The sequence below is a fragment of the Podarcis cretensis genome, assembly GCF_951804945.1.
Source record: "Podarcis cretensis genome assembly, chromosome: 2".
NCBI classification, from domain to species: domain Eukaryota; kingdom Metazoa; phylum Chordata; class Lepidosauria; order Squamata; family Lacertidae; genus Podarcis; species Podarcis cretensis.
In genome coordinates this window covers 62,514,610-62,625,505 of record NC_137171.1, presented here as the reverse complement: position 1 = coordinate 62,625,505, position 110,896 = coordinate 62,514,610, and the positions used below count along the sequence as shown (strand labels likewise).

Here is a 110,896-nt window from a genome sequence, read left to right as displayed (position 1 = left end):
AAATGTCCTCCTTGGGGATACTTGAGCAATTTGTACGGAAAACTCATCATAGTTTGCAATAGCCTCCCTTTGCTCAAAAAGTTCTACAGGCATCTCTGTGTCCCCTCCCCACAATAGACTGTATTGGGAGGGTTGCACTGGCTGTGTGGCAGCTGTTCACTGCCTCTTCCAGTTGGGATATTTAAGACTAGGGATTGCTGCAATGATTGACTGACAGCTGTAGGAGTAGATAGAGAGGAACAGTTGGAAGAGAGACATGGAGGGATTAAGGCTAGTTCGTATGCTACTGCAGTTGAGGGGGGCATATGTGTGTCTGGGGCAATTAATCCTAGCTGGAGCTTGTAATAAATATCTGTGTTTGGGTACTGTTGGGACTACTAGAGAGTTGGGATCATGTGCATACTTGTGTGGGTTTGTGAATAAGCATTAGAATTTTTGCACAGTGGTGCAGTCTGAAACCAGCTATAGCCAGTGCTGAACTATAAAAGGAGAAAAATCAGTTTTCAACCTTGCTTGCATACTGATTCAACCTTGAGTGTATGCTGGCACACAGCATGTTCTAGTGCTGATCCTTTAGTTTAAGTCTCTTGACAGAAAAGGGATCCCCCCCCCCCAACACCTTGCCATACTCTCAGAAAACCTCACTGCAGATGTTTCAGGTTTTAGAACTAGACTGAGATTATGCCTATCTTTGGCACCATGTGATTTATGATTTATCCACACTTTATTTTCCACTCTTGATATATATGTGCTGCTGCTGTGTGGTGCTGCCTGCAATCATCCAAAGCCCATTTATATTCTGGGCTCTCCTGGTCTACCTGGTCTACCACCACCATAACACTGGGCACATTAGGGGGTTGTTTCTAATTGTCTTTTCCTTTGCAAAACATCATTTTAAAAAATCAGCACATGACATGTAGGACCCTGTGTACAAGCACATGTGTGCAGCATTATGACCTCTCAAACTCCTCTAATTATCCAGATAGCTGTGCGAGGGTAGGAAAGAGGATAGATGGAGAGTATGCCTCTGAGTGTGGACCTCTCTCTGCCCCACTAAGCCCTGTTACCTCTTCAGCTTCCAACACTTCCTCCCAGTCTTCTCCCTCTGACCACTCATCATTGTCCCACCACCAGTCTCTTGGCTCTAAGCCTTCCTCTCTTGTGGGTTCCCCAGCTGGTTACTCCCACCATTCCTCTGCATCCAACCAATCCATGACATCACTCATAAACCCAACCCATCCTTAAAATTGATTTACTCTCTGCAAGACACAAATGCATAGTCTTTGCACTTGCTTCAAGATTCAGGTTTCTTTCGCTTTTAAAATAAAAATGAAAACCACTCACAATATTTTTATTCAAATAGATCAGATACAGAATAAAATCAAAAGGCATCAGAATAAAAATAAGTGAAACACAATTAAGAACTGTGCCCATCAAATCTCATATAAGGAAAGGTAGATGTGCAAGACAGTTATTTTTTGCTTCAGTGGTTTCTATAAATGTATTTGTGATTGAAGTTGAAGAAAAGAGTATTATGCAAGACGAACACCTACACAAATCCATCCTTTCTGGTATTGGCAGTGTTTGTTTCAATTCATAGCAAAGGTTTGCAAAACTATTGTTTTGGCTTCCTCCCTTGTAAGCATGCAAAGGATTGCAGCCTTGGTTACATGTAATGCACACAGTGCTCAGTTACAAATGAGTAAAGGCTGGTTGACAATTGCCCAATTGCGCAATCAAATCCCCAAATGGTAGTGACAATGGTGCATGATATTATCTGTAACTAATTGGCTAGTAGTGTCTGTTACAGAAAGTTATTTTCAGTTTATTAGTTCCATTCCTTCTTGCGCGCTCTGTCTTCTTTCTAAAGTCCTGTTTTTCTTTTGTTTGTTTGTTTATTATGCCATTTATATTCCACCTTTCCTCCAAGGAGTTTCATATGGTGTACATGGTCCTATCATTTTATCCTCACAAGAAGCCTATGAGAGTCAGGCTGAGACAGTGACTGGCTCAAGGTCACCTAGTGGGGAGATTAACCTTTCTCTCAAAGGTCCTAGTCTGACACTAACCACTCACTATTCCACACTGGCTCTATTGTCTTCTTTTTCTTCCACTCTTCAGCTTCCCCCTTCTCCAGCTGCCACCAACTAACAGTGCCATAGCTGCAGGAAGGCTAGCAGTGGGTTTTTTTTGCCCTGGGTGAAACCTCCAGAGGGGTTCCATTGAAGCTCCCAGCCTGTGTGTGTGTCAAATTGGATCTTTGACCCATGTGAAATAAAGTCTACCTGCCTTACATTTTCTCAGCATCCTGTATTCTTCTTTTTACTGGCTCCATATTTCATAATAAGCACACAGGAGTAGGCATTGCATGTAGAATGCTCCATAACCTCAAGACATAGTCCAAAGGTTTAATGCAGTTTCTTGAGATAGAAGGCAATTCCAAATAACACTTCGATTCCCCTATACTCCTCCTCCTCCTCGTATGCCATTGATGTTTAGAAGTACTGTATGTGGTTTCATGCATTTCCTTACACACTTTCTGTGTTGGGAGATACTGTAGGGAAACCTATGTCTTCCTCTTGAGTCCTGTAAAGCCGTTTAGTATTTTAGAATGGAATTAAGACTTTCTCTCACAATGTCCCTTTGGAGTTAAGAGGGACAGAATGCATGCATTAGGGTAGTTCACACATATATGCACCCTTGTACTGCAGTCATAGTGCCACTGTATTCTGCTCTGGTCAGACCTCACCTGGAGTACTGTGTCCAGTTCTGGGCACCACAGTTCAAGAAGGACACTGACAAACTGGAACATGTCCAGAGGAGGGCAACCAAAATGGTCAAAGGCCTGGAAACGATGCCTTATGAGGAACGGCTAAGGGAGCTGGGCATGTTTAGCCTGGAGAAGAGGAGGTTAAGGGGTGATATGATAGCCATGTTCAAATATATAAAAGGATGTCACATAGAGGAGGGAGAAAGGTTGTTTTCTGCTGCTCCAGAGAAGCGGACACAGAGCAATGGATCCAAACTACAAGAAAGAAGATTCCACCTAAACATTAGGAAGAACTTCCTGACAGTAAGAGCTCTTCGACAGTGGAATTTGCTGCCAAGGAGTGTGGTGGAGTCTCCTTCTTTGGAGGTCTTTAAGCAGAGGCTTGACAAGCATATGTCAGGAGTGCTCTGATGGTGTTTCCTGCTTGGCAGGGGGTTGGACTCGATGGCCCTTGTGGTCTCTTCCAACTCTATGATTCTATGATATACATATCCACTCAACTGAGGCTTGCAGCCTTAATGTTTGCCTCATTTGTCAGGCTGGGCCATGGGCAGTGGTTTTTGAGGTGAGTCAGAAGCTGTGGGACAATGCCAGTAGAAAGGACCGACAGAGGAAGTCAGGACTGAAAGACAAACTAGGAGCAAGCCAAGAATCAGGAATGAGGGACAAGATAGGAATCAGAACCAAACAATCCACAAACACACCAGAATCCATCACAAAGAGTTTGTTGCACAGGAACAGGAAACCCTCACATAGACCTTCCTGTCCATGAGGGTCCAGTGGCAGACCTTGGGATACCAAGATGCTCAATCAGATGCTGCCATATGGGGCTCACCCTAGATGCTCCCTGCTGAAGCTCCCAGCAGCTTCTGACACTCATCACTTGATTACTCAATGCTGCATGACTCAAGCTAAATATGAGAACTGCCTCTGCTGAAGAGTATTGAGCTTTAGGCTGTATCAGTAATTAAGCAATGAACTGTATGTGTGAATTCAGCCTCATAGAGCCAGCTCACGTGTTCTGCAGGGAGCCATCAAATGACCAGACAAATGTTACTGAAGGATATGCATCTACAGCCATAACTTTGGAGAGACTCCCCACTGTGTGTGATATGAAAGTCCATAGTCGGTTCAAAGATTATGGTCCCTGCAGTGATGCTCCCATGTGGTAGCTAACATTTGTAAATAATTCACTACAAGGCTGGTGCTGTCATGTGGAGCATCTCTATGCCAGTGCCAACAACCTCCACATAAATATATATTGGGCAGGCTAAGGAAAAGAAGCAGAAGAATTGAACCTGTCTTCAGTCTTCCTTGGAACTGAACCCACTAATGAGCTTGAATGACAAATGCCTCCTCTTTATTTTCGGTGAATCATGGTTGCAGAAAAAGACTACTTGATGGACCATTTACTGAGCACCCATTCACACATGGATCTGCATTTGATGACTAGAAACTTAATGGTTGCACTGGCTCCTCTAAAAAAAAAAAAAAGTATTCTGAGAGGATGGGAAAGCAGTGGTGTTGAACCTGTGATTACAAAGCGTCATAAAATGCACCTGTGAACCCGACTGTGCCTGTAATGGTGGACTGAGTTTGCTGCAGGTTTCTCCATCGTGTTCGAGGACCGTGTAACTGGTGTCACTAGGCTTTCCGGAGGTAGGACAAGGTTTCCTCCTCTCCATTATAAGGCAGTCCCCTCTCCTTTCGACTGGGGTGGGGTCTTGCCCACTAACCCAACTATAAGCTCGAACACGAGGGCGTGGGAGCGTGTCCTGCTCTACAGGTCGCCCTACAGTCCAGCGGCTTTCGGCAGCCGCTCTTCCTCACACCCTCGTCGACCCCGGTTTTCTACACGCGCCCGCCTGCCCGCACGCGCCTGCCTGCACGTGTCTGTCGCTAGGCACCCCCTTGCCCGCTTGCGCGCGCGCGCACGGCTCCTTTAACACGGTGCTGCCATCATCTCCGCCCCTTCTCTTCCCTCGGCGGCACGGCAGCCCCCCTCTCTCCTCCAGGCCCGGGGAAAGGCAAACGGCGGCGAGAGCAGCCCCTGCTGCCTGCTGGAGCCGGCGGCCCGGTGGGGCGCGGCCAGTGCATGAGGGCAGCGGGCGGAGGCGCCGAAGAAGAAGGAGGAGGGGAAGGAGGAGGCGGGGGCGGCGAGTCCCGCCCGCCTGCCCGCCCGGGCACTGGCAGCCCCTGCCGCCGCCGCCGCCGCCGCCGCCGCCTCCTCTCCTTGCCGGGCCCGGGAGGCTGAGGCCGCCGCGTAGCGCCCGGGACATGCGGCCTCTCCAGCCGCAGCCATCGCCGAGGAGACGGGGGACATGAGGCTCCGCAATGGCACCTTCCTCACGCTGCTGCTCGGCTGCCTCTGCGCGCTCTTCTCGCTCTCCTGGTACGGGGCCTTCGGCGGGCACAAAGGTAAGGACGGGACTCGCTCGGAGCCGGGCGGGGAGGGAGCGAGGGAGGGAGGGTTCCCGCCTTACGCACTGCGCCTGGCCCGGGAGGAGAGGGGAGAGGGAGCCCCCACCCCAGGCAGCACCCGAGGGGGAGAGGCAGCATCTCCCCCCGCCCCAGGGGACCCCAAAAGGCCGCCGCCGCCGCCACCTGCTGAGAAGGTCCCCTCTTCGTGCTGGATGAGGCCAGGAGACCCTGACATGCAACTTAAATATTTTTCTGGGTGCCTCTCGCAACTGAACCGCATTTCGAGTTTGTTGGGGTTGGAGAGGCGAGGCGTCCCCCGAAAACCACCCCTTCCTCCCAGATTCCTTGACACCTAGCACTGCCTCCTCTTCAGGTCTTTCCTACATCCCAGATTGCTGTCTGGTCATTTGTTTTTTCCTCAATTCCTCTTTTCCTGCTTCTGACGCAAAAAAGCTCCCTTTTTCTGAGAAAGTGGTGTTTAAGGATTCCCACCTACCCACCACCATTTTTCTCTGTGCCCTCACAGAGAGTGTGACAAAATCTGTTCTGTGGTTGCCTCCTTGGAACAGGTAGTCTCTCACCCTAGCTCCCTTTGTTTTTTTTTACTCTTGTATTGTTTAGGCTGCTCTTTGATAGAACATCTAAGACTCCCACCATTGCCTATTTACACAGGATGTTTTTATGTGTGCAGGTTTTTAACTCTGGGCTGTAGCCAAAGTGGCCAGGCAGGGCATGCAACCCTTGTGTTCAAAATGGCCCTGAACTTTATACTGCTCAAAGTGAACTGAAGGCAAGGAAATTGAGTTCTCCAGTCTTGACCTGTGTTCTTGAAGACTTTTTGTGTGATATCTGTAAGCTTGCCTGTTGAGGGAAGGCGAGTGGGTTAGCTTGACATTGCATCACTGCTGTCAGTGATTGTTGTATTTATTTAAGGGCAGCCAAGCAGTTATCAAACAAAGCAGTTTGTTCTTATGCCGCTAGTTTTCTTTCCTTTTTTTTTACGCATTTAGTGACTCTTTGCATCCCTCTCTCCACATCCTGCATTTTATCTGAATATTAAGCATTTCCCCCATATCTTCCTCTGTTGGTGTTTTAAATAAAATAAATACAGTTGTAATCATGAACCTCCCTAAAAGCAATTTACCTCTTATGACCTGCAAGCTGTACGCCGGCTCCCTCGGCCACTAAAATGAGATGAGCGCCACAACCCCAGAGTCGGTCATGACTGGATCTAATGGTCAGGGGTACCTTTACCTTTACCTTTATGTTTTGGTAAAGTGATGGCTATGGCACATTAAGGCATGTAAGTAGAAAGAGGGGCCACATTTGATGCAGGTAGAGCAAGAGACTATGTTGGAGGCATGTTATTAGGTCTTCGAGAACTGCTTCACATGCTGCTTTTTAAGACTTGTAGCTTCATGTTGGAAAGAACACAATAATGTGTTGAATGGTGGCTCTAGTGTTGTTTTTTCACTCTAAAATGCATATGCTGGAAAGGTGATAGACTATCTGGCAGCTAACTTCATAATGTGGGAGGATGAAAAATATTTGCATCACCACTCACTTGTTTACTTTTCTTGAGGCCACTTCATACATTACTTTTTCATACACAGAAATTGGATCTCTGTTTTGGAAAAGATGTTTTCTATATTAAGAAAAAGTGTTTTGTAAAATATGAAGGACAGTGGCTGGCCAGTCAGTTATACCCCTGTAAAGGAATTTAATTGGTCACAGTTAATGTATTGCAAATAAAAGTCTTCCCCTATAATCTCAGTGGAACAATCTAACACTTGCTCCTTATGCACAATAGGAACAAAATCTATCTTGGAAATGTTGTGCATTGTTGGGGCAAGATGTGAATAAATATAATAAAGCTTATACTTGTCCCTCCCAAACCTTCTTTCTGGGCACTTTGATGTATGTATGGTATGTATGGTAGTGGTAATGGTAGTGTTAAGGTTGACTTGCATGGATAATTACATGAAGAACTTGGGTAAGAATTTATACCTACGATTCTTATCAAGGACTATTGCTGGGGTCCTTGATAACAGGGAGTTAAGAATCGCAACAGTGAACAAAAATAATAAAGGTAGTTCTAGCAGTTTTTGTTCTGGGGTAGTAAAAATGGACTTTATGTTGGTGTCTGAGATGTGACCATTTCAGGCACAGTTCATTCTGGCACATCTTCTCATGTTCTTTTCTGTTTCACTTTATGACCTTATATTACACCACATCTGGCAGTAGTGGTTATTTCCAGTGTAACAGCATTAAGAATCGGAGTTGCTATACTGTTGTAAACCCAGTCCCAATCCTCATCAGAGTTGCAGTGCCACAGTTCTGCAATATTACAGTTGCACAACAATCCTTGTTCTCAGTTTTATGCACCACATTGCCGGCACAGTAGTTCAGACGAGTAGACACTTGACTGCTGAGATGTAAGTTTAATGACTGAGGAGCCTCAGTTGTCTGTCAAGATGAAAGTTTAGTTACTGAGTTATACCTGCATCCTGATCCCATTATTAACTACTTATGCTATTGGAATAACAGAACAACATGTTTAAAGAGGTTTGTTCCGAAAGGAGCTTTGGATTTTAGGATTGGGCTGTAGCATTATCAGATACCTCACTTTTGTTTTTGTAGAAATATCTAGTTATCTACTTGTCAAAAGGCCTAAGGAATATTCTGTTTATGGTCACAAGTATCCCCTTTCTTCTAGTGATCACACAGTTATAATTTTGTAACTTGTCTTATTTTCTTCACCACAGAAAACTATTTAAGTGTAGCATAAATCAAATCAACTTTCCTATCAAGTTACAGAGGGAATATCATGCTGGTTGTGCAGTTCACTCCCTTAGTCTTGTTAGCATCGCCACCCACAAGCTAATATATACACCTAGCTCCCATCAGTTATGCTGGAAGAGCAGCAAAACCCTGTCAATGGTTGTAGGACAAGTTTGCATTGTGAAAGCAATAATTTCTAAAGTAGGCTCTCTCAAGACTGGTACATTTTTATCTATTTGAGAAAAATTGAGCTCTTCATCTCTCAGTAAGCTGAGTGCCCAAAGTATTTTGTTTTCATGAATTGTTCATAATATGGTTAACATTATCATCATCATCATCATCATCATCATCATCATCATACTGGCCTACTGAGGATTAGATTTGGCTATCATGTTGCACCTTACATCTTATAACAGCATAAGAGGATCAGTTCCCATCACATCACTCATGTTTTCCTTTTTAATAGAATGAAGCATAACTAGGAAGAGGAACATATGTGTTTAAAAGTGGATCTAGATGTGCAGAGGATACAGTAGTACAGTTAGGTAATTTTAGATTATGTTCTTATGGGGACTGTTTTGATAGTAATGGGTGCTTCTACTCATTCTGCTGAAGAGTGCTGTGGAATTTTGCCCCAGGGCCTGCCTAATGGCATCACTGGTGGTGGTATATGCTTAACATTTTAACCTGGTGAAACTTGTTGCTCCTCTTCTTAACCAGGGTGATTGATGTACACAGCAGAGTACAAGTGCCAGTAAAATACTATGTTATTCCCTTTCTGCATTGATCACATTTGCACTGGGAATACATGTAAGGAAAGGGCATCTGCAAAATCGTTGCCAACAATAATGGGAGCCGCTGATTACGAGGCAGAGCGAATCCATCATGCAGTCGACATCATGTTATCTTTGTGACAGGGGTAGACTGGAAAAGGTGAGGGAAGGACACTGTGCATAATGATTTTCTATAGCTTTGCCTCCTTTATGGAGTACTCTGTTTTCACAATGCCCCAAAACAAAAGGTGCATACTGTTAATGGACAGTTATAGGCATGGGCTGTTAGTGCTGCTTTGAGGGTAAATGATGGGGGCAGCTTTGCTAAGCCTGGCCTCTGTCAAACTGCACTTGAAAGCAACCGCTTAAAGGAATAGCCATTCATGGCTCTTGGTGTTAGTCTGGCAAAGCTAATGGATATTGTGCGTTGCACACTGCTTAGCCTCTTTATTAACTTAGTGTCTCTACTTTTGCTGCTAGTTTCTGCACTTTAAAAGTCATTAGGGCCACATCATCCATCTGTCTCAAGGCTACTTTACTTCCCCTTACCCATTTAAACAATGCGTCTTTGTTACTGCTGTATAATGGGTTTTGGCTTTGTGATGCTTCTGTTACTTGCTTCCTTTGCATTACTCATCAGCTAAAAGGTTCTTTCAGCTGTGGTTTAAATCTCATTAAAACCATTTCCCTACAGAGCTTCAGTTAAAGAGATTTGGGGACTGATATCAGTGAAGAAATTCTTTATGGCAGCTATTGCTATTTGGATCTTTTTCTTGAAAATATTACATATGATCTGTTTTGGCACTCAGCTCTTTTGGACACTTGAAAACATGGTCATGTGACTGTGTGTATGATGACTACAAAAGATAAAGGAATGTGATTTTCTATTTAAAAAAGAAATGGCACATAGGTAAGCATACCTACTGTACTGAGATGATCCTCCAGATTAAAGGGAGAGTCTTTTCTGCGGTTTATTTTTGTTGTTCACACTATTAATCATCTCCTCTTAACTTCATGTATCAAAATAACAGCATTTTCTCCCTGCCTCTTTATCTAAGGGGGTTAATCTTCCAAGTTTTTCTTTCTTCAAAATATGTGTCTATGGACTATGCTCATATTGACTATTTGCAAATAACAAGCAGTGTCTTATATAGGGTTGTGTCTAGTGCTGCCTGTACGTGAGCAGAATGGATTTCCACCCTCACAACAGAGACTTCACTTTCCTCTCTTCTCCCCTAAGCACCCTCAAAATATGCTATGGAGAGTTGGGGGACTCTGGAGCAGATTTAGGGGATGCGGGAAGAAGGAAGCCTTGACTTTATAGCAGAATGTAGGAAGTGCCTGCTGGATCAAGCCAGTGGCCCATCTCATCCAGCATCCTGTTCTCACAGTGGCCAACCAGATTACTGTGGGAAACCCACAAGCAGGATTTGAGTAAAAGAGCACTCTCCTCTCCTGTGGTTTCAAGCAACTGGTATTCAGAAACCTTACCACCTGCAACTAGTAGCCATTATTAGCCCTCTGCTCCATGAACTTAAACACTATCTCGGTTGCATTCCATAGTTTATCTATGTGCTGTGGAGTACTGTCTTTGTGCTTGAATCTTCCAGCCTTTAGCTTCATTGGATGCCATGAGTTCTAGCATTATGAGAGAATGAGAAAACTTTTCTCTTGTCACTTTTCCCCATGCCATGCATAATTTTATAAAATTCTATCATGTCACCTCTTGCCTTTTCTCTAGGCTAAAAAGACCCAAATGCTGCAACATTTCTTCACAGGCAGGAGTTGCTCCATTTCCTTGATAGTTTTGGTTGCCTTTTCCAGCTATATAATATCCTTTTTGAGGCGAGGCGACCAGAAATGTGTACAGTGGTACCTCGGGTTAAGAGCTTAATTCGTTCCGGAGGTCTGTACTTAACCTGAAACTGTTCTTAACCTGAAGCACCACTTTAGCTAATGGGGCCTCCCACTGCTGCCATGCCACCGGAACATGATATCTGTTCTCATCCTGAAGCAAAGTTCTTAACCCGAGGTACTATTTCTGGGTTAGCGGAGTCTGTAACCTGAAGCGTATGTAACCTGAGGTACCACTGTACAGTATTCCAAATACTGCCTTGCCATAGATTTGTATAACAGCATGATGATATTGGCAGTTTTATTTTAAAACCCTTTCCTAATGATCCCTAGCATGGAATTTCCTCTTTCACAGCCACCACACAACTGGGTTGACATCTTCATTGAGCTATCATCTACTATGACTCCAAGGTCTTGTCCCTAGTCTGTCACTGCCAGTTCAGACCCCATGAGCACATATGTGAAATTAATATATTTTGCCCCAACATGCCTCACTTTACACTTGTTTACATTGAACTGCATTTGCCATTTAACCATTCACTTGGTTTGAAGACATCCTTTTGGAGCTATTCACTATTTTTGTATTAATGACTGAAGAATTTAATATCATCAGAAAACTAGGCCACCTCATTTCTCACTCCTAACTCTTGATTGGGTGGGGAAGCCCATCCTGATGGACAGGATATAAATATGAAGAAGAAGAAGAAGGAGAAGAAGGAGAAGAAGAAGAAGAAGAAGAAGAAGAAGAAGAAGAAGAAGAAGAAGTAGTTAAAATGCACAGTTTAAAATACTGAACCTTGGGGAAGTCCACTTCTACTCTCCATTCAGAGAACTGTCCATTCATCCCTACTCTTTGTTTTATGCAACTTAACCAACTCCTGAGCCATATAACAATATAAAGAGCTCCTTGACTTTACATCTAATGTCTCAATGTTTTTAGCAATGTGTTCCTCAAATTATTTTTTTAGCATCCTTTTCTGTCTGCTTAAGGGCAGATGGGACTCATCAACCTGGGAAGATAGCCCATCTAAGAGAAGGAAAACTTACCCTAAACCTTCACTGCCTTGCAGGATATTTTCGGGAGAAGAAAAGGCTAAGGAGTAAACCCTACACAAATCCGGAGTAGAGCCCCTAAGACGATTGGATGGCACCTTGTATGCTTCCTTCCAGCATCTCCTGCAGCCAAGCTGCTGCCAAACATATTGCTCTGCTTTCCTTTGGACCACATCAGCAAGTCTGAGAAAGGGGGCCTTGTTGTCTGGGCAGCCCAGGACCTCCATACGCACTGCCCAGGCTTATGTTGCTAATGTAGTGCTACTAATGTAGTGGTTTGCCTTCACCCCTGGAAGCTCTCTCTCTCTATCACTCTCTCTCTCTCTCTCTCTGCACACTGAATCTGTGAAGGAAGCAGAGTTGTGGGTTTTTTCAGCTGAAACCTGCTCATTAGGAAGTTGACGGAAGCCATTTATTTAATAGGCTACCAGGTAGCCTTGACTTCTTCCTGCTGATTGTAGTGACGGGTTTGACTGATGATCTGGAGGTGGGGAAATGCTCTGGTGGCCAAGTAGCAATTAAACCCTTGAACCATTATGTTCCAATGTGGCAGCTGCATTCCACAAAGGAGTGACTCCTTGTCACACATTCTGAAATTTTTTCAGCAAATTATTTATCTGAATTAGCACCAAGTTCAAACAGGATTTGATCCACTTACCCAATGCAGGCTTATTACCAGCTGGTGATAACTTATACGGATGTCTGTGGCTGTACCTGCTTTTTGCTTAGGCTACCTGTTATACAGGATAACATGAGATTACCCTCCTCCCCCCAGTATCCAGTAAAAGAAGGATTGACACAATTACACACAAAATTTAATGTGAAGTTGTTCAGTAAGGATGGTGAAATGTTAACAAATGATGAAGAGAAGGCAAAAATTCCTATTTTGCCCCTGTTTTATTTCCAAAAAGGGGTGCAACCTTACATAAGTAATATAACTGGTATGGGGGTAGGACTTCATTTTAAGATTGATAAGGAGCTGGCCAGGCAGTGCCTAGCTTCTTTAAATGAGTGCATATCTTTAAAGCCAGATGACTTGCATTTTAAGGAACTTGCTGGTGTACTATCAGGGTCTCTTTTTATAATCTTTTAAGAAATTCTGAAGAACAGGTACCATGGGCAAGTGTCCCAACTTTCAAAGATCTGAGAAACTAACAGACAGGTCAGCCTGACTTCAATATCTAAAAAGGTAATAGAACAGATTATAGAGGAGTCAATTTGTAAGAAATATATAAGCAACTTTAGTGATTAGTAGGAACCAGCATAACTTTTCCTCCCTTCCTTCCTTCCTTCCTTCCTTCCTTCCTTCCTTCCTTCCTTCCTTCCTCCCTTCCCTCCTCCCTCCTCCTCCTCTTCTTCTTCTTGCCAGCATGACTTTCTCAAGAATAAAGTCTGCCAGACTAATCTCTTTTTATCATGTAGATTGTAGGAATGTCATGATTGTAATTTAACTTGATTTCAACATGGCATTTGACAAAGCCCCCTTTGGTTTGCAAACCGACTGCATGTGGGCCACGTGATAGTACCATCAGGTAGATTCACAGCTGGCTGGAAAACCATATTGAATCATAGAATCATAGAGTTGGAAGAGACCACAAGGGCCATCGAGTCCAACCCCCTGCCAAGCAGGAAACACCATCAGAGCACTCCTGACATATGGTTGTCAAGCCTCTGCTTAAAGACCTCCAAAGAAGGAGACTCCACCACACTCATTAATGGTTCCTCATCAAACAGAGTGCTCATTAATGGTTCCTCATCAAACAGGAGGGAGGTTGGGTCTAGTAATCTTTAATCCTTTTACCAATAGGTTAGAAGGCAGGTAGGAATCCTCATCAGATTTACAGATGACACAGAACTGGGATGGCTAGCTAACGCCTCAGAAGAAAGTAATACAATGATCTTGATAGAAGGGAAGGCTGGGCTGCAACTAACAAGTTCTGCATCTAGGCAAATTAACCCGCATAGGTTGGGGTATACGTGACTTTGCAGTAGTATATGATCTCAGGATTGTAGCAGATGACAAAGTGACCATGAGCCAGCAGTGTGATGCAGCTACAAAAACAATTAATGTGATTTTAGGCTGCATTAGTAGAACCTTAGTTTTCACACTAAGAAGGATATAGACAAATTGGAATGGGTTCAGAGATGAGCAACAAAGGTGATCAATAGTAAAAACAATCCTGTGAGATGGTTGAAGGAACTAGGTATATTCAACGTGGAGAAGAGAAGACTGAGGGGGAAGACAGGATAGCGCTCTCCAAATATCTGAGAGGCAGTTGGTTAGAATAAGGTAAATACTTTTTCTCTGATGCCTAAAAGGGAAAGACTTAATTGGCTGAAATTATAGAAAGATAGATTTTGGTTGAACAATGGGATAAATGTCTCCATGGCAAGAGCAGATCAACCAATTACCTAGTTGGGTGGTAAGATCTTTTGCTGGAACCATTCAGGCAGAAGCTGAACAGCCATCTGTTGAGGAAGCGGAGGCCAGAATAGATACCCCCTCAATTCTGTGATTCTAAGAATTGGTGTTGGCCAGCTAGTTTTGTGCTTTCTTGGTATGTTAAGCAACTACATAACTTGAAAACACACTTTAATTTAAACCCATGGGAAATTAGGATAATGTAATGATGGCAATATCTGCCCTGCATTTCTCCTTTTATTTCTTACCTCATATACCAAAAATATGAAGAAGGCTTGCTTTGTTTTAAGATTTTAATTCAGCATCATTTCAAAGGTGTGTGTCTGCTATTTGGTTCCCTGTACTTTTGGAGTGGCAGACTGGGTGACAGAGGTGTTGCCTACTCTTCTGCAGTAAAATTAGAGTTGCTGTATGCATAGAACTTGAGATTTCCTGTGGTCCATCATCACTGCAGGGAATACCTGTTGAATGATTTTTTTAAAAAAGTGTCTTACTGTTTCCATATTGCATTAACACCCCCCTTTTCTTTTCTTTTTTGCTAAGAATAAAAGTATTTGCTTCTTTTTCTTCCATCTTTAGGTTAGCTAAGCCTTGAGTAATCAGCCTTTTGGGGTTTTAAGAGAGATTATGTGGAAGTCACTTGTTCCTTTTAAAAAGGAAAGTTTGAAAACTTCTGGTTTTCTAATAATAATAATAATATAAAAAATTATCAAATCTCTCTTTTCCCTGTGAAATTTTTGCTTTGATTCCCTCTTAACTGTTACAAAACTATTAAGGAGGTCAGGGGAACTGAAAGAACAGAACAAAAGCAGTAATGAAAAAAATATTGAAACCACTTCAAGGTGGCATTTCTTATATGTAGTTAATTTCATCCTGCCCACACATATTTCATTGACATACTGTTTTTCTAATAGAAGATAAATGTTAGTTATGAGATCTCAGCAAATGCTGTTGACTAGTGGTGCTCATCTAACCAAAATAAGGTGTGGGAGATTGTATCCTGGCTTGAAAAATAAGCAAGTGTAAGACGTAGTACCTAAGGAGAAAGGCACATTTCCCCCTTTGTAGCAACAGGCATCTCTTGTTGTGATTCTGTTTTTAATTAAAGATCACAGGATGTTTCCATATAATAAGTATTTCAAGGTCCTCTGTTGCAAAATAGGTGTTCTGTTCTTCATCTTGACTATCCAGGAACAATTGTGGCACCCTTTCTTTTCTAGTTACTGTAGAGCCTTGTCTGGAGAGTTTAAAGTGAAATGGTTCTTCTGGGGCTAGCAGTTAACCAGATACCTTTTGGTATTTGTTACACTTTGGCTCAGCATTTGCCAGTATCACAAACATTGCAACTTGTCCAACTACAGCTTTCTAAGGAACTTGTAGACTTGGAAGGTTCAGAGGTGATGTTTTCTCAACCAAACCTCAGCGTGTGCTTTGAAGTGCCAACTTAATAAGTGAGTATGTTCTGTGTCTCTTGCAAGCACAGGCAGCCGCACAAAAAAACACAAACCTGACAAGCTTAAGTCCCCTGCACACATTAAAGACAATCTCTACCCACCTTCAAGAGGCATGCCTTAAGGTCCTTCTCCGCTGCCATTGGTTCCCAGTGCAACTGTCTAATATAAGTAAGACATTGTCCCCATTATGTTGGAAAGGCTGTTGGAATTATGGTTCTTTTTGCATGCATGGTGGGCCTGCAACACAGTGTAAAACTCTGGGGAAATATTTGTTTGCATAATAAGCTTGGAATTAAAGCCCAACCAATCCATAGCCCTATTAGTGCTGGAAATTGACACAAACCCAGTAATCAAGCCCAAGGACCTACTGTTCTTATTGTTGACAGCAGCATGACTGGCTGAATCATAACCACCAGTGGAGACCTGGATTAATTACTGTATTTTTCGCTCTATACGACACACTTTCCCCCTCCTAAAAAGTAAGGGGAAATGTGTGTGCGTCTTATGGAGTGAATGCAGGCTGCACAGCTTTCGCTGAAGCCAGGAGACCAAGAGGGATTGGTGCGCTCCCGCTGTGCTCAGGAGGCTTTGCGTTGCTTTCGCAGAGAAAGGGAGCAGCGCCCCTTCTGCAAAGCGGGAGGAGAAATGGAAGGGGCTCCGCTTCTCCTGCCGGTTTGCTGAAGGGGCACTGCGCAGAGAGGGAGAGAACTTTTTTTTTCTTGTTCTCCTCTTCTAGAACTAGGTGCGTCTTATGGTTGGGTGCGTCTTATAGAGCAAAAACTATGGTATGTCTGAAGCATGAATTTCAGGCCAATCTTGGAGCCTCTTGCTCCTTAATTGGCTGTGAATCAATTTTAATATGGCAAAAGTGGTCATCTGTACCCATCTATTCTTTGGTTGCTACATCTTCCAAGTTAACTGGACAGCATGGTATCTGAAAAGCTAGGCTTTCCAAAATATGACATTGACCAAGGGTTGATCTACAAACATCCACCAAAATTAGGTTGGAAAGTCTTTTTGGGACTGTGCAATTTTGCAGTTTTAAATGGGGTGCATGCGTTTGTGTCACATTTTGAACATTCCTCCATGTAAAATAAACATTAGCTTTCTCCTTAATGTGCTAGTTTGTGCTGAGTGGGTGGTTTGATTGTTGTTGTTTCACATGGGTAAGCTTAAAAATTGCTGTCTCTTGACTGCAGCAGTTTAGTCCTAGAATTACTTATTTTGCCGGGTGTGTAGCTTAACTGTTTGGTATGAAGACTTGCGGCAAACGTTTTCACCATGGTGTTGGCTTACCAAAACCTGCATATGAATGTTGACTTACGACATGTGCCAGATTGTCTTAGAGTCATGTTTCACTAATCCCGGCTTAAAATCAACCCTTTTATAACTCATTTTCCCACATCTCAGATGGAACTATCCCTTTCAGAAACAGGGGTGGGGAGCAACTAATGTTGTTTGCTCAGCCTGTTTGGCAGTTGTACTTTGGTATTTGGTATTATTTGTATAGCTTTTTGAACCAACAGCAACTACATACAGGGTTACAAAAGATGTAGCCAAACAGTTGCCCTGAATAATGATAATAATAAACCTCATGGCGTTTACAAAGGAGGCAAAGAAATAGCTGAGTATATGTATTATCTCCTTTTGGAATAATGGTATGACTTTCATGGTGAAATGTTTATTTTTCCCCCTCCCTTTTTTAAAAATAATATTTATTAACATTTTAAAGACTACAAAAGAAAGAAAAAGAATTAAACAAAACAATACAATACAATACAAAAACAAAAACACCACACAACACCAACCCCAAAACATTAAATTAACAAAACCAAACAAACACAATTTAAAACACATCTAATAAGTTCAGTATCTTAACTTTCATTTACTTGTTTCAACGACCTCCTCACACCTCCCTTTTTGTATTCCACTTTAATTAACTGTTTCAGCAATTCCTTTCCATCTTCCTCTGTTTTCTGTCCTGTAATTTATCTTAACATATTCTAACCTTATTTTTCCCTTTAATATATAATTGTCTTAACATATTTTAACCTTATTTTCCCTTTAATACTCTAATAATCCATTTGTACTTAATTCCTTGTAACATTTCTACTAAAGCCATATAACTCCTTTCCAACATTTTTCTAACACTCATTAATTTTACAATATTTTTATAAATAGTCTTTAATCTTTTTCCAATCTTCTTCCACCGACTCTTCTCCCTGGTCCCGGATTCTGCCAGTCAAATCCGCCAATTCCCTATAGTCCATCAACCTGGTGATCTTCTGTCCGATGCTCTTAACTCTTTTCCAAGTCCCTTCTGCGAGTCTTCTTCATATTTATACATGAACTTTACTTTGTCTTCCACTGATCTTATTTTCATTTTCCTTCCTTTGAGGCTAAAGAGTAGATCTTGGGGAAACTCCCACCTAAAGATAATTTTATTCCTTCTCGACGGGGCAACCAAATCTCTGTAGTTAAATCTAAGATCCAAAAGGTATTTCAAAACGTCTTTCAAAATTTCCACTCTTAACTGTTGTTCTTCTAAATTCCTCTGGTAGTTCCAACAGTCTCTTATTTTGTTCTTCTCTTTTTTCCCTCCTCTTCCAAGTCCGAAGGCCCTCACAGTTTTAATCTCTTCTTGACCCAAGTCCCGGTCCCAAAAGTCATCAAATTCCTGTGTGAGGAAATCTATCAAACTTTCCTTCTCCAGTTCAGGTAGGGCTCTGATCCTCGGAATCTGATTTTCTTTAAATTCAATCATAGCAGGCATCAACTTATGGTCATCAAATTGCATCTGTAAGGCTGGGACTCTCTCTCTCTCCAATTGTGTTACTTTAGGTTCAACGGCAGTAACTTTCTCCCTAGCCTTCTCCGCAGTTTGCCATGTCAGAGTAGATTCCTGTGTCAGTTTCTGAATAGTTTCTATATTGGTGTTCACTTTTTGTCCCAAATTGTCGATTTTATTAGTTACCACATCCACCTTTTTGTGAAGCTGTTCCAGTGAGTCACTTATCTTACATAATATAACCACTAAGGCCTCTTCTGTCAACATTCTTAACTGATTCAAGGTCCCCAGAATCTCCCAGGTTTTATCTTGCAGCTGGAAATTCCCCCAGCTCAAATCTTGTGACAGTTTCAAAGGCTTCCTCTAGAGGGAAACAGTTCCTCTAGAGGGAAACAGTTTCTATTTGTATTAGTCCTTTTAAACTCAATTCAAACAATAAAGTTAGTTTCAATTTTCTGTTACTTTTACTCCTTTTTAAATGCAGATGGAGACAATGGAAACAATGTATTCCTCTTATTTAACTAACTATCAGTGAACGTGCTAATCACGGTCAGTCCTGATTGGCAGCCCGTTTCCAGGATTGGAGCGGTGGTATATTAACTCTGTTCGCTCTCTCCTGCAGGTATACTCAGTCCAAAACTTTCCCCCCTCTTCTCCTGCCACCAAGGGGGGTTTAGTATTTTTTACTGATGAAAATTTAGTCCTTTACAATAGACTTTCCGTGACTTCAGCTTGCATCCTCATTGCTTCAATCTATTTACAAAAGGGGAAGGTGGGCTTCCTGTTTTAGACCTCCCCGTTTCGGCACCAAATTAAGACGTTTAAAAATCCAATTCTCCGCTCTACTCACGGGTAGTTACTTTAAGATCAAATTGTCCACAGGAAAAAGTCAGCGCTCTCCGGCAACAGCTATGCGGCTTCGCTCTGTGGAATAAGCAGTCAATTCGAAGCACCGCGCCGCTCACCCCACGTCGCTCCGGATCCCCGAAACCGGGTCTCCCTGCGAGTAGGGGAGGCGCAAAAGGTGCCAGCCGAATCCCACGTTCACAGGCTTCACCCGCCTGTGATTTCTAGTGGGTCTCCGCCTTTGCCGTGGCGGCCAGACCCGGATTCCCACGAAGCAAATTCCTCCCGATCAGAGGAATTCCGCCATTACCGGAGGCGCAAACCCAGAAGTCTCCCATGGTGAAATGTTTAATGTCCATTAGAAGAGACCATTGATTTCTGTGCCCATGAGGAAGAAAGCTTATTATTTATGCAGGGTCATTTATAATATAACAGCCTGTGATTTTAACCCTATTAAAGCGTTCACCTGAAAATGTGTTGAGGGAGGAGCAGAGCAGCAAGCACTAGCCCTGCTGCCAACATAACTATCCCTTCGGGCTAAAGAATCAGACCTTCCTGCTCATTGGGTGGAAGAACTGAAACGGGATTCTTTGTGTGCTCAGCTGAATGCGCTTAGAATCCTCCGTGCTCTTCGGAACTCCAACCATGCAATGTTCCTGATTGCAGAAAGGCTTCTAATAGCATTACATCAAATGTGCTTAGAATACCCTTTCAGACCTTCCTGCTCAGCGTGGGAAGGTCCAGTGGAGCTGGCAGGGCAGGTACACGCAGGGATGTTGGGGGTGGAGGCCATTCATGCTCACTGCATGCTTTATTCCATCCCCACCCCCAATCTCCAAATAGGGCTTTTGCTTTGTGAAAAGTGCTAGTATGTGATAAGAGTGCCTAAGGAAAGAACAGTGCAAAAACATAGTCTGATTCAAAATAAGACAGCTTCGTGTTGGTCTGTCTGGATTAGTATTGTCCACGCTGACTGGCCACAGCTCTCTAGAGTTTTAGGCAGACAACATTTCCAGCCCTACTTGGAGATACTGGGTATTGAACCAGGGACTTTCTGCATGCAAAGCAGATGCTCTGTCACTGAGCTATGGCTCTTCTCCATGAGCATTAATATGTGTGGCCAAGGTGATGCACAGTGAGCACATATGTATATGTGAAAGGAAAAACAACAACTCTGAAGGTCAGCTTTGAAGGGAAGCAGCTTTTGGTATTTTCTAAATTGTAGGTCATTGTCTACAAGTTTTGAAATTTGGGTGGCTGTTAATTAATGCACAGATGAATGTGTTCTCCCAGAATACTGAGCTTTGTAGCCACCGTGCATTGAGCACCAAGTGGAACAAGTTTAAAGAGGCTGAGCGGAAAAATGAATTTGTAACCACAGTCCTTTGGACAAGCTGCAAAAATGTACAATGAGCATGATGTATTGAACCCTTTAGATGAATTAATTCCACTTTGTTCTCTATGCATACCAACTGCAAAAGTCAGACAAATGGCCTTTTCTCCAAATTCCCATGGAAACATGCTTGGCATGACATTGCACTGTTTACCCTCACCCCCAAAAGGAGCTGTGGGGCGCCATGCCCAATTCCTTTTATTTTGGGCCTTTGAATATGCTGCAATGGTACATTATATATCTATCCATTGTGCCAAGCCCAGAATTCTTTAGGTGATGTTGAATACTTGACATTATTAATTCTTATTTACAGAGGAGCTGGTTCTATAGCATAAGCATGAATACAATACCAGACTGATGTTCCTGACCGACATACAATTCCTGTGCAAAAGGAACTCGGCAGAATGGAGAATTCTTGCTCCAATATTCTGTGTGACATTATCAGTGCAGCAAATTGATAGAAAAGAGGAGGAGAAACAGTGATAAGCAATATTCACTTCTTCCTACAGTATTCTTATAGATTTCTTCTTGACACTCAGACAGCAATAGAGAAAGAAGAATAACTCATCATCTGTTGTATCCTGCCATTCCAAAGATCTTATTTTGGGATCAGTGCAATCACTGCAAAGATTTCTTCTTGCACAGTGAGGTATGCACAGTGGAGCATACAGGAAGGGGTTAACTCCTTTTCAGAAGGCAGGGTCATATGATAAGAAAAGGATTCCCCCCCCCCCCTCAGTTTCTAGGTGGAAGAGGAGAGAACCTCCCTGCAGTTGAGATCTTGCTCCTGTACTCTTCATTATTGGGTACAGGGACTCTTCTCTTTTGAGAAGCATAGTTATTTTTTCCTATTTTCTCCCTCAGGGAAGCCACAGACCCCCCTCCATCAGCTCTTAGTTAGAATTAGGTGGGGGAAACTCGCTTTCCCTCGCATACTGAGAGGCAGGGAAGGTAGGCCCTGCAATAGATTGTACACAACAGCTGAGGTAGCTGGGACTCTCTTGGGTCTCCCAGGTGTTGTGCCTATTTTCAGCTTCCTGTTCCTCCTACTGCTTGAAAAGCAGCCTGAATGTTCCACAGGTTTCAACTGGGGATCATTGGATTCCTGCCTGGACCCTTCCCCAATACACAAAGCATTGGGACACAGACCAGCAAACCAATGCTTATCCATCCACAATCTCTTTCACAGAATATAATCCATAGATCTGACAGAGGCCTACCTCTACATCCCCATTTGCCCACCCTTCAAGTTGAACCTGCCCTGGGGTAGCTTTTTATTCTGAACATAGAGAGCATTGAATTTGTGTGGTTTACTCCAGTAATACAGTCAAGACTTTCCACTACTTTCTGTAGCCTTTTCTCATTTCCCCCCTTATGTTCTATTCTGTTGCTTAGGATTTATCAATTTTCTCATTGCAAATAGGTATGCTTTTTCATTTAAGTAGATACTGTATAGATATTCCTCTGGACAAGTTCCTACTGCTGTTGAAGAGGCCAAGTCTGGTGACTGGAGGGAGTTTCCTGTCTCTTCCTGCCAGACAGGGGGAAATACTCTTCTTCTTCTTTTTGTTTGGTCATCTGACTCTATGTCTGCTGAAGAGACGTTCACTCTTTCCTGTATGCTGCTCTCTCCACTGACCAGAAGAACATTTCCATCCCCCCACTCTCCTACCCCAGCATGCCCCCTAAATCTGTTCTAGGGAGTTTCTCCAACTCTTTAGAGCAGATATGCAGAGGGTACAGGGCATATGTGTGTGTGTGGGGGGGAGTCCAGTTATAGAAGTGGAGATCTTTGTGCTGATGGGACATACTACCCTTTTACCTTTTACCTTACTACTTGGGTACCACCCTTCGGAATAAAACATTTCCTGTCTTTTCTAATCGCTTGTTCCTTATTTTGCTGTAATCTCTATTACTGTAGTTAACATATACTTCAAGGGAATGTTACTCTCAGGCAGAGGTCGTCTCAGGCTCCCATTTGCTAAGTCAGACAAGCCTGTCCCCTTTGTGGCATCTTATTTGATCACCTGATAGCCTATTAACATATATTTGCAGGTGTGTTTTTTTCTAGTTTGAATTTATTCTTCTTTTCACATGCTCTCTTCTTTACTATCCAGAATTCCCAGGCAGATTCTGTGTTTTCCTGTAGATTATTTCTCTTACAGAGTAGATCTCTACACTTTAATGCAGTCATACATCTCCCATTGACACCAGTCTTCATGAATCGAGATGCTGGAAAGCATCTAATTTTCAGCAGGCTATTGGAATGGGATGCATTATGAGTATAAACTTCCAAAATGTCCTCCCTATGCAACACAGCCTGACAATGAAGTCATAGCCTGTAGCTATTCTCACTTCTTCAGATGTGCTCCCCACCCCACTCTGCTAAAGGAAAGGTCCTGCAGTCTCACCTCTTCTCTCCCTTCACAGGAAGAAACTGATTAAAGAATCCCCACAAGCAGCGTTGCAATGTAATAGAAACTGCACTGGTCAGAGATTAGATTCCTGCAGCACTTTTTTTTTCTTGAAGGGGAAAAAATGTGAATTTGCAACCGAAAGACCCACAACAAAAAGGAGAATGTAAGCTCCATGGGACAGGGCCTGTCTCTCTTGCTTATGCTACTTGGTAAAGTGCCATGTGTATAGAAGGCACTAGAGTAAAATACATTTAATTTCATCACTATGAATTATATAAATTTATTGCGTGTAAGACAAATTCTTGGGTATTTCAGAGTGTATTTAAATTGCAAAGCCACACTCTTGTCGTATCTGAGTGAATTTATGGAAGGACATTATACTGTGTAAGTTCCTTCACATTCCCTATTTCTTTCATACAATGCAGCTGTTTCATAACCTTGCAGTTAAGATACTTTGTGTGTGTGGTATAGCATGTTCTGTGTTGGAGATTAGATCTTTTGCTTCCTCCGCTGCCTCCCCAAGGAGGCAAATTGCTTACTTTTCTTGGTAACTTTGCTCTATGGTCTTTGACCGCAATAAAGATTGGTTGATACATTTGTATACCATTTTTATCTTCCAAGGATCTCAAGGTGTGGTGTACATGATTCTCCTCCCCATTTCATCCTCACAACAACTCTGTGGGTAGGTTAGGCTAAGAGATGGTGAGTGGTCCAAGGTCACCCAGTGAACTTCTTAGGACCTGTAATTCTGTGACAGGTCTCCTAACAACTCTCAGCGCCCTTAACAATTTGCAAATTGCTTATCTTTCTTGGTAACTTTGCTCTCTGGTCTTTGACTGCAATAAAGATTGATTTATACATTTATATACCATTTTTATCTTCCAAAGCAGTATTCTTTGACTGATTTAAATGTGTGGTGGAGATGTGAGTGGAGACCTTATCTGTGATCCCTGCTGGATCCTGTGTCTTGGCCACACATTATGATAACACTCTCTCCGCCAGTTTTATCTATGGTGTTTATTATTTATTTATTTATTAGATTTTTTTTGTTTTTTGTTCTGCTCTGCTTTTAAGTATTTCAGGGAGGTATTCATACAGTTTCACCCATCCGTTTTATTTGCACAGCAATCCTGTGAGGATAGGCCAAGAGATCGTGAGTGGCTCAAGATCAGCCAGTGGCTGAGCTTAATAGTGAAGAAGAAATTTGAACCCGAGTTTCCCTGTTCTCAGTCTGACGCTGTAGCTACTACACTGGTTCTCCCCCTTCCCTCTTATTTGACAGCAGTAAGCCTATTTCCCGATCTTCTGCCTTACATAAGCCTGATTTTAAAATAATGCGTAACTGTGTAATCTACTGCAATCTTATGTGCTATTAAAACAGTTGTTGTAACAGAAATTAATTAAAGATATTAATGTCTTTAAAACCAGGATTGGTATCTGCAGATTGATAAAACCTGCCTTGTTATGTGCCGTTCTGTTATGTACCTACTTCTTAGACCACCCACTTTTTGTTTTTTGTCTGGCATCATCTGAATGCAGGTCACTTGACTAAAAAAAGAAAAGAAAATAGTGATAGCAAAGCCAATTTTAGCAAAAAGATTGAGGTTTGTTGAATGAGGAAAATGAAGCCAGTTTAGTAGGTGAATAACTTCTGTATAATATATTTTTTTGTGCCACTTAAATAAGACCTCTGAGGGATGTGCTTCCTATAATTAAATACTAAATTGTGTCATCACAAGGTTCCCCTCCACAAAGCCCTGCAGTTAAAATGAAACCCAGGGCATTTGCTGACAGTTTTGTTAATAGGGATATCTAGGTTCTATACCTTTCAATATAGTGAAAGATTTAAGTGCCTGTTGAATTACTAACACACCTTGAAGGTTATATTGATTTCAAGTTGACTTGTGGGCTGTTGTAGAGAAATCTATGGGAGGACAGCTTAAATGGTGTCCATAGGAATTTTAGTGCTTATTTCAGGAGTGTCTAAAGAAACATTCACTGCTTGTGTGGGAGGGGGGAGGAAAAGCTGTGCTAACAGTTTTACAAGTAATATTGCAGATTTCTTTAGTGAAAGGTGAAAGGAACCCCTACTGGAGGATTTAAGGATAATTGGCACCTGTTATCACTCTCACTCTCTCCTTTCTTTATAGGCTAGCGTAAATCCCGCTATGTAAGACAACTCTCCCACGGCTACAATTACAGCGTTGTAACATATACTTGTTAAATGGCTTGCACATATTAATGTGAGATATCTTAGATGCACAATATACATGAAAAACAAATGTGTGTGGGTTTTTTTGTAATGGAAAGTACCCTTGAAAGCTTGTGGTGATGGGTGGAAAAGTGGTGGTAAAAGTCCTATTGTGTTTGTGGATAATCCTAGATAAATGGCAAAGTTGCAGCCAAAACCTCCCCACTTCCAAAACAGCAGCAGCAGCAACAACGACCAAAACCACCCCTGTGTTTTCCTTGTGAAGAAGTTCCAAAAGCATGTTTATAAGAATCCCAGAATTCTGGAATCCCGTGGGGGGGAGGGGGGACATAAAGGTATATTTAGTATTAAAATGATTAGTAGGAGAAAGCAAACAAACATCCCTTTCCTTACCAGTCTTCCACTCAAAACCTTTTACTGTATCTGCTTTTCATTTATCTGCTTTTCATTAAAAAAGAAAACCTTTTGGGGTTTCATCACCAGCATCTGTGTGTAACATATAACTTGGTCCTTAAATATATAACTTCTCTCCTTGCATGAGAGGCTCAACCAAGTATATTCTCCATTTGCCCACACTCTTTGGCAGTCCAAGCCCCACTTGCGTGAGCAGAGGTTGCATGGCAGCATATCTGGTGGGCTGCTTTCCTTGTCAGTTGCTACATATTTGATAGGTTTGCAGGATTAAGCAAATAAAATGAGATTTGTTTTGCAGTTAATTAATAGATCATGTTACACGTTCTATGTAACAGGAAAGTGCAGTGGAATAAGCTTCTGATAAAATTCCTAGATGGGAAAAAGAGTGGTGTTCGCTTACTCTAGCCCCCGACTTTTCCGCTTAAGGGGCTTTAATTGGGATTTGCATTAAAATGAGCCAAACATTGTAAACATGACTGTAGAACACTTGTGAGAGGGTCAGATGGTATGGCAAAATGTATTTCTGACCCCAAACCATTGTCTGGAAAAATAATTTAGAGGTTGGCCATCCCAGATTTATACTGTTGTTGTTTAGTCGTTTAGTCGTGTCCGACTCTTCGTGACCCCATGGACCAGAGCACGCCAGGCACTCCTGTCTTCCACTGCCTCCCACAGTTTGGTCAGGCTCATGTTTGTAGCTTCGAGAACACTGTCCAACCATCTCGTCCTCTGTCATCCCCTTCTCCTTGTGCCCTCCATCTTTCCCAACATCAGGGTCTTTTCCAGGGAGTCTTCTCTTCTCATGAGGTGGCCAAAGTATTGGAGCCTCAACTTCACGATCTGTCCTTCCAGTGAGCACTCAGGCCCATTTTAATCATGGGTATACATTGAAGACCGTAACTGGCCACTGTTTTATCTGCCTTTTCTAAATTCAGCTGTAGAGTCCTTTTCTTATTTATTGATAATAAATAAATACAGAGCTTTTCTCTGTCATGTGATAAGGAAGCTTTTGAGCAGAAGGCATTACAGCTAGCCCTAGAAAGTGTGTAATCTTCATTTGATACAACGGTATAGAGATAATTCCAATCGGGATTGAAGCTACAAGGACAAATAATGCTTGCGCAATCCGCTTATGGTATTCCCAGACATGGATGAAAACTACTAATGGAATAAAGAAGGATCCAGATAATTATCTCAGCTGCATTAACTATCCACCCTTTCAGTAGGTTACTCTTGCTTTTGACACAGTTTCCACAGTCTGGAGTGCTAAACCTGCCTAGATACTTTCAAAATGTAACTGGTTATCTCTTTTTTGAATCATGGAATGGTATTTCAGGAATTGTATTTCTCTTTTGCGTGTTCAGAAGCCTCCATGACTGTCTGGCCCCTCTGCTGCTGTCACCTACAAGCCACCCTGTCTCCTGCTGCAGGGTTAACCATTAATTTGCAGGGGGGGGTTCTACTTCTGTGTGCTTATGGTGTTTGCCCCTTTTATCTCTTATAGAATCATAGACCATAGACTTGGAAGGGACACTGAGGATCATCTAGTCCAACCCCATGCAATGCAGGAATGTGCAACTGTCCCTTACTGGGATTTAACCTGCAATCTTGGCATTATCAGCAGCACGCTCTAACCAGCTGAGCTATCTTACTAGTTATGTCTCAGTTTGTAAGGAAGGGTAGAAGAGTAAGGAAGGGTAGGAAGTAGGAACTGCATGGTATTTTCTAAAGAGTGGCAGATTCAAGTTGACAAAATATATGGGTTCAAATCTCCCGCTCAACAATTAGCTCAGTTCAGTTAACATGAACTTGGTCTGCCCCAATCTTTTAGCCTAACCTACCTCACAAGCTGCGGGGACGCAGGTGGCGCTGTGGGTTAAAGCCTCAGCGCCTAGGACTTGCCGATCGAAAGGTCGGCGGTTCGAATCCCTGCGGCGGGGTGCGCTCCCGCTGCTCGGTCCCAGCGCCTGCCAACCTAGCAATTCGAAAGCACCTCCGGGTGCAAGTAGATAAATAGGGACCGCTTACCAGCGGGAAGGTAAACGGCGTTTCCGTGTGCGGCTCTGGCTCTGGCCAGAGCAGCGATGTCACGCTGGCCACGTGACCCGGAAGTGTCTCCGGACAGCGCTGGCCCCTGGCCTCTTAAGTGAGATGGGCGCACAACCCCAGAGTCTGTCAAGACTGGCCCGTATGGGCAGGGGTACCTTTACCTTTACCTACCTCACAAGCTAGGCTGTACACCATACATGCCATACAAGGAGTACACAATCCATGCCACCCTGTGTTCCTTTAGGGAAAGTTTAGTATAAAAATCAATAGTAATAATAATATCTTTAAAACTGTGTATTAAGGGAATTGTCATGCATCTAATCATAGACTTGCTAGCTAAGATTATAGTTTCCTGCTTTTCACCTAAGGTTTAAGTGCTCTGGTATTGGGATACACAAAGAGAGAAGCTGATAATGGCCTAGTTTGCATGGCAGAGTAAACCAAACTATAACTTAGTGGGATTTTGTGAATGTACGGGCTCTCAGAGAGGAGCTGCTGGCTACTTTGCTCCTCCCTTCTCCTTTCCGCTGCCATCCTGTGCTGAGACACGAAGGTTTGTTTTTGGCTACAGCTCATAGTTACTGAAGCTTAGCCACAAGTCCTGGTGTGCATAGCACACTAAGCCAAACCTTGGCTCAGCGCATTGCAGTGTGGGAGCAAAAGGACCAGGGTTGCACACTTCTCTCCGGGAGTATGTGCAGTCCAGGAGTAAGTTGTAGCTTGACTTACCGTGTGATATGAGCCAGGCCAATGTGACCCACAAATCATTTGACTATGCAGACAAAAGCTGATTTACACCCTTTAGCAATTTAAGGTTGCAGTCCTTTGAAAAGGTACATGAGAATAAGTCTCTTTGGAGAATACGTGCATAGAATAGGCTGCATGGTGACTGGAATTCACAACTGCTGAGAGTCTGTCTAATAATATGTCATTTCTGGCTTCTCTAGAGACTCAGCATCCCACAATCAATCCATGCACATTTACTCTTAAAAACCCTTTTTGTAGATAACTTTGGGTGCAGAAACCCATATTGGGCATCTCTAATTAAAATGTGACCTGGGAGAGATCTAAATACAAATGCTGCATTAGAACTGCACGCAGCAGAACTGTCATAAACCTTTATGAATGTGACTTAATCCACAACTGTCCTTTAGGTTTGGAGACCTAGCATTCAGAAAAGAACAAATGATTGTGAATGCATCAAAGGGAGTCGTTTTAATAGGCAAAATCTGTATCTTGTCCCACTTTGCAATGGGAAGCAAAGTTATAGCTGACTTATGCTGGGAATGTATAGCCAGAAGTGACTCATGGTTGTAAGGGAAACAGAAGTCTGGCCTCCTTCCATGTGGCTCTGCTTCCCTATTCATGCTGGTGGGTTTGGGGTAGGTGGGTTTTTCTATGTGGATGCAGAATTTCTACCCAGAACCACACATTACTGGCAGTGAGATCATTACAGAATATAAAACAGAGGCAAGGAATCATTTCAACCCACCAGTATGATATAATGGAAATAACGTTGGAGTTCAGATCCTGTGTTCACCCATGAAGCTGACACCTTTCTCTCCATCCCCTGCCACTCTGGTTGCTCTGCTCCCTGTTCTGCCCCAAGCTTACCAAATGGTGTTGGGAAGGGTTTCCTTTTTATTGTTTGTGTTGTTTTTCAGTGCAGTACATTTGCTACCATGTTACTTACAAGGAAGAGTAATAAACCCATTCCTGACACTGCTTGGTGAGTGTGGAGGAGAGAATGGTGGGCAGAAGCTGAGCTTACTCCGTTCTCTCCCCACCGACCCACCCAACCTGGTGATGTTGGGAAGAGCAGGAGCTCTGTTTTGTTCCTCTGATTTCTTGGAAACAGTCAGTCCAGGAGTGGGAGCAGAGTAGCTGAGAGCCAGCTCCAGTCATGAGTTCTCACTCCTACCTTCATTTTCCAGAGCACTGGTGGGCCCCAGATGGGAGTCCAGAGGCACTCGGTTGGGCAGACGGTTGTGGCATCTTTGTCCTGGCTTCCTGCAACAAAGTAATTTCTCTCACATTTTTAAATGGGATGTTGCCACCTGCCTTTCCTACTCATTTGGGCGATGCTTGGGCTGGCATGGCCCTAGACCTCTGCCACAAAGCCCAGGGCTAACAGCATCACTGCTCTTCCCTCTTCCAACCCATCCCCACCCCCACGTTCTGGATTTATGAATCTAATTGTTTTGTTTCTCTTTTGCTGCAACCAACACATGATTTTGACCTGAGGGTCAATCTCTGCATCCTCCTTACATGAGCAAAGAATGAACAAATATTTCCCTAACAAAAGCTATTTATCAAAAAGTGAGAGCATGGCACAAACATACTGGAGGACTGTGCCAATGTCCAAAATATTTCTGCTTAACAATTAATCTGAATGAGCTCTTGTATAAAACCAGAGAAAGCAATATAAAATACATCCAGATGGGATGAATAAAAAGGCTGGCAGAATTATGATTGTGAATTCGTACAAGACAGCTTCCAGCAGAGATCCTATTTGTACTCGGTAAATCTCAGAAATATATTAGTAGACATACTAGCAGGGATAAAAAGACAAGGTACCTGGAATTTGGTATTAGTGGGATAGATATAGAAATGGTAGCGATGTCATTTACCTGGAGTGGCTTGTCAAAATCAACATGTAATTTTATTTCAGGCCTAGCTTCATTGGTTTCCATGGCTATATTTCTGAGCTCATTTATGCATCCATGGTTCCATTTCCAGAGAAGTAGCCGTTTTAGCCAGTCGCAACAAGGACAAAAAAAACCCCATCTTGTGTCATCTTACAAATGTAATGAGTCTATCATGGCATTAGCATTTGTGGACCAGTGCCCCCTTTATCAGGCATACAAAGTGAAATTCTAAATTGGCCAGTTTATATTCACGGTGGGATGCAGTGGATTGTTAATCTTTAAGATGCTGCAGGACTTTTGTCATTCTAATAGAAAACAATAGAACACAAGAGTTTATAATTGGACTGGAATACTTGTTTTAAATAAATGCTGAGCTTTCTTACACACTTGGTTGTGTGAAACACTTATCTTGAGCTTTCTTTTTTTTTTACTAGAAACTGCTCATATTTTGCATGCTATTTTTCAGACTAATAAAAGTAGGATTTTAAAAATGTTGGGGAGATTTTTCAAGCTATAGGGAAATTCTCATAAGGGTTGTCATAAAGCTGCACAAAACACAAGCAAAATGCTGTTCACTGAACAAAGCATAGAAACAGAGTACCAGCATCTATACATGCTACCTGTTCACCCTTTTTTTTAATAGTGCTGAGCTTAAACATTTTAAACATCTTATTATATAACATCTCTAGTTGCAGCTAATCTGGATATACAGTTCGAGGCATTTGGGGATATGTATCATAGTCTGAAAGTGCTAATTTTAGTGTTCTATAAAAGTGCTTCCTAATCTGTGGCAAAGAAACATTTGGCCTGACCACTTCCATGTGAGAATGGGAAGTATCAGTTTCTTTTCTAGTCAGGCGGTTGGAATCGCATGCATGAAATCACGTGAATTCCTGCAGGACTTCATAATTGGATGAAGTCTTAAGATACCTAAGATTCGGACTTCCGGGTTAGCGCCAACATCTAATGGCGGATTCCCTCCGATCTCCGGAGGGAATCGGCTCAGTAGGGATCGGGTTCTGCCGCGCCGGCGATGCGGGGACCCTTAAAAACCACAGGTGCGGATGCCTGTGGACGTGGTGACTCGGCGGGCACCATTAGCGCCCCCGACCCACAAAGGAGCCTTTTTAAAGGCTGCAGAACGGGGGCAGGGAGCGGCGTGGTGCTGAGAGTCCTCTGCTTCCCCTGCTGAGCGAAGCCGCATGCCATGGATGGAGAGCACTGACTTTTTCCTTCAAATATTCGGACTAAAAGCAACAACCCGTAGGTAATACGGAAATTGGACTTAAAAGGGAAATTCTTTTTTAAATTTGGTACGATCGGGGGAAGTGTAAAAAGGAAGTCCGCCCCCCCCCCGCCTTGTAGATAATCTAAAGCAAGGATCAGCCAACTAAAGTTGGGAGAAACATCTTTGCCTTCGTGGAAGAAAAATTATTATTTTCGCGATTGGACAGTATAATTGATTTTGCTGGAGGATAAGAATCGGTTTAAATTAAAGTGCAACCCCCCCGGGACCCGGGAGCGATCTGTGAAAGAGCCTGCTGAAAAGATACGGACTTTGACATCTGTCAAACTAGCTGTCAAAGCTGGGAAATAAAAGGAAACGTTGCTTTTGGTGACTCTGCTGGCTAGATTTTCTTAAATTTGAATACAAATTGTCGGGAGCAAAGGAAAATAAGTTACATTTGGTCTATTGGATTGAAACTGTAAAGACACTAAGTAAACAGAATCCCCCTAGAGGGGACTCTTGAGATATTGCAAGAAATGGCTGTAAGTGGAAAAATACTCGCTGAGCTGAATAGGACTTTCTATCTCCTGGGAAAGTTCCAGGACCAGAGCGATATCTTGACAACAAGGGCAACAGCATTGAATGATACAGTAAACAATCTTATGGGAACAGGAAGAGACTTGACACAAGTTTTCGTTTCTGAACCAAAAGCCCTTGAAGTTGAAACAGAAGTTGCTGCAGCTTGGGAAATGAAGTTTGACAAATCCCAAGAGACATATGAGGACTTGCTGGAAATTGAAGGTGAAGCCACAATGTTGCGGAAGACAAAGCTGGACCAGAGGCCTGGTAGCATAAATTTGATTAAGATGGAAATTGGAGCTTTGGGGGCATATAGATTTAAAAGATTTAAGAAACAAAATTTGAGCTCCACTTTTAAATACAGAGGCCTGCTTGGAAGAAAAATGGACATTATTGGGACAGAGCTTCTTCGAGAGTTGGTGTTGAAAATAAAAGACTGTCAAAAAGACCGGCAGAGAGAAACTGAGAGAGGTTTAAAAGCCTCAGGCATTTGGGATCCATGCTGAGAAATGAACGCTTTGCGTGAGACCATGCTGGATTATCTGGACTACAACAACATCATTTTGATGGGAGATATGAACGGGGTCGTATCAACCAACATGGATAAGTCACAAAGTCACAAAGCCAAAATGTTACAAAAGATGGCAGACTACCAAAGACCTTTTTTGAAATGACAGACAATATGGATTTGATTGATATTTGGAGGACAAAGAACCCCTTGGGAAGAGAGGGAACATTTTTCTCTGAAGCCCAACTGACCTGGACAAGAATCGACCAAATATGGATATCTAGAGGTCTGGCACCCAAGGTCAAAAAGGTGGAAATCTGCCCAAAGACCTGCTCCGACCATAATGCAGTAAAGATGGACATGACACTAATACCAACCGGCTCCTTTAGATGGAAGATGAATGACAATTTGTTTAGAGATCAGGAGATTATTAAGAAGGCCCAAAAAGCTCTAAAGGATTATTTTGAGATAAACATGAACACTACGGTGGAAAAAAGAACCATCTGGGACGCAAGCAAGGCAGTGATGAGGGGGTTCTTGATACAACAGAATGCTGTAAAGAAAAGGACACAAAATGAGAGGAAAGATAAAATCTTGGAGAAAATTAAAGAATTAGAAAAGAAGCTAAGATTAAACCCGAAGTCACAGCCGACGCTGAGAGAAATTAAACTTCATCAAGCACAATATTCTAAATTGATAAACCAGGAAATAGAGTGGAAGATTAAATTAATGAAACAAAAAACTTTTGAATCGGCGAATAAATGTGGAAAACTGCTAGCTTGGCAGTTGAAGAGGAGACAAAAACTAAATACAGTTACAAATTTAGAGATTGAAGGAAGAAACATTCAGAACCCTGTGGATATTAGAAAGTGCTTCCAGAAATATTTCAAAAAATTATATACCCAAGGGCCGCAAGATGAGATTGAGATTAAACAATTTTTGGAAAAAAATGGATTACCAAAATTGTCACAAGAAAATAGATCAATCCTGAACTGTAAAATAACACGACAAGAGATTGAACAAGCCATTCAGAATATGAAATTGGGCAAATCTCCAGGACCAGATGGGCTGACCTCCAAGTATTATAAGACACTAAAAGACTATCTGATACAACCACTGATGGAGGTTAGCAATGAAATTATGGAGGGGAGGAGGGCGCCAGAATCGTGGAAAGAAGCCTTCATCACATTGATACCAAAATCGGAAGCTGAAAAGACACAACTTAAGAACTATCGTCCCATCTCTCTTTTAAACGTGGATTACAAAATATTTGCAGATATTCTGGCAAGTAGATTTAAAAAAGTTTTAAACGAGGTAATTCATAAGGACCAGGCGGGCTTTCTCCCAGGTAGACACTTGTTTGCTAACACAAGGAACATTATTGACATTTTGGAACTTTTGCAAACAGACATAAATACAAAAGCAGTGTTAATTTTTATAGACGCGGAGAAGGCCTTTGACAATATCTCCTGGAAATTTATGAAGGGAAATTTAAAAGAAATGGGAGTGGGACGGGGTTTTGAGAATGGGATTGATGCAATATATTCAGAACAAAAGGCTAAATTGATAGTTAACAATGTGGTTACAGAAGAGTTTAAAATTGAAAAAGGAACACGACAAGGCTGCCCTATTTCCCCTTTGCTATTTATTTCGGTTCTGGAAGTGCTCCTGAATATGATTAGAGGGGACCGGTTGGTGGAAGGAATTCAGGTCGGAGCGAAACAATATAAACTCAAAGCTTTTGCAGATGACCTAGTTTTGACCCTGCAGGAGCCAGAATCTAGTACGAAAAGAGTACTACAATTGATCCAAGACTTTGGTCGGGTGGCGGGATTTAAATTAAACAAACAGAAAACCAAGGTATTGGGAAAAAATTTGACAGATACAGAGTCAGAACGGTTTCAGAGAAAGACAGAATTAAATGTGGTTAAAAAAGTAAAGTACCTAGGGGTAAACATAACAGCAAAAAATCTGAGTCTATTTAAGGATAATTATGAAAAATGTTGGTCAGAAATTAAGAGAGACTTAGATAGTTGGACAAAATTGAAACTTTCTTTGTTAGGCCGAATTGCTGCTATTAAGATGAATGTATTGCCAAAAATGTTGTTTTTGTTTCAAACACTACAGATTGTGGACAAGACGGAGTGCTTCCGGAAGTGGCAGAGAGATATCTCTAAGTTTGTCTGGCAGGGCAAAAAGCCCAGAATTAAGTTTAAGATATTAACCGACGCGAAAGAGAGAGGGGGCTTTGCCCTGCCGGACTTAAAGTTGTATTATGAGGCCGCAGCTTTCTGCTGGCTAAAAGATTGGCTACTTCTCGAAGACACTGATGCATTGGATTTGGAAGGTTTTAACAATGCTTTTGGTTGGCATGCATACTTATGGTATGATAAGGTTAAAATCAATAAGGCCTTTAAAAACCATATTGTCAGAAAAGCAGTGTTCAATGTCTGGACAAAATATAAAGACTTATTGGAAAACAAAACTCCAAGGTGGCTATCACCTCTGGAAGCTAAGGCCCGAAAAAGACCCAATATGGAGGCCAAATGGCCAAAATATTGGGAAATTTTAGAAAAAGATGGAGACAATTGGAAATTGCAGAGTTTGGAGAAAATGAAGGATAAAGTGCGAGACTGGTTACACTACGCTCAGATTAAAGAAGTTTTCAAAAATGACAAAAAGTTAGGGTTCCAGGTGGAGAAATCGAAATTGGAATCAGAACTGCTAGAACCTAAGACTAAGGTACTTTCAAGAATGTATAACTTGCTGTTAAAATGGAACACACAAGATGAAATGGTTAAATCGGCTATGATAAAGTGGGCACAGGACATTGGGTATAATATTATGTTCGAGGACTGGGAAAGGTTGTGGACCACTGGGTTGAACTTCACTGCATGTAATGCTTTGAAGGAAAATGTAATGAAAATGATATATAGATGGTACATGACCCCAGCTAAACTTGCCAAAATATACCATTTGTCTGATAACAAATGCTGGAAATGTAAAGGGAATGAAGGAACATTCTTTCACCTCTGGTGGACGTGCCCTAGAGTGAAGGCCTTCTGGGAAATGATATATAATGAGTTGAAAAAGGTATTTAAGTATACTTTCCCCAAGAAACCGGAGGCCTTTCTCCTGGGTATTGTCGGCCAGAGGGTGATAAAGAAGGACAGAACTTTTTTCCTGTATGCAACAACAGCAGCAAGGATACTCATCGCCAAGCACTGGAAAACTCGAGATCTACCCACACTGGAAGAATGGCAGATGCAACTGATAGACTATATGGAATTGGCTGAGATGACCGGCAGAATCCGAGACCTGGGAGAGGAGAGGGTTGAAGAAGACTGGAAGAAATTTAGGATTTATTTACAAAAATACTGTAATTTGGTTGAATGTTAAGAAGGATGCCAGACCATAAATAATTGAGCACCACTAAATTAGACGTAATCTGGATGATAAGTGAGATTGAGGAAAATATAAACCTTTTGGAGAATTATTAGACTAAATTAAATGAACGAGACTTAAGAATGTAAACAAGATGATAAATTGCTGGAAAAAGTTTACAATGATGTAAGTGGGAGCGGGAGACGTGAGGGAGTCCAAAGAAGCTTTGAAAATATGTTATGATACATGTCATATTGTTTATTATTTTTGCATTTTGTATTTAAAAAATCTCAATAAATATTTATTAAAAAAAAGAGAGAAATGAACGCATTGATGGACATTGGTTTGGGGATCAAAACCGGGAAAGGGAGGGTGGGATTTGGGAATCCAAAGGCTGTTAAAATATAATGTGTTTAGATTTTGTTTATATGTTTATTTATTTTCTTTTTTTTTTGCAACTTTTATGGAATGTGGAAAAATCGTGGAAGGGAAATTTGGGTCGACTTTAGGAAAAAGGTTTAAGATAAAGTTAAAATTGGGTTTTTTAAATTAAATAGATATAAGGTTTTAAAAATAAATTGAGGAATGAAAGAAAGAAGAAAATGAAAATAATAGCATGATTTAATAAAATTATTAGGTTAAGGTTGAGAAATAAGATAAGAACTTGTTGAGCGGATAGTAATGAAATTATAATACAGAAGAGGGAGGTGAGAGGAGGTCGGGGAAATAAGGTTTAAGGGGAAAAAAGGATTGAAATTATACTTGTATTTTGTCTGCGTATGTTTGTGTGTTTTTGTGTTTTAATGGAAACTTCAATAAATATCTTTAAAAAAAATAAGATACCTAAGATTCAAAGGGAATGGATTGCATGGCTATGAGCTGGGAGATGGGCGGGTTATTGTTCCTGTTGTTGCTTTTGCTTCTAGATCTGTCATAGGTTTGGCCTTGCTCTCTCACTTTATCTGCAGAACAAAGCAAAACCTTTTAATGTATCTTATCGAAATAAATTATACCCCAGGTAGTGTGGTTGCTGACCTTGAGCCAGACATCCTGGAGAGTGAAGTCAAATGGGCCTTAGAAAGCACTGCAAATAACAAGGCCAGTGGAAGTGATGGTATTCCAGCTGAACTATTTAAAATTTTAAAAGATGATGCTGTTAAGGTGCTACACTCAATATGCCAGCAAGTTTGGAAAACTCAGCAGTGGCCAGAAGATTGGAGAAGATCAGTCTACATCCCAATCCCAAAGAAGGGCAGTGCCAAAGAATGCTCCAACTATCGCACAATTGCACTAATTTCTCACGCTAGCAAGGTTATGCTTAAAATTCTACAAGGAAGGCTCAAGCAATATGTGGACCGAGAACTCCCAGAAGTGCAAGCTGGATTTAGAAGAGGCAGAGGAACCAGAGACCAAATTGCAAACATGCGCTGTATTATGGAGAAAGCTAGAGAGTTCCAGAAAGACATTTACTTCTGCTTCATTGACTATGCAAAAGCCTTTGACTGTGTCGACCATGGCAAACTATGGCAAGTTCTTAAAGAAATGGGAGTGCCTGATCACCTCATCTGTCTCCTGAGAAATCTCTATGTGGGACAAGAAGCTACAGTTAGAACTGGATATGGAACAACTGACTGGTTCAAAATTGGGAAAGGAGTACGACAAGGCTGCATTTTGTCTCCCTGCTTATTTAACTTATATGCAGAATTCATCATGCGAAAGGTTGGGCTGGATGAATCCCTAGCCGGAATTAAGATTGCCGGAAGAAATATCAACAACCTCAGATATGCAGATGACACAACCTTGATGGCAGAAAGTGAGGAGGAATTAAAGAACCTTTTATTGAGGGTGAAAGAGGAGAGTGCAAAATATGGTCTGAAGCTCAAAAAACGAAGATCATGGCTACTGGTCCCATCACCTCCTGGCAAATAGAAGGGGAAGAAATGGAGGCAGTGAGAGATTTTACTTTCTTGGGCTCCATGATCACTGCAGATGGTGACAGCAGCCACGAAATTAAAAGACGCCTGCTTCTTGGGAGAAGGGCAATGACAGGCCTAGACAGCATCTTGAGAAGTAGAGACATCACCTTGCCAACAAAGGTCCGTATAGTTAAAGCTATGGTTTTCCCAGTAGTGATGTATGGAAGTGAGAGCTGGACCATAAAGAAGGCTGATCGCCGAAGAATTGATGCTTTTGAATTATGGTGCTGGAGGAGACTCTTGAGAGTCCCATGGACTGCAAGAAGATCAAACCTCTCCATTCTGAAGGAAATCAGCCCTGAGTGCTCACTGGAAGGACAGATTGTGAAGCTGAGGCTCCAGTACTTTGGCCACCTCATGAGAAGAGAAGACTCCCTGGAGAAGACCCTGATGTTGGGAAAGATGGAGGGCACAAGGAGAAGGGGGCGACAGAGGACGAGATGGTTGGATAGTGTTTTCGAGGTTACCAGCATGAGTCTGACCAAGCTGCGGGGGGCAGTGGAGGACAGGAGTGCCTGGCGTTCTCTGGTCCATGGGGTCACGAAGAGTCGGACACGACTAAACGACTAAACAACAACAATCCAAATAAATGTGACCCTTATAAAGGAGCTGTGGGTTGTATCCAGTGATAAACCTACTCAGAGCAGACTTATTGAAATGGATGGATATGATTAACTTAGGTCCATTAATTTTAATGGCTTTACTTTGTTGAACTTAATTGGAAACAGCCCATTGTGCTAAACTTGCCACCTGTTTTGAGACCCAGAATCCATCTTCTGTTTTAGGCAACTTTTAATAAAAACCCTCTTTCTAAAGCATTGTTTTGATTACCTTATGCAATTTGGCAGCATCAGGGTGGTTTGTTTGTTTGCTTGCTTGCTTGCTTGCTTGCTTGCTTGCTTTTCTTGTATTTACTGAAAGCAGGGATGGGGAAATGCACCTAATTGTGGTACCCTGAAATCACCACAACACCTGCATAGGCTGGTCAGTTGCAGCACCCAGATGTCTGTGTCTTTTAGACATATTTTTAGTGTGCTGTTTGGTTAGGATTCATTCTATATCTGAAATAGAGATGACATTTACTGGATTAGAAGAAGCTGTGTGGTGAATATCATGGTCAGCAGAAACAACACAAGGCCTCTGGGGAAAGCAAATGGGGGGCTATCCTCAGAGGAATGATAAAAGCTTATAGGACTCCCTAGAGGGAGGCATTAGTGTCTGGTTGTGGCAAGGTTTTGCTGAGGCACTTTGACAGCAAGGACTCTTTATAGCCAACTAGATCTCCTGCAACAAGGCTATTGATTTTAGATGCAGCTTGCTTTGTGGTAGCTGTCCTGTTGGACAGCTGTTACTTGAAAGCCTCTGTTAACTTTCAGTTCACTCCAAGGTTATGGTAAACAAGCTTATTATTGTGGCTTTGTAAAACATAGAGGGATTAAGGTACATAAAGAGATAGTTATAGGTTGCAGAAAAACCTTCAGTTGGCAGAGGTACACCATGTGAATTTCAGGTGTTTTGCAGGATTTATTTGTTGTTTCTATTTACCTTGCCTTTGCACTACTCACAAGTACAACTTTGCAGATGTTTGTGGCCTGGCACTGTGAGTGGATACCTCTGGTAGGGACTTACCAGTGAACTGGCACCATGCATCTGATACTTGGAAGACAACACTATCGGCTTCATGTTCAGTGAGGGCTCTTCCCATCTCTGTAGTTCTAACAGCATTTTTTGTCTGCCACTCCCCTTTTCTTAATGACATTGTTTTTGGTTGCTTTTCTGTATGTGTATGCAGAAAGCCTACAGAAACTATTAATTCAAAAGAGTAAAACAGATTCATTCCAGGCAGCGCTGTCAGATTTGCAGGGGAAACTGATTGGGAACACAAATAACTAGTTTTGCCTAGATTTAGTTTTTATAAGAACAAGGGGGTGGGAGCTAAAAGTTGCGGGGCATAAACTTCTATACAGGAGTTGTTATTGTTAAAAGTGAAGAAGACTATTTGTTCTTCTAGAATCATAGAATCTTAGGGTTGGAAGGGACCCCAGGTTCATCTAGTCCAACCCCCTGCAATGCATCTAAAGCATCGATGACAGAAGCTGCTTGTGCATAATTCTTTGACTTGTCATGCTGCTTTCTGTAACCTTGACTGCAAATTATAGTACCTTTATACTAGTGAACTACCTTCCCCAATATTGACTTGGGTTTTATTCTAGGTGATTGGCAAACATTGTGGCACAGCAGCATATAATCCACTAGCAGCATACTATATTGAATTTGCATGTAATCAGTGTAGAGAGCCAAGCTTGTAGGGAAGTACCACTTTTCCACTTGATTTAAAACAAAGATACAACTGGTTCTTCCACCCCTAGGATGATGCATATTCTGCCAGGTTTAGAGGAGGTTTACCCATTTCTGAAAGAGCATCACCAGCCAGTTGCCTCTGTGGCAACACATCTGTTCTTCACCAGCTCTTTAGACATAATGCCTAAGAGACATGGCCAGACCTATTACCTTTATTTTATAAAATTTTATGACTAGGGGCAGCTGCCGAGATCACAAAACACCGGTCCTGAAAGGCCTACATTGGGCCCCCAGTCAATCAATCGATTTTATTGCATTAGCCATACGGCCATAGCATAATATACATAGAAATAACAACATAAAATGGGGGTGGGGAGATAAAAGTGGATGTCGTCCTGGGGGAATACTTTGAGAAAATGAGGATAACAAAAGTAACGGGGGATTTAAAACATCGAGTGACAGAGAATACAAAAACACGTTCGATTGTGCGGCATATTGTGCGACCTATTACCTTAATAAAGAGAATGATTTGACAAGTTCCATGGTTCCTTCTACTACAGATGACAGTCTTCCAGATACAATAACACAGATTTGTTGGGGACTCATAGGCATAATCCACCCCAGCTCCCAAATCCTATAACATGTCTGAAGTGGTCTAAAAGAGACTGGACATCTGTGATCAATATTTTGTATGATTTTGCTTGTTTTTGCTAATTACTAGCTTCCTGGGCTGTTTTGAAGATCAGAGATGGGATGAAAGGCTTAAGGAACTTCACCAGAACAGCACTTTCTGCAGTCTTCAACTTAAAAAACCCCCAATATGAATAAATTATATTTACTTTTCTGCTGACGCACATTTAGCTTGACTCAGTGTTGGGCTCCATCCTGACGAAACACAATTTCCCCAATCTGCATTTGCTGAAATGTAGGGACTCATTTGCAAAGGAGGGTTAGCAGAGATAGTGGTGCTTAACCTCTTCTATTCCTGTCAATTATCTATTGTAAATCCACCCATTAGACATTTCCCCAGCTGGACTTAATTCTGGTCTTGGAGCCTAGCTATTGATCAATACAGAAACCCAGGGTGCATTTGTAGGGAAGCATTGGTGGGTAAGGAAAAGTAAGGAAACACCATCCTTTCATCTGTTGACTCTCCTTTATGAGGGAAACAAGTCTGGCTCCAGCATCAGGTTCATTGTGAGAGACACATAGAGATGCCCATCCCTTTGATGTCCTTGCTCTAAAGTCTCTGACTTGCAAGTAGCAAATTGTAAGGAAGAGGACAGGGTTGGGGTTCACATAGCTGAGCTGATCACAATGCTGAAATGAGCACATACTGCCATCCTAGGCTATGGAAAGGTAGCACAGTGTCTCAGTATTTTGGATGGCACAGAAATGCAAATCCATGACTAAATGGGAGCAATATCATACATATGTTACCTGAGCTGTTAGCATCTGTCTACAGCTGTCTGCACTCTGATTTGGGCATTGAAGCTCATAATTGCAAGTTTAGGAAGCTGCCTTTTCGTCTCTTCTCCCCCAATCCTGAAATGCCTTTGGTCTCCAAATTCCTCAGCCATTTCGATTTGCCAAGTGGATGGACAGGAAAGAAGGGAAGGCTTAAGTGCATGGAGTGTGAGCATCAGATGTGTTGCAGAAGCTTCCTTAGTTCCCAAAATGAATGCCACATTAATGCCCCACTCCACCCAGAAACACTTTCATGCTGTCTTTGGTTTCTAAACATACAACACTTAGGCCAAATAATTTAAAATAGTTCTCTCTACTTAAAAACCTTAAATACTGACACACTGGCTCTTCCATTTAATGCCTCCTCCCTTAGGTTTTGTGGTCTGATTTGAGGTTGGGGTGGAGGCAGTGGCCATTAAAACTCTGATGGCGGTGTTTTGTTTTAAAGACCATATTTTGAGACATCATGTTCTTGTTTGGCTGGAGGCTGAAATACCAGTTGAGGTTTTTGGTTTGTGAAGCAGGTTTGCATTTTGGAAGTTAGTGTTCACAGCAGGCGGGCAAGAAGCAGTGGGGGGGGGGGGGCTGACACTGCTTTGGTACTAGTGCAACCTATTTATTTAGTGCATTTAAGTTCTGCAAGTTTTCAGTGATTTACTCCCATGAGGAAACAGGTGTTCTCTTGAAAGTGGGGAGATGAAACAATCCTTGCAGCTTCAGACTGCTTTTGGGACTTTCCTGCTGGTTTTGCTTAGGGAGTTGTTCCCTTCCAAACAATCTCTTGCTGCACTGCCTCCAACACTACCTGTTAACATATCCCCAAGGCTCCTTGCAGCCTTCTATATATATATTGGAAATCCTTATTATAGCATGTGGGTTACAGTAGTTACCCCACTGTAGTGCTGCCAAGAAGCTTTTTCCTTTGCTGCAAAGGAATCTTATTGCACAATGACTTCAACACATTTTCCTATCTATGATTAATCTGTAAGTGGAAAGTTTCCCTCTCATGAAACTAATAGCAAATGTTCACAGAAATTCTGTGAGTTGGCCTATTTGAGTTGACCTATTAACGAAAGCAAAGTGAAGAAGAGGCAGAAATGCATTCAGCTCCTCTAGGTTTGATTGGTAATGAGAGCCCGAATTTACTGCACCCATGCCATTATTTCCTCTTGCTCTTGTTAATTTCCATAGAGTTCGTTTTTATTAGAAGGCCTGCTTTCATGCTTGTTTATAATCCCTTCCAACTGTTCTTCTCTCTTGTCTTCCCCCACCCCTTGTAAAATCCATTTCCACAATGCTACTGGGTATTACACAGATTTGCAGAAGCTCTTAATGCTGATGATGTGGGTAAGAATTTGCATGCCCACTTGGTACATATTTAGACTCAGAATTAACGCAAATGGCTATATTTCTTACTCTTGCCAATAAAATATCCTGAACAAAGGAAGAATCAGAAATCATAATGGAGCTCATTTATTGATTTGCAAACTCTAAGCACCACAGAGACATTATGTCCCTGGACTTATTGGTGCAGAAAAGTTAATCACTCCAAATTACTAAGACTTTTATTATCTTGGCCACGTTCCAGGGAGCTACTTCTTTTAGGTGTGTCCTTGTGTACAACTAGAGGGGTTTTTATTCTGTTTTATTTGGACAGCAAACATTCATGTGCTTTTAAGGCTTTCCTGAGTTTCAAAAGCAGCTTGCTACACTAACAGAGCTGCTTTTTAAGGAATCGAGATAAAAGTCCTGTTTTTTCTGATTTTAAGAAATACAGATTCAAAGCCACGTGGGCATGTGTAGCTAATTTTGTGGTTCTCTAGATTATGTGTGGGGTTTTTTTTTTCTTATTCTGTAACATAAAGTTACTCTTGTAAGCTATTTAACAGATTTGGTTGGCTCAGACAGCTACAGCTTAAAAGGTGTTGGCACCTATCAGCTTGATCAGTTTTTTTGTTTTGCTATATACCGTAACTTCAGTTATTTGTCCTGATGAAATATGTAAAGTGGGGTAAAGGAAGAGCAGGGTCAACCCTTGCTGTTGTGCAGTACCCTCCATCCCCCCAAACCCCTCAAATTTGACCTTCAGAGCATTTGAACTTTGATTCCTCTAATCTTGATATTGAGCTTTTGAAGAAGCTTTTTCAAATGCTTCTCCAAATGCCCAAGGACTAAAAAATGACTCATTTATTGAAACCTTAACATTGCATAACTTTACTGAGTTCTTTTTGGGGAGCAGAAAGTGCCAAATATTTGAGAAAAAGGAAAGTGTTACCTTAATTCTACCCTCAGTGTTAACTTAATTCTACTTCCATATGAAAGTTTATTTCATTTTTAACATAGAATCTGAAAGCACAAATGATATGAGAAATGTTATTTAAAAGTCTAGTTTTTTAAAAAATGTGTTTTATAAACACACACAGCTGCAGTCAATATTGATGCAAGTTTTGAAAAGACCATTGTAATCAGTTAGGAGTGCTCTTTGTTCAGATGAAGGAGTGCTTCACCTAATGAGACTGTCTGATTTCCTACATGACTTTTGCTGTTATATAGGAAATTTATATGCATGCTGTCAGTATAATGAGCACACGTCTCTCTCACTTCAGTGCAAACAGCAGAAAACCCTTTGTGTGCTAATTGTATGTGACAGGGAATGTATAACTTCCTACACAAAAGCAATATCAGCATGCGTATATGTGCGTGTTTGTGTACACACACACACACACACACACACAATCTTATCTCTTGCCCTTCTACTGCCTATGTATTACTGAGGGGGCTATCAACAATTAAAAATCACAATATCATGTTTAAAAGATACATTTAGATAAAAAATACAATAAAAATACAACAAAGGCAGGGACTGCCGATAAAACACAACCTCTGAATAAAACACCAGGCATTTAGCTGGCAAAAGCCTTCCAGAATAGAAGTGTCTTCACCAATCAGAAAGTATAACAACTTTTGCCTTGTGTGAAATGGCCCTGAGATGGTGGCTCTGCAGTTACTTGCGCTACTGAATTCTAGCCAGAGGCATATGTGTCTGATGAGACAGATGTTCCCATAGAATAAATCCATAGTTGTACAAGAAACTTGGTTTCTTTCCTCCTTGGATATATTCAGATTCTGGCAAAACAATCTTTTAAAGTTGGCTGTGGCATCTACTGTGATCTTATTGGTGAAAAATTATATTGGCCAGTTTCATTCATTTTCTGTGCTTCAGTCGCACATTTTTACATGATAAAAGCTTGCTAGCTTAAAACCTGTAAATTGTAAAATAATTTGTATTTGTATAGATGGGATTATTTGTCAATATTGGTGACCTTTATATATTGCAGTTATTTATTTATTTTTACAGAATTATCACCTTCTGAGGTAGTCTATTCCACTGTCAAACTGGTCTTACTGTCAGAAAGTTCTTCCTAATGTTTCGTCAGGATCTCATTTTCCTGTAATTTGGATCCATGGGTTCAGTTCCTACTCTCTGGAGCAGTAGAAAAGCTTGCTTCATTTTTCACATGACAGCCCTTCAGATATTTGAAGGTGGCTATCATGCCACCTCCCAGCCTTTTTCTTCTCCAGATATCCAACTCCCTCAACAGTTCCTCATATGGCTTGGTTTCCACACCCTTCACCATCTTGGTCACCCTCCTCTGAGCATGTTCCAGCTTGTCAATATTCTTTTCAAATTGTGGTGCCCAGAGCTGGCCACAGAACTCCAGGTGGGGGTCTGACCAAGGTACTATTACTTCCACTGATATGGGCACTATACTCATGTTGACTCATGTTGCAAATTCACTGGAGTTTAAACAGGATTTGTGTAAGCAAGGAAAGCTCCTCTTGTGGCCATTCTGCAGTGAAGCAGAGAAATATGACGACTTGTTTTGAGACAAGCTCCTAATAGTTCACCATCTTATACTGGGACATGGAAACAGGGCTTTTTTGCATGATTGTCACAGGCGACAAAATACAGTGAAAGCAGGATTTATGGGCTTAACAAAACAGAACACAAAGTACAGGATACTGTTCATAGAGGAACAAAGGGGGAAATGCAATTACATGCTGGTGATGGTAACATAACTAACAGATGCTTGCCAGCTGAAAACTAAAAGCTACCAGTCAATTATGCATGCAGTGCATAGTTGCCCACAAAGACCATCTGAAGCTGGGGGGGGGGGGAGTAGCTGCACCTAGTGGATTGGCCAAATCTCAGTGAAGCATAAAAGCTCTTTAGGGATTTTAGCAGCTTCTTATGACGGTACTGGGTCGACTGTTTGGGCCAAATGTTTTTCTGTGCAAGCAAATTTTGAGATTTTCGGGTACTGTAAAATGTAAAATTTTAAACTGTGTTTTGTATCCCAAATATCATTTCTTGATCATGCACCAACCGTATTCTTCCAGTTGGCTTCAAGAGCAGTTTATACCAAGCAGGTTTGCACAGTCCATGCTTAAAGCATGGAAGGAGAAAGTAGGCAAACTGTCCCCAAACCGATCCCCACAGACCCCCCTGGCTCATCACCCACTATTCCATCATGCAGCCCAAAACTTCCAAATAAAAACTTGGCAAGCCTATACCGCCTAACACACTTCTATGAAAATAACAAACCCATATCAACACAAGAAATACAAGACAAACTAGGGGACACCCAAATACCCTAGCTAACACACCACCAACTACACGTCTTCCTAAACAACCCAGCAGTAAAAACAGCAGCCACTAGGCTCTTGACCACCTTTGAAAACCTTTTCCTGGCAGCAGAGGGACACAGCAAGGGGATGGCATTCACAATATACAAAATGCTACTCCGTAATCCCACAACCCCCCTCAACACATTCAAAAAAACAATGGGAGCATGACATAGGCTACGAAATAAATCCTACCCAATGGACTAAAATGTGGTCTAAACTTCCCTTTAAATCCATCTCAGCCAAATGTAGGGAACTCTCTTTGAATCTTACTTATAGATAGCACCTAACACCATGGAAATTGGCACTGATTGGTGTTGGAGAGGCTGCACCTCCACAGGCATGTAGCTCCACGTGTAGTGGGATTTCCCCCAAATCCAACCCTTTTGGACGGCAGTCCTACAAGAAATACGCAAAATAACAAGGCACCCCAGAAGTGGCTCTATTGAATATTCTCGAAGTCACTCACTCACACTATAAAGAGCTTATAACCCGCCTACTCTCAGCAACCAGAAGCACTGTAGCTAGACACTGGAGAGACCTGTCAAGAGTGAACCTGGACCACTGGTACCAAATTGTACGTGAAACAGCATTACTAGAAAAGCTAACCAACAGACTGAAACTGACACAGAGACAAATAAAGGAGGAAGCCTTCACCCTGGTGTGGCTCCCCTTTCTTACACACAAAGCCGGACAAGACAACAACAAGAATCCACTGACAGCAAAGAATCAATATGGCTAGCTTGGCCCAACAACCCCTCCCCCTCCTCTCACACAAAAACACATCTCACTGCAGTCAACTAAAGGCAACCAAGCGTGCCCTGAGCTCCCCGCTCAACATTCTCTCACTGCCCATGAAAACTAATAAATGAATAGAAAGAGAACCTACCCAAGTGACACTGACACAAAAAACCTCACACATGCCCTAAGTAAAAGAATGCAAGTTTACCACCCCTTCTCTCTCCGCACCACTCTTCTACCCCAACCTTATGCTACATGCAACATTTATGTTTCACATCAAATGAAACTGATCTGTGGAAAAGATTCTACAACCTGAAAATAGAGACAGTGCACGTACTTTTGTAACCTAAGAAAATCCTTAATAAAAAATGATTGATTGATTGATTGGGTTTATTTAACAAGAATAATAGTATACAAACAAGTATCCCAAGTTTTCTCATGTCATTTGTATATCACAAAAATAGCATAATAAATATGGAAAAATATATACAACATATGTTTTATTATTAGTGGTCAATGTACAGATATACGGGATCTGATATCATCCTTTATGACTTCCTGACACCACTGGTGGAGGAAGGGGTATGTGGTGGGTGCGGTCCACCCCGGGTATCATCCCTGAGGGGGGTGACATCACCAGGCTGCCCCCCTGGGATGCTCGCCCCGCCCCAGCAGATGGCTAGCCCTGTTCCTGGGTGCACTGCATGTGTGCCACTCTGGGTGCCAGAGCAGCTAGCTCCACCTCTGTCTGACACTGGCCAACTTTGCTTTGTTGTGGAATAATTATGGTGTTTTGCTACAGAAGCATTTCCATACTGTGTGCAAGTTGCTTCTAGCATCACTTATAAACTCAGAATAAGGCATAATTTACTGCCCATCAAGATTGGAATGGCTATGGAAATAAGAGAAAATATAAACTTGCAAACTTGTCTATGAATTTTGTTGGTTATGATTGTACCTGTATGCCAAAGAATGCTAATTACAAATCTTTATGTTTTCTCTTTCTGGCTAATTTGAAACTGCTCGGAAGACTCAAGTATCTTAGATGCTGTAACTGATTGGTAGGATCAGTATAATTACTGAACTTTTAAATTTACCTCTGCATTACCAAGAATTCAGATGGCACTGAATTATTAATCTGAAAGTATATACCAGTACTGAAATATTTTTTTGTGTGAGGAGGAATTATATCTGTTTAATACTTTCTAGTGTATGTTGATTAAGAGATTTTTTGAAATGATTGAATTGCACTTTTTGCTCGTGGGAAATCGCAATGATAGATAAGTTGCAAAGGGAAGAATTTTTGCTCCTTTGAAAACCTTCCTTCTATTTTTAATGGTTGTCTGGTGAATTCATTAGTCTGCAGGATGCCAAGTGGTGTGCAGTAGTTTGCAAAAATAAAAATGCTTTCTGATCTGTACAGTAGCTTTTAAATAGAAGATTAGCAAGAATGTTAATTTTACCTTAGTTAAGGAGCAGCTGAGAAGTGAGACTTAAGTCACAAATGTCAGCTCCTCATTTTAAAACTTTGCTCTAATTTGAAATTTGTGTAGAAAGTGGGATTTAAACCTTGCCGTTTCTCATATGTCTTTATGAAAAGACTTTTCCTATGGTGTTGGTTAACTATAGTTCATTGGGTTTAACCATCTCTTATATATCTCTGGAATGCTTAATTAGATGCTACACACCTTCCTTCACCTCCAGCCCGAAGTAGCACTGGGTGCTCATCAGATTCACAACTCCACTCTTTTAGCAATTGCAGTGAGTCATGCTGAACACTTACTGTTTAAAATAGGACTATTACCATTGCAACATACAGAATTGCTTATGTTCTCCTTTTTGGTAACCAACAGGCATTCATTAACTTAGGAATCCATCCTTTCTATTATGTTATTTTTAGATGTTGATTATCTGCCCCCCCTTCCCCCATAATATGTTCTGTTGTTTATTCCCAGCATGTTTTATTCCCCAATCAAATGAGAACATAGAAACAAAAACAAAACTCCTGTTTTGTACAGAACAGAGAAAATGCTTAGAAAGCTTTTATTTGTGCCTCACGCCTTGAATAATTAGTCTGTTAATGAAGTAGCTCTGCCGATGGGGGTGGGTGGGGGCTTAGAGCAAAAATCCACAGTAAAAGAAAGGAGAGCCTTAAACTGTGTGGATCTGCTTTCCTAATATTGGCCTAGTGAAGGCCTAAAGCTGTCAGGCAATTGCTTAGGCTGGTGGTTGCCAAACTTCCCCCAACCCCACAGACGACTTTAAATTCCTAAGGGTCCTGGTGGAGCAGTTAATGGTTTTCCTGACTGTTGTAGCAGTTGTAGTCTGCTGTGCTAGATGCTGTAGGATTTTTCATTGCTTTTTCCATACATGCTGTGGACCACCTGTATGAAGCTCATGGACCACAATTTGGGAACCCATGGCTTAGGTTAGCCTTCTCCAGCCTGGTGTTGTTGGACTACAACTCCCATCAGCTCCAGCAAGCATAGCCAATGGTCAGGTATGGTGGGAGTACGGTATTTATTTTATTTATTTCACAAAAATGTTATACCACTTGATTGCAAGAAAAACCCTTAGCGGATTATGAAAATATATAAACTAATCACCCAAAACATATGGGTGACACCAGGTTGGGAAAAGCTGAATAGACATCCCTGAGCTTGCACCAACTCCTTGCCATCTCTCCCCGCCTCCTTGCATTGTCATTTCCCCCACCCTTCCAGTTTTGGAGTGCACTGTGATTGATGTTACAACTGCACCAGCATTTTGCTAATCATAGTTAGCACCAAATGACAGTTTGCAAACCAGGTTAGAAGTGGGATGCTACAAAAACACTTGTGCAGACACGATACTAGCCATCATTAGCTCCAAGACTGAAAAGGAGTGGGGAACAGCTCATAAACCAGTGTGGTGCTGTGGATCACCTCCCGAGGGTTAGGCAGTCAGCTGGCATCACATCTGTACTAAACTTCTTTGAATATAAGCTGTAATCGGTTTAAATACTGATTATGGGGGGGGGCAGGTCCATTCTGCTATTCTAACTTGGGTAAATGGATTATTTTACATGAGTGCAGAAGCAATAAAATGTCAGCTTGCAGTCTTTGGGGTAGGAGAGGTCTATATCAGAACCAGGACACAGTTGGCGCTGTGGTCTAAACCACTGAGCTGCTTGGGCTTGCTGATCAGAAGGTCAGCGGTTCGAATCCCCGCGATGGAGTGAGCTCTTGTTGCTCTGTCCCAGCTCCTGCCAACCTAGCACTTCGAAAACACACCAGTGCAAGTAGATAAACGGGTACCACTGTGGTGGGAAGGTAAACAGCGTTTCCGTGCGCTCCGGTTTCTGTCACGGTGTCCTGTTGTGCCAGAAGCGGTTTAGTCATGCTGGCCACACAACCTGGAGAGCTGTCCATGGAGAAACACCGGCTCCCTTGGCCTAAAAGAGAGATGAGTACCGCAACCCAATTGTTGTCTTAACCATAACATTAGAACCAGCTGTAAAGGCCTCAGACATACTCTGACATTAGCTCAGGCATACTCCACTCTTTTTGCGTTTACTCTTAAAAAGTAAAAAATAAACTGCCTTGTGAAGGCTTGCTTCACAAAAAGGCAGCATGGAAACAACATATTCTCAGAGAAGAAGTCACATTCATCTTGCTACGTAGGGGCTTTTTCTCCCCCTCCAATCCCCTTGTCTGAAAACTGGAAGGCACTTGTGATAAGATCACCCCCTTATTTCTGTAAACAGCAGGTCAGAGATGGCACAGATTATTATCCATCACAATGTTGCATCTGTCAGCTGTGCACTCCAGCAAGCCTCTTCCTCCTGGCAACTGCCTTGGGCCCCAGACACAGGATGTTTCACTGCAGGAAGATTCCTGTTCCTCCCTTACCATATGGTATGGTGCTTTAGTGTTGGTCTTATGAGCGTTTCAAGAGACTGAGCTATGTGGATCAGCTGGTCCCTGAATGATCATGTGCAAAATTATTATTATTATTATCATCATCATCATCATCATCATCATCACGTTTTCTCATTTTTAAAAAAAAATCTGATGTGCAGCATTTACTTTTCAACTGTGCTTTGGGTGAACATGGTGTGTAATGGGGAGGGGTGTCTCATGGCTAAGCTTGAATTTAGATATATATGAGAACTTTTAAAGGTGCATGCTGAGCCACATGTTAAGTGCCATTTGGATTATGAATGACGTTGCAGCCTCATGGAATTATTTGGACACAGATTGCATTTTTTTTAAGTTCATAAGGATTATGTCATCATAATTCAGGTTGCAGATGATTCAGGTACATCATCGTGTGTTCAAGTTGCAAGAAATGAGATTCCTACTAAGATCTTTCTGGCAGTGAGGAGTTTGAAAGCAGAACAGACTCCCTCGAGGGGTGGCGGACTCTCCTTCCTTGGAGGTTTTTAAGCAGAGATTGGATGGCCGCCTATCATGTATGAGCTAGCTGAGATTCCTGCATTGCAGGGGATTGGACTAGATCAGGGGTCAGCAACATTTTTCAACTGTGGGCCGGTCCACCGTCCCCCAGACCATGTGGGGGGCTGGATTATATTTTGAAGGGGGAGAAATGAACAATTTCCTGTGCCCCACAAATAACCCAGAGATGCATTTTAAATAAAAGGACACATTCTACTCATGTAAAAACACGCTGATTCCCGATTGGACCGCATCCGGCCCCCGGGCCTTAGGTTGCCTACCCCTGGACTAGATGATGCTGATGGTCCTTTCTACAATTCTATGATTCTAAATATAACATGTCCAAGAGAACTAGCTATTCAGCCAGCAGCATGGTTGCCCAGTGCAGTGTGAGCAGCCTCCTGACTCAGCTGCCTCCAACAGACACTTGCTGGTAACTCTCATTTGTTGCTCAGCAACTGCTTATTGCTTTCCATCTCACCTCACTAGTCACTGTTACCTTAAGGTGTGAACCTACTGAATGGACTTTGGCGAGGTACTGTCAGCCTCAGGTCTCTTTCCCAAGTGATACATACCGTGACGATAATGATGATACCAATTCATAGAGTAGCATAAATATTATTTAGATGCCATGTGAGTAAATCTATATAGTTATAGTGGCTGCAGTCCCTATGCACATTTAAATATTATCCAAGGTCAAATCTTATTTTCAAATCCTAATTGTAAGGGAGCTTTTTTTTATTTTTAAGCTGGCAGAAGAAGGGTGCAAAAAAATTGCAGCAAGAAGGGGAGAGTCCAGGGGAGAAAAGGAAAAAAATGAAGGGGTGCCTGCTGTTATTGTCAGCTCCTGATATCTTACACACATGTGGTAACCCTTGGCGTCTTTCTGTTAAAAAAAATAGCACCAGGCAGTGGGTTTGGTAAATATGGTCATCCCTTGTAAGCCACTGCTTTTGTTTCTTATTAAATGTTTCCCAGATATGTATTCCTATTTCATTTCAAGTTTTCAATATATTTATACTAGTCTAGAAAGTTTTTTATAATTAGCTGAAATTCTTAGTATTTTCACAGGAGCCATTTCTTGATGGTAGCCATTAAGCTGCACCTGAACTAGCTAATTATTGGGATCTCTTCAGGTTGTTACATGAAGTGGAAAGGCACACTTATTAGATTTCAGGACCCTAAAGCACTTATTTCAAGGGCATTTCTGTCATCTTTGGCAGGTTCTCTCCTTGATCCCACTGAAGTGCTATCCATCTAGGCTCTGTCGGATTTTTTTGTAAATGGTTCAGTGCAGTAATACATTTGCCAAGTGGTGCTGTGGCTGTAGATATTTTGGTCAGTGTTTGCTTTGAAATTCAAGGCAGTAAAAGCTGAGTAGCAAATGTGCCAGGTTGCAAAACTTGGCACAGACCCCAAAGTGTAGGTTTTCAAGTCAGTACAGTTTGTTCATTAGCTGGCAAAATACTTTGCCTGATGTGTTCCAGCATAGACCTGGCATGTATGAACTATTTCTCAAACTAGTTTATTTTATGGTTGTAGCATTGTATTCTGGCATATCATTTACAGCATCAGGTTGGAAACTATTCCTGAAATCCTGCTCAACAACACATTTCCTCAAACTTTCTCCACATTTGGCCTCAGAACAATCCCATTCTGAGTTGCTCTGAGACTGATTTTCTGTTATTTACATTATGTTTCCTAGGAAATATGCTTCCCGCCCCATATATTTGGTTAGTATTGTCATCTTACCTTAAACAAACAAAATATAAATATTTGTATGTATTAACTAAACAGACAGGCATCAATATGGTGAGTGTGTTGTTAATGTGGGAGACTGTCTTTCATGCATCTGTCACTGCTATAAGTGATATACGTAGCAAACAACTGAACCCCAAATGATTCAGTCTTGACCTCTTAATGTGTCTCTAGTCTGCTTCCTCATGTGTACAGCATGGGGTCTTGGTACTTCTTTCAGCTCCCAACCTGAAGATGCCAGAGATTGAATTTGGGACCCTTCCACCGAGCTATAGCCCTTCACTGAAGTACTTGCATGCTTTTAATATCCTCATAGGGAGAGACCTAAGGAAGGCTAAGGATTGCTCCACATTTCAAAATCAGATTAGGGGAAACTAAGAGTATTTCATAGGGACGCAGGTGGCGCTGTGGGTTAAAGCCTCAGCGCCTAGGACTTGCCGATCGAAAGGTCGGCGGTTCGAATCCCTGCGGCGGGGTGCGCTCCCGCTGCTCGGTCCCAGCGCCTGCCAACCTAGCAGTTCGAAAGCACCTCCAGGTGCAAGTAGATAAATAGGGACCGCTTACCAGCGGGAAGGTAAACGGCGTTTCCGTGTGCGGCTCTGGCTCGCCAGAGCAGCAATGTCACGCTGGCCACGTCACCCGGAAGTGTCTCCAGACAGCGCTGGCCCCTGGCCTCTTAAGTGAGATGGGCGCACAACCCCAGAGTCTGTCAAGACTGGCCCGTACGGGCAGGGGTACCTTTACCTTTACCTTTTAAGAGTATTTCATAAGACGGCCTCTGACTTTTAGAATGATGATTTTAGCTATTTCTTTGTTTCTTTCTGGCTTTTGTAGGTGGGGGAGACATTGTCTGAATCAGATTTTTACAGCCTTTGTAAAACTGATTTTTACAGCCGCCTTTGAGAACTGATTGCGTTTAATGAAAGGGCTGGTGCCTTGCTGTTTCATTATTTAACAGGTTTTATTTGTGTATCTGGTTTTAATTCTATTAATGTTTAATTGTTTTTAATGATGGCTTTCTCTATGTTTTAAGCGATTCTTGATTTTATCTGTAAGCGACCTTGAGTCCCATCAGGGAAAAAGGTGGGGTATGCATAAATATAATGATCATCATCATCTTTCACAACTAGGGGACTACTTATAAATTGCCTGTTCTGTCTTTACAGGCTAAAATTGTTTGGGGCTTGGGGAGAGACAGAGACAGGAAATTGGGAGCAAAGTAGCTCTGAGCCTTACAAATCAGAAGCATTAAAACCAGATACAGTTTCACATTTGAAATTTCCAGCTAATGAAAGGGAATCTCTCCGATGTTGCCTCATCTTTCCAGGTTAATGAGCAGTGCCACTCTCTGATGAAACAGGCAGATCATTAATGACCAATAATCAGTGACATTTCTCCTCCTACTGTACCTGTGATGTTGGCTTCTTTTTAAACTACTGAATAGAGAATTCTATTCATCTTCCAGGTTTTATGTAAAATATTTTTGAAGCAAAAGTTAAGTTGCACCTTGCTTTCCTTAACTGCACTGGGCTGATCCAGAATTATAACATGGGTATGTTTAGACAGTGCTTAAAGGCTGGACTTGCCACAATTTTTCCTCCCTTGCTCTGAGCTGAGCACATCCTATGGGATGGGACAAGAGAGCCATCAATAACATAAGCATTCAAGGAACCATTTCTTCTTGCACTCTGTTCAATCCTACTCGTGTGTCTAGGTGTAGGTTCCTGCCCCCTACTTTGTGTTCTGGGTCTCTGCATCATATTGTGTCTTTGGCCTTTATTTTGGTAGTCGGCTTAAAAATACTCTGGTTCTCTGAACAGGTTGAATCCATGTTCATTCCTACAACTAGTGTGGAGTTCAGTTTCACATCTTGCGCCTGGAAAGGCCTGTTCCCTTAAGCCTTGCCCTTGGCACTTCTGAACAGTTGTTATCTGTTGCAGCTTGTGGGGTCCAAAGGAGGAAAGGGCTTGGCTTTACAGAGAGATTGTTGGATCATGTAAAGGCTGCCCTTTAGACAGCACAAGAATGGTGGTTTAAGAGATTTTCTGCAGAATTTAAAATGCCATTTGATGGTTCTGTATCTGTACTGTTGCACTCAGGTAACGAATACCTTGGAAATATGACTCTGTTGTTGAGTTTGTGAGTCGGCAATGGGCAAGCCAAGCATACATCTGCCGTGAAAAATCGCAACCTTTGCTACAGCTTTATTTCTGCCCAAGTGCCTTCTTGTGCTCCATCAGTGTAAATTCTGTGGAGGAGCAATATCTCTGATTTCTGTGCCAGCAGGATCTGAGCAGGGTCATCTTGCAGTCTTCACTCATCGCTGATTTTAAGACGGGGAGGGAGAGACTGAGCCAGAAGCCTTTGGTAGATAAAAGTCAGGGCTGGGGGAGCAGCTGCTTGTCCATCACTGCCTTCTGGGTATGTCCTGCTGAAAATAATATGAATTTGACTTTGCCTGCAGTGTACTTCTAGCTAATCAGAAGCATGGTTTACATATAGGACACTCAGGGAATTGCCTAACAGCCTGCTAATTAAATACTCACTCCATCCATTTATTTTGTTTTCCCAAGAGCTGCCTTGTGCCATCTGTCTAAGGGGGCAGTCTGAGGTCCTGTATCCTTCCCTTAATTATTCATGCAGGTCTGTTCGGAAGCAGCTGGCAGTTCGGATACAGCTGGAGAAAGGTGCCTTGCAGATCTGACTTTTGAGCCTCTCCTGACCTGGCCATGAGGTGATGGTGGCAAGAATCCTGGTTCTGTAGTCTTCATGCATTTTTTTCTTCATTACAGAGCATTTGGCCTGGAATTTTAATTTAGCCCTTTTATTACTTTTCCATTCTCTTTAAATTGGTCGCTGCTGGAATTCCAGTTTGTACACAATGCATCAGGAGTGTGGGAAACAATTCAGAGTTTTTTTTCCCTTCATGTTTTGTGTATGTGTGGAGAGGCTATTTTTGTGCCTTTCTGGTGGCTGGTCTCGGGAACACTGGTTGCTATAGTAATATTAATAATAACATCACTTAGCATTGTGAAATACCCATTTGAATGTTTGAGATGAGGTTAAATTTAAGACTGGTTTATCATTCCTGTTTTCAAATATAGTCCTGAGGCGTGCACACACCACCCCCACACAACCCACCCCCTTTGGTTTTTCAAAGTGACGTTTCCTGTAATTGCTGGGTCTGAAAGGGCAAGCCAGAACAGTATTTCCATGACACAGTAGGTTCTCCCTGTTTCCTTAAATGGCATGTTTTAAAATGGCGTTCACTTCCTCAGGATAGTTAAAACATGAACTTAACACCTGGGATACTTAAAACATGAACTTAACACCTAGTTAGCATTGGTTATTTTCTGAAATGTTTTTTGAAGTCTTATTCAAAATGCCAGGATGTGCTTGGCAGGGCACAGATCCACTAATGTAACCTTACTCCAAGTTCAGTGGATTAGCCCACACATGAAAACTCATAAGCAAACAAAACTCAGAGGATGGGGAGGGGGATATAGATCTCTGTGGTATTTATCCACTTACTTGGAATGGTAAAAAATGACATGCTCATCCTGTTGTTTTCACTTGAAAATCCTCAGTGGAGATGCCAGTAGGCTAACCTCCCCCTCCCACCTTACAATGTGTGTGTATGAGCCAATTTCTGACATACTACTTCAAACAAATTACTCCCTTAGCTGTTCTACATATATGATCACAGTGAAGCAGAAGAAACCAGTCGCTGCTTCCCTCTGTTTTCCTTAGTAGGTATTCTAACAAAATGGGCAGTTCTATGTATTGCATAGCAAGCTTCCAGCTCAAGGTGACTTTCGAAGGAATCCAGTTTATATATAAACCATTTAACAGTGACTTTGCTCTTGGCTACTTCTAAATTTATCTGTACTTCTGCCCAAAGGCATTAACCATGAATGCAGGTGCGAATGCTTAGAGGTGTGTAGGACCCAAATGAGCATATTGAACTGAGTAATATACTTCTAGTTGAATCAAAAGTGTGCCCCCCCTTCCAAACCAGTAAGAGGAGGAGGGTGCTCCCTCTTCCCTGCCTCCCCCTCTCCACATGGAACCAATTTGTCTGCACTACAGAAATCCTTCCTTTTTCAGCAAAATAATAACAATCAGCATTTTCTCTTTTCTGCAGGTGATGTTGTGGATATCTATCAGCGAGAGTTCCTAGCGTTAAGAGACCGCTTGCATGCTGCAGAACAGGAGAGCCTCAAGCGATCAAAGGAGCTGAACCTAGTCCTGGATGAGATAAAGCGAGCCATCTCTGAGAAGCAGGCCCTGAGGGATATAAACCGGACGTGGAGCAGCTTATCTGGTAAATCTGGCTTTAACAAGGATGAGCTCATGATACACTGAAGCTGCAGAGAAGAAGCTTCTCCACAGAAGTGTGCGCATTCACACAGATCAGCAGATAGACAGGCATGCCTTTCCACAGGGGGCAGGTCATTTGGATGTTTTGTTGAGCATATAAAGACTGAAAATATTATTGGTAGGGCGGGTGTGAGTGGCATTAAGACATTTCCCTTCACCTATATCACACCCTCACTATGTATGTGATGTGAATAGGATGAAAAAAAGGTTGGAAATCCAGTGAAAACATAGTAATCTTCAACTTGCCGGCTACTGTCACATGGTATGTTAAATCTCTATGCGCTTAAACTTTGGCAACCGAGTTACTTGTCTCCGCCTGCTTATGAGTCTGGTCCCTTATGAATTGCCGCAAATATCATTCCTCGCACCCACTTGTGCAGTTGTGTTTTCAAATGGCCTGACTGCCTGCTTCTTTCTTTTGCAATTATCCTAGCTTCCCATAGGCCAAGGATGGGGAACCTGAGACTCTCCAAGTATGTTGAATTACAGTTCCCACCTTCCCTGACCATTGGCTATGGTAGCTGGAGCGAAGCCTGACAACATCTGGAGAGCCAAAGGTTCATCATTCCTGCTTTGGGCAGCCTTGTAAATGTTGCTTCCTTCTGCAGTGAAAGCCCATTCTTGCCTTCATAGGCTACAGTGGTAGCAGAGGCAGCCTGCAGAAGATGGCCTTCAGTGCTCCCTAGTGGTGATTGAATAAGCACTTCAGAGGGGCTGAATGTGGAATCCCCCCCCCCTCATTATTTATAAAAATTCATGAATTTAATCCAGATGGATGTATAATATAAATACCATTTTTAAAATAAAAGTTTCAGTACAGTTGCTTTTAAACAACACTTTACTACCCTGAACAAAGTGATTTTTTAATGACTTGTTGGAACTTCTGATCGCTAGTGTGTTCAGTCTCCACAGATTTAGTACATAGTAATGGGGCAAAATTAGGTCCTTGAGATTTGGTAAAAGCACAATAATACGAGGTATAAATTTAGGCCTTTTTGCCAAAGGTTTGTGTAATGGTTCTAAGGGGGTTGCTCGTGCGTAAATTGCCGCCACTCCTGGCTAGGTTGCCTGGTTGAACCCTTTCTCTCTGGACAGCCTTGCACTCGTGGCTGTCTCAGTCGCTGGCAGAATCCGTCAGTGGGCGTTTCTTAAACTTCTTCCAGCAAAGAAGTTCTTTGACGCCAAGTCTCCTCCTACTCTCCCTGCGCGGAAGTCTTCTGCGCAGGGAGGGTGTGGGCAGCGGAGTACCCATGCTCTCCCCACTGGTCTCCGGTGAAGAGTCCTGGAGCCTTTTCTCCGATTCCCCCATCTGCCCCCCTTCACCCCTGGTGTTACGCTGATTTCCTTCCCCAGCAGATGGGCTGCCTCTCTCCCTGCTGGGACCCTCTCTGGCATCGCTCTGGAGCCTTCCCTCCGCCTCTGGCTCCGATGGCAGTTCCCTGACAGTTTGGTTTAAGTTTTATTCTTCTCTCAAACGACTTGGGTGTGTGCTTATCTATCTTGAGCCTTAAATAATTCCTGCTAAACTTAATGGGATTATAGGGTACAAGTGAAAAAGATTGGACTGATTAACCCAAGTTAAGTGATCATCTCAGCTGGCCAGATGGTGCTATGAAGTGGGCGTGCCCTCAAGCTTAACAGTCTCCCCCCTTCCTCATTATAACATTGGGGGAAATGTCAGAACGTTCGTCTTTTCTTTTCTCAAACAGATGAAACAAAACTGAAACTCTGGAATATCACTAACAAGAATGTGTTGCATCTCCCCACCATCTTCCATCATTTGCCTCATTTGCTGTCCAAGGAGAACAGCCTGCAGCCAGCTGTGCATGTTGGACAGGGACGCACCGGAGGTAAGTGGATGCCGTGGGTTTCTTGTTGCTCTTTAGGCCACTTCCCTTCCAACTCTTCCCCCATGCCTACCCTGTCCCAAGCCTAACGGAATTATCAAATGACAAGCTAAGGATGCATAAGATTTATATGTTACGGCTGCTGCCATACCTAGGCCGCTTCCTGTGGTGGCCATTTTTGAGAAGCCGGCCGGTTGTGTGGCCAGCTTCTGATACGGTTGAGATGGTGCTTCCATGGAAAACAGCTTCCCTTTACCTGCCAAGGGCATGTATGCACATGAACTTCCCATCCTTCTCATTCTGTTTGTGTGCACAAGCCAGCAGAGACTGAAGGAAGCTCCTAGAAATGGTCTGGCAGGCAGTTTGCTTTGCTAGAGTCTCTCCTTTCAGTTATATGAACTGTTCCTTCTGCGCTTATCTCATTATACACCACTTTGTGGCACAGATGGGCAAGATGACCTGCCCAGGCTGAGCACAAGTGCTGTGTACCTTCCATTCAGAAACTGTCTTAGGGGTATATTGCCTGTGCTATATTATTTTAAGAGACAATGCTTTACTGCATAAAGGAGGGACCTTCAGGTACTGCTGCTAGTGTCTGCAAAGCCCCCTCAATTTTCAAAATGTTTTTAATTTAGTTGTTTTATTTTAGGATGAGGTTGTTTGATCAGGAGTTACCTTTCTTTTGGAAGGAGGGTGTTGCCTGCCTTTATGTTGTTGTTGTTTTGACATTTAGGTATGTGCATCACCAGGTTTTCTTCTGTGAAATATTTTATGGTACCCACAACAATTTCTTAGATTTGCAAGTGTGCCCACTGGCCTAAAAAGATTGTGGGGTCCCTGGTATAGAGTGTCTTTTGAGGATCTGGCTAAGACTTTGTTAGAACAAACCCAAACCTCCAGAAGGTACTTAAGTTACATCTCTACTTTTGATTCCCTCAAGTCTTGTTCTAGCAGTGTAGGACAGATTCTGCTTCCTCAGTCAAAAGCAACATGGTGTACGAGGACTCTCTGCCAGCTTACAATCCCAGGACAGCCATGGTGGCCACTGCTACACATCCATCTACACTGTGTTTGAGGGTATTAGTTCATTCTCCAGCAGAAGCAGCTACTGGGTGGTGCAGAACTGCTTTGCTAGCTTTCTGGAATGTAGGTCACTGTTGCTTACCGGGAGTGGGAGGGACAAGGTGGCCGGGAGGTTGGTTTGGTGCAAACGTAGTGGCAGGATTGCCATATTTGGCCCCCTGGTACATTTGCACTATGCCCATCTTCCTGCTGTCTTCCCCCCCCCCATGTGAACAATGGTGATCGACGTGCCATGAAGCTCTTGATGTCCTTCTTGACAAGCCACCTTCATTATCCAGAATATATGGAGAACTTTGCCAAAAACAAGTAGAAAAGGAAATTGTGCTCCTTTGAGATGTGAAGTATGACATGAGAAAGTGTGTGTGTTTTTTAGCAAGCTAACTTTAACTATATTTTTGTTCTGCTCATTTACAGTATCGATAGTGATGGGGATCCCTAGTGTCAAGCGGGAGGTGCATTCCTATCTTACAGATACCCTAAACTCTCTGATCTCAGAGCTCAACCAGCAGGAAAAGGAAGACTCTGTCATTGTTGTCATGATTGCGGAGGTAAAGTTATCATCTCACCTCCGAATCCAGCTTTGATAACTCCGTATCCCTTTATTGTCCATCTGACAGGGACTTGATGCTGATCCAGGAGCCTGCATGTAGTCATGAAACAGCAGGATGTCTCTCTCCACATGGCTGTGGGCCAACTTCTCCTTTGGCACAGGGAGATAAGTCTAACCTCAGGCTGCTGTCTGACAAGGATCATCGGGCACATCCCGCCAATGGGGCCCAGCGGGCTGTTTCCAGTGTGAAACAATGCTTGGATGCACTCAGCTGTAGAGGGTCAATATGTTAGCAGAAGGCTGCATGGCTGTTGCCAAGAAGGCACTTGTGTATGTCCCTTTAATTTAAATTGCACTCGGCTTGTTGACCTTTGCTCCAGCAGAATGCTAGGCAGCTGTTCTAAAAAAGGGGCCTGGTACAAAATTGCCTTAAGGGTGTTCTTTCAGGATCCTGTGCATTTGCTGCCACCCCCTGCTAGAGATCCCAAAAAGAACCTTAACTGAAAAAAAATGCCTATGCATTTTGCTGTACTAAATGCCTCACATCATAACCAGCTTCTGGATTTGAGAGTTAGGATGACCTTTGCACATTAATCCGCTGTGGCCACTTTTTGTCTCAGGGTTTGTGTGTGTATATATTTTTTTCATGTAGCAGTCCCATTGGGATTATTTGTCTCAAGCTTGAAACAAATTAGTTTTTCTTGCTTTCCAGAAATCCTTTCTGCAAAAATAGCCTTCAGTAGCAAATTATTTTGAAGAGAACAGCAGCCCTTAATGACCTCTTTACTGATTCCTTTTTTCAGCATTTATTGATGGTATTTTTGTGGAATTCTTTCCTACTTTGCAATTAAGCTGCATTTGAGGAGCAAATGGCTTCTTATCCTAAAATGGGAGGTACTTTGCTTAGCAGAAAGGAGAGCTCAGGGCTGCTTCACATCAGGCCCAGTACAGAATATACTCCAGCAAATGGCGAGGCTCTGGAGCCCAGGAGGAGGCACTGCTGATGTTGTTGCCACCATACCTTATGTGGCTCAGCTATGTGGCAGCAGGAACAGTGTGGGGGCAAATACACTGAATGGAGTGCCAGATCTGTGCAGCATGCTTTAACTCATTGACTGCTGCAGACATGGGTAGGCAGTCTACCCTCAAGCTACTAAGTTGTCCACGGTGGGGGAAGGGCAGCCACCAGTAGGGGACCATTGAGACCATCTTGCCCAAATTTCCCCCAAGACTGGAAGTTGGGCCTGCTTCACATATTTTTTTTCCTTTACACTTAAGTTGATCTGTAGTATATCAAGGGCTGTCTGAGTCTCTCTTGCATGTCATGCATGCACTGGAAAGCCTCTGTGTGCCTTTGTTTCTTGTTTTGGATAAGATACTCATGCTGTCCTTTTCTTACTGCCTGGATACATGTTGTTGTTTGTTTTTTTACAAATTATTCAAAGAAAAAATGGCATGTCAAGTAATTTTAAGGAGCTTGATTGGCATGCTTTGCCTGCAGACAACACATTTTAATGTCTCTGTCTTAGCTTTTAGCCAATGTTTGTGCATCTTGTGAGAATTTTAAGGAGATAGTGAACTTGAAATAGCTTGGATTTCAGGTTGCCCAGAGTGGAACTCCACTAACTGCTCCCTTGGGCATAAGAGGGGGATGCAGTTTTTGCTGACTTCCCCATGCCTCTGAGCCCCCTTTTTCTCCCCCAGTTCTGCTCTGGACAGTTAGAGAACCCTTTGGAAAAGCATGGAAAGTGGCATAAGGGGCTGCCAGGGGAAGGTTAAATTGGTGAACATCACCTCTTCTCTCTCCCCACCCCCTTTTTCTGCAGGAGGTTCTGCTAAAACCAAGTCACTTTGAAAGAAGAATATCATTATATATGTCTTTTGAATGTGTGAGGAAATTTGAAGATCTGTTGCTCACCAAGAGACTATGGTCACATCCACACCCTACACTCACAGAGCTAACATTCCCAGCATTCTTGACAATCTAGGATTATTTTGGGGGGGAACCTATGGCTGCTAAAGTGGTGTTGGGGTGCTTTAAGGCAACACTGAAATGGAACAGGCAGACTTCCTCAAAACTGGGTGTCTGATGAGGAAGTGCCTTACAGAGCAAGGCAAGGTGGCATTTCCTGAAGGCACATGTGTACTTCTCATTTTCTGGTGCCAAGTTCTGAGGCAGTTATTTGAGCAGATGCGTGCTGCATCCATTTACGAAGAACATAAAGCACCTTGTCTTCATTTTGCTGTCTGTTTTCTTAGATCAGAAACCACTCCTTGTTTGGGAAACTGAAAGCATCCTTAGATTCTTCCCTCCTCCCCTCCAAATGCACTTTTATTGTTCCCTTAACATTGTTTCCAAGATGGTTCTGATTTTGGGCATAAAATCCTGACCTTTCATTCATTCATTATGTTGTTTTGTTGCCAGATCTCACTTTTCAAATTGCCTTATCTTGCTATTAGGAGTCCGCTGAGAATGTAAACGCATACTGCATCTTCTGAAGTAGGAAATTTAAAAATAAAGTGTATCTGGCAGCTCTTGGCAAGACTAGCAGCACTTGGCAACAGGACAAGCATGTTGGCATAAGTAGGGCTAGTAAGCATGATCTCTGAGGTGCAGAATATGCATATTGACAACTTCTTAAATCTGCCTGTTCTTATTGACTTATACTCTTCAATTTTCCTTTGTAGACAGATCCACAGTATACAACAGGAGTGGCAGAAAATATCAAAAGCCTGTAAGCAGCATTCTTTATTACTACTGCATTCATCTTAGGAAAAATACCAATTTTTACTTTTAATTAAAAAATGAGAACAAAAGTGGGTTTTTTTTACGTTATGTTTTCTTCCTGAGGAAGGTTTTTCTTTCTTTTTTTACTAAGCCTATGCATTGAGTTTTCTTGCTGGTTAACCTTTAATTTCCCCTCCCCTGTTAAAACAAGTTGTGAGTCTGCATCAGTCATGCCATCCATTTATTTCCCCTTTGTTTCTTAGATTATCAGGAGAGTCGTTATTTTGGAACAGCAGCATGTGCTATGCTGCCTTTGGCCTGTATTTACGTTACTTGTGGGCTCCATGTCAGTTAACTGCTGCCTTAAGAGTTACAGTGGTCCTGGGCAGACAGTTCTTGTTATCTTCATTCTACAGCCTGTTCACAGCAGGAGAAGTGGCTGCTTGCCAGCAACACAGACCTCAAACCAAAATAAGGCTTAGTTCCAACATCAATATCCCTGCCATGATGTCCTTTGCTGCATTAGGGTTATATTCTGTCTCCCTGCTGCTCCTACCAGGTCTGCATCTGATTTCTCCAGAGCTCTATGTCAGCCTAATAGTTAATTTCCGTCTCAAAGCATTATGTGAGTTTCCTTTTGCGGTGTCAGGGTTCTCTCATCAATAAGTTGCTCAGGGCATTTTCTGGGGGGTTTTAAGGATTTGGATGGGAGGCTCTGGTGGGAAAGGTCGGCGGTTCGAATCCCTGCGGCGGGGTGCGCTCCCGTCGTTCGGTCCCAGCGCCTGCCAACCTAGCAGTTCGAAAGCACCCCTGGGTGCAAGTAGATAAATAGGGACCGCTTACTAGCGGGAAGGTAAACGACGTTTCCGTGTGCGGCTCTGGCTCTGGCTCTGGCTCTGGCCAGAGCAGCGATGTCACGCTGGCCACGTGACCCGGAAGTGTCTCCGGACAGCGCTGGCCCCCGGCCTCTTGAGTGAGATGGGCGCACCAACCCCAGAGTCTGGCAAGACTGGCCCGTACGGGCAGGGGTACCTTTACCTTTTACCTAGAAGACACTGGGCAGGAATTTGTAGCATCGGTGCTCAGAGGACAGAAGATTTAGAAGATAATGGTAATAGAAGAGTCCCCGACTTCATTACCGCTTCTGCATTCTGCATGTTGCCTATTAATAACAGCAGCTAAGATCAAGACCTGGAAAAAAGGATGTGACCTACTAACTAAAGTTTTGCTCCCTGAGCAAATGAGAGAAGTGATGAGAGAAGGCTCTTGTAATAGCTAAGGTGGGAGTCATTGTGTTTCCAGTGCTGATGAAGAGTCTGTGCCTTATGTGGAGCCTGGCAAACTCCTTTTGGCTCTGGACGTGACCACACAATTATCAAGTCATTATAGGGCTGACTGTGTAATGGACCCCAATGAAATGGATGGACATTGTCTTGGAAAGCAGTTCTCTATCAGATGCCTCAAATGTTTCCCTTTTATCAGTTTAGCAATTTGATTTCCAAACACACATGCATGCAAGCGCGTGCATGCACACAAATGGCTTGTTTTAGCTCCCTTAAACTGAACAGGGAGAACCATGTGGGGAGGGGAAATACAGTGGTGGCAAATGCCATCTTTAGTTTAGATGGCTTAGAGAAAAAGCAATTGCTCCTGTATCAAGAGAACATCTTTCCCAATTAGAAGCCACCGTTCAAATATTGCAGAAAGATGATTAATTGAAAGGAACACAAAGTTGTCAACAGGAAATAGCCACACACACTCCCCGCACCCCACAATGAGGCAGTGCGTAGACAGAAAGGCTACTTTTTTATTCCTCAATCCCACTGCTGGTTCCTGTCGCCTTGCAATCACTTGATTAAGAAAAAGACTTACTACAGGGCACATGCTGAGACTGATTATCTACAGGCAAACACTGTCAAAACATGTATTATTTAAGGGCTGCCAAAAACACAGATGCTTTTTGGAATTTGAATGTGTACTGGTATGTTGATGTAACCCTATGAAAAGATATTTAAACAAAGTGAAAAGCGAACGAGTCATTAATTGACCCTTGGAATAGTAGTAGTAGTAGTAATAATAATAATAATAATAATAATAATAATAATGCAGTAGCTCTGCCATGACAGGAAAAACACCAAAGTAGTTGACTTTTCTAAAGAACAGGGAGACAAAATGCAGTGATGTAATCTTTGTAACAGAATATTATATGTTGCTTTGGCCTGCCTGGGGAAAGATAAAATGACTAACCAATTTAATAATTAAATATTGACTTAATGAAGATTCAGATCTGCATATAACACAGATAACATCAGAAATAAAATGAATTGGGAACCTGTCTAGTCTAAACTGCCTTGGGCTCCTTTGGGAGAAAGGAAAGGACACACATCTTGCCCTTCCTCCTGAAGGGGCCAGCCAGCAGACACAATAATAATAACACATTAGAAATCAAAACTAAATGCAGTTTTAAAACATTCTAAAAACAGTTACAAACACTCTCAACCAGGTCCTACTCCAACACTCTGCATCATACAGACACACATGGCTAGTGGTCAGGGGTGAGGGCAGTTGGGAGTCCCAACAACATCAAGAGGGCTACAGGCCCCACATCCATGAACTAGGGGGAGGAGCTAGTACCCAGTTGCCTTTTGTAATGATCAGGACATTTAGCATGCAATACGTAAAAATTCACAGTAAACAAACAAGCAGGCAGACAAGCCCTCATATTGAGCAGCATTCAAAAGTAACGTTCATGTAAGAATGGGGCACAAGTGTGGTAGGAAAATCTAACTTCACCTTCCACAAGCTGCTGTGAGGTATTTGAGAAATCCAAGGCAGGGAGTAAGCTTTTCAAAATGGCAACAATTCCCCCTGCTGCTGTTTCTTCTGTTTTAAAATAGGACCTGAAAGCACAGTAGCTCCTGTGGAGGTTTTCTTCCCCAGAGCTTTTAATGTCGTCCTGCCCTGTGGTGTGCCATGATTTTCAGGCTATTAATCGCTAGTGTTGGGTTGCATTCTCCTCTTTGCAGAAAGTGACAGCTTCTTCCTTACCTTTTTCTTTCTTTCTTTCTTTCTTTTGCTCCCTCTCAGGTTCCCCAGTGAAATACATTCTGGCCTTCTAGAAGTTATTTCCCCTTCTCCACACTTCTACCCAGACTTCTCTCGCCTCCGGGAATCCTTTGGCGACCCCAAGGAAAGGGTCAGGTAAGAGAGAGCCTGCTGACTGGATACCTACTGGCACTCTGTGTTCGTCTGCACCACCATGGCTTTGTAAGAGAAGAAAACAGGCATTTAAAGGGAGCAAGTAGAGGTTGTTGGCTGTTGAATGGCCTGCACTTCTTTTCCAAAATGTATTTGTCTGAGCAAGCTGCTCCAATTGTGAACAGCGCTGTTTCTCTTTTCTTGTGACTCCAATGGAATGTGTGCCTTAGAGCTAGTGCCATTATTCACACAATTGCTAATCATGTGACAGCTCTTTTAATTTAACATAAGCAACCCCCGCAGCAAAGGGTGGGTGGGGGGACACAACCCTTTGCCCCCACTGCAGTTCTGATCCAGATGTTGGCCCCTCCCATGGCAATTTGCATCAGGAAGGAAACTCCCACCAGCACCCACAGGGGAAAAAATTCTTAATGCAAATAGCAGCCAGAAGGGGGCTGGATAGAAAGCTGCCTTATGCAGAGTCAAGACTGTTGTTGGTTCATATTGCTTACACTGAGTGGCAGCAGCTCTCTGGGAATTCAGACCAAGGACATTCCCAGCCCTGCCTGGCTCCAGGGATTGAACCTGGAGCTTTTTGCATGTAAAGCAGGTGCTCTGTCAATGAGCTATGGCCCTTCCCCATGAAAGTAGGGACTGTAGCCGGGACAAAGGGTTAAATCTCTTACTCCCCACCCCTCTCCTCATGCTGCAGTTACAATCTGGACTGAACCGCCTCCCATGACTGTTCCGTTACTTAGATTTTTAAAACTACACGTTGCTAATCCCATGAATAACAACAGATGTCGTTGGGTCCTAATATCACCTAGAGTCCAAGCTAGAATGATAGCTATGCACTCAGAATAGATCTGGAACTCATTATGGTCTCAGAATGAGAGTGTACCGGATTCTGAATTCCCTGCTGAACTTGTGTTTTTCTCCACTAAAAGCACCTGCTGCCTGCCAGCAATGGAACAACTTTCTGCCTTGTGTGCCATTATAGCCTTTCTCTATTTTATAGGTGGAGGACTAAACAGAACCTAGATTATTGCTTTCTAATGATGTATGCACAGTCCAAAGGCATCTATTATGTCCAGGTAAAGTATAGATTCTGTTGCTCCCAGGAAGGAACATTTTGTCTGGGTCCTTGATCAAAACACAAAAGTATGTGTGGGGAGCCTGTGTTTTAGAAGGGGAGAGGGTACATACAGTAGACCATGTTGTTCATTATTTTGATCTGGCTCTTCTGTGTTGCATTAAAACTGTTAATTTTAACCCTTTCTTGGGTAAGACCTTGGTGTTCTAACAGCAGTTGGCCAGATGAATTTTGCTAAGATTTAGACGGGGAAATGATCACTTTAACCTTCACAAGATTTGAGGGAGGGCCATAGTTAAGGGAGCAAAACATTTGCTTTGAATGCAGAAGGTCCCAGATTCAGTTCCTGGCAGGGACAGGCTCCTGGCTGCAGGCCTGTGTTGACAGCACTGAGCCAGAAGGATTAATGGTCTGACTCGGTATAAGATAGCTTCATATGTTCTATATCCTGAGTTAGCTGGAGTGGTAGAATGGGGCGTTATGGGTTTTTATTTTTTTAAAAAAAGCATTTCAGCTTTGACATTATGTGGTATTGACTTGGTAGCCTAACTGTGGAATCAGCATATTGCTGCTGGTACCTTATTATGTAACATGACTTATGATAGCAGGGTCTATTTCTAATGTTTGCCTGCTTCCAATGGCTAGAAAAACAAGATCCGTGTTTGATTATGGGAATAGGTCTTTTCTTGTATAATGCTGGCATGCCTGGAGCTAATTGACCATTACTGATTGAGTATTATTCATTATTTTAGTTCGTTTAACAAAAACAGGAAACTGCTGGAAGGTTTTGTCTTCCTTATTAAAATCCTGTCCCTGGCTAGAGGTTTCTTCCTCCCATTTTTGCTTGTTGGACATGTTGTAGGGTAGAGTTTTTCTTCAGCAGAGTGCATGATCTGTCATGAGTACTGGCATCTCCCACTGTTTGTTTTGTAGCTGGAAGATGATATTGTAGCCAAGCCAAACTATCTCAGCACAATGAAGAACTTTGCTCTGCAGCAGCCATCAGAGGAATGGATGATCCTGGAGTTCTCGCAGCTTGGGTTTATTGGTAAGGCTCCCTTCAACATAGCACCAACAGCACCTTCAGGTGCATTTTGCTTAGAGGAGAAACCTCTCCCAGAGGCGTGTGCTTCAGTGCTGTGCCTAACTCTGCCTGCAAGAGAAAGAAAAGCACCATCCATGTTCTCAGTTGTGCTTCTTTTGGCACAAATGGAACACAAAAGTTGTGACAGTTGCACTTTGGCTTCCTCCAAACTCAACGCAGAACACAAAGAACATACAGCAAAGCCAGCCATCTCTAGTTTCACTTTGCTTTTTTGTGTGACACAAATGTTTTATTGATGTGGATTGTTAAACAGGCCAAGCGTCTTAAGAGGCTCTAGTTACTAGTTGGGAGGAGCAGCTGGTTCATGTGCATGCTTGTCTTGTGGAGATGGAAAGAGAGAGGTGTTAAGCAGCCCTGTACAGGGAAGTTTTTAATGTTTGATGTCTTACTGTGTTTTAATTTGTTGAAAGCCACCCAGAGTGGCTGGGGCAACCGAGTCAGATGAGCAGCATATAAATTTACTACTACTACTACTACTACTATGATGTTAAAACAGCAGAGATCCTTCACTGATTACAGGTGGAAAAAAACCAGTCTTTCCTACCACTACTATTTGGGTGGCAACAATATTGGAAGGGATATGGGGGCACTGAATGCAACTGAATCAGGAACTGGAGAGATGGCCTTGAATGAAGCCTAACAGGAAAGGTTGCGTCAAACCTCCATTCCAATTAAGGAGCAGAGCAGACATGGCTCATGGAGAAATAATAATAATAATAAATTCATTAGTAGTTTACCTTTCCTTCAAGGAGCTCAAGGTGGCTTACATAGTTGTCCTCCCCATTTTTTTCTCACAACAACCCTGTGAAGTAGGTTGGACTGCGAGAGTAAGTGGTCCAAGGTCACCCAGTAGGCTTCATGGCTGAATAGGTATTTGAAACCTGGTCTCCCAGGTACTAGTTCAACACTCCAACTGGTACTCCACACTGGTTCTCTATAACTTAATCAAGGTTGGGTTAAGAAGTTTCCTCCTCATTCATTCATTTGCAGTGTTTCTGTACCGCTTTTCAATATCACCTGGGCCAGGGAGAGGGCTTTTCACTATACTGATGCAGCAAGTGACAAGGCCCTTCTCTGAGTGGGTACTTACGTTGAAACAACAAATGGTACCCCAAGCAGGATCTCATTGGCAGGCCATTAAAGTACAAGGTGTGTGTTCGTTAGGTTCATTTTTAAGGAAAAATAAATCTGTTTCCAAAAGTTGTAGGAGGCAGACCTATTGCACTCTTAAAATGCAGGGATTATTGGCTGACTGACCTCTGGCCCTGCAGATGTTGCTGAGCTACATCTCCAGCCCCAGGCAGTGAGCGTGGCCAGTCATCAGGGATGATGGATGTCATAGTTCGGCAACATCTGCAGGGCCACAAGTTAGCCACCACTGCTTCGATACTACATCTCTCCCCAGAATAGCACATATTGATTTTAGGCTGTGCCGGAGCAAATACAGTCCACTCTTATAAAGCCCTCACTGATATGAGGCATTAACTTTATTTACAGTGTCTGACCTCCTACATGTCAGAACATGTAGCAAAATGTACTTCTGGCCCGCAGACCACTGTCTGGAGAACAGACTGGCCCCTGAGAACATAGAAGTTGGCCTAAAGTCTTGGTCAAGAGTTGTCTGTAAGAGCACGGCCATATGCAAGGGGTTAGCAGTGTGCCAGTATTAGATTCTGCTAATTGGCTTAGCATCAGCAGGCTGAATGCCTTTTTAAAAAGAAGTTCACATCTGTAGAGAGTACTCCAGGGCAAGGAAAGGGTTGTTTCTCTGATCCAACATGCATTTCTAATTTTTCTCTCTTGTCCACACTTTCAGGGAAGATGTTCAAGTCTTTGGATCTCAGTCTTATTGTGGAATTCATACTCATGTTCTATAAGGACAAGCCCATAGACTGGCTCCTGGATCATATCCTCTGGGTAAAAGTCTGCAACCCAGAGAAAGATGCAGTAAGTTAACCCCAAATTAGTTGAAATGGTCTCCTTCTAACTTATGCAGATGTGCCTTTTAACGAAATGATACTGAAATTATGCAGGGATTCTGCAGTGGGTCTTTTTAAAGGTATATCGAGTCTCTTTTAAATTAAAAACTGAATTCTGTAAAGGATGGAATCACTTGTGGAGATGTTAAGGAATACTGGGTGTTGGCTGGAGGGGATACAATTTGTGGTTCCTAAAAGCTATTACAAGCCACAGAACTCCTCCCTCTGGCATGCTGTGAGATGCTGCCCAAAACAAGAGAGTTCCTGGCACTGGAGAGAGATGAGCTGATTTGCATTGCTTTGATGCAAAATTCTCTCCAATAAAAACACATCAAATAGTTGGGTGATGAAGTAATTCTTGCAACTGGATGCAAGGTAGTCAGAAGATAATAATTTGTGATATCATACTTAATGTTTATTTATTCTTAAGAGACAACATTTAGTACCCAGAGTAAGACTCAGCTACTGCCTATCTCCACGCCTGGTTCCAGTCTACCTTTAGCACCCACACGTAGCCTTTTCTGGAACAAACAAAGCTTGTTCACTCACCCCTGAGCACTTAACGCTCAGGAAAGACCAGCAGTTGCCACAGAAAGAAATATCTACTTGCCAAAAGAGACACTTTGCTTCCGCTGCAGCTGAGGCTGACTAATACCTGGTTTGCTGGGTGGACAGTGATTTTCCCTGGGCTGGGATCTGCCTTGTGGTTTGCTCTGTGTCAATATAATGAGGTGTTGCTGGTGTTTATCTTGTTTTCAAGGCCTTGAACTAGAACATAGTTTCAATGTCACTGTGCATCCACCTTTGCTTGCCTTCCCCTTCCAAATTCCCCCCTCCCGCCCCCTGGCATGCTTTCCAGGGGATCCTGAGAGCATCTAAATCATTGTCTATTTTAAAATGTAACCTAGTTCCAGCATAGATTTCTGGCTCCCACTCCTGCTGCTTGCCTGATTAACTCTGCACAACAGTCTTCTAAACCAGACTTGCTCTTGTAAATCCTGCTGTGTAGAATCAAATTGGTAACTTGTAGGATTTGTCTCCTTGATTGAAAGTTTGCCTGACCTGAGGTTTAGTGGTGAAATGCTTTGCCTGATCTGAATATCTCTTCCTTTTGTCTGAAAACCAACTTTTAGAGTTCACCCGCTGTAGCTGCTTTCATTAGCTGCATCGGTAACAACAATAAGAAGGCACAAGGCAGAGAGAGGAACCACTCTTGACTGCTGTGTCCCACTTAACATCAGGCAGGAAGGAGCCCTTTGCTAGCTGCATTCAGGAATTCTCTCATGAGTGGAGCCAGGTTTTTAATTTTCTAAAGTAATGAGAGCTGGATTAGGGGATTATCTTGGAGCAGGGCTTCAGGGAATATGACTGCAATGCCAAGTGTTGCAGGTAGTACAAATGGTTTTGCGAAGCAACCTGTGTCTGTGAGAGAGGGCTGCCTCAAGGGGCCCCTTCTTACACATATTAGGTAGACAGCTATATTGGCAGTGGAACCACAGGTGACTGCCATTGCTAAAATGTGAGAGTTCTTGGTCTTAAAAAGGCCTACCCAGCGGGATTTGTGAGTTCTATTGTTATTGTTTTCTGTTATATAATTTCCTAGCTAAAGATTAATTTAGCACCTCACATTGATAAGAATGTACATCCAGACTACCACTTCTTAGGACCAGCCATAAAGTATGTCACACCTCAAGAAACGAGGGGGGAATGCAAACGTGTGACAGACAGAATTTTTGTAGGGGACAAAAATGGGGCAGGGGTGGGTGATGCCTTAAAAAAAGGTCAGAGAATGACATGGTGGTTTGGGCAGATTTCATTTTGCTTTGTCTTTTGCTGTCCAAGTCCTCCTAATGGTTGCATGTTTTCCATCACATAAAATTGCAGGCTAAGATTTTAAATATGTTTTCCTTAATAAATGCTGGCATCAGGCAATCACACCCGTTTGCCATTTGCCTCATGAAAGGCAGGCAGGGCAAGGCAGTGGGGAATGACCTTGGGAAAAGATAATAAAATAGTATTCTTAAGTAAGCAGCTTTAGCTTATTCTAAGAGAAATTAGCAAGTGAAATTAACAAGGTGAATTGGCGCAAGGGTTCAGCGGCATACACCTACAGACTTTTAAAAGAGAAAAAAGCCTCTAGTGACGGAGGAGGAAGTGTTGATAATGAGTAGACAAGAGAAACAGCTTCAGACTTGCATCTTGTATTTTAGGAAGGTGGTGGTAGAAGTGAAAGTGGTATTAGGCGCAGATTATACCTCCTTTTCACAGTACTATAAGTAAAAGAATAGTCTGCGCATGCGCCAAATTCAAAAGCTTATTTGCTCAGCGCTTAGTTTCTCCTTCATGCCTATGTGTCTCTGTTTTTCATAAGTCTCCTACGTGCAGCATATTTTCATTCACAAATGTATTCTCAAACTCTCCCAGGTGACAGAGTTGGGCAGAGGATTTTTTTGTTTTTAAGAAAAAGTGCCGCAGATTTGCTTGGTACCACTCTAGAGTTGATCAAAATTTTCTCTTTTACAAACTGGTGATAGAAACAGAAGGTGGCTCAGTTTCCTCTTAGCTGTGTAGAGACAAAATGAGACAGTTGCAATGAACATCAGCAAAATAGTATTTTATGAACAAAGAATACAAACATATGAAGTTGGGAGGAAGGCCCATGATTTATCCCGACAGCTAGTTAATTAATTTAACAGTAATGACACATTCATGAGACTACACTAACCAGAAGGTCATAGCGTCCTGCTGCCCAAGGCTGCCTCTTTCCCGCCTCCTTCCCATTCCCTGACTCTAGCAGGTTGCTAGAGATCAACAATACACTGCTACTCAGGCTCCATATAAACAGCCAAACATGTATCAACAAAATGCAGGGCAGACATGTGTGCACAAGTTTATATGTTTATACTAATCATTATGTTCCCAGTGAGATCCTAACCCATCCACTTCCCTTAGAGTTGAGTCTAGCAGCCTGGCTCAGTTGAAATCCAATTAAAGAACACATTCCTGAGCTGTACTTCATTCTGACTCACTAGTGGTGACACCAGAATTGAGCTGGACAGCTGATCTCAATCCATATCCATCATCTTTTAAACATTTTTAAGAAGTTGCAATACCAGTCAAGGGATGATAGTGGTTCACTTGGAACTAGACCTTCATACCAACTTTGGTGTAGATGAAAGCATACCTGTTTTAAGTGTGGCAGAAACATTTTATACACACATTTGCTGCATTCTGAGGTATTTGTTTTCAGGGTAGTAAATATGTATTCAAAATACTTTCACAACACTTAGGCAGTGTACACACTATACCTTTAAAGCATGTTCAAAGCACATTCTGTCGCTCAAAGAATTCTGGGCATGGTCGTTTGTAATTCTGTGTAGGGTAAACTACAGGGCCAAGAATTCTCTGAGGGATAGAATGTGTTTTAATGTGCTTTAAATGTAATAGGAAGGATTCAAATTACAGTCATACCTCGGAAGTCAAACGGAATCCGTTCCGGAAGTCCGTTCAACTTCCAAAACATTCGGAAACTAAATTGTGGCTTCTGATTGGCTGCAGCCATTTGAAACCACAGAAACCCTGCCAGACGTTCGGCTTCCAAAAATAGTTTTCAAACCAGAACAATCACTTCCGGGTTTGTGGTGTTCAGGAGTGAAAACATTTGAGAACTAAGCTGTTCGAAAACCAAGGTACGACTGTAGTGCAGTGGCAGTTTTGTAGTCAGCGCAATCATTTCAGCTTGCCACATGGAAAAATACTCTCTGTCTCTTCCTCTGCTCCACTCTTCTGGGGTTGTCTCAACACGCCCCAGAGCCCATTTCTGGAGGATTACAGGAGAGAAGTCCTGTTGTGCTAACAGGAACACTTGTGCTGGCTTCTTCTAGTGCAGGGGTCAGCAACCTTTTTCAGCCGTGGGCCGGTCCACCGTCCCTCAGACCACGTGGTGGGCCGGACTATATTTTTTTTGGGGGAAAGGAATGAATTCCTATGCCCCACAAATAACCCAGAGATGCATTTTAAATAAAAGGACACATTCTAATCATGTAAAAACACTCTGATTCCCAGACCATCCACAGGCTGGATTTAGAAGACAATTGGGCCGCATCTGGCCCCCAGGCCTTAGGTTGCCTACCCCTGCTCAAGTGGGACTCATTAGCTGAATCCCATCCCTTGTGTGTACACAGCCTTAGGGTGATGAAGGCAATAGCAGCTTAAGTGTGGTTTGGACATGCCTTCTTTGAAACAACTTCTTTCACACTTACAGGTGAAAAGTAATTGTGTCCCAAATGGCAAACTTGACTGAAAGTGGGAAGCACAAATCTTGATTTTTATATATATTATTATTTTAGAAACATTGTGACAGACAGAAGGCAAACCTGAGGATACGCTTCAAGCCCTCACTCTTCCAGCACGTAGGAACCCACTCCTCCCTCGCTGGTAAAATACAGAAGCTGAAAGTGAGTATGTGACGTCATAGCACTTGGAAACTGCATCCCTACGCGTTGGGCAAATTTATATGTAAAATGTGATAAGTTTTCAAATATGTGTAGCAGTTTAGGCAGGGAAAGCAGGTGCTTTCAAATGCAGGTGCCTTCCCTAGGGAAGAGAGGTCAGTTGTGCTTCTTCTGCAGAGAAGGAGTGGATGCTTCACTGACAGAGTATGAAAGAAATTGTTAATGGCTTGGAAGCAAAGGCGAGGCATCGGGGTCAGGAGCCAAGGGAACTGGAGCATGGCAGGTATCAACTCTGATTAATAGCTGCTAGGCAGCATTCAGTAGCTATGTGTTGCAGCAGCTTTAAAAGCCTCATATCAGCAGTGTTCTTTGGAAAGTGAGTCTGGGCAGAGGACAGGAACTCCATGCAAACGTTTGACTGTAAAACTTGGGCATCACAACACATTCGAGAGTTGTACTAGTTTCAGTGAGCTCTACCAAAACTATAATCTAAAGATCCAGTTCTAGGATTCTTAAGTTTCTCTCTTTCTCTCTCTTACTTCATACAGATTTTGGTTCTCTTAAGTCCCCCCTCCCTCTTTCTTTCTTTCTTTTCCACCCTTTCTCAAGGAGAGGACTCAGGAGAGAGGGGTATTGCCAGAGGCATCACAGAAATAGGGAGTTTTGAGGATAGATTTGAAGACAGAGAGAGAAGGGCAATCAGTGTTGCATAGGTGTTCTTGGAAGGGAGTTCCAGGCATGTGGGGCAATGTGAGAGAAAGGGCAGACAGAAGTTGGGATGGGGTGGAAGGGAGGGAGTTCAAAGAGCAACAGTTATGCAAACTAATATTTGCTTATTTGTCTGTTTCTCATTGCTTTATGTATACCCCTTAAAGATTTGTTTATTTTTGATTAAGAGGATTATATATTTTTTCTAAACAAAAATAATAATAAACAGTCTTAGTCAGGGATACATTGACATACAAGTGTGGAAAGGGGAGCCAAGGCCATGGAGTGCTTTTGAAGATAAGAGTGAGGGGTTTGTGCTGGATCCCAGGGTGGACAGGAGGCCAGTGCTGATATTTAAAGAGAGGCATCACATCGTCTGAGTGACTGGAGTGATGCGAGAGATGAATGATAGAAATGAGGGTCCTGAGCAGTGACAACAGAAGCCCAGCAAGGAAAAGATACAAAGGCAGGAAATGACTGGATTGTGAACCAGAGTTTCTTGCTGGGGTGTATTTTCACCATGTGCAGGCAGAACTGACATGACTTTGGTGATGGACTGAATATATAGAGGGAGCAAAGCAGAGATAAAGGAGAGAACAGAGATAAAGCTAAGGTTTTTTGAAGCCCAAACAGCAGCCTGGATGGTGATGATGTTCATTGGCTCAGGGGATACAGAAGGAGAGTGAGGCCAGGGAAGAAAGATTTAAAGACCCCTTAATTAAAGCAGCCCCACTACTGAATAGCAGTATTTCCATAAAAGTGCAATGGGAGTAGGAAACACAGTTTTATATAGTTTAAATTGTTTTGCTTTTACCTTGCATGTTGAGGACAAAGATTTTGGGAAGCAAGCACTTCGAAAAGAACACGTCAACCCTCCTGCAGAAGTTAGCACCAGTCTGAAAACCTACCAGCACTTCTCCTTAGAGAAAGCGTATCTGAGGGAAGATTTCTTTTGGGCATTTACCCCCACGGCGGGTGACTTCATACGCTTTCGCTTCTTTAAGCCCCTACGCATTGAACGGTGAGTATATGGAGATTTGTGGGGGAAGATTAGCTTGACATTTAAAAGTCCATCATCCCCTCTCCCCTGTGGTAGAACAAGAGTTCATCTGAAAGGCAGGTTGCATCTCATCCACTCATCACCCTGCTTCTCCCACATACGGCCTTTTAGCTTTCAGTTCTGCCTGCACAGCCTTACAGATAGTAAACTAAAGCACAGATGAAATTAATTGGCTTTTTCAGTTACAAAAGTAAATCTACCCAAGTCTCAGTGGTGCCCAAGTCACCTAGACCCCATCCTGCTTTCTAACAGGGTATGCTTAATAAGGTTTGTTAGTTTTTGGTTCCGATACCATTGTGAATCATGTGTAGCGCTTTCATGAAAGTTCAGCCTGTCTCTGTGTGTTTCCTCCCTTTAGTGGCTCTATGACTGAGGTTTTGCCTCATTTTGATACCACTAAGAAATATTCATCTAGGAATAAGGAACCTGTGACTCTCCAGATGTAACTAGACTCCAAATCCCATCAGTCCCAGCCATTGATATGGGGCTCATGAGTGGGAGAATTCTGTTGCACGCATGTCTTGCTTGTGAGCTTCCCATAGGCATTGGGCTGGCCCCTCTGAGAGCGTAATGATAGGCCAAGCAGGGCTTTTGTGGTCCACTGGTCTCTGGAGGGCCACAAGTTGCCATTCCAGGGGAGGAATTCAACGTAGTGCTGAGTTTATTGCGTCAGCTTGCCAGACAGAATGATCTCCCTTTTCCTTCCCCCATGTGCTGGTCTAGGGGTTCCCCTAACACACACACTCCAGACAATTTAGGAAGGCGGTGGGAGGTGAGGGCAAAAAGTCCTATTGTGCTAGCAGAAGATTCTTGCACTGGCTTCTACTAGCAGAACTCATGAACTGAATCTGGCCCCTGGTCTACAACTTAAATCATGTGCAGGAATTATGGGGGAAATTGAATGTGGTATGTAGAAGTCCATTTGTTTGTCTGTTAAATTTCCCTGAGCATTTAGTGTCCGGGGTGGGTGGGTGTTCTCCCTCTCTCTCTGCCTCTCCCTCTTGATTTGTTAACATGGGAATGTCTTGTGTGTGTGGCTTTATCCTTCCCAGAATCCGTTCAAGAAGCACAAGGAGTCACTTCTTACTTTTCCAGCTTGGTATCACTGAATAGTGAACTGTTCTCATCACAGGAGTAGATAATTGCACTTCTTACTGATATTCATTCATATGCGATGGAGTGCTTAATTTGCAAGCGCAATCAAACAATCAATTCATAATTAGTTGTTTGTGCACTTAGAGCCATCTTTCTCTCAAATGCAGCTTTCTGTGGAAAGAGAGGCCCCTGTTGGGTGAGCTTATGCCTGGTGGGGTCCTTCTGTGTTACATCCCCCATGAAGCTGTGCATTCATTGCTGGTTCCTGCCCCACAGGTTTTTCTTTCGCAGTGGCAATATTGAACACCCTGAAGACAAGCTCTTCAACACAACTGTGGAAGTGTTACCTTTTGACGTAAGTTTACTGAGCTTACCATAGGAGTTCAGGTGAGGGGGGGGAGACCAAGGTTTAGGAGATTATAATCCAGATTTTTGTTTCTTTGTGGTTGGATACCATGAGAAGAATATGTATGGGGTCAATGGGCTTAGCAGTGAAAGCTTCTGAGAAGCCTGTGCCACCTAATCTGAATTCAAATTCTAATTCCTGAGGCATTATTCCGAAACCTAGGAGCAAGGCTGCTTATTCATTCTCTACTTAAAGTACACTACCTGTGGCAGGAAAAAGGTAGTCCTTACAAGGTATATTTTAATAGACTTTTGGGGGGGGTGGGGGGGGGGTCCTTGAAAGCATAGAGAAGGTCTTCCAGCAACCCGGTATGCTAGAGTAATTCTGTGTCTCTGAAAAAGTAAACATTGCCTGATGTTTTATGACCATAGTGGTTTAAACTGTACCGGCAGCAGGCTGCCTAAATCTTTCTTGCTGGCTTTTTGCAAAGATTGTCTCTTTTCCTGCACAGAGTCTCCAGTCAGATAAGGAAGCCCTGCAGGAGGGAAGAGCAACAGCATTCAAGTACCACAGGACATCTGACGGCTACATACAGATAGGTAAATTGCTGGTTCAAGGCAAACAGCAGCCTGCTGGTTGTGGATAATGCACTGTGGTATGTTGCTGTTCAGATAACACAATTACGCAGAGAGTGATTGCATGCAAGGTTTCAGGGGTGGGAGACAAGCTTATCTTGAATTAATTAGCATCCCCCACCCCACCCTTGACCTGGAATTTAGAGTGAAAGTCATTCACTCAGAACACACATGACATTTTTGTCATTTTCCCAAGGAATAGAATTTGCATATGTCTTCATTTTAAAGACTTTGCTGAGGTGGATTTTCTCGGCCAACACTGTGCAAATGCAAATGTTGACAACACTGCAGAGGTCAAGAAGTACGGATAAACCTGAAGGATGGAAAGAACAGCTTGATTATACAGTTAATCTCAAATTGTTCTTTGGGGCAGTAAAAAAAGAAAGGAAATGAAAAGTGTTTTCTCTTTAGTTCTCTTCTTAAGCACATTGATGTGTGGAATCAGTGGAGCCTGTTCTCATGTGGTGTCTTTTTATGATTGGAGCTTTGGCACTCAGTGGCAGAAACCATTTACTCTTCCTGCTGCTCTTTCTGGCAGCTTCCAGCATCATCTCCTCTGCCTACTTGCTTTCTGAAAACAATTGCAGGAATTAGGGGAGCAAATGGTTACAGGTTTACATCTTCCTGCCTGTAGGAATGGTATCTTGTTGTGGGTCTGAAACCCTACTCTGAGCACCTTCCACATGTGCCAACCAGTGGCTGTGTCATGGTTACTTTGTTACCAGTTGTTTTTGTTTTTTTAACAAGTCGAAAACCATGCTAGGGATTGGACTTAGATTACGTACTTCTGGCCCCAGTAACTTTCAGATCTCACTGAGCGTCTGTGTGTCTGGGATTGGGGGAAGGAGGACATGGAAGAGGGATGTTTTGTATTTGAAAAGTTTCAATAGCTCCAGGGAATAAGCAAAAGCAAAAGGGAGCAGGAACTGTAACAGCATCAGAAGTGGTCCTCAGTTTATGCAGTTACTTTGTGTGAATCAGAGAATTCCTTGATTGTTGAGAGGCACAAGCTATAGCTGAGCAAGTATCATAGCTGCACCTTGTAAGCAATCTGCGCATTCTTGTTGCTAGAATGGCTTAAGCCTCATTTAGCACCAAGTCTGAGGCTGCGTACACATTAGTGGCTTAAAATGAAGCAAAGTCATTCTTCCCTGCCACTTTTCCAAGTCATATTTGCACATTTCTGTACACACCAGAGGTATGTCTTCACCCAAAGTGTGAAGCTGTTTGGTTTTGCTGTGCCTTCAAACCCCATTTATGAAGCTGTGATCTGCACATGCCCAGCCCAGAGGGTTTGCAGTCCTCTTGAAAACAGTCTGTTTTGGAATTTGAATATGATTTATGAGCACAAAATACATGTGCTATACAGCTCAATGTGAACTAAGTCCATATGTATATTTAGTTGTCTGTCTCTTTAAAATGCCCTTGAGTAGGTATCCAGTCCTTTCCTGGCCACTGCTCACTTGTAATTTAAAGTCTCATTGAAGTGGCCTTTGGGGAACGTTAAGAGAAATATGTTGAGAGTAGGAAGAATTTAAGTGGTGGCAGGAAAAATGGAGACTCTAGCAGTGCAGGAAAGGCTTTGCAGAACTTGGTGGACTTTTGAAGGCAGAGGAGGTGACTAGCTGGATAAGACAGGAAGTGCTAGGCTTAGGAAACTCCATGATAGCTGCAGCAGGAGAGGGCAGCCAAAGTGGGATGATGTCACAATGTCCTTGTGCAAAACAGGGAAAGCAAGGAGAGAAGCAGAGGCAAATAAGAGAGTCTGCATTCCATGCCAGAGCTAGAAGCTTGGATTTGAAGTGCAAAACAGCAGGGTACCGACGTTGACTTGAGGATAGAGGTGACAGGATTGCACAGGGTGTGACAGGTGGGTGGAGAAATTTTACCAAAGGTGTTTCTAGTTGACACGAGAAAGGAAAGACTGCAGGCATATTGATCAGGACAAGAAGTTACAGTAGACTTGGAGAGACAGGAATTGGTCGCAAATGATAATTTTAGCAGAGAGAAAATAATTGATTTGGGAGATGTTGAAGAGGAAAAAGAGGCAATGCATGGTAATGGCTGGGATAGCAGAAAGAGAGTGGCAAGAAGATTATTCCCTGCTGCTTTTAAGATGGCTGCTCATTTAATGCAGGCATAGATTTCAAGAGTACATCATATCCATGCATATCTTCAGTTAGCAAGGGCAAATCTGTCGATCAATAGCTGTTTCCCCTTCAAATGTGCAGAAGTGGGGACAGTCCTTTACCAGAGATGCCAGGGACGTAGGTGGGGGGGGGGGGCGATGAGGACGGACCGCCCTGGGTGCCCTCACTGAGGGGGGTGACATTTGGCATGCCACCCACCTGTGACTCCCAATTCTACCCCGAGCCGTCAGGGTAAGGGGGGAGCTGCGCTGCTTTGCTGGAGGCATTCCCCCCTTCCCCCTTCATTTTGACAGCTTGGGGGAGGCTTGGGAGTCACAGGCAGGTGGCGCGCTGAATGTCTGCCATGGGTGGCTTGCTCCATCACTGGCTGCAGGGCACCCGAGTGACTATCCTGCGCCTGGGAGGGCACCCTCCGTGCCACGCCCCCCTCAGGAGTGCGCCTGCCCTGGGCAGTGCACCCATATGCTTCGCCGCTGCCAGATGCCACTTCTATGCACAGTGCTAAGAACAATTTGTTTATTTAATAGTTTTGTAGAGTTACAGGAACATATGCAACTACAAAAATGCCTGGAAGCAATAAAATAACATTCAGATGAAACTAACAAATTGTTTGCATGAAAGTTTGTGTCCTTCACAATTGTCATTGGGGTAAATCAAAGCACTGTGTTGTATGTATATACAAGCTTATGCCTTGCATGTAAAAGGCACCAGGTTCAGTCCTTGCATCACCAGTTAGCAGGGATCAGGTAGCAGGTAAAAGGCCTGTGATTTTGTGTGTGTGTCAGAAGATTCACATGTATTTTTTTTCTGGTTTTTGTGCCAAAGTACAAGATGCCAGGAATAAAGTGGCTCTTACATTATGAACTGCAGGTAGCAGTGTCTATGAGGATTTGTTGTTGTTTGGTCATTTAGTCATGTCCGACTCTTCGTGACCCCATGGACCAGAGCACGCCAGGCACTCCTGTCTTCCACTGCCTCCCGCAGTTTGGTCAGACTCATGTTCGTAGCTTCGAGAACACTGTCCAACCATCTCGTCCTCTGTCATCCCCTTCTCCTTGTGCCCTCCATCTTTCCCAGCATCAGGGTCTTTTCCAGGGAGTCTTCTCTTCTCATGAGGTGGCCAAAGTATTGGAGTCTCAGCTTCAGGATCTGTCCTTCCAGGGCTGATTTCCTTAAGAATGGATAGGTTTGATCTTCTTGCAGTCCATGGGACTCTCAAGAGTCTCCCCAGCACCATAATTCAAAAGCATCAATTCTTCGGCAATCAGCCTTCTTTACATCACTACTTCCATACATCACTACTGGGAAAACCATAGCTTTAAGGAAAACCATAGCAACTAGGAGATTATGCTACAAACTGAGAAATCCCACCATCATATAGCACCTGTCATTTTGGCAAACTGCTCTTCTCTCAGCCTCAGCCATATAACACAATACTGACTCTGATTTGCAGGCTTATGGCAAGAGAGTATACACAAATAACACAAAGTGTTAGAAAGTGCAAGTGAAAGGGGACATGGTAGAAGTTTGTAAAATTATGCATGGCATGGAGAAAGTGGATATAGAAAAGTGTTTCTCCCTCTTTCCTAACACCAGAACTCATGGGCATTTGATGAAGCTGAATGTTGGAAGAGTTGGGACAGATGAAAGAAAGTCCTTGTTCACACAGTGCCTAGTGAACTATGGAACTCACTGCCATAGGAGGCAGTAATGGCCATCAACTTGGATGTCTTTAAAAGATTAGACAAATTAATGGAGGGCAAGGCTATCAGTGGCTAATAGACATGATGGTTATATTCTACCTTCACTGTTGGAGGCAGTGTGCCTCTGATTACCACTTTCTGGGTAATGCAGACGGGCAGAGTGGTGTTGCTCTCATGTCCAGCTTGCAAGTTTCACACAGGTATGTGACTGGCCCCTGTGAGAACAGGATGCTGGACTAGATGGGTCCTGGGTCCTGCAGGCTCTTCTTATTTTCCTAAGATTCCTAATGGCCTTTGAGGACACTCCTTTCCTTTCCTCCTCCCTCCAGATTTCCATTTACATCAACAACAAGCAATGCTTTTTTCAGCAGGAACTCACCAGAACTCAGTTCTGGCACCTCTTTTTCTAGAAAAAATAGCACTGACAACTGGCACTCTTCATGTGCCATCTTAGATGGGATGTTGCATATGTGTGTAGGGGCACCCCCTTTATGTTACGGATAGTGCCATTTTCATTACATAAGGATCAGTACACAGAGAATGAATTCACTATCTGTGTGAGAGAGTGACTGAGAGTGAGAGATTATAATATACGATAAAGCAGTGCCACCTACTGGACAGCTGCAGCTTTGCAAAGCATAAAAGCATGGAACTAAATACAGTGGTATCTCGTCTAGCATCCGCCTCACCGAGCGCCTGTTCCGTCGAATGTCCGCGGCAAACCCAGAAGTACCAGAACAGGCTACTTCCAGGTTCGCCACATGCGAAGAAGTGCAAACCGCTCCGTGCGCAGATGCGGCACTTTGTCCAGCATCCTTTTTGGCCAGCGACCGGGGCTCTGGAACGGATCCCGGTCGCAAAACGAGCTACTACTGTAGTCTTTTAAGTTTCTTCAGGGGAGGGAAGATTTGACGTTTGCAGCCATTCACACCACAACTTAGTGTAGTGATATTGTTTGGTGGTCTGTAACTGTCATGTTTGGATGTTGCTTCCACCTCCAGAAAGCTATTATTTGGGGACTTCTAGTATGGAGATCAAACATTGTGCCCCCTCATCATGTAATGTATTAAAAATAAGATTTCTCAAGAACTCTTTTTAAAACAGATGTCAATAGCCACATCCTTCCTCTTGGGCAATATGGTATTTTCTTTCAGAAAAAAACCTTTGTGTGTCTACAGGGCATAACTCATTCACAAAGTCATTCTTAATACTACATGTTTGTTAGCTCTGTTAAAAAGGGAAGAGGTCAGTGTGTAAAAATTAGGCAGGAGGGAAGCCAAACCCAGGAGGCTGCCTGCATTTGAAACATCTACACTGAGCTAGCAGGAGGTTCATCACTTGGTCATCACTAAATATTCAGATGTGTGTCATGTGGCATTTTAATGTTAACATGACCACGCCAGGCTTGCCGTACATATTTGGGTGATAAGTGGCCCATGACAGAGAGTAACCCTACAGCAAGTAGGGCAATAATATTGTGTGACATGCTCATCACTTGAAAATCCAGTCATGCGATTTCACACAAGGCGTGGTATTTATAAACCGGGTCAGCTCGTAGAACAGTGGGTAGGAAATGTTTCCTCATGAGCACGCTCCTCTACAGCCAGTCACGTAAACTGAAAAGAGGAGTCCGTTTTAGGTAGCTCCATTGACTTCTCTGAAAGAGGGAGGTGGTAGCTTAGGAGCCACAGCAGTTACCATGACTGACTGCATCTCACATTGCAAGCAGCGCCCCTTTGTTTGAGCACAGAGGCTCCAGTGCATGCCATGACATTTCTAGGCATGACTGCATATGCTGGAACCAGCCTGCAGAAATGACCCCGTTTCACCATGGAGAGCTGAGCGTGCAGTGGTGTTGCTGCCACTAAGAGGAACTGAGAGTTGTCCTGAAGTATTTTTTCCTTCGTCCATTGTGCAGGCTCTTTTTCAAAGGGCATTGCTGAAGGAGAAGTGGACCCTTCCTTTGGGCCTCTGGAAGCAATACGGCTAACCATCCAGACTGACTCTCCCGTATGGATCATCTTGAGCGAGGTAATGTGTTTTCCTGGGGAAAACTCCCTTTATAAGGGTGGTGATTACAGCAGCTCCCACTTAACCTTTCCGCCAACTGATCTGTCTAGGCAGGACAGGGAAAGAAAGTTCTTGAGAGATACAGTGCCCGTTTAGGGCCATTGCCTGCAATGCCCCAGACAATTCTATCTGGGGCACAGTGGAGAATTTTAAAATTGTGGCTTGTAACTGCCAGGGGCTGAGCACAGATGCCAGTTGGTAATGCAGCCTGCCGGGGATTCTCTGGGTCTTTCCCCAGGCATTCATTCGGTAAGTAACCACAGTAATTGACCACAGTCCTCCACAGAGACAGGCTTAGCTTCCTGACAACCACCTTCGCAGGAGCTGTCCCCCACCCCCCACAACTCAAGAGACCTACCTCCCAAAGCCAGAAAGGAGAATGTATGTTGCTTAGAAGATAAAACACACTTTGGTGCTCAGGTGAACAGGAGTGGTTTGCTTATTTGGTTGTTGCATGGAGCTTGTGAGGTGATGCAAACTGAGTTGGTGAAATAGAAGCTTGGTAGGCAGATCCTCTAGGGACGCAAATGGCGCTATGGGTTAAACCACAGAGCCTAGGGCTTGCCGATCAGAAGGTCAGCGGTTCGAATCCCCGTGACAGGGTGAGCTCCCGTTGCTCGGTCCCTGCTCTTGCCCACCTAGCAGTTCGAAAGCACGTCAAAGTGCAAGTAGATAAATAGGTACCGCTCTGGTGGGAAGGTAAATGGCGTTTCCGTGCGCTGCTCTGGTTCGCCAGAAGCGGTTTAGTCATGCTGACCACATGACCCGGAAGCTGTACACCGGCTCCCTTGGCCAATAAAGCGAGATGAGCACCGCAACCCCAGAGTCGGCCATGACTGGACCTAATGGTTAGGGATCCCTTTACCTTTAGTCAGATCCTCTAGACAGCAGTTGCATCCGCCTGCAGCTGTGATTTTATGTCTTAACTGTGAAATCCCTCCCCATTTCCGACAGAGATTTCATGCTGTGATTTGCTTCAGGTACGGTTGTCCAGAAGAGACAAAACTCTTTTCACTTGCACTTGGCATTAATTAATAGGGCAATATTCTAGAGGAGAAAAACAGATTTGCCCAGCTCTGACCTTTTTCTGTTGTTTTGCTAATCCCATGTACTTCCAGATATTCCTGAAGAAAGCTGATTGAACTTCAAGACACAGGGATAATGCACAACATGGCTGTCAGCTCTTCCCCTCTTCTTCCTCTTGTCTATGAAACTGCAGACACAGCAGAATAGGAGCAGCCTAGTCAAAGGTGCCTGCTGAAGGGCACCTGCTGCTCCCAGAACAGGAAGAAAATGTTGGTGGTGAAACTTGGCAGGGCCTTAAGGGTTTCTGGACCACATTTACTGGGAGAAGAGAAGCATTTTTTCATGCACAGGTGCTGGACTATCTTGGATCCAGCTGCTTCTGCAGCTACAAAAAGAGGACCTTGGAGACTAACTTTCCGTGTAAAAGATTTGTTCTCCCCCCTTCCTTTGAGCAAGGACCACACACTATTCCCATGCCTCTTCCTCTCCCCCCCACCCCCACCCCTGGCCCCTTGGGTGTTGATTCCTGAATGTATCACTAAAGGGTGCATTTAGAAATACGGGTTTAAGGACTATGAAGGCTAACTGCGAGGGCAGCTCAACTGTCGAGTGAAGCACTGATGCATCTTGGGAGCAAAGCAGACTGCACCTCCGGCCCCACGTGTGTAAGTAAAAGCAGTTGCTCCAGACTAAAGCTGAGGATTAAATATGAGGGGTAACTGGTCTGGGGTGGGAGGGAAGGGATGTCTGGAGGGAACAGAATGGCAGGGAAATGAAAAAACCACACTGTGCCTGCCAGGGTTGTACATGTGCCCTTCATACAATAAGAGTTCCTGTCGAAGTCTCCAGTGTCTTCATGCCTTGAGAATGAGTGCTAAAGTCCATCCTTTTAAATCCATATCTGTTATTTACTGGTTGGTGTGAATTTTGGAGAAAAATAAACCATGTAGGCCAGTCCTCAAATGGTAGGGATTAGAGTAATTTAAAAGAAAAAAAACCCCAATGTCTCTAGCTATACACTGGAATGCGTTATACTACTTTAATGTGCTGTATTTTTTATTATTGGATACATTTGATTTTTAAGTATATCTATATAAAATATATATATTAAAATGTGCACTGTAAAATTTTAATTCAACTTAAAGTTGCATGTTTTATTTTACTGGCTCTTTCATTAATTAGGAAAGTCAAAGGCAAAGCGTGGTTTTATAAGGCTATTAAAAGTAAGACATGCTTTCTGTACAGACACAGCTAAGACAGATTTTGCAATGGGGAGGATTTCTATTTAAACCAAAACCTACAGATACTTCCTCTAACACAGTAACCTATTTAACACACTGGCCCTTAACGTCGTCAAACTTGCATGCTCTCCTCCTTTATCACAGGTATTCTCCATGTGATCCATTAGGGAACTCATAATGGTAGTAGGGTCCCTGTGACGGATAGCACTATGCACAAATGCAAGCAAAAGGGTGCAAAATACTTTTTGACCAAATCAAAGGCTGCCTTCCCACAGGCACTGAAGCTCACTACTGAGGCATAAATAAAAGCAGCATTGTGGTTTCCAACTGGAACCACATTTTGCATGGAGGAAGGTCCTGCTTTGCCTGAGATATTGGAGAGTTGCAGCCACACAGAAGACATTACTAAGTTAAATGTATTGTATAAGGCAGCCACATGCAAGAAAAGGTTCAAGCAAAGGAAAAGGTTGATAAAAAACCTCAAAGAGGGGGGGAAAGAGAAGCTCCAAAACAAACTGAAATTCCGTAAGTTCTTGCTTCAGACAGGAATTCACAGCTTGGTTATGACAGATACTGTTTAGAAACCATCATGTTGGAGCAGAGTTTCTGAGAGGCAAACTGGGCTGGCCACCTCAGAGCTCACTGATGACTCCCAAAACTTGCTGGCGCATACAAATAATTGTTACTCTAAATCTCTCGCTCACTCTCTCCTGCTAGTTGAAGTTGACCCAATGTCACTTTTAATGTAAAAACTGCTGCAACCACAACACAGCTAAGAAATGTACCGTCACAAAATTGCTTTTTTTAAAAAAGAAATATGTACAATCATTTTAATTTAAAGAAATGAAATGAATGTTGGAATGAAAGTTGAAACCTATGGTGTCATAAGCAGGATAATTTACCAGCAGAAGGGCAGTAGACGCTGACTCAGAAGCTCACTTCGGGAATAGAAAACGTGGGAGTGGCACAAAATAGACAAGGAGCCCTGTCACAGACAAGCCGATAAGAATGCAAAGAACTCCAGCACTGAGGTACAAGGGGGCGAGTCTGTGGGGAGGAACAAGAACACAAGATGCTAGTTACTATTAGGATCGGGTGGTCCGTTGTGACACTTATTAAAAGCTTCTCTTGGGTGATGATTTCCATAGTAATATGATAAATAGACTTTGAGACAACTGCAATTAGTTTGAAAGTATAGAAAAGTTTTAGCTCTCACAACCTCATGTGTACCATTTGTTAAATCTGGTTTTAAATCTTTTTCTAATTTATTTGGACATTTCTGATAACAACACCAAACAGAATTTCAACAAATAGAAAGTTTTCCATATAACACAGGATCCTGTTGGAACTGGGAGCCAAGGAGGACCTGTATGGGATGTAACCATACAGTTACTTACAGGACTTATGAAGCTCCTGTCCAGTGACCCCCCTTCCTGTTCTCTTTCCTAAGAAAGTCACCAGTCAAGTCCAAGCCCCACGCCTCTATAATGAATGCAGGGCATGGGACATCCTTAAGCAGGGCTGCCAGCGCTCGGCCACATGCAATGATACACTTGTGGAACAGCAGGATTGTGGGGTTTTCCAAAGAGGTTTTGTAAAAAGGAGATCAAGAATGTGAGCCACCTGTGGTTGCTGGAGCAAGGTACTGCTCTCAGTAAAGTGGTCAGTCTGTTTGTGGGGTGTAATATTTCAGGCTGCAGTTGGAGCTCATGGGTTTAATGCACCTCTGCATCAAGAAACTACAACACATGCCTACACATAGAAATCTAGATGCCAGGAAAACGGTAATGCCCCCTGATACTTAGTTTTCTATAAGTAAGGAATGTGTTTGGTATGGAAGAGCAGTCGACTCTGTATGCCCGCCCCCTATTAGTAGCCTGAAGGGATACAAGGTTAGGCTGCCAGTAAGACTGCAGATGCCAGCTAATATCCAGAGGTGGCAGACAGCCACTTGCCTATTTGAGAGAGAAGCTGACTGGCACACTGAAAAACACAGAGCATTGTGCTTAGAACAACTCACCTTCCTTGAGCACATCGTGCATATCCACTAAAGTACTGATAGCGAGCAATCAGATAAAGAACCCCACAGCATGCAGCCAAAACTATAGGAGGAGACAATCAAAGTAGTTATTATGGAAAGACTCGGGAAGATTGACCCTATTTTCAAACAAAAAACCCATCAAAAGCTTACGCTTACAGTTCATGCTCTTAAGCACTATGCTACAGCAACTCACAAGATACATCCAAGCACACAAAGTTCTGCAGAAGTCCACATCCATCAGTTATTTGGAGAAGGGAACCAAAGCAAAGCAGGAGGCCTTTAGTCTGAGGTCACAACAGCCCCTGCATTAGCCTTGCTTTAATAGTGAAAACAACTATTTATCACACCATCACTACTTGAAGGCATCCTGTGCTATTGTGCCACATTAAATTTGTCAGTGTTTAAGTTGCCACAGGATTCTTGTTTTTGCATTAAAAGCATTAAAATAAGCCTTTGAAGTCTTCCAAATCAATCAGCACCAACTTGGAATGTCATAGCACCTCCCAGCTAGAGGTCAGAAGAGAAGGATTCTACTTAGCCCTCCCCTGACAGCATAGTGACTTTCCTGGAACTTTAAACATTTTCCCCCTAGGCTCTGGAATTACCATGCTACCACAACCAAAGGGAATTTGGGGAGGAAAGGACTTGCTATGTGGATTGGGCCATTATGTCACATGCTACACAAAACATTTTCTAGATGTGGCTCAAATGAGCATTTGTTTTCACCCTTTCACAAACTTGCAAGCAAAACTGAGGGTAAAAACATGTTAGAGTGGCTTCACACATTACATGTGGCAGAAACAACTGCTGTAGTTTCACCACTGCTTCCTGCAGCAAGCAAGTCAAGTACAGACAGGATACTAACATCTTAAACCCCCTGTGTGCCTGTATCTCTGATTGGATCATGACTTACAGGTTATATTAGTCACACTTTGCAGTGAAAGACACTTGCAGCAATCATGTTTACCATGAATGTGTGCAAGCGACAGAGTGTGCATGTGTGAGTGAGCGAGAGAGCGCATGTGTCTGCAGATGAGAGACATAAAGCATCTATGTGCAGGCAACGGCCAAGATCAGCCCAGTGGAATGAGGCCCCTGAGTGGCCACCCATCACATGTGATCTTCAAAAGCAAAATAAGTTGCCCACTTCTAACCTGAAGCATGAAGCCACCTCATTTAAAGAGCAGAAGTCTTGAACCCTTTGCTCAAAATATGCAATAATGTTAGCATAGGGTGAAATCCAACAGAACACTTAAGTGTCTTGTTCCACCAGCACGATGATTTCTACTTGCCCAAGAGAAAGTTCTCCCTCTCTCCTACTCCCACACCAGACAGGGAAGAGGGGTGGGGGGAAGTCCCATTGCACAAGCAGAACTCTTGCACTGAGATGACACGGCAGCTGAGTGCCACTCTTTATGTAGCAACAAACATCATTTTGCAGCTGCGTACGTAGCGCAGCGGCAGCAGCTTAGCTGACAAAAACGTTTTATGCTTTTCACATTAAGAGTTTTATGAATTAAGGTTTGCTTTTTACCTTGATGGGAAAAGATTCCAGCCACCCACAAAAGTGAAAGAAATATTGGGAAGTATTCGGTGCAATTTGCTCTAAACAAAACAAAGTAGACAATTAATTAATCAATCTGTAGTTTGGGGATGAGGAGATGACACACAACAGAGGCTTAGACCCTGGATAATATCCCTCCTAACCAGCTTATTTAATGACTGGATTTATCATGAAGCACCCCACACTGGGCACAATATCCTTATCTCCAACCCACAACACTATGGTCTAGTTCACACTGCAGAGAATCGGCCCATGTCTGGGCTGTACCACTTTAGGACATTTTACATGACTGAATGTCCCTGCAAAGAAAACTCTTCCCTGAGATGAGGATGTCAGAGAGAAGGCTGGAATAGAACCTTTCTCTCCTGACCTCTAGCTAGAAGGTGAAAGTTGGTACCAATTCATTTGGAATATCTAAAAGGCTTATCTTAATGCTTCCTTGACATTTCATGAGGCAAATGCAAGGCTCTGACATGCTCAATCACTGCCATGAACATGACAAGGGAGAAGAATCCAGGTACTATCCGATTGTGGCCATACTACTCTGGTACTTGGCGGGTGAGGAACGGCAGCAAGGAACTCATGTTGAATGCAGAGAATCTAAGATTTTCGTTAAAAAGGAACAAAGAAGTTGCTTCTATTGCTGAGAGATACTGAAAATACAGGGAAAATTTTGTGCTATGTAATTCACTATGCTTATATACTGCCATCAATGCACCTTGTGTTACGTTTAAGAAAAAAAACATCAGTGGGCTCGCATTCAAAAATTCAACAAACGGGAGACAAGGGAGGAACTGGGTGGGGGTAGCAAAGGAGACAGATAACAAGGGACACATAGGCAACTCTATACAGTGATGCACATATTTAGGCTTATATGCAGTTTGGTCAAAGGAGGTTGTGCCAAAGCATTCATGGAAAAGGAGAGGTGAAATTTGAAGGAACAGCTGGCACCCTACAAGTGTTCTAAGAGGCAGTTTGAAGCACACACAGGGCAGCAAGGGGGAAAGGGTAGAGTCATTTGAGAGGAGAAGAGCTTCAGAGGTAAGAAGAGTGGAGGTTGTGAACGGAGAACTTCAGAGCAGCCAAGAAAAAGCATGGACCCCAATGCCTGGGGGGGGGGCTCTACTTCCTCCATTCCCAGAAGTTTGTACTGATGCATACTCTCTCTGCTCTCTGTTCTGTAACCAGTTACTGATCCAAAAGAGGAACTTGCTTATTGTTCTGTGACGGCTAAGCTGAATGGGGGAGTCTTTTTGAAAGTCTTATGTATGCTGTGCTGACTGGATCACTTCTGCCTGTATGCTTGCCACTCTCAAGGAACTCTGAAAGGTTAGCGTGATGGGATGAAAGAAAAGAGGCGGGGGCAAGGACTGCTTGAAGGTTTTCAAGAGAAAGGATGAAGAGGTCACGCTGGATGTAAGAGCAGACAGGAAGCCAAGAGGGAAGAGATCTAAGCAGTAGTATCACGGAACTGCAGTTTTAACAGAGGTGGACATATTTGCCATTGGAGAACTGAATAAAGGGGACTGAGGTGGGAGAACAACACAAGGTTTATTTAATCATTTTAAATCTCGCACTGTGGCACAACGGAGCCCTTGGGACAAGTCACTGCAGAAATATGAGACAGTCCCAACAAAAAATATATAAAATAGAACATATAATAAAATGAAATAGCTATTAAAATCCATTAGAAACCATTCAAAACAGCAGGACAATAAAACAAATCTGATTAGCCACCATCTCCAAACAGTGCTCTTAAGGTACACTACAGAGCAGAAATCTCAGAGTATAGGTGCCACCACTCCCAAGGCCCTGCAGGCCCTGCCCCTTATTTCAGTCAGCCAGATCTTGGATAAGGTTGGCATGTGGGAATGGGCACTTGTTTCCCCAATGTATTCTAGAGTTTAGGTCATTTCAGATTTGAAATTGCCCAGAAAAAAGATATTGTGCCAATGAACTTATCTTGGCCCAGGTAGTATCTGCTTCCTCTGCACTGTATCCATCAGAGAGACATACTAGCACACTTTGAGCTGACTGAAGTTTCAATTCAGTCTTCAGAAAGACAGGCCGATGTAAATTTATGTTACAGTAGTCCAATCTGGTGATTACCAGTGCACACATCAATCATTAAAAGTCTGAATAAGATACAGGTGGACACAGTAGAGCCCATTTAATTTTAAATGACACACATGTGTGTCTGTTTATGAACAGATGCGGGTGGACTGATGCTTATTTTTAGAATGGCAAAGTCTGCAGGCGGCTACATTCAGCTGAGAGGCAAATTACATATTATACTGCAGCTGTGTACAATAAAGGCCTATGGTCCTCTTTGCTCTCATAAAAGTCCCACTGGAGAGAAAATTTGCATTGGAGAGGTGAAGGCTACTTTGCTTTTCCTCTTAAAATTGCGGGTAGCAGGTTTTGCCCACAACTGTGTTCCAGGTACATGTTTACTTCACAAAAATGGGTCTAGAACCCGAAGGGAGGGTTTAGAGGGAAAGGGAAACATCCAATAAGGGAAAGGTGAAGCCCTCTATTTCTCCCTGTCCTTTGCTCAAAGCAAATTGTCCCCTCCTACCTTGAACTTTGAAGATACGGGGCTGTCAGTGTGAAGTACAGATTGCTCTTAAGCAGTTATCATTTCAGTGTAAAAACAGCAGCATCTTCTCTGATAGAACTTACCTGTCCCCCCCCACCATATATTTTGTGACTTCCCATGTGGACACAGGGGTATATGACCATCACTGTTAGTCTATGGCAAGCTTTACTACCTTTAAAATGAATGTTAATTGGAACCCACGACAAGGTGTTCATATTTCTGCAGAATTTAAAAGCTCTACTCCTGCAGTTGGAGCATCTCCCAAATAAAAAGCTGTGGGGTGGGAGTGAGGAGAAGAGAAAGAGAAAATGCAAAATAATAACAATCCCTTTTTTCATACATTGAATGCAGACTGTCGTGATGTCTTTGCGGAATTCTAAAAGCAATTTTAGCATCTCCTTTGAAAGTGTCAGTTAGAAACCAGAGTAGGTGGTCAAGTGAGCTGTGCAGAGATGAGTGGGTAGGATTTCTTTACTAAGCAGAGCCTCCCAGTCACAGCTTGCTCTTCCCTGCCATCAGAATTCAGCTGCATGCTGGCCAAAATGCTACCCAAGGGACAAAATCACAAGGGCCACGAAATCACTTCAATGCCAAACATTCACTGAACTGCCGAAAACTTAATAATAATAATAATAATAATAATAATAATAATAATAATTTATTATTTATACCCCGCCCATCTGGCTGGGCCTCCCCAGCCACTCTGGGCGGCTTCCACAGAAACCAAAAATACAATAAAATATCACACGTTAAAAACTTCCCTGAACAGGGCTGCCTTAAGATGTCTTCTGAATGTCAGGTAGTTGTTTATCACTTTGACATCTGCTGGAAGGGCGTTCCACAGGGCGGGCGCCACTACCGAGAAGGCCCTCTGCCTGGTTTCCTGTAGCTTTGCTTCTTGCAATGAGGGAACCGCCAGAAGGCCCTCGGCGCTGGACCTCAGTGTGAAGACTATTTGTTCCACAAATGTTGCAATGTATGGAAGGTTTGGTGTTCAAACTCAGTGATCTTGTAGTCACATCACACAGACATGAAATCAGTGAGTATAATACACAGTTGTTACACAACTACGGCAAGTAGTAGTATATGAAGAGTCTGAAGAGCAAAGTGTATGTGGTTGCACCTCATCTGTGCCAACCAGCATGTCAGTGTCTCTTAAACTGGTCAAAGGTTTCATCAAAATGTCTTTGCCTGTTCTCACATTGGCCAACCACATGCCTGTGGGAAACCCCCAAACAAGACCACAGCATCTCCTGTTGATGCAACTCTCTTCTAAGAATTTTTCGAACGCAACGTTTGGAGATGATGCATTGCCAGTCTATGCAGCCCGTTGGAGGGACTGAAATGGGGGCGGAGGAAGTATGTGGTTGGTTAACACCCTGATCGCATAAAACATGTCTACAGAATTACAGCTGCTGGTGCCAATAGAAGTTGGTTCTAAGTATGGTTTAGGAACTAAGTATACGACTGTACGGTAACCAATGTCACCACGTGACTGGAAGTATGCCGTTGGGAGATATGTCTACTTGGAGTAATCTAGATTCACATCTCCAGGGGTGGGAAGCTGGAATAAAATTATATTATAGAGAAGGGTGGCATGGAAGGGAAAGGAAGGGAAGGAGGAAGCAGGTTAACTTACTGAGCTCTGAAGATCCTTTCAAATTCTGGTGGACCTGAAGTCACAGGAGGAGAGACTTTGCACTTCCGCCGAACGTAGATCACCTGCATGGCAAAATAGGCTGGATGGGAAGTAAAACAAGGAGGAAAGAAAAGCCAGTTATTTCACCCAATGAAGCACAATGGGTTCTCTATTGTTTTTTAAATTATGTTTATTACACTAAATAACAACCAATAGCAGCTAGTTGCACAGTGGATGATGAGCAGTATGCCCATAGTTTGCTCATCTGCACTAGCAAACACCATTCACGTTTCACTTGCAAGAGTAATAAACGAAAGTCTCATTCATTACAGAATCATCCATTTGCAAACTAACCTTTAGTCTCATCATCCTGGTCTTGCCTTCCTCTCAACAGCAATAAAGGTGCCTGAAAAATTCTAAAATTGTGCAGCCAAAAACCCACAATTCTCAGCAAGAGGCTTAAACTGTGCAATCTGAGCAGATTTATGTTATGTTGTTGATTAGTGTGCATACTTCATTTTGGGTTCACAGTTTTGCTTTGGGTTGCTTTGAAACACTTGATATCAAGGGAATAAGTGTAAAACAGAAATGGGTATAGATCCTGCATGAAGACTCATAACTCAGAGGAGGAGCCATTATAGTCTGTGGCAGCAAACAAACAAGAGGGACAGACACCTTGTGGCACCTAAAAAAAGATTCCTTTCTTTAATGTATTTGTATACCATTTTTTATCACAAGTGATGGCAAATAAAAAAAAAGTATAATTACAAGACACAATTAAGATAGCAGTAAAATATCAACAACCTCATTATCAATAGTAAAACCACAAAATCAGAACTATAAAACAAAAACAGGCTCAAGGCTCAAAAACAGGCTAACCAGTGCCACCAAAAACTAGGAAAAGAAACAAGTAAAATTTCCATTGAACAGGGAGGTCCACTTCTTCAGATGCATGCAGTTATAAAAGGGGAAAACAGGTAAAGGTTGGAGTTCAGTGGCAATGAAATGCAAAAAGGTAGCCTGCCAACTGAAGATTATGCTTCATGTACCTGACAAAGTGGATTCTAAGCTAGAAAGGGTTATCCTAGGGATTGGGAACTTGTGGCCCTCCAGATGTTGTTGAACTACAACTCCCATCATTCCAGACCACTGGCCATGCCAAGTGAAGATGATGGGAGCTGGAGTCCAAGAACATCTTGGGCCACAGCTTCTCCATCCCAAGCTTGTGCCACACTTAATCTGTTAGTCTTCAAGGGGCCACAAAACTCTGTTGTTTTGGTCCCTAATACCCAAACCATTTTCACATTTTTAAACATTTAATTGAAACAGCCTGTACATTTTCTTTCCCAGCAGTGAAAGCTAGAAAAATGACAACATTTAAATTAACATTTTGATTCCACTCCATCTACCCTAATCAAGAGGTGAAAACCTGAGATATACACTTGATTAAGAAAAATGGTTGACTGTGTAATATCTCCCTCTCCCTTTTTATCTTCATTAATGGAACTGGCACCGTCATCAGATCAGTTCTTGAATGACAGTCTCTAGCAGGCTTCCTCAACCTCAGCCCTCCAGATGTTTTGAGACTACAATTCCCATCATCCCTGACCACTAGTCCTGCTAGCTACGGATCATGATGTTGTAGGGCAAAAGCATCTGGAGGACCAAGGTTGAGGATGCCTGGTCTCTAATAAGGAGTGAAATTATAATAATTATAATTCAGCAGCCCCTCAAGACCACTGAATTAAGCAGAGAATCAAGCCAATGAGGCCATCGCTTCTTAGAAACACAATTGCACAGATTTGCTCCCAGCTGCCCTTAGCCTAGCATTGTGGTTTATATTAACACGAGAAGGCCAATAAAATCAAGACCTGAGTCCTGCGCTGTGAAGTGACAACCAGCCATGCTCTCCCAAGATACCCATTCCATCTCCTGCCCACCCACTCCCTGCATTTTCCATTTCTGTACCAACATAGACACAGAATTGTATGGTCTCTGGGATTGCTCAGTCTGCATTGCACTGTCAAGTGTCAACCATGGAGGGCAGTCAAGATATAATGACTAGAGAACTAGGTGGCTAAAGGGCTGAATGTATCTAATAGTGAAAACTTTAACAGCAATTGCTATACACCCTGGTACTTCGCTTCTGGGAAAAGAGATGCAAGAGCTAAACCCTGGCCATGGAAAGGGGACACGGACGGACGGACGCACACCCTACTCTGAATTGGAAGGTCTTCTTTTTTTATTTGAATATTTAATTGGGTATGTGTATGGCCTGCACCAGAACCTCTAAGCAGCTTACGAAAACACAGAGAATCACAAATACAAAAGTTAATACACATGATTATATCTCAAAAACAACCACCAAGCCCCTCTGTTAAACAAAATCCCCCAATGATTTTGCTCCCTTCTCCATGACCTCCATCTCAGTGCTGACTGCTTTCTTTTAAGTGCTTAGGAGCTGTGCCCTTGCAGCACAACATCTTGACAGCAGGGCAGGCACTGAATCAATTTCTCCTAGATTATATTAATTTTATGTCCTTTTTTTACTCCAGCACTCTGCCTCTCTTATATTCAGATTCAGTCTTCCTCTCCAAAACATCTCTTGGTAATGCTTAGCTCATTTCTCTGGCCACTTTCATCTCTTCTATCATCATCTCCTCAGGCTTTTAGTGTGACTTTTATTCATGCTCCTGCTCCAGCCTTTTTATCTTACTGCATGCTCTAGACATTCTTTACAAATTACTTCTTCACTTCGTGCCTACTCTCGCTCCTTTTTCTCCACTGTGTCTTTCAGCTCCCCTTTCCCAATTTGACTCCTCGATCTCTCAGCTCTCTTATTTTTCCACATAACTTGCATGTCTCATTCATATCGCTGCATGCTGTCCTAATCTCTAAGCGGTGTGAAATTCCAGGGGTTAAAGGTGCTTACCTTTGTGTTTCCTTTGAAATGAGGGACTCTGGAGACTGTGGTGTCTTTATGATAGAAGGCTTATTTACACATATCTACAACCTGAGCCTACGATGGAGGGGTTCACAGCATTATCACCCCAAGAGGATCTTGCTTCCCTCAAAGCCACAGCCTTGGATTCCAACAGAAATCAGGCATGGCTATGTCTCCCAGATGCACCACCTGCCAGCATCTAGCTTCCATTTTTATTATTATTATTATTATTGAACATTTTCAGATATAACAGAAAAAAGAAATGAAATAAAACATCCATTTTGTAACCTTGTATTCATTGACATCTTTCCAGGACTTCCCCACCCCACCCCCTCTTGTATTCCAATTCTTCCAAATAGATTCAACAAGTTCTTACCCCAAATTTTAAACTTATTATAATTAACCCAATGTTAAAAATATTTTTCCCTCCCCCAAAATCGACCCCACTCCCTTCCACGAATTCCCCGCTTTAATATGCAGAATAGGTTAAAATAAAAGAGAATAGAAAAAAGAATAAAATATAGTTTAACACCCTTTGGATTCCAAATTTCCCTCCCCCCTTTCCCGGTTGCGTTCCCCAATGTCCATCAATGCCTGTTGTCATCCTGAAGATCCCACATCTAAGCCAAAATCCTTCACAAGTCCACTTTGCCGTCTTTTTAATAGTCTTTGCCATCTTTTTGATCATCTTTAATTTCAAACGTCCAATCTTGGAAAAACTCTGTCTCAAAAAGGTCCATTTTTTCCATCCAGATCTCTATATTTAAGAGTAAAAACTCCAATTTTGTTTCTTTAAGCCTTTCAAGTCTGGATGTCCCAAATGTTCCCACTTCCAGCTTTATCCAGTTCTTGTTGTTCATGTTGTTCTTATTATTCTCTCTCCTCACTTTCCTCTGGTTTCTTTCCCTGCTCCACTGCAAAAATGTTCCAATTCCAAAAGCTTCTAAATCCCCTACAGAGGCTTTGTTATTCAGGAACAAAACTTTACGTCAAGTCCCTTCCATTCTTCAATAGATAAATCTATTGTCTCCTTTAGTGTAGAGACCTCTGTAGACAAAATAGTGTTCCATTTTTGCAGTTTCCCAGGAGATAAAAGGTCCAATTCAAATTCCATGCCAGCAATACTTGTAATGTCCCACAGCCCCTCTAGAGGGATTGTAGTAGCTCAGTTTCCTTCCAGATCGCACCCAACAGTCAAAATAACTTGTTATTCCTTGTTTCAAACAATTTATATCTAATTTGTAACAAATGTAACCGGCAAAGTCCTCGTAACAAAGTTCTCTTTTTATTCTTCAGCTTTGACAGCTCCTTTGACAGCTGTCAAAGCCTCTATTTCTCCTCTCCCGGCGCTCTCGCCAATCGCTCCCGGTTCCCGGGGGGGGGGTTGCATTTTAGCTCACATTCTACTTTTCTCCTCCAGCCCACTTATAATTTTCCATCGTGAAATTAGTAACTTTATCAAACCAAGGTAGCACTCGATCTTAGTTGTTAAATCCTTTGCTTTAGATCCTCTACGACAGGGGGGAGACGGACTTCCTTTTTGCACCTCCCCCGCTTGCTCCGAATTTAATTTTTTTTTCCCTTTTTAAGTCCAGTTTCCAATTACTCATGGGTTGTTCTTTGATCCGAATTTTCAATAGAAGAAGTCAGTGCTCTCCGCCAAATGGCATGCGGCTTCGCTCGGCAGGGGAAGCGGAGGACTCATAGCACCACACCCCCCCGGCACCCGCTCCGTAGCCTTTAAAAAGGCTCCTTCGCGGGTCGGGGGCACAAACGGTGCCCGCCGAGTCACCATGCCCATGGGTTTCAGCGCCCATGGTTTTTGAGGGTCCCCGCAACGCCGACACGGTAGAACCCAGCCCCTGCCGAGCAGGCTCCCTCCGGAGCTCGGAGAGAGTCCGCCATTCGGCGATGGCGCCAACCCGGAAGCTCCAGCATCTAGCTTCTAGCTCACATAATTCAACTCTCAACTCTGGCCTTTGTCTTTCTAACTATGACTTCCTTTGTCACCTTAATGGCCCATGCTTAGAGGACCATTACCTTACCAGGAAAGTAGCCTAGCTGTTTCAGGAACTGAATAAACCAATATTTATTAACTGTGAGTGCCTTTAAGGAATACTTTAGCTGCTGCAGAAAGCACTCTATAAGACCTGCATTCCTCAGCTGACTTTCATGTTTCTCTGCCTCCACCCGCACTGACTTATTCCAGAAAAGAAAGGGAAGGATTTATTAATTGACTAAGGATGTCAGGCTTTAACGGGAAAGCCAAAAGATAGAAAATATGACTCATATTAGCCTGGGTACTGCCTTTCCAAGGTAAAGATAAGATCGCTCTGGCTTCCTGCACAAGCACTTAATTATTTTTGTTTTTGTGGGGAGGGAGCGCTGTGGTCTAAACCACAGAGCCCAGGGCTTGCCGATCAGAAGGTCGGTGGTTCGAATCCCCGCGACGGGGTGAGTTCCTGTTGCTCGGCCCCAGCTCCTGCCCACCTAGCAGTTAGAAAGCATGTCAAAGTGCAAGTAGATAAATAGGTACCGCTCTGACGGGAAGATAAACAGCGTTTCCGTGAGCTGCTCTGGTTTGCCAGAAGCGGCTTAGTCATGCTGGCCACATGACCCGGAGGCTGTACATGGGCTTCCTTGGCCAAAAAAGCGAGATGAGCACCGCAACCCCAGAGTCGTTCGCGACTGGACCTAATGGTCAGGGGTCCCTTTACCTTTTAGGCATGTGTACAGTTCCTTAAGATGCCAAAACAGTCATAGCCATGCATAAATTGGAGGTATCAGCAAATGCAGAGGAACCCCAAAGTTTGCAGAAGTACCACAAAAGGAAAAAAAATCTTGAGGGAAGAAACCAAGGAGCAGCCCAGTGAGGTACTGACTCGACTGTTTGGGGGGGGGGAATGGAAAACCAGAGTAGCACAGGGGAGACATGCCTGATGGACTGGAACAAGGAATGGCAGGGCCTCCACAAATTCTGTTAGTTGGAGCTGGCCCACCCCTGAGGCAAGGTGAGGCAACCACCTCAAGTGGCAGGATCCACAGGGGCAGCTGATCCCTATGTTGCTTCTTGCTGATGTACATACTCAGTCACCCCTTCTTTCCTAGCTGGGAGGTGGGGCACCACTTTATGGTTTGCCTGAGGTGCCAAAATATCTTACTTACTACAATTAGGTTCAGTCTTAAAGGACACACACTGCTGATTTGCCATCAGGTTTCCATCAAGTCGATTATTTTCTACAATTCTATTTTTAATACTCAAACCTGGTTCCTAAAAATATGCTAGGACAATTGAAATAAAAAAAATAACAAAAAAGGCAGTTTACTCACATGAACTGCATGATGTGGGGTTCATCAGCTCCTCTGAGATTAGTCTCCTCTTTGGGGGGGAACCCTACAACCTGCAGTTTTACTTTTGTTGTAAGGGGAATCATAAACTCATGAAAGTTTGCTCTGCATGTTATCCCCTCATATGAAGACCCCACTTGTATGAACAGGTTTTTTTTTTAAAAAAAGGGTAAGACAGTTCCCAGCATATCACCAGAACAGACTTTCATATATTATACATCAGCACACAATAAACACACCACTCTAGCTGACATTTTTAATTGGTCAAGCTGTCAATTCAGGAATTAAAAACAAATCTCACTGTCAGTTTATACCACAACTAAAGGGTTGGGTTTTTTGTTTTGTTTTTTGGGGGGAACAGGCTGCTATCTATCAAGTACACATTAAAGTCTCTTTATATTGTTGCCAGATTTGAACGGTCTTGATCATTATTCTTTCCCCTGCTCATTATGCAAAAAGAATAAAGTTGATTTGAGTGCCTTTTTATGTATTAATCTGCCGTTGCATATGAAATTGCTAGGATGCAATAGGGACACTTTACATTCCATGTACCTCACTTTATGCAGTATTTTGCTCTAACTCCTGGAGACAGAGATTTAAATCATCTTGTTACTACTCAAGGTTTCCCATGACAGAATCCTAAATTCCCTAGCAAATTATCCCTTTGATTTAGTTCAGTTAATCTTCCAGACCCTTCTTACCATTTTGTTTCTTCAGGCAATTGTTGTCATTCTAATGAACAAATGTTTTAAAAAGTTGTTTACACCATTATCAACATTGCAAGTATGGCTTTACAATCCAGTTTCCATTCCCTGCTGCTCTAAAATATAAGGCAAGAGTTGCAAGTCAATTATCTTTTTAGACTTTAAAGTCCATCTTTTTCTCCCAACAGCTACATCAATGGTACATATTTCCTATTTAACTTGAGAGATCTTATTTGGCTTATATTGCCTAAAAAGAGATATTAAACTTGTCTCTAATAGTAGTGGCATGTTCCTTACCTTGCTCCAAGACTCCCAGGACAGTAACAGTGGCCAGCAAGGCTATCTGATGCAGCATGCTGGATCTTGAAACTGCAAGACAAAAGCGAGACAGCTACAAAGCTACACAGACTTTGAAGCTATGACTTTTCTGCTCCTTAATATATGCCCACAGTGGCTGTCAATATAATCAGACAGCACAACCCTCCATTTCCTCTTCCAAAGGGCTGGTTAGTTAACTCACTGCTTGCTGGATGGTTTTGACTGGATCCCGTCAACAGTGGTACTATTGAAACAGTCTGAGCTTCATTTACCTTTTCAATAGTCTATTGTTAAGATGGGGGCACTTCACAATGGCTGAATATACCTAGCCTTTTACAATAAGCACTATATGCACCACTTCAGCCATGGTATGATAGGAATTAGTGATACTGTATTTTCTTTTCTTTTCTTTTAAATCTCATTCAGTTTTGAGGCCAAAGATTTCTTTTTGGACATTTACTTGCTCACTAGTGAAATACTGAACCAATGTGACAGCAAATGACCACTTCAATGACCAACCTTTGTTTTCTTGCTAGCTAAAGCAATGAAAATTAGAAACCGTGTGCTTTCGGAGTAAAGCAAAAACACAGCATATACATATTTGATTAAGCAGATATAGTCACACTGCTTCCTTCCTATGAGTGACTTGTGAACAGGTGAGAATGAGTGACATCTTGTGAGCACAGGTGCATTTACACAGTTTAATCCAATTTGCCCTCTGGACAAAGTCATCTTGGATTGACTCACATCCCAAAGTTGGTTAGGTCTTCCTTTTCCAATTATACTGGCTGTGCCTGTATATGCAAGGTTTTTAGGTATGCAAGGTTTTTCTTAAAAAGTCAAGAAAACTTATTTCCTGGCCCAGGCCATCATGGGCCTGTTTCTTTTCCCTTCCTGATCACTTTGTCTGAAAGGCAGCATTGGCTGCTGGGCCCATTTCACGTCTTATGGGGCCTTGGACAGGACCTTCTGGTGGCAATGGCAGGCAGAAGCAACAGTGCCCCAACTACTGCTCTGAGCAGTATTAGGCAGTCACCATCATAAATGCCCCACAACTGAGAATCCTGTGGCCCTCCAAATGTTCTTGGACTCCAACTCCTATTTGCCCTAGCCAGCATGCCTGTTCTGCCCACCAGTGAACTACCGGGTTCCCTTCAAGGTGTTAGCATCAGTGTATCAAGTCGTAATTGGAATCAGAGTGCTTAAAAAGCCCCTCTATCAATATCAACAATCTTGGGACCTACAATCAACAGGAGAAGCCCTGTTGGTGCTGCCTGCTTTGTGGATTAAACAGTGGATCAGCAGGTTTGCTCGCTGCCACTTTGGGCCATCTTCCTTATCATTGCTCTGCTCCTCCTGCATCCTGATTTTAAGGAGCAAGTTAGCTGGTAATGGAAGAGGCACTCCTGCAGGTATTTTGGTCCCAAGCTATTTAGGGCTTTGTAAGCCATTGTTAGTACCTTGATGCAAACTCAACTGCACATCTCCTACCTGCTCAGTGGACATGGAGATTGCCCTGGGGAGGGGAATCTGGAAGAATGTGTAGATGCTGTTGATGTGTTCTGCTTCTCTTATTTTGCAGCAGTCCCCTGTAGTGCAGACAGATGATACTGCATGGAATGTAGTAACAACCTTTGAACATCCTCCATCTCTCCCCAACCACACAATCACTTTGCAGTACTTGCTGTTGATAAGGCATTTGCCACTGTCATTTAAGTTGGGCTCTCATACAAAGGAGGACACTTGCCAGCCATGCTTGCTGTGCTGCCTAATTTGTCAGCATCTAGCGTGGCTGCAGCTGTAGGTGCCACCTTGATGTGAAGAAGTGGATGTGGTGGCTGAGTCATAGTGCAAATGTCACCACCCATGACTTCAAAAAGGACTGGATGCAATTACCTGGGAAATAATGTATGGTTCTTTTTGAAAATTTGGGATAACTCCCATTGAACATGCTGGAACTTAATGGTGTGACTTGAGTTGGGCAGGGGTTGAGGGGATCACTATTGTCGATCCCTGAAGATAAAGGACTGTTCATACATCTCCATTTCTCTGCCATCTATAACTTACTTTTTCATATGTCCAAGCAGCCAACAAGGTCTCTACCCTTTTCCTGCCATCCCAGGCTGTGCCCTCCTGCTTTTCCTCCCTGCCTCCTATCACACTGTCGGGGGAAAAATCATTTCCTTTCTATCTCTCTCTCCCCCATTCTGTGTCTTACACACACAGACTCCAATGACCAATGCATAAACATTCTGGATAGTTAAAGACATTGACCTATCAGTACAGCAGCATACATGGTGCTGCTGCTCCCCCAAAATAAACATTCCTATCTGGATTCTGGGCTCCAAGAGCTGCACACTGGCATAAATGCCTTGACCTTCAAAATAAAACTTGGGTAATTCTTGCTATTCTCTGCACTACCCCAAACCAGCCTCAGTCCTTCCAAGTAACTCATTTTCTTTATCTGCTCCAGCAGCCATGATTTCCCCCTCACTTCCACCAGCTGTCCCGGGCCACACATCAATAGTCATAAGCAAGCTGTTCACAATGCATTTTTCAGGTATTATGAATGCCTTGATAGATTATCACAGTAAGAAAATACTGCACACAGATTGGCAAAATGAGTGCCAAGCACAAGTCAAGCGTTAAAACAAAATCCAGGGAATGCAAATCACAATTCTTATTTGAAAAGGCTTTTTCAAGAGTGGTCTTTGTTTGTGTGCTCTCATGCATGTGTGGAGGAAGGAAATGTAAAAACAAATCATCAGATGGTATTGATGATGCAGAGATAGATTTTCAAATAGCAAATCTGCAACAGTAAAAAAAAACTGTATTGAAGATTATACTTGAATACAAATCTTCCTTTTTTGAAATGTCTAATGTACTTTCTTAAAGCACTTATTGAAGCCTATAGCAATGTGAAAACTTTAGATATCTCATAGAAATAGGAGGCAATATCAAAATCAGAGTAAACCTATTGATTTAAATAAGTCTGCTCTAAGTATGACTAATACCGGATGTCACCCACTGTGTAGTTTAACTGGAGGCAAGTGAAGAACACAAGACTTATTTGAAATATATTTTCATATTAAAATCCTCCTGCTCCGTTTCATTTTTTCCCACTAAAGGAGCTGATAAAAAATGGAATTTGCAGATGTATTCAAATTACATTTGCTTAGAAATCCCACAGGATTCAATAATGCAGCTCAGCAAGGTGCGCAGACGACTACAGTATTTTTCTGCAAGCCCTGTGCACTGAGGGATGGAAGTGAAACAAGAACTTATGTCTTCCTTGCTCATCCCTGAACCATCTAGGCCATCTAGGGTGAAGGTCTGATATCAGAATACTATCAAAAATCTGTGACAACTAATGTAAGATTTTCCAAAGCATTTATAATGCTTTCTCCCTAGGAAATACAAAAGGAATTCAAAAATGTGTGTGTGAAAAACTGACCCAGTATTCTCCTGAGTTTTAAATCTACTTTACATTTTTTTTAACCTCTGTTGAAATACCGTATTTTTTGCTCTACAGGACACACTTTTTCCCCTTCAAAAATGAAGGGGAAATGTGTGTGCGTCCTATGGAGCGAAGACGCCATAGCCCCGCTACCCTCTCCCGGCTGGAGAGGTGACGCACGGCTATGGCTGGAGCCTCTATAGCCGCGTGTCACCTCTCCAACCGGGAGAGCGGGTGCGGGGCAAAAGAAGCCATAGCCCCGCGACCCTCTCCCGACTGGAGAGGTGACGCGCGGCTATGGCTGGAGCCTCTCCGCTGCGCCTTTCCGCTGCTCCCTAACCTGTATCTTTGGGGCTGGTGGTGGGCCCCAAAGAGCAGGTCGAAAGGAACCTGAAGCCTGGAGAGCGAGAGGGGTCGGTGCACACCTGAATGCACCTTAAATGGCACCTTGTTTTAGAGCGGGAAAACAAGAGGGGGGAAATTCTCCCCCCTCTAAAACAAGGTGCGTCCTTTTATATATATATATATATATATATATATATATATATATATATATACACACACATATATATATATATATATATATATATATATTGAGATTTTTTTAAATACAAAATGCAAAAATGATAAACAATATAACATGAATCATAACACATTTTTCAAAACTTCTTTGGACTCCCTCACGTCTCCCACTCCCACTTACATCATTATGACCTTTTTCCAGCAATTTATCATCTTGTTTACATTCTTAAATCTCGTTAAATTAATTTAATCTAATAATTCTCCAAAAATTTTATATTTTCCTCAATCTCATTTATCGTCAAATTCAAATCTAATTCAATGGTAGGCAGTTATTTATGATCTAGCATCCTTCTTAGCCTTCTACCAAATTACAATACTTTTGTAAATAGATCTTGAATAAAACAAGGTGCGTCCTATTGTCCAGTGCGTCCTATGGTGCGAAAAATACGGTACATTCCAAAATAATTCTAAAAGTTGTGACACCTATGAGGATTATTCCATTTTTCATAGATCAATAATTTAAGATGGCAGAACAGACTAGAGTCAGGCTCTCTGTACAACAGCCTGCAGCCAATTCTACAGCCATGAACTCTAGAGGAACCTGCACATGTGCTTTTTAGCAAGTGGATCCATGGCAAATGGGGCTATAAAGTCTCTTCTGAATGCCAAAGGACAAGTTGCTACTCCACAACTTCATGGTGCGATTCTCATGACGGTCCTTAAGGCATCGCAGCCCAACCTTTCTTAAAATTCTTGCCAGCTCTGTCAGTTTGTGGCCAGTATGTTGCACTGCTCTTCCACAACCAGAAAAAGCAGCTCTTTTTAGCATCTTGTACTGCAGTGTTTAAAACCATAACAGAAACACACAGCTAAAAGTTGCATCTCTACTGTCCTCCTAATTTAATATATAACTGATGGCTGAACAAAGTTTGGCAAATCATTTAGCAAGACCCTAAGTTATTGATACAGTAGAGCAGCGATGGGAAACCTCATGCCTCTGGGCCAAAATCCAGGCTCCCTATCTGATCCTTAAAGACTCTCCACAGACCACAAGACTCTCTGCTCAGACCATGCTCTTCGCCAGCCCTATTCCACCCCACCCCAAAGTGGCTTTGCCTGTTCGGAATGTATCCGTCTCTTGGTTGGCTAGATGGAGAGATGGATGTGCAGATGTAGAGAAACACCTGACTTCTGAACGGCTGGGATACAGCTTAGAGGTACATCTGTTGCTCCGCTCACTTTGGTCTGTGGCCCTACTCACCAGTTGCATACAGCCCCTGGTTGCCCAGGATGGAAGGGGAAATGCCCTACAAACGAAAAAGATTCCTCCGTCCTGTGCTGGAGTATCCATGTACAAAGTATCTCAAACCAAGGAAGTGTAACCCCAATCCCAAGACCCTGACGCAACCCCAAGATCCCTCTGATTTAGCAGCAGCAAAAAGTGGGGGGAAGTAGACCCTGTTTAAACTTCTCCATCCAGCCCAGCACCCTGATGGGAATGGGAATTGCTGCTTCCCAGTCAATCAGATCAAACATTTGATGAGCATGGACGGGGCAATAACCGCGGCACCTCTGCTGGTCTGCACAGATCAGCTGAGGAGTGGGAGCTGTGTGTGGCTGGGTCCATTCTGTGTGTGTACATGCAGGTGATGGCATCCATCACTGGCATACAGACCCAGGCGAGTTAACCAAGGGTGAAAGTGGCCCTCAAGCCAAAGGAGGTTAGCAACCCCTTATCTAATAATTGCACATGTCTTTGTGACTACAAAGCACACAAGTAAATATCTTAAACGGAACAGTCTATCCCCCCCTCGAGTGATACTGCATCTATTAAGGGTTCAGACTAGAATATGAATATTCTGTAACCACAAAAAAAGATTAAAATAGAATCTCAAGCTAAAAGCACAATTGATTTCTGCAAAAGATCTGCACCAGAACTGTGAAAATCGCTGATTCAGCTTGGATGGACTGATAGAAGTCAGAAATACTTTATTTTTGTTCTGATGCAAAACATGATTCTTCAGTTTGAAAGGGGAAACAGATAAAAGTTACTTACCATGCAAAGCACTGGCTGCTATCATTCTGTGGTCTGTGCATTTGTCATGCGAACCAGTAGCCTGCAAAGTAAGTTTTCTTGGAAAGGAGCAGAACAACATTTTATGCAAAAGAACAACATAGAATTGTACATGGGATTTTACTCTAACCTATAACATGATAGCACATTAACACCTATACACTCTCACACATTAACATTTTAGGTGTATAGTAATCCCTCGTTTTATGTGCATTTGAATTATGCACTTTTAACAATATGCAGTTGAAGGTGGGCTGGCTGAAATTGCACAAGTCACAAGCAAGGTTGAGAGCTTAAAGGTTCTTTTTGCACCATGTAACCCCAAGCAGACCTGACACAAAAGAGCATTTAAGCTGCCTACCATGCTTTTGTGTGAGTACTTGCATTTCTCTGTCTCTCTCCCTCACCCGTTAGCCATAGAGAGGCTCCAAGGGTTTGAGAGTATATGAAATTTTTCATGTATGCATGGAATACTTGAAACTGAGCCTATGCATAAAATGAGGGATTATTGTACTTAATAACTGGGGTTCTCCCAGACTTGGTACTATCCATGAAGGTGCAAAGAGCATCAGTGACTAGGAGCGCCTTTTATCAATTCTGGATGATTCACCTGCTGCACCGCCATCTCGATACAGCAGATATTGCCACAATAATTCATCTCCTCATTACAGGCAGACTAGATTACTGATAACACACACTACGTGGGGCTGCTTTTGAAGACTATCTGGAAGCTTCAGCTGGATAAAAATGCATCTGTCCAGTTGCTTGGAATATTTAATTGTGATTCTGTACTGCTATTGTTATTACTTTTAAAGCTCTAAATGGCTTGGGACCAGGGAAACCCATATGAATTTTCCTGACCTTGAAGACCCAGTGTGAGGGACCACTAGCATGGTCTATCAGGCTGGCAGGTACAAACGTTTTACTTTAAGGTGGTCAAGTAAATAAAAAGAGGTGGCCCAATTGTTAGGACACTCCCTCCTGCGGGAAGTGTGCTTATTGCTGTTTGTGAAATTACTTTTTCCCATTATTTTATGATGTGAACTGCCTTGAAAGGGCTATATAGCCCTGAAAGGCATTACACAAATGCCTACATAAATAAAACAAGAAGCAAGAATGTAAACAAATATACATCATACAGGTTAACTCTGTAGCAATCCTGGAATTTGCCTCTTCAAAATGAATGAAATGGCCCTTAAAGAGCTTAGAGCAACACACCACCTTCTTTCCAGTGTGTTAGTGTTTTTTTATAATGTTTTCTAGAATGTAACTTGCATGTCTCCCTAGTGAAAAATGATGTTAAGAAAATGCCTGTTTTGCAATTTCCTCTTAAGGTAAGTGAAGCCTATATACATATACATATACATATACATATACATATACATATACATATACATATACATATACATATACATATATCATTTTGGATGTTTTCCAATATACAAATCTGTTGAACATTTTCATTTCCTCTGTGATTAACAAAACCTAACATTGTATGCTGAATGCCTACAAGTGTCAAAAAAGTCAACAATTCAAAATGGTGAAAAATAGCTTGTTTCCTATAATAACAACTCTTCATGTTAAAGGGTACCAAAATGTGATCAGAAATAAATGGGTAACATTAGTAAAAGCTTTTTCTACCTATTGTAGAAATACTAAACAACAACAACAGCGGTCTTGACTTTCAAACGTATTTTAGTTCTGTCTTTCAATATTAGGGTTAGTTCAATAAAACAGAGAGAGTTAAGTTTGTTTTTTGCCAGATAAAAGGAATGAGAATTTTTACAATCAGTCTCCACAGCAAAGCTAAACTATATGTAGTTCAGGTGATGCTTCAGAAAACACGACTATTTGTTTAATACACTAGCAAAATATT

General features: G+C 42.7%; 2 protein-coding genes and 1 long non-coding RNA gene across 4 annotated transcripts; 1 reads left to right on the top strand and 2 right to left on the bottom strand.

The window, feature by feature from the left end:
* The first annotated feature begins 4,961 nt into the window (after positions 1-4,961).
* Positions 4,962-87,707, top strand: MGAT4B (alpha-1,3-mannosyl-glycoprotein 4-beta-N-acetylglucosaminyltransferase B). The gene is made up of 15 exons (XM_079966486.1): positions 4,962-5,188; positions 57,504-57,683; positions 59,449-59,589; positions 61,084-61,217; positions 63,908-63,954; positions 67,035-67,148; positions 68,164-68,239; positions 69,172-69,286; positions 71,160-71,290; positions 75,672-75,779; positions 77,312-77,505; positions 78,916-78,994; positions 79,497-79,584; positions 85,392-85,504; positions 86,662-87,707. Exons 1-15 carry the CDS (start codon positions 5,092-5,094, stop codon positions 86,683-86,685), a joined length of 1,641 nt encoding a protein of 546 aa, XP_079822612.1. The 5' UTR covers positions 4,962-5,091; the 3' UTR covers positions 86,686-87,707.
* LOC307209789 lies at positions 14,397-19,713 on the bottom strand. Its single transcript, XR_013835776.1, has 3 exons — positions 19,629-19,713; positions 15,630-15,785; positions 14,397-14,535 (listed from the first exon to the last, which is right to left on the bottom strand). It is a non-coding gene; the product is annotated as an uncharacterized lncRNA (long non-coding RNA).
* A 916-nt stretch (positions 87,708-88,623) lies between the features above and the next one.
* LTC4S (leukotriene C4 synthase) lies at positions 88,624-110,381 on the bottom strand. Of its 2 annotated transcripts, none has more exons than XM_079966502.1 (6): positions 109,003-110,381; positions 102,947-103,018; positions 95,654-95,753; positions 91,386-91,456; positions 89,831-89,912; positions 88,624-88,857 (listed from the first exon to the last, which is right to left on the bottom strand). In XM_079966502.1, exons 1-6 carry the CDS (start codon positions 109,100-109,102, stop codon positions 88,746-88,748), a joined length of 537 nt encoding a protein of 178 aa, XP_079822628.1. In that variant the 5' UTR covers positions 109,103-110,381; the 3' UTR covers positions 88,624-88,745. The 2 variants fall into 2 exon arrangements, with proteins under 2 accessions (XP_079822628.1, XP_079822629.1); XM_079966503.1 differs by lacking the exon at positions 109,003-110,381 and adding an exon at positions 103,715-104,331.
* Positions 110,382-110,896: the final 515 nt, after the last annotated feature.

What these genes read in the sequence shown, in the direction of transcription:
- LTC4S (XM_079966502.1), bottom strand. Translation starts at nt 109,102, where the DNA reads ATGTTGTTCTGCTCCTTTCCAAGAAAACTTACTTTGCAGGCTACTGGT. An exon ending in AGCAGCCAGTGCTTTGCATG is followed by an intron (nt 103,019 to 109,002) that starts GTAAGTAACTTT and finishes TTTGTCTTGCAG; the next exon opens with TTTCAAGATCCAGCATGCTG. An exon ending in TGGAATCTTTTCCCATCAAG is followed by an intron (nt 89,913 to 91,385) that starts GTAAAAAGCAAA and finishes CTCCTCCTATAG; the next exon opens with TTTTGGCTGCATGCTGTGGG.
- MGAT4B (XM_079966486.1), top strand. Translation starts at nt 5,092, where the DNA reads ATGAGGCTCCGCAATGGCACCTTCCTCACGCTGCTGCTCGGCTGCCTC. An exon ending in GCAACCCAGAGAAAGATGCA is followed by an intron (nt 71,291 to 75,671) that starts GTAAGTTAACCC and finishes TTATTATTTTAG; the next exon opens with AAACATTGTGACAGACAGAA. An exon ending in GTAAAATACAGAAGCTGAAA is followed by an intron (nt 75,780 to 77,311) that starts GTGAGTATGTGA and finishes TTGCATGTTGAG; the next exon opens with GACAAAGATTTTGGGAAGCA.